General features: G+C 38.2%; 7 protein-coding genes across 10 annotated transcripts; 2 read left to right on the forward strand and 5 right to left on the reverse strand.

Annotated features, from left to right (window-relative positions):
* Positions 1-19,978: 19,978 nt before the first annotated feature.
* ldlrap1b (low density lipoprotein receptor adaptor protein 1b) lies at positions 19,979-53,091 on the reverse strand. 2 transcript variants are annotated; one of them, XM_032547141.1, is made up of 10 exons: positions 52,720-53,091; positions 37,320-37,462; positions 35,850-35,962; positions 33,662-33,776; positions 32,273-32,345; positions 27,350-27,445; positions 24,831-24,964; positions 24,488-24,522; positions 22,876-22,907; positions 19,979-21,209 (listed from the first exon to the last, which is right to left on the reverse strand). In XM_032547141.1, the coding sequence occupies exons 1-10, from the start codon at positions 52,802-52,804 to the stop codon at positions 21,163-21,165; spliced, it is 873 nt and encodes a 290-aa protein (XP_032403032.1). In that variant the 5' UTR covers positions 52,805-53,091; the 3' UTR covers positions 19,979-21,162. The 2 variants fall into 2 exon arrangements, with proteins under 2 accessions (XP_032403032.1, XP_032403031.1); XM_032547140.1 differs by lacking the exon at positions 22,876-22,907 and having other exon boundaries at positions 19,981-21,209; positions 52,720-53,077.
* Positions 53,092-55,392: 2,301 nt separating this feature from the next.
* On the reverse strand, positions 55,393-67,610 carry maco1b (macoilin 1b). Its single transcript, XM_032547401.1, has 11 exons — positions 67,531-67,610; positions 66,427-66,568; positions 64,567-64,693; positions 63,612-63,735; positions 62,566-62,744; positions 60,731-61,274; positions 59,671-59,829; positions 59,331-59,513; positions 59,134-59,254; positions 57,394-57,568; positions 55,393-57,286 (listed from the first exon to the last, which is right to left on the reverse strand). The coding sequence occupies exons 1-11, from the start codon at positions 67,608-67,610 to the stop codon at positions 57,084-57,086; spliced, it is 2,037 nt and encodes a 678-aa protein (XP_032403292.1). The 3' UTR covers positions 55,393-57,083.
* Positions 67,611-68,789: 1,179 nt separating this feature from the next.
* rhd (Rh blood group, D antigen) lies at positions 68,790-73,389 on the forward strand. Of its 2 annotated transcripts, XM_032548108.1 has the most exons (10): positions 68,790-69,005; positions 69,267-69,453; positions 69,969-70,119; positions 70,291-70,438; positions 70,618-70,784; positions 70,944-71,081; positions 71,164-71,291; positions 71,383-71,462; positions 72,848-72,921; positions 73,030-73,389. In XM_032548108.1, the coding sequence occupies exons 1-10, from the start codon at positions 68,855-68,857 to the stop codon at positions 73,054-73,056; spliced, it is 1,251 nt and encodes a 416-aa protein (XP_032403999.1). In that variant the 5' UTR covers positions 68,790-68,854; the 3' UTR covers positions 73,057-73,389. The 2 variants fall into 2 exon arrangements, with proteins under 2 accessions (XP_032403999.1, XP_032403998.1); XM_032548107.1 differs by having other exon boundaries at positions 72,848-73,389.
* On the reverse strand, positions 73,235-76,781 carry tmem50a (transmembrane protein 50A). Its single transcript, XM_032548111.1, has 7 exons — positions 76,651-76,781; positions 76,073-76,178; positions 75,765-75,877; positions 75,197-75,264; positions 74,221-74,313; positions 74,021-74,081; positions 73,235-73,926 (listed from the first exon to the last, which is right to left on the reverse strand). Exons 2-7 carry the CDS (start codon positions 76,172-76,174, stop codon positions 73,881-73,883), a joined length of 483 nt encoding a protein of 160 aa, XP_032404002.1. The 5' UTR covers positions 76,175-76,178; positions 76,651-76,781; the 3' UTR covers positions 73,235-73,880.
* Positions 76,782-77,944: 1,163 nt separating this feature from the next.
* Positions 77,945-79,875, reverse strand: mgst3b (microsomal glutathione S-transferase 3b). The gene is made up of 4 exons (XM_032548113.1): positions 79,683-79,875; positions 79,463-79,585; positions 79,167-79,239; positions 77,945-78,819 (listed from the first exon to the last, which is right to left on the reverse strand). The coding sequence occupies exons 1-4, from the start codon at positions 79,806-79,808 to the stop codon at positions 78,719-78,721; spliced, it is 423 nt and encodes a 140-aa protein (XP_032404004.1). The 5' UTR covers positions 79,809-79,875; the 3' UTR covers positions 77,945-78,718.
* A 2,467-nt stretch (positions 79,876-82,342) lies between these two features.
* Positions 82,343-85,458, forward strand: rsrp1 (arginine/serine-rich protein 1). 2 transcript variants are annotated; one of them, XR_004336897.1, is made up of 5 exons: positions 82,343-82,570; positions 82,950-83,656; positions 83,756-83,931; positions 84,303-85,048; positions 85,134-85,458. XR_004336897.1 is itself a non-coding variant. In XM_032548109.1 (5 exons), exons 2-5 carry the CDS (start codon positions 82,972-82,974, stop codon positions 85,275-85,277), a joined length of 1,071 nt encoding a protein of 356 aa, XP_032404000.1. In that variant the 5' UTR covers positions 82,349-82,570; positions 82,950-82,971; the 3' UTR covers positions 85,278-85,458. The 2 variants fall into 2 exon arrangements, 1 of the variants encoding a protein (XP_032404000.1); XM_032548109.1 differs by having other exon boundaries at positions 82,349-82,570; positions 84,983-85,048.
* Positions 85,459-86,518: 1,060 nt separating this feature from the next.
* Positions 86,519-93,610, reverse strand: syf2 (SYF2 pre-mRNA-splicing factor). Its single transcript, XM_032548110.1, has 7 exons — positions 93,527-93,610; positions 93,133-93,231; positions 92,827-92,952; positions 91,098-91,215; positions 89,328-89,418; positions 87,995-88,093; positions 86,519-86,896 (listed from the first exon to the last, which is right to left on the reverse strand). The coding sequence occupies exons 1-7, from the start codon at positions 93,542-93,544 to the stop codon at positions 86,731-86,733; spliced, it is 717 nt and encodes a 238-aa protein (XP_032404001.1). The 5' UTR covers positions 93,545-93,610; the 3' UTR covers positions 86,519-86,730.
* Between the last annotated feature and the right edge of the window lie 50,569 nt (positions 93,611-144,179).

Raw genomic sequence — 144,179 nt, forward strand, 5'->3', positions numbered from 1 at the left:
TCCTCTTTCTACATAATAAAATATGTGTTCATAACAAGACCCTCCCTCCATGATCAATTCAAATTAAACATTGAGTGGCCAAACTACTATAAATTTCATGTTCCTATTGTTACTTTTCACTAGTCTACATTCAGCATGCACACCAACTCTGAAACCTACCCCCACAAACATCCAGACTGTAAAAAAAAAAAAAGAAGAAAAGAAATCACATGATTCCTGCACCTCTTACAGTAACTGAGCTCAATTCCCAGAATCATAACCCCGTCTTCCAGTAAATACTGTATATGTTGCTATGGGAACAGTTGGTAAAGTTTTCACAGGAGGGACTTCACTTTGTTCCCCGTCATAATGACCTATAGTAACTCCTGTGTTTTGGGTATTTTCCATTCTCTGCTTAAGAACAAATGGAAAGCCTTTCCATCATCCTAGATGGTTTTCTGCTCCAGGTTTCTGATTGGTTCAAACTGATCACACCACACATAGCTTTTTAATAGCGTCAGCAAACTCAGTGTCAACAGCATTTTACAGTAGAATCAATCTATACTAGAAACCTAGTCAGCATCCACTATTATAATTTGTGATTCTGAATTGGAGCAGCTGGTTTATTTAGGTACTGGTTATGCATTGCTATATGCCAAACAAGTACAACCACACAAATAGTTGCACTCTGGGTGTCATGTTACGAGGTGATGTGATGTATTAAAGAAAAAAAAACTATTTCCTTTCAGTTTCAGCACTCTCTCATCACCCTGCTCCTTCATCCTCACTGGCTGAATACAATCATCCGACATTTAAACCCTGCCCAAACATCCACAGCCCTTACATCAAGACACCTTTTTTGTTTCAAGCTGATATTTATTGTCTTTTTTAAAGGAAGTTACACATAGATAGAGAAACAAGCAAGCATGATTATGTGAGGCACAAAGAGCAAACCGAGCAAGTGATCACAATAGAATAAAATTACATAGATTTAAAACTGCAAATGCTACTGCATGATTTGTACAGGATTATATAAGGCACAAAGAGCAAACCAAGCAAGTAATCACAATAGAATAAAACTGCATAGATTTAAAAACAGAAATGCTACTGTGAAGTTTAAGGTTATACAATACACTTGTATTTATAATAATTTATACTATATACTTCACATTAATGCTGATATTTTATTATAGTTATATCAGTATCATATTAATAGATCAATATCGGTATTGACTTTATAATATATGCTGATCAGGCATAACATTATGACCAGATCAAGGTATATAGATAGAATTATTCTAGCTTCCACAGCGATATGTCTTACTCCTGAGCATGTGTGTGTGTGAGACGGTTGCGGGGGTAGAATGGGCTTAATGAGGTCTAGGTTGAAATGTTTTGATAATGGGTCTCAGAGTGCACGCTCTGGTGCAGCAAAGAGGCTTCCACAGCCTCAATAAAGAAGTCGGACAAGTTCTTTCTCAAATATAGACCACATAAAAACACAGAATAAAATTTTGCTGAACAGATCAGAGCCTCAAATATGTTGAAAGTAATAAATTATGTAACCATCCCCCTCAACAGTCCCAAACACAATCAAGCTGTTACAGGAAATAAGACTGATACAATATATGGATGGAAATTCCTTTAAATGGTTTTTCTCCATCTCTCCATCTCCACTTCTTATCTAGACACCAGGTGTTGGATCAGGTTTCATTTTCCCCATTAGGTAACGCCCTCCACACTGGCTGCCGTTGCTTTTCCTAAACAATGGAAATAGAGCTTTGTTCAGAGTCTTCAGATGAGGTAAAAAAAAAAAAAAAGTTTTTTGAGTCAACATAAAAAAAAACATACCTGCACATTTTGTAGCACAGAAAAGCAAGACCTGCCAGCACAGGTATAACTATGACTGTGACTCCAACTGCAATCCAAATCTTTGAATGTCCACCTATTAACAGACAGCATTATAGGGTTAACCACCATAAAAAAAGAAAACATTTCTTTTTAGCCTGATACACTGCTTGAAGAAATGCTATTTTCTGATAATATTCTTACTCTGCAGCATAAAAAAATTACATTCTTTATAAAAAAATAAATTAGTTCTGACAGATTAATCAAACCTTACCCCTAACATGAGTAAAAATTAAGTAATACGGTGTGATACATTTTCAGCCACCAAATAACAAACTCACAACTAAACTGTTGATCTTTTTTCTTGGCTTGGTAAGTTTTACAGGTCTAGCTAAATTAAAAATATATATTTTCTATTCATTGATCAATATACATGGATTAGTACCTTCTTTTCCATGGTTGAAGTCTTTGTCAGAGCAGGTTACTGTAAAAACAAAGGATCCACTTCATTAAAATTATTGAATGAATAAAAATCATTTTATTTTTGATAAATAGGGGAAAAGTATTAACAGAGTGAGGAATACCCTTGCAGATGGTTCTGTATTCATCTTTTGCTCCAGTAATCTGAGGGAAACACATAACAGAGATAAATATTATCAGCACACACTTTTAATTTAGACATTATCTGAATGTAAACTAAAGTTCTTGAACGAAAGCATGCTGCATTGTCTTCCAATTTGAGTAAAGCTTACCTTTGAAACAGTGCTAACAATGCCCTCGAGACATTTTGAGGTATTTAGAGAGTAGATGCTGCAACTCAACACTGGAGGAATTTGTCCCGAGTTGTCAGCAATTGTGAAGTTCTAAAATCAAAAAGTATAAAAAAATATATATACATGTATATATATTGTATATATATATATATATATACACAATATTATCAAATGATAATATTGAACATGTTAGTTAATCAATTAAATTTTTTTCATTGATTTTTTAGTAAACAACAACAGTAATAACAGCAGAGCGGAGAACAGGTAATTTGAGCAGGAAGTTCAAATGTTGAAATTTTACTAGTCATAACTTACAGTTCCGTTAATCCAAGAAAAATCCCAGTTAGACATATCCATGTTAGGCGCACCAGGGTCTGGAGAGATGGTGTAAGTTGTCTTGTCACCATTGCGGCTGACAGTGCAGGTTAACTTGCCAGCACTGCTGACCTGGTAAACCAAACCTGCGAACAAACAAACAAACAAAAAAAGAAAATAAAAATCTTTTTATAGTGTTGTTACATTATGGCTGGTTGATGCTAAGGTCTAGGAATCAACAAAATACCAAGGCTTTTAGGGTTTATTAATCTTCAAAAGCAACAAAATGTCAGAGCAGAGCAGCAGTTCTCCATTAAAGAACAGGCAGCAGTGCAACAGCATTTGGACTCTTAAGAATCCTTGAACAACAATCAGATGTTCAAGGATACAACTGATTGTGAGATACATTTTCACTCACAAACTGAGAATTGAAGGATTCAACGAGGTGCAAATTAGTAGGAAGCTCCTTTAAAGGTGGACAGTGAGATTTCCTGAACCGCATAACAAAAAAAAATGCTGACATGTTAGCTGGAATAAAAACTGTGTATTGAAATACTGATGATCATATCTTTCAAATCTTTAACCCACTTGTTGACCCCTTGTTAGCAAACATGCTGCAGTGTTTCTAAAATAAAGTGCAAAAAAAAAAAACCTGTAATGATATCAGTTTACTGCTGCTCTTGGCAGTTAGCTTTGTCACTTTGCAAGTTTCATTTGGAAGAGGAGAATGGTTAAAGTTTTGTTTCATGTTATTACTGAATCCAACATCAAACTTCAAAACCTAAATGAAGTGCGCCACCTGCTCTTTTTACCCCAGTCACTTTCAAGAATAACGACGTAGTAAACATAGGAGATTCTTGAAAAACTCATCTTTTGGCTGTTGTTTTGGCTGAACGCAAAGCTTCATCAACTATAAGACTGCTACATTCAAACATGTGTAAACTGTGCATGATTTTTTTTTAAATTTATTTATTTATTTTTATTTTATTTTATTTTTTAAACTGTGCATGATCCTCGTGGAATTCCCCGGCTGCTTACGCAATGCTGATGACGTCACGACGTGAAAAGCAAAAGTTCTCTAAACCGAATAAATATCTCCTTTTATCTACTTCAAACGTTGTCAGTAGATATATTTAAAGGGGTTTTTGGTTGTAGAAGAAAAGCAGCAGAATTTCAAAGGTAAAGGATCGCCTGGGTGATATACGGAAATGAATGGTACCGGCACCCAGCCTCAACCAGCTGCGTTTGTTGTTTAAACGTTCATTTCACGATTCGGAATTCTATTATGACAGAAACGCCGCTAGTGGTAAAACACAAAACCAAAAAAATAAACTACAAACGGTGTCCCGTACGAAGAGAAACAATTCTGTCATCGGTACTCGAGTGAGTCACGTGATCTGAGTAACCAAATCTCAGTTTGCATAAAACCATTTGACAACTGATCATATTTGCAACAAGCAGGTTGTAAATAAATAGTTCAAAACCATACTTACAGACGACTACTATCCACAACACCTTCTCCATATCTGGTTTGAACCAGAGCGCACGACAGAGTAGTCTCTGAAACAGGCGGAGCCTCTATGATCCAACCCCCCTGGATAATAATAATAATAATAATAATAATAATAATAATAATAATAATAATAATAATAATAATAATAATAATAATAATTTTAGTTTAGTTTTAGTTTAGTTTAGTTTATTTCAGACAAACCTTTCACCGACAGTGTAAACGACACAAAGTACATAATATATTTCTTTTAAAAAAGAAAAAACAAAACAATAAAAAAAACACATCACATCGGTGATTATGAGTCTGAAAAGGAGTATGCTGAAGTATAACTTATGTAGTCATACCCCTTTTCCAGCTGTAATTTATCACAGTATTTTCAATGTCCGATATCCTTTCTGACAAAGGAAATAATAAGTATAATAAGATTTCCTCAGCTAGATGAAAATAGTGCATACACACACATACACATCTGTACACATGCATATATATATACTGCTCAAAAAAATAAAGGGAACACTTTAAGTGTTAAACACCTGTTTAAGTGTTCCCTTTATTTTTTTGAGCAGTGTATATTTACATATACAAACATATATACGTACATACACCCATATACACACCCATCTGCTTATAGACAAAATACACTGTTATTTTCATACCTTAATATATTTACCCACACCTGCGCCGACATGCCACCTACTTGATGACATCCTACCTAAAGTTTTGGTTCCCAACCAGGATTATCCCCCTTGTTCTTCCTTATAACTTTGAATAATAGCTGCCTTGAGACCTTTCTTAAAATGTCTCATACTTGGACTTTGCTTCAGCTCTTTAGAGAGTTTATTCCAGATCCTCACACCAACCCCCGAAATGCACAATGTTTTCATTGTTGTACGAGCCTTCAAAGTTCTGAAATTAAGGTTTTCTCTATAGTCATATCCCCCCACTCTATCGGAAAATAATTGTTGAATCTTTGCTGGCAATATTTTATTTCTGACTTTAAACATAATCTGTGCAGTTTGAAACTCTACTAAATCAGTAAATTTCAATAAGTAAGAATCTATAAATAGATTGTGGGTATGACAGTAAAAATCAACCTTATGAACTAAGCGAATGGCTCTTTTTTGTAATGTGCACAATGGTTGTAGTAACGTTCTGTAAGTGTTGCCCCAAATTTCCACACAGTAACTTAGGTAAGGTAAAATAAGTGAGCAGTACAGAATGTATAGGGCAGAGGAGTTTAAATATTTTCTAGCATTAGCAAGGACTGCAATACTTCTTACCAATTTAGATTGGACATATCTTATATGAGGTTTCCAACAGATCTTGTTTTGAATCAGTACTCCCAAAAACCTAATTTCAGTCACTCTCTCCACAATCGTATTATCAATTTGTATTATTAAATCACTCTTCTCTTTACACTTACCGAACAACATAAACTTTGTTTTATCTAAATTTAGTGACAATTTGTTAATATTAAACCACTCCTTCAGTTTACATAAGTCTTGATTCATTTCAAACAACATCTTTCTTAAATCTTCACCCGTGCCAAAGATGGTTGAGTCATCAGCAAATAGTACAAAGTTAAATCTCTTAGATATCTTACATATGTCATTTATATACAAAATAAACAATTTTGGCCCCAATACCGAGCCCTGAGGGACACCACAAACAATATCCAAGCATGAGGATTGGAAATTACCCAACTGCACAAATTGTTGCCTATTGCTGAGATAATTTTTCATCCAGTGCAACACTACTCCTCTTAGACCATAACATTCAAGTTTTCTGAGTAGTATATCATGATCAATTGTGTCAAATGCTTTTTTCAAATCAATAAATACCCCAACAGCATGTTTCTTTTTATCTAAAGCACTGGTCGCCTCTTCCATTAAATGCATAACTGCCATTGCTGTGGATCTTTGTGATCTAAATCCATACTGACTATCAGTCAGTAGATGATGTTTACTAAGAAAACTTTCTAGTCTGACAACAAATGTTTTTTCCACGATTTTAGAAAATTGTGGAAGTAATGAAACAGGCCTATAATTTGTGAAATCATGTCTATTCCCCGATTTATATAGTGGGATTACTTTTGCAATTTTCATTTTTTTTGGAAATATTCCTGTTTGAAATGACAGATTACAGATATATGTTAGCGGTTTAATAATTTCCACAATCACCTTCTTAATTATTATCATGTCGATGCCGTCATAATCAGTTGACCTTTTATTTTCACATTTATTTACTATATCAATAATTTTGTTTTCCTCCACTGCTGTAATAAACATGGAATCTGGATTTCTCACTAATGCATCATTTGATATTTCATGTCCTGTGGGCTGCGGTATTTCCTCCGCCAACTTTGGGCCCACACTCACAAAGTATTTGTTAAAATTGTGAACCATCTCTTCGATATTATTTAAATGTTTATCTTCATTGTTTGTGAAGTTTTGTGGATAACTGACATGTTTAATATTTTTTCTAATAACCTTGTTTAAAATATTCCAAATACCTTTAATATTATTTTTATTTCTGTCCAACTGTTTACTATAGTAATCTTGTTTTGCTTTTCTTAAAACAACAGTCAGTTTATTCTTGCATTTCTTATATTTATTTTCTGCCACAGTTGATCTATGCCTTATAAAATCTCTGTATAGCTTATTCTTTTTTTACAGGCATTTTGCAATCCCTTTGTGATCCATGGATGATCAAAATATTTATTTTCAGAAGGAAACTCTACAATCGGACAATTTTTGTCATATAATAATTTGAAAATATTCAGAAAATTATCATATGCTTCATCCACGTCATTTTCTTTTAGTACTGACTCCCAAGTTTGTTTAGATAAATCTTCTTTAAATGCATTTATAGTTTTTTCCGTCCTTAATCTTTTATTGATTGGATTATTTTTAGTCCTTACTTTCTTGTGGCAGATATCACAAACAACAAAAACAGGTAAATGATCACTGATGTCATGAACTAACAATCCACTTATGGTGTTGTCTATTAAATTTGTAAATATGTTATCTATTAATGTAGCTCTATTAGCTGTGATTCTACTAGGTCTCGTAATTTGAGGGAAAAGACTCAGACTACATGTGGTATTAATAAACTCTTCCATCAATTTGTGATTGTTGACATTTAGCAGATCAATATTAAAGTCCCCACAAATAAAATAGTTCTTTGAATTTATAGCTGTATATGTTTTCTCAAACCATTCTGTGAAGAGGTTCATGTTAGAACCAGGAGCCCTATATATACAGCTAACAATTATATTTTTATTTTTTTCCATATATATTTCAACTGTTAGATATTCAAAATGATCTTTAACCACATTAGTCATGTTTTCAATTAACTTATATCTGAAATTGTTGTCCACATATACAGCTACTCCTCCACCAATCTTTCCTTCTCTATTAATATAACTAAATTCATAACCCTCTAATTCAAAATCGGCTCCCTTATTCGAAGTAAGCCAGGTTTCTGAGATAGTAATGACACTAAAAGGCTGTTTAAATTGATTTAAACAATCCTTGATGTGGTTAAAGTTCGCATACAAACTTCTACTGTTGAAATGTATTATGGAGAATTTATTGTCTGTTTTAACTGTAATATTATATTGTTGAGTCGAGTAGTAGCAGCAGTTAATAATAATAATAATAATTTATCAATATGCAATTGTCTAAATCACTTAACTGAACATTTGCTAATATTGTGGCAATGTAACCTATTTATGTTTTGCTATTCCTTCCTTTTTTTGTAGCAAATGATTCAGTGTTTTTTGTTTGTTTTTGTCTAAACTGGGATTATGTAAGTAATATCAGTACCATACCAGTCAAAGCTGAAATTGCAGAAACAGATAATAATTCTCATACAGGAGAAAGGCTATTGGCTATTGCCATGGCAAAGTGTAAGGGAAGGTTACCCTCTCCTTTCATAAGAATCAGTGAGGCAAATTTCTCTATTTTTATATTTTTACTTTTTACTCAGACTTTCAGCTCCTCACATAGTGTTTTCTAGTTTTCTATGCCACACCAGGCTGATAATGTTAAGAGTTGGAGCAAGCAAATTAGCCCAGATATTGTCCTCTGGTACAACTCTGCTTGATTAAAATCTCCCTTCACAGAATGCTTTGCTCTGTAGTCCACTTCCTGCTTTTGGAGTAAACTTTACTTTTTCTGCCAATTGAATGACTTCTATCTGTTGTTTACTGAACCCCACTTATAAGTTCAGACCGTCCTTCTAGCTTCTCTTTGTCGGTGTACGATGGGTTCAGGTTTCCACACACTGGTAAAAGTACAGAAATTCTATCTTCACATAACCAAAATTAAAAGCAAAGGTATAAAAATGAATTTTCACTCTTTTTAAAGCACTTTTTTTTATTTCCATTAATCTATTTGAAAAAAATCAGAAAACAAATGGATTTTACATGTTAAAATTTACATGTTAAAATATTAATTTTTACTCTTAGTTTTTTTTGTTTGTTTTCTTGATCTTGTCACTTCAAGTCCTCCACTATATTATTTAAAGGGAGTGTCTTTAAAGATATGAACATGAAAATGTGTAGATCAACCCAAATAGTAGTTAATCCAGTCATTTACTTCTCTCACATTCAAATTTCATGGGTTTTTTTTTTTGTGGATCAAAAAAGTGACCTAGAGTAACCCTGACTAACACAAGATTCCTTCCTTTAGTTCACTTCCTGTCTGAAGTTGACTCAAACAGGAGGTGAAGCATTTTATCTTGAAATCATGTTGTGTCTGTTTGCAGAGTAAAGAAGGTTTTCTTTTTTTCCATTGCCTTAGCTTGCAAAAAAAACATCGTTTTAGCAATTTATACTCTACTGGTCTACACTTTCTTGCTTTTTAAGACTGGGATAAAGTGCCTACAATTAAGACATGGCACATTTGCTACAAAATAGTGTGCATCCACTGTGTCACAAAAGCTCTAGTCTACATGCTAAAGCATAAACATGGGCTGCATTATTCTTGTAAAGTAAGCTGCTGCAAATGTTTACAACTTGACACAAAAAGGATGTATAGACTGTGAAAGACAAACATGCTCACTTATCAACTACTGAATAAACAAATCCAACAGCTTTTATCGAAGTAGTTTGTATGATTTGGCTTTTGGAGGAAGAAGTTACGTTGGTGCTGCGCTTGGACCTTTTCTCCTATACAGTTTGACATTTTAAGACCTCACAAACGCGGTTTTGTCTTGTGGTTTGGGCCAATTTTATGTCACACCTTAAACTTGTTTGACTCCACACAAATTCTGCATCACATTACTTACACACATTCACTTTCATGTGATGATGTTACTGTAATATTTGCAGCTGACTAGTGAATGGATAATTCAAGAATCCTCTGAAAAAATGGCTATGACTTTGTGGAAAAAGTGTTCTTAGCGGTGGGCCGTGGTGGCGGAGGGGTTAGCGCGACCCACATTCAGAGGCGACGAGGCTGTCGTGGATTCGACTCCCGGACCTGACGACGTTTACCGCATGTCTTCCCCACCCCCATGACACAGTGACACAGAAGTGGCTGGGAGGGTTCATTTACACAATATTTAAAAATTTTAAAAAAGCCTTTAAACTTTGATTAAAGATTTATTATTCCAGGGAGGCTGGTATGGCACAAATATTCAAATATGTATGTAAACAGCTGCTGAGTGTTCCACTGCAGAAAGACTTGTTGAAAAACGGTTACATCATTTCCTGTGGAAAATCTCACACCACCAGAAGTTTTTAATTTTCATTGGCTAAAAAAGAATCTCCAGACATATGCTCCACCTTCGTTGCCTCACACATTAAGTGTAGCTATTTTCACTTTCAGCTTCTGCCTTAGATCTGATTTGATGTTTATCTCCCTTATCAGAAACGGCAGAGTTTATTTAAGCTGATCCTGCTTTCAAGCATTGCCCACAATTCTTTAATATAGTTTATGCCCATACTTTGGGAATATGCAGGAACACTAAGCTGTTGATTTGAGATGAACAATTTGAAGGCAGCTCTTTTCATTCATCATTCCATCCACTTTCTGTAAAATACCAATACTCTTAAACAGAAAACTGTGACCATGACCTTGCTTGGTGGTCTTACCAAACCGTGACCACCAAACAGTTGTGCTTTCCTTTTATCTGAGGATGGCAATTTTTGTTAGCTTGGGTTGAATTTGGACAAAATTGAGTGTTTACAACCACACAAACTCATCAAAATGGAGTTATTGAAAGAATAAATCAGGCTAATATCAAGATTCTTGAATTGATTTTTGAAAGTTCCAACTTCAACATTGTTCAGTAGAGTTGAAGTTGAATTACCCTCCATTAAAAGCGTAACTCTTAAAAGCTACGACAAAAACATAAAAACAACCTATTTAAGTGAACTCAGTCCCTGCTAAGAAGAGTGGCAGCTGACGGCTATGAAACACTTGGCCTGCAGTTTTCCACAAATGTCAGAGGAGGTTTATGTAAATTTAGAGCCGCATGCATAATTTTGATGTGGTTCTGAGGAAACATGCATGTGAGGTTTTTGCTCTTAAAGATCCCTGAAAAACAAAAAAAAAATGCATCCATGCCAATGATGAGTATATGTCAATGTTTCACAGCAAGCAAACATCTGCAAAAACAAACCACAGACATCTTATGTTGGCAACTGGTATAGTTTTTATTAAGCTGATTAAAATATTACACTAGTAAACAGTGCAGCTTATGAAAGGTGATACAGTGAAAAAATATAAAAAGTGAAAAAACATGATCTCATTTCACATAGTGAGTCCACACAGTACAGTATAGGTATAACACATACAAATCTTCTGTATGTATGTATAACATTAATTGCCCATTCGGGATTTGACTCTGAGATCTAATATTTTATAATCATAATGCTCATATCTTGCTGGTGTAATAATAAAAGTATATTACCGTATATGAACAGCACAGTTTTTTTCCACAGCTCCATCTTAGCCGTAGACTTTACTTTATCACGGTGGAAACCAGACTAATGGCACTCTAATGCTGCGTACTACAGACCAGATCACAAGTGGTCTAAACGCGCGAGTCAAATTTGGTTGTGGAAATACGGAAGCTCAAGTTTCTTTTTGAATGTCAAAGTAAATTACACAACGAGATCTGGAAAGATAAACTTCAGCTTTAAGTTCACAAAGCTAAGGTATATCATAAAAATAATTTACGGTACTAACAACGTATTAAAATTATGCACTTTTATTTCTCTTTTTTAGTGTTGTGACATTTTGGATTTGCCCATTAATCATAAACTGCTTTTATTTTGAAAACATGTTGTCACCGGATGATGCAAGGTTACACCGAGGCGAGGATGCTGAAGAAGCAAAAGTCATACAGGTCCTGAAGTTTTGCGTAAATAAATCACAAGAATGAAGTGATTCAGAATATAAATATTAATTATTACTGAATCAAAAAACACAGACACAATCAAATTAAAGATTAAATTAATCTTTACATTTAATTATAATTCGTTAATTTCCACACCTTGAGACAAGTGACCCAAACGGTGCACATGTTGACATGGGGATAGAGGTTTGGGCAAGAAACATATTTGATCTTGCTACGTTAATTATCTGATTTAGATTGCTATTATATTAACATTTTCAATGCATATCATGCACACCTACACACAACTTATGCTCGTAGCAATGTGTGTGTGGAGTGGCAGTAGCGTGTGTCGTTTTAATCTGCTTGCTGCCATCTACTGGCCAGTAAGATGGCAGCAAGCATCTGGATCTGGTGTGAGAGCATAAACTGGAGACTGGAGGCATAAAGGACAGATGGGTAAAAACTGGGTAAAGAAAGTAGCAGACAGATTGTTGGCTGATGGCAGTACAGGGTGAACAAGAAAAAATAGGACTTATTTTGTAAGGAGTCACACTATATAAGATAGCAAGGCCGTGTTCATTTTAAGAGATGTAAAAGTAAAAAGTGAGGAAAACTTTCTCTCAACAGCTAACCAAATCAGACTCAAAACTGAAAAATTCCAAACTAATTAATCTATAATGACCTACAAGCTTAAAAAAAACTGGCTAAATTCAGCAAAGAGAAACTGAACTTTTGAGAATGAACTGACACCAAACAGCCTAAAAGAAATCACACTGGATGAAATAAACATGGCTACAACCATAAAATTAACTCAGAAATCAAAGGATTATACAACTTAGACTTGTCTTCCAGGAACCTATGGCTCTGTTATGCTTAGGTGAAATATGGAGTTTATATATTTTATGATAGGTTTGGATAAACAAAATGTTGACCTGAAAGCTTCACACACTGCTCAGGAGAAAGTTTGACCGGTATTAACCCCTGCTCCATATTTTAAAAGCATTTACAGTTTGACTTCCTGCCCTGTCGCATTAGCTGAAATGAGTCACGCCACATGCCACAAGAAAACAGTTAGACAACTTTCAACACTTTCATATTTAACTACATGCATGACAGAGTGACCCTGAAGTGGAATGGCTTGGAAGTAAATAACTACCTTTCTAATCCTTCACACCTTTCTTAGAAAGTTACTATCAGTAGACATAATGGTTCAAATATGCAGGTAAACAAAACTGATGGATGACCTGATGAGCTCACTTCCTGTTACATCACCCTCACACCACTAACAGTTTATTGGTTAAATACATCTCACCACTCAAAGAGCCCCACCCTTTCTTTCTTAGTGCTTCTTACAATTTTGGTTTGAGATTTAAATACACTCAGCCTCATGACGAATGTCATCAACTTTGGGCTTTTTAATGATTAAATGCCTGTTTTCCAGGATGGAATAATTATGAGTCAAACTTTTAAAAATTGTTTATTTCAGAATTTCTTCAATTTTCATAGGGTCAAAGTTACATATACAGGTTAAAATACACACTTTCACCAAACTGGCATGTTATGCGGCTAACTGTAGTGCCTTGTATTCGGTTATGTTTCTACCATCATTAAATATTGGACAAGATCAGATATACTAACTCATCTTATTGGATTGGACCAGATAGGCCAGTATTCACTTCTCGGTTATTCCCAAGCTTTATGATGCTTCCGATCTCTGTTCTTTCCTTTGATATTTGACATATTCTGTACACTGCAGACCAGAAACACCCAACAGTTTCAGTTGTCAAACTCCCACAATCTGGGTCCCGTCAATCTCACACAAATGCTTCTCCTTACCTTTTTTTTTTTTTTTTACAGGTTTTAGTACATAAAGTTTGAGCACCAAAGTTACCTCTTGCTCCCATATATTGCACCCACTAACGGGATCCATGATGAGCAGATGATCTTATTCACTTTACATGACGAGTGTGCATGCTCCCTATTTCCCTATTACAGTGTTTCCCAACCCTGGTCCTCAAGGCACACTATCCTACATGTTTTAGAGCACAGGTGTCAAACTCCAGTCCTCAAGGGCCGGTGTCCTGCAGTTTTTAGATGTGCCACAGGTACAAAACACTGGAATGAAATGGCTTAATTGCCTCCTCCTTGATAAGTTCTCCAGAGCCTTGCTAATTACCTAATTATTCCATTCAGGTGTGGTGCAGCAGAAGCATATCTAAAAGTTGCAGGACACCGACCCTTGAGGACTGGAGTTTGACACCCCTGTTTTAGAGGTTTCTCTGCTTTAATGTGCCTGATTCAACTGATTGCAGTTCATCAAACGCCTGTTAATCAGTCACAAATTGAAATCAGCTGGACTGAAGAAAGGAAATACCTAAAACATGCAGGGCAGTAGGCCTGGAGGACCAGGGTTGGAAAACACTGCGCTATTAAGTACTACCTCAACAACATACTTTTTTTTTTATGTACACACTTCAAGTACAATTCCAGTTGGACAATTCACCACCTTTTTTGATAGGATTGGAATAGTTCATTTGAGTTTATTTGGTCTGGATTCGGGTCCAGGTTTCAACCATCTGACCCAAACCGCAAACCCCAGATGAACAGAAATAAGTTTCAGTGTTCAGGAACAGTCCAACAACCATCAAAGCTCAAGCTTTTGACCAGAACCTGATCCAGGCTAAAACAAAGCTCAGACACGTTATGTTTATAATAGCATAATTTATTAAAAGCCTTGGAATAATAAAGAGCAGTTCATGAAAGGTGGTAGTGAGGGGACATGATCTCATTTCACTGGAATGAATCCAACAGTACATTACAGCACATACAAACCTTTTGTATGTATAATAGTTCATAGTATATAATCATAATTAATGCTCATATCTTATTAGTGTTACATTAAGAATTATCCATAATATTTATTTAATGTGTATATACACATAATATATAATTTAATAAATAGGTCATAATGCTACAGGACGCTGAAAGAACACTCTCTGGTGCTGCATTACTGGTCTCCAAGCTTCCACAGCTTTAAGTCTCTCATTTCCACCAGGGGAGAACTCAGGGGGGGGGGTTTGGGGAGGTTACAGCCCTGCTAACGCCTCTCAGAGTGCACACACTGGTGCAGCAAAGAGGCTTCCACAGCCTCGGAAACAATTCATCTGTGCACCGATGCGTCAGACCTCATCAGCAGGGGGATTGTCATCAAGGCTAAGAGGCTAATTAAATTTAAAACAATAATAGTGTCGTGTGTGTGTGTGTGTGCAGCACAAATCTGGCATCTGGCTTTTTCTCAAAAGATGCAACCCAATCTCAAAGCTTAGCTTGCAAAAAAAAAAAAGTTCATGTAAGATAAATATTGTTTAAAAATATCATATCAATACAGTTATTACCGGTATATAAAAACCACTTTTGGAAATAAAAACAGCAGTAGTATGCAGATGGCAGAAGTTAGTAGTAGACAGAACTTTGGATTTTAGTGTAGACAGTTATTTCAGATATTAGTCCAATTGTTTCCTAAAGTTACATGACGTCTTCAATAGTAATAATGCAGGAGACAAATCTAGTGAATAATAGTGAAACATCTCTGAACTGAAATCCTCCACTTTACACATTGAAGGCTCCTGGTTCAATATTTTCCCTTTTCACAGCTCTGTACGCTCGTCCAATGAGGCTGCAGTGGAGGGTCCTGTCAATCCAAACAAAGCGTTGTCTCAGTATTGTCAGAATCAGTGATATATTTGGATATTATGGGGGAAAAAAACCAACCTGGGAATGCAGTCTGGAATGTATTTATAGAGCAGGAAAATGGTAAGTCCGATCAGCCCGATCACTACTGCGATTCCAATAATGGCTCCAATACTAGTGTTTGACTGTTTCTCTATTAACAGATAACAATACATAATTATATAACTTTGATTATAATCAACAAAAGGAAAATCCCACACTCTATTATTCTAAACTTTTCTACCATCAAGCATCATACGATGAGAAGTAAATTCAGGATGTTTCACCTTCGTCCTTAGGTTTAGTGGTAGGGCTGTCTCCATGAAGAGAGTTCTTGCTGGCACATGTTGCTGAAAACGGGAGACATTTTTAATCAGAAAAAAAATAATAAAAAGGAAATTCTGAATGAATTTAGGGAAATACTCATTTTATGTACAACTTGTAAATAAAAACTTTAAGGGTAAAAACTGCAGTATATAAAACTTACTGCTGCAGTTTGCTGAAAAATCCATCAGTCCTCCTGGCATCTGAGGGAAATAAAGAACAGAGATTGTTATACAAATTTTATGATATATAGTTTAAGCATACAGTATATACATATATATATATCACATCTGAAATTACGTATGTGGGGACTCTAATTTCAGTCCCTACATCTCAAAGATGTAACACCTGTGAGCACTGATGGGTCCAAGTCACATCAGGAAGGCATTCAGATGTTTCCAGAGAGCTGGAGTTGTGTCTCATCACCAGTGCAGTTTTGTTGTTACTGGTTGCAAGTATGATCTGAAATCAAAATACAAACAGGAAGAGATCAGAGCATCTTACTGGACCTAAATCAGACCATGAACCTTGCTTGGTTTGAACCAGAACATGGTTTTAAAAACAAGGACCACCTTGTTTTATTAACTTGAAAATTTGACATTAGCAAGTGTTAATTTCTTTTTAAATTTTAATAGAACATAAATGAATATTTGTATTTCTAAAAAGGGTAAATGTATGCTTTATTAATTTTCAACATAATTTATAATAGCATAATTTAATTTTCTAAACTTTAACATTTATTGAGTGTTCATGAGCTAAACTAGGCCTAAGGGCAAACTGTACATGAATTACAGCCATACACTGTTCCAGGCCGATTAGATGACATGCATTTCACAAAATGTTTATTTCAGTCCATAAAGACAGAGACTAGATATGGGTCTTGACTTGGACTTTAGAAACATGACTTGTAAACATCTCTGCAAGAAGAATGCACATTTTTCAGGGTAAAAACTTACATTTCCATTGTCCCACAAGTAGTCACACTTGGCTTCTACGGGATCAGAGAGGTTCAATATGTTGTAAAGCATCCCGTTACCATTTCTGGTGGGCTTACAGTCAAGGACGAAAACTGCACTGCACATCTGAAGAAGGAAGGCTGAAAAAAATAAAGTAATTAAACAAAAAAGATGCTGAAATACCAACTAAAATTCTTTATCTTTTAACTGTGGCTATTCTTCATGATCATTTCTAGAAAGGGGCCAACAGAGGCCAGTGCCCCTGGAGCATTGGCCCTGGCCCTTGTTATTGTTATTATAAAGAAAATACAAAATTAATTTCTTATGGGGATATGTGCTGACACAGAAACTGTAATTTATTTTTTTATTACCTTCACATTTTTACATCAACAATTAATTAAGTTCAGGTGTTGCATTTTTAGCTTGAGTCTATGGAGATAGGATCAAACGTTGTATCTGTTACATCAGCCGTCTGTAACAAGTAGCTATTTGACTCAATATCTTAAGTCACTAAATATTGCTCTGTTCATTTGGTTTTGGTTTTTGTTTTGATTCTTCTGGGGTGTTCACCGACTCCACCCTGAAAAACGTGCCGCCATTACACACTAAACTATTAACGGAAAAAGTTTAAACACCAAACTTTAACCTCTTAGCTGATAAGGAACATGATAAAACAACAAAGCGAAACAGCTTCCCATGTGTTATCACTAACATTTTTGCGGCGTGAGTAACTCTGAATTGTCAGGCGGCTAGCGGTTTGTCGGGCATGACAGTGCAGTAAAGTATTACGCAAGAACACACCGTCTGAGATCTAAACAAATTGTGCATTCCTAGTAAAGCTGTTCATCATCAAACAGCCTAAACGCTTAGTAACTATCATAGTTCAAAAATAAAGTACGCACAAAGAAACACTGCAGCTCTCCATTGATTCCACATCTCCTCCACGCCGCTTTTTCTGTAGCCCGCCAAAATGGCTGCTCTACATTTTCAGACAATGAAAGCTTCAAAATAAAAGCCTGCCTGTTTTAATATGCTGGAAATAACCCTAGCCTAGAAATAATACAATTTTAGGTTTACACATCTAAATTCTATATGTGATGAATAATTGAGCTGCTGCTGGAGCCTTTCTAGGATGAGTGCATCAGTTAGAAAACAATGTTGATAATAAATTGATTGATGATCTAATACTAAAACTGGAGCTAAAATCCAGAAAAGGTGAAACAACAATTACTTACTAGACCATTTTTAAAGAAATGGATTAAAAGAGAAAACAACTCTTAACAAATGTATTCCATGCAAAAGTACAAACCTATCTTACAGCCACACATCTATATTTTATCAAAAGGATATGTGTTGGTCTTGCATGAGACTTTGTTAGTAATCTCAAGTAAAACAAATGCCTATGTCGGGATCTGTGTTTTTCTGTGTTTATTTAGAGTTTTCTGTGTCTTTGAGTCTCCGTGTTGTCCTGTCTCCCCCATGATTGTTCCCAGGTGTGTCTCGTTCTGTGATTACCCTCTGTGTATTCAATGCCACCTGTGTGTCTGCGTCTTTGTCGGGTCCTCGTCTAATGTGCGTGCTGCCTGTTGTTTGGACTGAGTTTCTTCCATTAAAATTCATTATTCATCTTACCTGGGTCCGCTGCGTCTGCCTCACCACCCCTCACCGCACCACTTCGTGACAGCCTATCCATAATTATCTAATTTCATTTATCTACATCAGAAAAACAAGAATTATTCTTTATATAATTATCGCTAAAATGATGTGTCTTTATTGCCTTTATTTGATACAATACAGAAAACATTGAATAAACACCAACAATTTTTTTTGCAGTTTAGGGCAGTGGTCCCCAACCACCGGGCCGCGGACGGTCCGCGGACCAATTGTTACCGGGCCGCGCAAGAAATAATGAACTACTTCCGGATCTTTTATTTTGAAAATCCTAAACCGGATTTTACCGGTTACGTCTTGCGCGTCAAAATTGAGCCAACTTGCAGCAGAATGAGTAACAAAACAACATCGCAGTACTGCAATGCTCACCTTATTTTTAAAGGGATTTTCCATGTTGATGAAATATTTGAACAACTGGTAAGGTGAGGCTTCATGTGATGACACAATACATGGTAGGCACAGTCCATCAAAGCCAAATCACCATGGCTTATTTCCTCCAAGAAAAAATGAAATAACTGAAAATGAATATTTTTAGCCATGAGTGTGAACGCCCCCATAATGTGGTATGTTTTTGGCAGTTTGTTGTTCTGGTGGACATAGGTTTCTTTGAGTACAATAGCAAAGAAGAACATCAGTAATTTCCTTTGTTCCAACTGTATAAATTTAAAAATCTGGGAAGGATTGTAAGGTCTTTCCTTATAATCTAAGTCCATAATTTTATAGTTGTTGTACATGGATTATAAACAGTTAATAATCGTCCCAAGAGTGGACATCCCTGCAAATTCATCTCAAAGTCAGAGCATGACATGCTTACAGAAATGATACAGTGACTAAAAACTTCATGAGCAGGCCTCAGTGTGTAAATGTGGCAGTTCCTAAAGACATTTAGAAATGATTGAACAACCATATTTCGTAACAACATGGCAGAATGGCCTACAGCATGCTTGCAAAGTATCATGCTTTGTGAAAGCTAAACACTGAATCAACATAAACATCTCAAACTGCAGTGCATGGTAATGGAGTGCTGATGTTTTGCAGTCGTCAGCCCAACCATAAACTCCTCTGTATACCGAAATAATTTGGAGTGAAAGTTGAGGCCATCTGTCAACTGAAGGTTGGATCATCAATAGGTTTCAAACACAGTAACACTGCTACAAATGAATGATTGAAAAAGAAAAGGATTAGTATGTTGCAACAGTCCAGTCAAAATCCAGACCTCAACCTGACTGAAATATTATAGTACAACTTCAAGACAGCATGATGCTGCCGCTGATTGTAGTGATGTGGTTAGGATAATGTAAGGTTTTAGTTTTCCTCCACACATTGTGATTTGCAGGTGGGCAGTGCAACTTAATCTTCCTCCTATTTTAGCAGGTTTATTGAGTTTATTTAGCCAATAATAAATAAAATACTAAAGTTCATTACTGACAAATCAAGATTATACATGTATGTTGGAGGCAAATGTTTTTTTAAATGTATTTTCTTCCTAAAACGAGAGAGAAAAAAATCACACACAAAAAAAGATAATTAGATTTTTATTAAAATTTATGTAATTTAAATTAATGCATAAAACAAACACCAAAAATAACACTGGGAACAGTCCCTGTGGGGGGAGAAAATTAAAAATAGTAAACTGAATGTCACTGTAACATATTTTGACAAATGGCGTCCGAGTGCCAATAAAAGCTCTTCATCCTCTGAATGATCTGTTTAACAAGTCTGAATCCAAGAGTTCAAATGAACACATGAGAGATTTTCAGTAAAAGTAACTGATTGCCAGCTCCTTTTTCTTATTACAGCCTTGAGCCTGTGTGGGAATTCTGAATTGGCAATTGCTTTTAATAAAACTGTGTTACACACAACAATATCAACGTATCTGTCCCACAAATTTAGCTCAGGGATTCAGAGTTCTTGAAAAACAATTTTTCAAGTTGAGGAGGAAAAGCAGTTAATGTGAAAGCAAAAAGGTGTTCGACATTAAAATCCCCTTACATGAATTCTGTGCTTTTAAAGATGAATGAAAGCGGAGTGCAAAAATACACTCAAAAATACACTGTTTTGCAGTAGAAGAAAATAGGATTGTCACTCTGTTGAACAAACAAATGTTGACACATTTTTTAAAGCTTTTGTGCCCACTGGAGTTGTGACACGCATATAGGTAGTAACTTTCTGCTGAACACAGTATGGATCTAGCGAGTTAGCATCCAATCTACTAAAGAAACAACAGCCTACCTTGCGGTAGCTCTCACATGCTTTCTGCGTCGCAGTGTACACATACATAGGAGTGATAGGTAAAAACAAAATATAACAACAGACTGACTGTAACAAAACATGGAGTGGCTGCATGTTTTTTTTTTTCTTCCATTGAAAGTAAAGGGGTGAACTGGTTTGTATTGCTTTGGCCTGTTGTGTGAGCAGTCAGCTCGTGTTGTCCTTCTCTGCTCAGGTGGATTCAGAGCCGTCAGAGATCCAGACGGTTCGGAAACGTGGCAGCAGGGAGAAGCTGGGAAAACTTACTGATTTCACAGGCTTCTGTATCTATTCTACCAGCATTTTGCCTTCTTTTTTCCCCCTGGTTTTCCCTTCTTCTTGGCAGAGGCTTTACGTTAGAACTCAAACGTGTCTTTTTGTGCAGCTGAGTCTGTCTCTTCTTGGTCCCATTTGCCTGTGGTGAGGCACTCTTCATTGTTCAAGTCCTGAGGGTTTACCCCAATGTCCAGGACCTGGGGGTTAGTGCGAGACTCAGCGAGTCTGCAAAAAGCAAGAGAAAATGAGACATTTTAAACTTAACTTAGACCTCTGTACGACAAAAGACACAATGTTTACTTCACGTGTGGATAAAAAAAAAAAGAAAAAAAGTACAGTACAAATATTTGTAATCATTCGTAGTCTCATTATATTTGACTTCCAATGAACTGCAGCTGCTCCTGTAATCTTCAGAGATGGCACCTGTAAAACTATATAATAATACAAGTCTCAACAGTGACACATCACAAGCCTTGATGTTTCCTGATCTGTGTGCTGCATTTGATGTTGATCATGAAGTTGATTAGACTTAGAACAGTCTGACAGAATATTAAATATTGTGGTAAACTGATTCAAATATTACAGGTTATTTTGGGACATACATTTGGCAAATATACATTCAAGCAAACAGAGATCACACAGGCCTGGAGTTCCTCAGGGCTCTAATCTCATCCCACTTATATTCGACTTTAATTATTCGACTTTAATTGTGTTAATCAGATTTTTTTAAAGAGAATTTTGTCATCTTTGCAGCTTTGGTTTTGTCTGTAAACATTCAAAAGCTACAAGTACTAATGTTTGGTTTGGCCTCTAAAAATAGAACCAAAAGTTCAGTAAAATGTTTCTAAATGCCAAAAAGCTGTGAAACAGCCCCTTTTATCTTTTCCAAATGAATGTGTATTAAACTTGTAGCTTCTAAGACACTAACTTTTTTCCATACTCGACTTCATATTGTTTTTAATGCTTGTGAAGTCGTTTCAGACAGAGTGAGAACTCTGAACATCTCATACCATCTGTATGCTGATGACACACAATTGTATATCTGTGTTTGACTACATGACCACAATCCCCATGCCTCCACAAGAATTGTTTTTAGCTTTTCTACAAAAGACGGAAGTCATCATTTTTACTCCAATTAAAAACCAATATTCTGCTAGTCTCAGGAAGGGTTAAAACTGCAGGGAGCCAAAAAACACTGGTGCTGTTATGGACTCAAACTGAAATTTTAATCAACAAAAAGTCCAACACAGCAAAGTACCAATGCCAAAAAAAGGTTTCTTATCAAAACAGAGAAAAAGCTATGACATACTTTCATTTTCAGAGTAATAGTGTTTCTATGGTCTCAACAAAGGAAAAACACAACACAATACAGCAGCTACAACAGTTAACAAGGTGAAAAAACACTTTCAAACAGGCTGGAGAACTACTGATCTAAAGCACTTAAAAGATTACAAGAAAGTCTCACTGCTTGGAAGCAAAATATAAAGAAAGAATGAATGATTGAAGACTTTTGCACTATATTATAAATATAACATGGGCATTCTGTTTATGATAGTGAAAGGTGAAAATATTTCAAACAAACCAATTACAGCAGAGTTAATTTTATCGTACTGTACCACAATCTGCTCTGTTAGCGCTACATGTGAACGCACAGTCTGTGTCAAAGGTGCAAAAGTGATGGATGTGATGCAGAAAAACAAGGTCGTACATTGGTGATGAAGACGTGGACACGGCGGCTGAAAGTTCCTTAGGTTTGAGTCGACTATGTTACAGGTGTAAACTATTTCAAAAGTAACACAAAGCTACACGCTGAAAATGTTCTGGCTGAACACAGATGAGCAGGCTGGAACGGTGGGTTGATGAGGAGGAAATGATTCATGACAATTGTTACCTGAGTAGGATTCAAAGCTATCCAGACTGCGGCTGAGGGGTGCAAAGGAAACATCACAAGTCAGGGAACAATCCAGCTTACAGCTCCTCTGAACCTCTTCCTCATTATGTTATAAATGGTCCATTTCTTCTAATGTAGTTTGATTTTATTGATACAAGTTTAAATAAGACCAGAGGTTTTAAAAAAAGATTTAGATTGGTTTAACTTTTCCCTATGTTGTTACATTATAACCTCAAACTTCAGTTTTTTTATTTAGATTTAATGTGACAGACCAACACAAAGAGAAGAGAAGGAGAACCTGTTATTGACATATGGTGGGGTTGTAGGATCACCTTCCAGCAGGACGATGTCAATGGAAGTACAAGCAGATCCGCAGCGGAGCGCTTTGGAGCAAAACATCTATGTGTTAGAATGATCCGAGTCAAAGTCCAGATCTAAATGCTAATGGGATTTTTGTGACAAGGCTTGCAAACTGCTGTACAGCCACATTGAAAGGACTCTGTGTGTGCTTCAGCTAATTTGTAAAGAAGAATGAAAATAAGAGACAGTTTTATATGTGCAAAGGAGGTAGAAATACAGAAAGACTTGAACCTGACAGGAAAAAATGGTTTTGCCAGGGACTTGTAATCCTTAAAAAATGAGGGAAAGCGCAACTTGGACAGCTATGTCCTCCTTAGTGTTGGTCTGTCATTTAAAATCAGAATAAAATGGGACACACTGTGACAAAGTTTAAGGCTTATCCTCTAGTAAGACACTGAATTTATTTTTTAAAAATTAGGGTAATGCACATAATCAACCAGCAGATGGCAGCAAAGATTTAGACTGCAACAAGGTTGGACTCAAACATCTGAATTTGATACAAAATATTGCCTCCAGAATAATCTCTACTGAGTTCAGAGAGACATCAAATACTCCACATCCTGGCTTTAATCCTTTATCTCTACCTAAAGTTCAACTGCAACAAACACAATCAGCGCCCAGCAAGCCGGCCCGATGTGCAGCCCCATCACTGCTTGCACTGTGAGCATCCTCATTAATCAAAGAACTGGAGACTAACAGCGTCACCGTGTAATTACAGTGTGTGCAGACAAATAATCATCTGATAACGGGTCTGAAACGGCCTGTCAGAGTCTGATTAAAAATACTCAGGATCCAATTCTCTTTAGCAGGACAAGACAAAATAAAATGCACTAATATTAAAAGGAAATAAAGCCCAACCTGGCAGGAGATCAACTTATTTCAGAATGCTCATTGAGGACAGGATCGACTTCTAAATATTTTTACGTTCTGTTTTTCTGTCAGAATGATACTTTAAAATACTTTTTTGTGGCTACTTTAGAATTATTCTTCCTTTGATTTAAATTAAAAGTACAAATTGTGCCTCAAAACAGAAAGATTTGTCGATGGAATATAAAATCACTGTGACCTGAGTCATACGGAGCATGACTCAGGTCAAATGTTAGCTAAACTGGAGCCTCTTCCTGCCTCTCCTGTCTGCTGGAGGGAGAGGCTGCATTTTATTATTTGATCAGGCAAGCCCGAACTGAAGACTTGGAAGTCTTTGTGCCTGTTTAATTTCAGGAAACCCTCCAACCTTCACAGCATCACTCACCTTGAAAACGCCTCGTCCAGACCGTCCTCCAGCTCCTGTCAGACACAACACAGAGAAATAAAAGGTTTTCCTGTGAAAACATGCATGCATGTAAAACTAGCCTTTTCCCCCTATTATCAAAAGTCCCACACCCTTCTCTGCCATGTGTGCATTAGATAAGACTGCTTCTGCTCAATAGGCTATTGTCCACCTCAATGTGGCTGCAGCACAACTATGGTGCCCACATTGACCGCAGCAAGTAAAGTACATCACTTGGTAGCATTTAATCAGTATTTCTATGAGGCATTCTTCTTATCAAACCCCAGCAGCGGAGACATGTTGGCCAACACCACTCTTGTCTTACCCAAACGGTATTGTTGTTCTCCGCCGCGTGATTATGCACCATGAAGGAATCCGACTCGGCCGGCTTTGTTCCTGAGTGGGCCTGCGCCGCTTTGGCTCCCTCCGCGAACTCCAGGAGAGTCCCTGTGGCTGCATCTGTAAAACACAGGAAAAGTTCACTCCATTTGAGTGCGTACTATTGCTTCATACTTCATAAAGCAGATATTAGTTTCAGGCATGTGTGAAATCATTAAAGCAGCAATGGAACTTATTAATCAACGATCTGCTGGCAGCAGAGTGCAACCTCCTGACTTTCATACCCAACACCCACAATGTTTCTGGTCTGCAACGGGATTGGTTTGTAATAGCACACATGGTGATTAATGTGCATCAACGCTAATCTTGGTCCAGGGCTAATGCATGGGTCAGTGTGTGTGATTTTTAATATCCGTACCATCCAAATCCAATATGAGAGGCAATCTCTAGCAGAAAGTAATCCACAATACAGATTCACCTGCTGCTGCAAGATCTCATGACAACTCAAACATGTTTAACTTTACAGCATTTTGCCCTGTTAGAATGTTTTAAGTTGCGAATTCAAGTACTGCGTAAATTTGTTTTATTGTTGTGCTGCATGTCATATGTTGCAGGAGTTCTTTGGTAAAAATGTTAACTTTTCCAAACCCAAGCTTTTTACACGTTTCCCTTTCTGACATTTTGGACATCTGAGAAGCATTTAGTTTTCTGTTCTCAGTTGCCGTTGATGGAGCTACAGCTGCCAGAAAATAATAGTACTCCTTTTGTCTTTGTTCTCCATGGAAAGCTCCCCTGATCTAGTTCTTTTGTGTGTACTCGTGACTCTTTCCTCAAATGTGCCATTAGGTTTATGCCCTCCTTGTTTTTGGTCCACATAGAAAGTGCTCCTGGTCCAAGTGAGATTGAAACAGGGCACATACCCGCTAAACCTGCTCCTATTGAAGGTTTCCACTTGGTGACATGGGAGATAAACCTTTAAATAAGACTTTTTTTGATTTCAGTATTTGTTTTCGGGGTTGATGAAAAGGCACAAAAATAAAAATAAAATAAAAATACACACACACACACACAAAAAAAACAATGCACCTGGTTTGGCTATGTTGCTGGATTTTACATGGATTGGACCAATTTGTCTCATTAAGTGTCTACCAAAGACATTTTTTGGGAACCTAGTTGAATTAGGTGGTGAAAATGAAGCAGATAACAGGCAATGACAGTAAAAACCTGTTTGTTACATTCTCAGAATATTTAAGGATGTTTCTTTGGCATCTGTGGAAACTAACCTCATATATGAATTTCCATACAAAACATTATATTAAAAGGAAAAAAAATCATTTTACCGAAAGAGAGAATGCAAGTGTTAGTTGTAGTTTGACATTCAGCCTTGTGTAGAGTTAGACCTTTGGTAAGGAAGATGATACCCCAGCAGGAAAAATCCCCCAGCGATCAGGATGGGCTATAATTTAGAGCCGCAGTAAGAGACGCGGTTCCAAGAGAGAGTTGAAGGTATCGTGTCACATCAATAAAGCTGACTCACCTTTCAGCAATGCCGCTGAGCCGTGACGTGCTATTTGATCACAGTGAAGGGTACAAGAATGTAACCTTCTTATTAAAAAAAAAGATCTTTCTCCAACTTCTATTTCAGAGGATTGTTCTGTCTTTTTCCCAGAAGCACTCTAAAGCTTCACCCCACTGTACAATTATGCCAATTTGCCTTGAGGAAATTCCTTTCCTCTGGCAGCCGAATGACCCAACAAGTCCAAACTTGTTGACACAGAGCCCCTGCTTTTGCAAGACTTGCTTCTCTGAGGATTATCCCCAAAAAACCCCACGTGTCATGAAACGTTTCACATCCAAGGCCACATGTAGTGTCAGGATGGATTTAGAGAAGAGATCCCTGTCTGGCCTGAGCCCAGCTGGCTGAGAAGAGGATGAAGCTCGCTACAGAGTGGATGTTTTCAGATTTTCACAAAATTCAGGCTTTTAAAAAGATCAGCAAGAAAACAATGAATAATGTAGTGTATCGTTCTGGTATCAGAAACAGAAAGGCTCTCTGTGAGCGAACCCTGCAGCCAGTTTAGAGAAATAAGAACAGGATTTTATATGGATGAGTAGATGTCGACATGTTAATGGCCGTATCATCTTACTAATTCAAATCTAACACAGTCTTATTCATGCTTTTAAACTAACTGGGCTCCACTGTATGATAATAGCTGTTATCGCAGATAGTCACAGGGATTACTGAGGCAGGATATATTTCGGCAGATCACAACGCGGCCGAATGCTTCTAAATTAAAGAGTCGATTATCATCAAACACGATCATCTTAAACTGTCACTTCCTGTTCAGATTAATGACGTCTTACTGTGAGAATCTAGCCGACCTGCAGCTCTGATGTAGGCCAACCTTTTAACGAGTGGCCGAACACGCTTCCTCTCCCCCCCGAGGATATGACTGCTGTGACAGCAAGGGTGAGAAAGACGTGATGACGGGTGACAGGACTCACCTCCTCCCTTCAGGCTGCCCAGGCTGGCCGAGCTGTTCGACTGAGAGCTGCTGGCTCCTTCGCCATCTGAACCCGACTTTACTCGCTTCTCTTTGTCTGTGGACGACAAGTCAGCACAAAGAACAGCAAGTCAGTGAAGGTCAAGAAGGTGTGACCAACTCTTCTGCAGTGCACTGCTTAAAGTACTGTTATTTTTCTAGCAGCTGAAAAATAAATAAAAGTAACATTTTTGACAAACAAGTCAAACTTAGCTGGATTTCATGTCTAAAGCCATTCATCATTATCCCTCTACTTCATAGCTATTCACTAGTTTACATTAGTCCATCGCATGAAATCACAATAATACCCTGACGTAGTAATGCAAGGAAATGTGAAGAAGAAAATAAAGATGCAAGTCATCAATTGATGAGTTAATATAAAGCTGATTGATCTCATCGCTCGACTAACAATTAATTGATAAGTGGCCATTTTCTTAAAAACCTGACTTTTTTTCTCTTGTATCAAGAGGGCCGACCGTCTTTTCATTAACAAAGATGGATTAAAAATATAGAATTCAGCATATTTTTCTCAATATGTTGAATAATAAAAAAAAAAAAAAATTTCCACATTATTTTGTGTCAGTTGTATTATACAGCTACTGAATAAACAGAAAATGTTGTTTTTTCTCACATTAGACATATTTATAAGATACACCAAAACAGGGACCACTTAGGTTGCTGAATAGAAACATAAAAGATGAAAAGAATAAACGACGCCCTCTTCTAGATGGTGACCAAACTACAACACTAAAAGAAGGCTTAGGTGGATGTTAATCGATTGGAACCAATTTTAATCTAATCATTAATCATCAATTAATCGCAAGTCAATTAATTATTTGGATCCCTAATATGAATACAGCAAAGCACTGTAAGAGAGTAAATAGGAGATGTTAAAGTGGCTCCTAAAACATCTGTTGGCTTGAACCTACAGGAGGGGGCCGTCTGCACCTCTAGAGGCTTCTCGTGAGTAAACACAGTATCAGTAGGTGAGACGGATGGAGAGCTCTACCCACGGCATCCTGTTGAGACAGTTTTCAATAAAGTGCAAGTCACACAACACGAGCAACAACAGCTGGCTTTAGACTTCCTGCAGTGCAGCGCTACTGTAGCGCCTCACCTTGCAGAGCGATTTCTGGGCCTATATTTATCACCCTTTCACAGAACGGCTGGTCTGAATGGCACCAATAACTCAGCAAAGGTTGAGACTTCTCCCTCAGAGGACAAAGGTCTATTCATAGGACAAAGCTGGACAATGCATTTGCACAACACTTCACAATGTCGACTCCATGACAGATTATGTATTGTTCTCTGACATTCTGGTGGGGAAATCTAAAGGTCAAACAACATGGCACCAGCTCTCACGTTTTAGGAGTGAAAGGTGAAACTAACTTTTTAGACTGTCTATTCTAAAATACTTTTATGATTTTATGTATGCAATTGCATATCTGCTTTTCATTTCAGCGACAAAAAACCTTAAAAAAAAAAAATGCTTCTGCTCAGTTTTACTACACATTTCACCAGGTGGGACAGCGGGATCATCACTCAGCCGGGCTCAGACCGATTTTTAGTGGACATGTGAAAAAAGTGTACATGCCATGTTTACTGAGTATGTGCGCAACTGCTAACCAATTGAAGCAAGCTCAGGTACTGCAGCAATAACAATGTTATTCATGTTACGCTGCGTGCACAATCTCTGCACTGATTAAGATTTATCCTCGTCAGCGTCCTGGAAGCCTAAAACTGAAAATGAAACTGACAGCATGACCTAGTTTCTGATCGATTTGGCTGACAGCTTTACAAATCAGAGAGGAAATCAAAGAGGATTGAACTACCAAGAGCTCAGTTGATCCTGACATAACAGTCCTAATGTTGCTGAAAACTGTAAATCCACACCCTTAATCTCAATATATGCTCACTGTTAAAAAAGAAATTCATAGAAAACAACAAAAACTTCATATATGTGACAGAATTGATGTTACCCTTTCAAAAAAAATCAGCCACATATCCTTTTGTTAGGCACTTTTTTTAATATGCTACCATACATGGCAAGATGGATGCCAAAATTTGAGAAATTAAAGTTGTCACAGTCAGCCTTTCTTATAATGTTATAGCATTTTTTAAAGTTAAACAGTTCTGCAAAGATTTTCATGTCAAATAGCACTTCTTCACCAACATTGGTGTTTCTTTTTTATCTCAGTGTGTGCAAGGGTTTTTTGTTATTACAGCCCTACCCTAAAGGACTGGCCTACTGTAAGTAATGGTCCTGCAGAGTTACAGCAGGAAAATATTTTTTATTTCATCACCACCCATCATCTATTTAGAAAAAAAATCCAATCTCCCAAGAGTCCTGGTAGCTTAGCAATGAGAGAGAGCAACGAAAGTTTCCCCCAGGCGTCCTGAAGCTCACTCCGGCTCCTCCTAAACATGAAGCCGATGTAAACATACTTCCCTGCTGTAGTGTTTACAGTGAATATTCTATGAGAACAACTTTAAGAACAAAGTTGGGAGATGTAATATACGGAGGAATGTGGGTCAGGCATGTGTGTTGTACTGAGGAGAACCACAGTGGGTGGTGCAAGAAGAGCTCCTCCAAAAACACAAGAAAACCAGACGGTGGATCTCATCTTCCTGCCTGCCTTAATCCTGAGGGGTCCAGACTCGGAAGATTGCTTTGGGACTCAATTTCGAAAGGAAATCTGTTTAGAGAAAAAATATATATACTTTGCCTCTTCTGAAGTTTCAAGGATGAGGAGAAGGATAACGTGAGCAGAGGAAGGGAGCTTGAGTGAAACACTAAAAAGGTTGCATTCAATTTTAAGTATTTAACCGAAAGCGAGGAAAATAAAAGGCCTGAAGAGGTGTGAGGCGAGGAATCCTTGGCCTTGGTGTAAGCAAAACAAAACAAAAAAAATAGATGCCTTCCATAGAAGACAGAAGGAAAAGCTGGTAGAAACGTTGCCTTTCGTCTGGTGCAGACGTGCGTCTCTAAAGGACTGCATAAATCAGCCTTCGTGTGAGACGGCATCTGACATGGCACTGACATTGAACATGTCATGGGGCTGAGCTTCAGCTGACACAAGCGCACAATCATTTTCCTTTCTCTCAGCAGCCCTCTGAGCGTCACCCTTTCATGCTTTATTGCCCCCACACCCTACCCAGTTGCTCCCCCATTCTTTATCAGTCCTTGTAGCGAGCACCGAGAGACGAGAATTATTCTACGTTCAAGCCGCAGGTGCAAAACAATGCAGGCAGCAATTGGACAATCAATGAATTCAAAAGACCACCAACAAGGCAGCACACATGTAAAAAAATGAGTAAGGTGGTGGTGAGAGGAGAACTGGGGATGCATGAACTAATATTATGTGGTAAGATATGCTCATTTACAGAAGAGTCAAACATGCAGTAAATTATACACGCTCTACTGAGTTTTAAAAAAAAACAACAACAAAAACTACTGCTTGTGTTGGCCACCCTCCTCACACAGCTGCTCCGACGGTCTGTTGTCTTCAAAGACATACATTTAGGTATATTAAGTGGAATATTAAAAATGCTCAGAAATATCAAAGTACCAGCTAGACTCATAAAACACACACACGAATGTATAATAAGGGAAGGAAAGCACTGTGTGGTTAAGGATGCAGTGAAGAGAAAATGCACATTCCCACACATCTGCCTCAGGAAACACTTAATTCCTTCACAGTCTTCATTCACTAAAATCTTACAACTTCCAAGACTGAAATGTCCAGATTTGTTGGGTTTTGATGTTCAGATGTGTGCATCACCAGTAAATGTTTCAAAAATCCAAATCTTCTCTCCAGAGACCCAGCAAGCCCCAGTTAGCATATTAAACAAAATAATGATGGCACAAGTAGAAAACAAGCAGGGCTTGTTTGGAAAGGCTGAAAGAAGAATAAAAATATGGCAGCACAACTTGGATTTACAAAGTTGGCTCTGGGTCAACCACAAGACTTCTGGAACATGTATTAGAAGAACTGGTTCAACAACTGGTGAACATTCAGGGGAAAATAGATGGGTAGAGTTTGGGTTGGGTTCTACAGTCAAATGTAAGAACGTGTCCAAAAAGCTGACGCTTGACCCAAACTAGGTCATCAACAAGACACCAAATCTAGAACAGACTAGCTGAAAAAACCTCAACCTCAATAAAAAGCTGTGGTGGGTTCTTAAGACAGCTATGAATACATGAAAACCTGCATAGTAAATCTGAAGCAATGCTGCAAAACAGAGAAAAATTGCCTGCTTTTTTCATTTTGTTAGAATGTATGTTAAAGACTAAATCATATTTAACACTTTAGGAGATTTTTTTGACAAGGTTGTGAAATAGTGTACTTTCTACAGCTTATAAATACGAACGATCAAAATAATGCAGACGGTTTTACTTTGATCGACAGAAAAAGGAAATAAATCACTAATGCTGACTAAAATACAAAATGATCTCAGATCCTCTTTTGCATCTTCATGGACTGTAACTTAGAAAGTTACATTTGCATCTCTAGATTCTGAGTTAGTAGTTTTTAATTTTTAAAACACTGATTCAGCTTAAACGGGCCTAGAAGATTCTTAGAGGTGATTGTTACAGTCAGCCGTCACTAAACTCAAACAGCTCTCTATGCACTAATTGATGGTTTGGTTTAACTAATGTGGCTGTAAAATTCCTCTGAATGTGTGAAAATAGCTACACAGTTTGTCAGTATTTCATAAGGTGTAGAGAACATAATCAAGGAGAAGTGGGAAAATGTATTTTTCTGTGTTGACATGGCAACCTCAGGATAAAGAAGAAAGATGAGGGATGTGTAGGCTGTATGGCGAGTTTCCACTCATCTGTCAGAGGGAAATTGCGGGGCGGGGCTGGGGCGACCATGCGTACCTTCCTTGGAAGCTTGCCAGAACTCGAATGCCACTCTGAAAGCCTGAGCCACCGTCAGGGTTACGGCCTGGGCCTGTTAGGGGAGACAGATGTCAGTCGGGGATGAAAAATACCGTCACGCATGTCAGCGACAGGAAGGCGAGAGCCGTCGTCCTGACACAAACAGGAAGCGACCGCAAACACAGGAGGCTTCGTCTTAAGGTACTTGAGGAGAGGGAAGAGAAACCAGTGGATTACATGACCAGTTGTTTGTGCAACTGGGAGGATACGTGGCCTTTTAGCCACAACTAAATTAGTGGGAGGAAGGAAGAAAAGGGAGTGGCTCCGTCATTCAGAAAACCTCCAGGGATGTGAGAACGCCAAGAAGAAGAATCACAAACTCTTTGACTTCCTTCTTCTAACTTCACATGTATTGGTCTGCATGAATAAAAGTCAAAGTATTGCAGCAGTGAATGGGTTTTCTGAATGTTTTCCATGTTTGTAGCACAGCTAAAATTACCTCTACTCCATGTTTACGGCTCTGTCCACATCATTTCCTGTAGCCCTGGACATCATTTCAGAGCGATCATTCCCACTGAGGGTAGTTTGTTGACTTCCAGGGAAAGTCAACAAACTTTCTTACTGTCAGTCTTCACATGGTAAGAAAACTCATCATACTATGGATTTATGAAAAGAGATTTTCGGAACCTGCACAACACAGGCTGAATCTCAATAAATCAGATCAACACTGAAAAGTAAATCTATTTTAGTAATTCATTTAAATTCAAAACTAAACTAAGACTCCTATTACTCTCCTTCATTACACAAACTGATGAATTTCAAGAGTTAATTTTTGATAACTGTGGCATTTGGTATTGAAAGAGGTTTGAATATTTCATAAGAACAGTAAAAATTTATATTTCACACTTACTTTATCTACACTGTCATAAGAACACTGGTGACATCACCCACAAGGAGTGTAAACCCCACAATGTTATCGACAAAGAAGCTGGCAGTAGGCAAGGTGCTGTACCCAAGCATTTTCATGGAAAGTTGATTGGAAGGAAAAACTGTGATAGAAAAATGGGCATTGAAAAGAAAGCTATTACAGAGTTGGGATTGGAAGCAGTCCTTCAAGAGCCTCTATGCACAGAGGCTCTTGAAGCCTCTGTGCATGTCCTGATACATGTATATCCAGAACTCGATACATGATATATCATGTATCAGGACATGATGTGCATGAGTCGAGTTAAACCACATGTGAAAACATCACAATTGCCTTACCTTGGGTGAACAGCACATAACTGTTGCTCAGTAACAAAGTCCTAGTTTCACATTTGGGTCCTCTAAGTGAACACAGGGCTTAAACGGTTACCATTCCCGTGTGGACGGGATCTTATTATTACTCACCATTTTTCTCTTGGAGCAGAGGAAGGCGTGACACTCGAGAGTCTCGTTGTGCTGGCTCTGGGCGATGTAGGCAAACACCTTATCGTGCATCTTGTCCGCAGTGCAATATGATATTCTGAAACAAACACATATGCAAGCACTTTAATCCAATTACAGAGAAAGCAGGATCATTATCCGTGCCTGCGATATCTATGAGGTCACAGTTTTTGTATGGGACGTTGCTTTTTGTAGTCTCTCGCACTTAAAAGTGAAAGGGAAGTAGAAAGGCATCCAGATGTGCCATTCCTGTGTCATGTGGCGGTAATAAGTCCTGCTCGTCAGCCTCAGGTGCAGAGGAAGCCTTTAAATCAAACTATAATGACCTACAAATAGCTTTTCTCCTCACTTCAGCATGCTGTCATTATTCTAATATCAAAGCCATGAGCAGGGATGGACAGGCAAAAACAATGATGACTTTAATGAATTTCTGCCATCTGTCCTCTCTCTGCCCTTCTTGCAACTCTGAGCATCATCTTCACTGTCCAATCATCCTGGGTCATATTATCTGAGGTGGGGTTTGAGCAACAAAGATTTACTGCAAATATTTGGGTGGGACGCCATTAGAGAAACCAGAAGTCAGGGGAACTATTTGGTTTTTTTCTCTTAGCAGATGTGTGAGGAACAAAGCTGCATTCCACTCAGAGCAGCTGCTTTAGGTTTCTGCACCATCACAAAGTCACTGTTGGACTCAACCTGAAACAATCTGCTTGGAATTGTGTTTAAAAAGGGGTAGCATTTCTGAGCAAATGCAAAGTGACAAAAACAACACGGGAGAATGTGGCACGCTGGAAACAATACGAGCCATTAGCTGCCAATGGAGATGAAATAATGAATACAGAGATTTGCACACTGAGAGGTTTAAACAGCAGGGGCTTCATGAGTGGAACTGATCCGATTTGTGGCCAGTGGGTTTTAGAAAGCTCTTCAGGATCTTATACCAGCAATTAGTGCTTAATACAGCGAGGTTTGTGTGTTTTCAAAGAAAATCCACACCAAAAAGATTTGTCTAAGCATGTTCCACAAAAGCATAAAACAGAGCAACTTTGCTGCAGTCAGTTTGTAAGTGTTTCTCTCGCCCTCTCACAGCCTGAATCACCTGAAAAAATGTCTGAACATGTTCTAGAAAATACCGCCTGGGTTTCTGCAGCTACTTAAATCTGTGCTTCCTCAGAGATTCTTTCTTTTTTAACATAAAAACAAATGGATCTGACTTTTTTCTAAGAAACAGAGAGTAGAAGTTGGTGCAACCAAGTATAAAGGTGAGGTGTGTTCACTGTCACAAAAAAAAGATTGGATTTTTGAGTTTACAACAAAGCTGATCAGTAAGAGCCAAAACATTGCCCCTTTCTTCTCAACAAATTATTTCCTTATCCATCTTAAAATAAGTAAAGGACAGTTTTGTTCAAGTAAGAAAGAAAAGCAGAAAGAAATCATTCGACATTGAGGCAATTATGTTAATTTATGCTCAGATGTAATGTGACTTACACCACAGTAAATTAATATGCTTAGTTAATATGCTGGGAGGTTATATTATGCAGTTTTCATTTTCCACAAATGTATCATTTTTATTTCGGTCTTCCTCTCACTGTTAGGTTGAAGCTGACCTTTATTTTGACTTCTTTCCAATTTTACTTTTTCCCTCTTTCAATAAACTTTGTGCAAAAGAAAATAGCAGATGAATGCACATCAGTGAAATAACCATAGACTTTCACATTCAGAGAGCGTGGCTGAGAAAGAACAAAAATATAACTTCAGAAACCCGTAAGCTGTCTGTGGAGCGTTTATGGAAAAGTCCCATCTCTTCTTGATATGCAGCCCAATATAAGTGAATTAAGTGAAAGGTGAGTCATGCCGGGCTCATCGGGTCATGAACTAAGCTTGCAGGCTGAGGCAGGTGAGGTTTTAACAAGAGAAGACAGATGTGGCTCCCTGTGACACCTCGGGTAAAAGCTCAGACTTACAACAGCTGCGGCGTTCCCAAAGGAGTTAAGATTGATGAGAAAAACAGCTGAGAGGGCGACTCGTTTTCCTCTCCCTCACACAGATATACCACACATCCACAGAGTGATAAATGAGAGCCAGGCAGGAACAAGAACTTTGCTTTAGTTCGGCGTGATCAGGTCGAGGTCGGTTTGACAGGATGACTGACCTGTATATGGAGATATTTTCTATCAGCTGGTTTGAGGCACTGTCGTAAAGGATGATTCCACGAGGCGAGACCGTTAGCGTGACTTTCTGGAGCTTTTTCCCGCTGGCTTTGGCCTGGAAACGAGAGAGCAGGGAGAGAAGGAAAGGGCGGAGGTCACAGAGGAGACAATAGAGGAGGGAGTGTGAGAGAAAAAAATAAATCTGCATTTCTAAATTACAACCTGCGGAGCTAATTGGTGATGTAATCAGACAATGAAAAGTCACCAGTGAGATGACAGAGGGCTACTAAAACTGCCATGTTTCATCAAGCCTTTCATTAGGCTTTCAGATATATGCGAGACCAAACAACAACTGCAGAAAGAAAAATCAGGCATATAAACAGCCCTTCACATTTTCACAAATGATCTTTCATTGCAGAAGCAAAACCCCATCAAAGTTTGGTTGAATTTTAGTAAAATAAAGTCTGTTTTAAGATGAGAAGAATTTCTACGAACTTTTTTTTTTTAATCTGTAATTTTGGAGTAACATCGCGCTGAGGTCCATTTGTCTTGGCTATTCTTCAAAATCGGAAAGAGCTGTTAAAAAAGTATAAAAAACAGAAATCAATACAGAAAGAGTTGAGAAGAAGAGAGAACAAGAAAGACTCCGGGACTCTGGTGATCTACAGAGAATGTGCAAAGAGGAATTGCCAAAATATAAAATGTTATGGAAGACCAAGAGTATCTCAGTTCATAAAAGAGAGTAATAAGTGCAGGACTGTGGCACCAGAGACAAAAACTTTCTCCAGAAAATAAATGTACGCAAATTAAAGGTCGCACTTTTCAAAATTTTCAGTACGAGATTACAGCACTGCAATAAAAGCTTATTTTATCTTAAGGCTTTTCACAAATATTTACCAGCACTGAAGGTGATGTATATCTAAACCATAAATTAACTGAGGCAGTTACGTAAAACAACTCCATAATGCCTATAATCTCACTGCCCAAGTCTTGCTATTCATCAAAATGTCAGAAAACATATCAGTTTAGCTGTAATCCGCTTTAGAGCGGACACCAACAGATTAGACTAAATCAGAGCCTTTTAGTTCCCCCCTCATTCATCAGCGTCTCTCAAGAATCCCACCATTGTGCCGTCTCTAACTTCATTATTCAGCGAGCTGATGGATCCCATAACATTAAGCCGTTTCTACCGGAGCCACAGTCTGAGTAGCAGGGTCCACACTAATTGTGTCCTCTTCTAAAATGTCAACGATGCGTTTGAGGAAGGTGGTCGGGGGAAGCAGTGTGATCACATTTCACTGAGGTGCCAGTCAGGTCATAATCATCGGGAGCGGCAGAGGTGATGATGTGGAGAAAATATTATAAATGCTTGACAGGAACTCATTTTCTGTTGGTAGGTTATTTACATACAGAGGAGATTTGGGTGTTTAAGCTAATTCAGGCTGTGTGTGTGTGCGTTTGTGGTGTTTTACCGTGGCTACTATCCTTTTGACGGCAGCCGCAGAGAGCTCCTCGCCTTTGGGCTGCTCCACCATCGTCACCCCCAGGTATTTGAGGTGAAACACCATGCCCTCCAGCAGGGTCTCCCTCGTGTCCGTCCAGTTCTCTGGAAGCTCTACAAAAATCACACACACACACACACACAGCAGTGAAACTTCTGAACACAAACAACCCAGCAAATAACATCACAGGAATGTCCTTTCAGATTGCAAATAAAAAGCTTTCTATGAATGAATAGCTTGATTGGGATTACTAGAAACCAGCAGAGAAATGAAATATTCTGACAATTTTCCCATGATCATTTCTGACCAGAGGTAGCCAGAAGAATCTGACTTATTTCCTATTTATTACATGAATCAGAACATAAAAACTTCCACTTTGTGGCCTATAAATGCATCAGCAAACAGAATGTCCTGTGCTGCACTTTTTTTTGACATTAATAAATATCAGATAAAAAAAGTTAGGGACAGAATATTTAAGCATAAATGGGAATAATATTTTCATCCCTTCACTTTCTGTTAGATTCAAAATCACTACCAACATCAAGGAAGCTGCAGCATATTTATTTTCTCTATGAAGTTTATACAAATGGTCAAAATTGTAACTGGCAGGTCTAAGAAATAAAAAAAAGTTTTCTGCATCTTTAATTAAAGCCCTAATGTCACTTATGAAAAACATACATACATAAACACATAACTTTGAGTTAAAAAAAAAACAGCCAAAGGTTATAAACATGACAAATTTCAATTCTTCATAGAAAATTTAATTAAAGATGGGACTGAAACTGAGACAATTTTCCCATTGAAAAAAGTAATCAGGAACTCAGTTGGTCAAATGCTAATAAAGGGTCGCCGCATCGACTGCTGGACAGTGAGGCGGGTCTGTCAACACTAAGGTACGGCATGCTGTGTTTTGTTTTTTTTTCTTGGATTGATCTCCAGCACCATCATCTAAACATAAAATAAGATTATATCTTTTGGAAGAAGCCGTGCCTCTTAAAGTAATCTGGGGATTTGTGAAATTAAGGCCAAGACAGTCTAAAGCCAATCTGGAAATGTCAGCTGAACCAGAAGCTCAAATATAATCTAAAAATCTGAAAGCTGTAAAAACAGTTGCTTGAAGTTGAGAACGGTCAAGAGATCCAGATACAAGCTTAGTTTAGCTTAGTGTGATTGAATTTTTTAAAATTCAATTCAAAGTATGTAAGACTCTAAAACAATCTTACGAAACTTGCTCTGGCCAATATTTTATTAGTTCATTTAAATCAAAATTTCTACATTACGTGTATTGTTACAGTGTTCATAGTATTTTTTTTATTTGTTTTATCTTGGATCCCAATGACACAACCTGAATAAATAGAAGTCAAATAAATTAATAAATGTGGATTGCTCTGCTTTATTTTTCTGTTTTAATAAACATTTGGGGGGTTAAAATAGATTGGGACCATAAACCTCCTCTGACCTTCTTAGACAAACACTTCAACTTTATCCATCCCGGTTTAAATCACTACTTCCTCTAATCACTCCATGTAATATGCTTAGTAAACATCATCAGAAGCAGCACTGGGCTCTTTTAAACCATCAGAAATCCCAAGACTTCAGTTCATTTCCATCGTCTGAACACAACTACTTTGCAAAGAGACATAATTCAAGGATTCTTTAAAGCATCAAGTCAATTTAATACAAGCATGAGTACTGGATCATGTTAGAAGCATTCTAGTGGTCCCTCATTTGGTTTATGCGAAACCAAAAACTACTTCAACTGAGAGCTCAGCTGAGCTAAAATAAAACTAGAAACAAAAAGATAAACAAAGCTAGTAGAAGCTAGAAAGAAAACCTTTTTCCTTGACGCTTAGAAAAGGGTTCCTTGGATGTTGTGTGAGTATGTGAGAGGGAAATCCATTTGTCTCTTCAAGAGTCCCATTTAAAAAACAAACACCACCGTCCGCCTGCCTGTTTGGCCTGTTGGAGATCAGTATTTTCAAGGTGTAATATCACTGCTATCAGTAGGTTTTTATCAAAGGGATTCAACACAAAGTTGATGTATTTAATGTTCTACTACTGAAAAGACAGCAAGCAGGTAGAAAAAAAAACAAAAAAACGGGCCTTTGGTTTCTACTGTGGTGTGCTCCAGCAGTCCACCTGCTCCTTTCCCAAACAACCCCACCCTCTAATCATCTCCATCCCTGTTAAGTGCCTTGTTGCAGTGTTTGTTCTTCTTTTCTTTCCTGTTTAATTATTAGCTCCATCTCTCAGCAGACGGTATTTTTTCCCCCCACAATCTGCATGATGCAAACAGTTCTGGCCTATGATAACACAAAACCATTTGCTCTGGCTGTAAAAATGCATAATTATGGTCACCCGATTGTAGATATAAGAACTCGTTAAAATATGGACAAACTTGTGTCACTGTAGAGAGACACCTTTTGCTCGGTGAAATTATTTTTAGTTACATATCTGCTTCTGCGTCCCATTAGAGAAAAACAAAGACATGTTTTGCACATATTAGCACCCATAAATACCTTTATGAAGTTGCCCCCAAGAGTTTTAGAAATGCTTTTCAAAGTGGAGATTTTCAAAAAAAAAAAGTGGTCTGTGGTGGATCTGTTTGGACAAGATATCTAAAAATTAGACAAAAATGCATTTTTTTCTGTTTTTCTACCTCATGTTTCACTTTGCCCTTCCTTGGTATACATTAAAATTTAACATTAGCTAAGGAAGTTCTTTGCTTTTATTGTTTTTAGGAGGGAAAAATGTCTATCCTTTTCATTTAGGCTCCAGCATAATTGCTTTCTGAATAAACTCACAGCTTTATTCTCTGCAACTTAAAAAGGTTAAAACGATAAAATTGTCTATTTGAGACCATTTTGATCTAATATAATGATAGTGACATAATAATGCCCACTCAAACCAACTTTGTACAAAACATGATCAAAAATCAAAAATAAAAAGGAAATAAAAACCACATAAAACATAAATAAAACAAAATTTGTCAACTCTGTAAACAAAACTGGCTTCGTTAATCAGACAGAAAATGATTGACCTGTTTAGTTCATCATGTGATTAATTGAATAATTGCTTATTGCAACAGGCTTATTTTTGTGTGAACCTATATTTGATGCGACTATTACACCTGGATTTTCTATCTATATTCATTCTATTGTATTAATTCACTTTGCGTTTCATCATCTGCATTACTCCGTATCCGAATATAAATGACATCAAGTGTGCTTTCCATTCAAAAACTGCCAACTAAAAATGTAACCCATCTCGTACTGTTTGTGAATATTCATATTGCAAAGAGTCTTTACTTATTTTAAAAGCTTTCCTAATGTATTATTTATTGAGTGAGAATGCTCTGTCATTTAGAGTGCAGAAATCATTGGTTTTGTGGCAGCAAATTAAAACCTATAGTATTCCTCTCTTTTGAAGCCAAACCAAGCCAGCTGCACATGGGTAACAAGGTTAAAAATGGTCTAAATGGAGCCACAACCAAACCTATACTTAAGTAATGAGTCTGACTGGGAACACCCGCTGCAGGGTCAAGGTCTTTGTGCTGGGAACAAAGCGGATTTTTCTCTGCTGCTCCTGCAGCTACATTAAAGGACTCTGTAATTGAACCTGTGGCAAAGAATCACAAGCTGCCATTTATGTCTCCAGTTAACTTACAGAGAGGACTATAAATATCCTTTACAAGGTGGAGCCGCTTTAGACATCCAGACATTCAACACTTAAGGATAATATTTAACCTTCGGTGTTCGCAAAAATGGACAGTGAACCCTGAGTGAACTGGACACTCTGTCGACCTGCGGAGCTCCTGGGAATTTTGACAAGACAGATGTGCTTCGAGAGCGCTCGGCGAGATTCGAGACGCGGCGACGGCGTCGGCAGAAATGCACTGCTGAAGGAGCTTCTGCAGGTCCAGAGATCTGAGGAGCACCTGTCTATAGCAGCACTTAAAGATGACCCGCAGTTCACCCTGATAGTAGAGATTCAAGAAAAAAAGAATCGCTTCTTTACACTAATTGCTCAAATAAAGGATCTGCTGAATGTGAGAGACTTTTTAAAAACCAACATGATGCCAGTTCAACTCATGAACCCAAGCTATTTTTAGCCTAGTGTGCACACCCAGCGTACCGTCCACACTATTAATCCATTTTCATACAAGGCACATTTTCATTCACATAACAGTCACCCTCCTTCTTCCCCCCCTATTGCAGACAGGCACCATGGCAGCACCTCTCTGCAGCTGTGGTGATGATCAGAGTTAACTTCAAAAGGCTTCAGGGTTGCAGCTTTGGTTGGTCATTGGGAGCTGTTTGTTTGAGTGACGGAGATTAGAAATCGATCTAACTCTGACAACTCAAGACGAGATGATGACACAGGAAGTAATGAGAGGAACAAAACAAGAAGACCAAAGCTGTGAAGCTCACATAATCTTGAATTAAGATCAGACTGAACAAACCTCTGATTGTCCCACATAAAAACAACAGCAAAAAGATGTTTTGGGAGGGTTTTAACTCTGAATGGATGAAATGTCACTGCAACAGGTCATTAGAGTAAAAATACCTCTTGAAAAAGCAAGAAAAAAGAAAAAGCCTCCTCTGATCACGAGTCATGATGAATGTACAGAATTAACATATTTTAAGTTCCTTAATCTTGTGGTATTTCGTAACGTTTCCATTTTAAAAACTACTTTGCTGAAGTCATACTAAGATCCATGAGCACAAGAAAAATACCATTTTTAGACCATTTTACTTCTTCAATAATTTACTTTAAGTTTTTTAAGCTCAAATTTACATAAAAACATTAAAATATTCACACTGCTAATGTTAATGTTCTCCAATACATTAACAGATGTTGATTCTGTTTCAGGGGTGGATTAATACAAGGAAGGCAGCAGTGGCAACCCATCTCTTTATTATGTCAATGTGGAATGCCTTTAGTCAGCATCTTATGAATCTATTCTAAATTCTTCCTATTACACTTTTTCCCTCCATTTTTTTTCTTTCTTTTTTTCAGTGTACAATAATAGCTTGAAATGGTACACAGTAAGTGGTGAACTGCCAAAGGTTAAAAATGGGTAAGGTTACCCAAAACTGAAAAATACATTTCAAAATGACAAAATTAATGTAGTGCATTGTTAAATGATGAGAAAAGGGTCATTAACAAAAATGAAGGTATTCCTTTGGTGAAATTGCAAAGAAAGTCAAGGCGTCAGTGACGCCTTCCTTCGCCATCAAAAAGCTACTCAGAGACTGGGGCAAGCTGACAGGAAGAGGTCTGGCAGACCAAAAGCCACAACTCGGTGAGAGGACATGCTTCTGAGAGTTTAGCAGCTTGCATGATGATGTCTTAACATTGATTTCACTAAGCAAGTCTCAGAGAAGACTGCGAGGTGCAGGCTGGACAGGCCGAGTCCATGGTTGTTGACTTGCTCAGACTGAGAGGCACCTCGAACTAAAGCAGCTGACACAGAATTCTGAGCCACCAGGCAACACCGCCGGGGGTCCAACCCAAACATAAGTCCAAGGTATGCCAGAACTACTATAAGAAAACAACTTTAACTCCACTGAGCTGTTTGGGATGAACTGGACAGAAGCATGAAAGCAAAGCAACCAATCAGTCCCACACGTTTATGAGCATTTCTGCTACAGATATGGAAAGACATTTTTGATCAGCATTTAATTTCTATTGTGGAAATTAGCTGTTTATCTGCCAAAGGTGGCTAGTTGGAGTCAAAAATTAAAAAATAAATTTTGGTCTAAAAATTAATTCCATGACTTCTTTTTCATATCCTCTTTCTAACTTGTACTACTTGTGCTTTTTCTTTCAGGTGTAATGAGACATTAAAGTGCATAATTTTCAACAAGAAACTTGAGAAATTGGGGTGTTGTAAATTAATTAAATAAAATTAATTAAACTTTATAACATACGAGTTTCACTTCTAGAATTGGGTTGCTACACTAAATTGCGGTGATATTTATAGAGCATCAAAATAGATAACATAATATAATGGAGTTAATCTATGGAGACCAGACTGTTGACACAGAGATCTCAGTGTCATCAGCCAATCTGCAACCACCTGTTTCATCTGTTAGATTTAAATGTTCTGCTCTGAGGTGATTGTTTCTTTTCCCTTTAATATTCAATCATTGGAGTCAACACTTTCCATTAAATTTTAATGACAAGAAAACTACAGAGAGAATGAGCTTCCTTTTGATGCTACAAGAGATTCAGGGAGGCGAGACAGTGCAGAGGTCTTCGGATTTATAATCAAAAGGATCTCAGAGTAGAGGCTGTGCAGAATTAGGGAGAAAAGAGGACTGCAACACATAGTTTTGGTGGATGTTTTTGTCAAAACCAAAAATGGAGAATCTTCTTATCAAATTAGAAAGGTTTGGTAAAGAAAGGTTCAGAGAGGATCACAATCGGCTTTTCTTGTCAACAGACAGTGACGGTAATGAGGCAAGAATATGTTCAGTAAGAACAGAAAGTGGAGGAAAAGAATAATTGTGAATGATTTATAAAGATCAGAGTAGAAAAGATGCAAACCAGTCGAAAAAAATGAACACAGGAAAAAAATCAGAAAGCACCCAATACACAGACTCTCAGCAAAACTAATAAGAGAGTTAGGGAGAAGCAACAGTTAAATTACTGTAGGAGCAGCAGGAGCTTTCTGCTGTGCCGTAAACTCTCCATCATGCTGTTAGTGCTAGACTGGAGAAGAGCAAGTGAGCAGTGATAAAGGCATTTAAAACTAAAGTCATAAATCAGTGTCACTATGATGGATCCATGGTTTCATCACAGCAATCTTTTCCACTCGAGTGTTTGGATACTAGACAATGGATGTGGCTCTCTCTAAAGCAACATGATTGTGTAACTGAGAACAAACCAAAAGAAAGATAAAATACGTCCCTCGTCTTAACCGTTTGTGACATTCATCTCCACACTAAACAAAACCCAGAAACGCCAAAATAAAGGACTTTTAGTTTGACTGACTCAAACCCAGCCCCACTTCACAATAATTAGGTATGCGTCAATGTTCCCACAGGAACTAGGAAAATACCTTTAGATCCTTGTTCTGAGAAAAACTGCAGCCATCAAACACAGTTAGTCGTAACTTTCATCATTTGGAGCTGTACTGGCTGGAGATGGAAAAGAGCAGTCAAAGTAGCAGAACTACAGGTCCAGTAAGGTCTGCACGCGTCGACTAATCAGCTGGTGAACAGAATTGGATGACTGTTAACTTGATGAGCCAGTAGGGAACATCAAATATCCCATGTTTTCTAAACAGTAAAGTCACATTTGTTTCTAACACCTTTGAATATGGATGATGTCACCGAAGGAAGAAAATTAAAGTTTAACTCTTTCGGGCCCAGAAAGACATTTAAAATGAACTCGGATGGCATGTCATATCCCAGAAATACACAAAGACTGCCATTTGTTTTGAAAATATTAATGAAAGCTTATTTAAGAGAGACTTATTTCTCACACAGTGTGACATCGCCTCCACTCCTAATGAAGGCTCCGTGGCAAGAAGGCTAGAACGACATCAGCAGGTTTTACAAAGTCAGATATGAAAATACATTCGCTTACATTTTAAAACTTTAAATCACTATGGCACATTAAATATGGCATTTCATCCTCCTTTATGTTTTCCCAAATGCAGCTTCATTTGTGTAAACTTTGTTTTAATTTAGAAATGATTTTAAAACATTGTCAATTAAAGGGAAAACGTGTTCCCTGAAAGAAGTAGTAATTTTAAAATCATCAGAAAATGAAGGCTATTTCCATTTATGCATCAACTCTGAACATAAAGTGCATCAAGAAATACATGCTGTTTGAGAATGCATTTGCAGAGTGAGAACAGCGGGAATTTTCATCGCTAATGCATTTAAAGAACAGGCAGCCTGCTGTAAGTAAAGAAGACCCTCAGCATAACAAAGTGATCTGAAGAGAGTCTTCAGGCTCTGAGAGCTCTCTCCGCCCAACTTATTGTGTGATGTGAGCAAATTTCACTGGACTCATCTGAACCCACTCAATTTCAAACAGTCAATGACCCACTGTTGTTCTGGTTTTGCTGGACTAACTGTAGCTAACTTGTATACTTTCTCCTGAACACAGTGGAGAATAAAATGTCCGGACTTGTTAAAAAAAAAAAAAAAAATCCTTGTCTGGGACCAAAGAACGTACACCAGTCTGGAACAAAACAGGGTCATGATTTTTTTTCTTGGTTTGGAGATGTGCGTCACCCTGGGAAACTGGGAAAAGCGTGTGTTTTCTGGCTGCTTTTTACATGGCCTCCTCAGAGGTTTGGTGTTTAACTGGGGGCAAAGGTATCACAACTCACGGCTCTTCAAGAAGGGAGTTTGTCAATGTCAGTCTGAGGCAGCCTGCCATTTAAAGCAACCCTAAAAGCCATTATTAGGTAGTTGTCTGTATTTTTGCCGTTAAATAAATCACGTAAAAGAACCAGCAGAAAATTAAGTTGCTCCATCTCACAATACTTTTTCTTATCTTTACTTATTTTTAATATTTATGACATTTATTTCACTGTTGACATTTTTACTTTTACCAGAAAGGAAGAAAGCAAGAGCATGAACGTAGAATGAATCAAAGAGCTGTTGAAAAGAGGAAATGGTCCCAGTCTTTGGTTAAAGAACTGTTGATTGTTCCTTCGCAAGAGGAAAAACTGGCTCCTGCTCTGAGTCCAATTGAGCCAAAGAAAACCTATTTTCAGCCATTTTTAATTTATATATTTTCGAATGCGAGAAGAGCCAACAGGATTAAACTGTCCAAGAATCACTTTTAGCACCAAGGTTCAGAGGAAACGGTTCAACTGTTGATGTATATTTAGGAAAAACAAACCCTTCAATAGGTGTGGCTCGTTTATGAGCCCAGACTTTATTAGTTTATAGCTCAGAACAAAAACACACATCCGCCTTTATCATCACAGATCATAACTGAATGTAGACACAGCTGGTTTAGGCCTTTTTGGTGGATTTTTTATATTTACATTGAAAACTTAATGTATCCCAGTTAGTTTGAAACCGCTAAAGTATTCAGATGTGTCACCACTGAGGTCTGGAAAGAGACAAAAACTGAACAGCAGGAGGATATTCAGGACAAACTAGGACCAGTCAAAGCTAATATCAAAAATTTCTTACAATTAGGGCAGTGTTTAGCAATTATTTTAATAATCAATTAATGTACTGACTATTATGATGATTAATCAGATTACACAAAATTCTGCAGTCTGCATATTTTTCATTGGACCACTTATGCCCATTTTTTTCAAACAATATTAGACGTACATTGAAAGCTGCAAATAAATAAAGAAATATTTTTTTACATAATAAAATAAACATTTCATGGCTTGAAATGTAGTAACATCATTCCTTTAGTGAATGTTTGATCACTTGTAGCAAAGGATGCATTTAACATACTTCCGATATCAACACGTGAAAAGCTCTGCACTTTCTGCCTCACCACGGTTAATCTGATTAACACTTTCGGCTTTAATAACACTTGTCAAGCATGGTGTGGATGCATCATACGTTCGGATTGTTTCATTCCTTACAACAGTGATGGATAAAAAAAATTAAAGACAAACTATGCATTTTTCAGGTAAGTTCTGAAAACAGTGCAGATGATGATCCCAAACGTCAACTCTACCAAGCTGTGTCCATGCAACGAGACAAGAAGTGTCTGAATAATGAATATATTCCAGTTATTTCTTGTTAAACTTCATTTCTTTCTTATCTTGGCCTATTTGGGCCCTCAACTGCAATGCTTGAGGTGATATGAACTTAAACCAATAAGGAGAAAGCCTGTTTAAGAATTAGATTCCTTTCAGCACACTTTGGACTAATTTAGAAACTGCTGATTCAGAGGAGAGAAGATGCCTGAAGGAATGCACCAATACTTGCCTTTAGCATAACAGGAGAGATATCCACATCCCAACAGCACCAAAAAGAATCAAAGCTTTGAAAGAAAGTTAGATCCTTTGTGTATGAAGAGAAAAAGTTCTTGTCTAAAGAAAGAGTTTGGCTCCTCAGCCTGATGCTAACACAGATCCATAACTTTAATTTCTGTGGGAAGTGTTTTGCATGTTATTGGAGGGTCAGGGGTAAAGTTCCCTACGCATGGCTTTAATATGCATCAGCTTACCATCATTATAACAGAAGACACATCCTGTCCTAAATATCAATGTTATATTGACCCAAAGATAAGGAGGATGCATTGCAGCCGTTGAGATTTAATTTGAAGACCCTTCAAATTAATTTCAGAGGGGTGAGGGAAGGGATTTAGCAGAGGATAAGTCACCGAGACATGTGTCTTTCAGTATCAGCTAAATCCACTCAAAGAAGGAAAGTGAGTGGAGGGAGAGAGGAAGATGACTGGTCATAGCAGTCGGGGGATTAGGGCTCATGACCAGCTGAGTTCAGAATGTACTCCCAACAAGAATCTGGGTTATGAAACTGATCCTCAACACGCTCCGTTGGCAGGCTTGCCAAACAGGAGGGGCTGGGCTGTGACAACTCTGATGAAGCACAAAATCAGAATGCATTCTCTAAACAAGGGCAGGAAACTGAGCTTATTTTTAAAACAAACATTAACCGGCCCGGGATTTTTTTTCTTCAATCCGATCTATGAGAGGCAGGAACAACTGGTGGAAAATGAAGTGATAATTAGAGTCATTCAACATTGACCAGAATAGGACAGCCACCTCAGGGCCGTTAATAATCAATAGGCTGCAGGCAGAGTTGGAATCATCAGTCGATTGGCATCAGATCACTCTGTTAGCCAACTGGCATTACACGTCATTGTTATATTTTAAGCTAAGATTCCAAGAACAGCTGATGGAAAGTCACCTTAAATATTCTGACATAGAGACAGATGAAGCAACAGATGAAGTAGATATGAAACTAGTGATGATGCTCTGGGACTCATAAGCAAATTGTTTCTGGTATCAAAGGTCATAAGATTTCATATTTATGTCACCATAATTTTCCAGAAGGAAATCTCCAGTTCTCGTATGCCAAGTTTTCCATCACAGGGCGACACAAGATACACACAAAAGCTAAATGCCGCCTCTTATTGTGTGCTTCCGGCCCTGGGAACACAAAGTAAAGAGGTCTTTGTTGACCTGAGGGCTCTATTGGTTCATACCTACCAGCAATTCTCACACTTTCAGACCAGAAACCGCTCAGTGTTTTATAGACCGTCAACCAGATTTTACGGTCTACACTTTTCCAAACTGGGACCCACTGCAGAGATTTAAGGTTTGGTGTGACATGTCACAATGAGTCTTCCAGGGTTTGAAAATATACTGCATCTGTCTGAAGAAAAAGTGAAAAACTTTAAAAATAAACTAAGAAAGCAAAGTGATGCTGTAGTTCGCCACGAACACAACAGCATCAACAATGTGCTTTGGTTTGATGAGATTAAGAATGAGCTTCCTAGCAAACAAATATTTCAGGTCAGTGCATAAAATATGTGGGAAAGCACCCATATACATAGTTAATTTATTGCAGAATTATCTGGGAACTTCTTCACCTATCTGTTTGTAGGTGAAGCTAGTCAAACAGGGACTATTTCCCTGGATTAACCAGTTGACAGGAAGGAGCCCAGATCTACGTCTATGTCCGTTTACTAATCTGCTCATTCATGCTTGTGTGCATCTTTACACAACTTCTGCATGCCAAAAAACACACAGATTAAGGAAAGGAAGAGAAATCTTACAGAAAAAAAAAAATCTGATTCTCATGATCCTCGTATAGAAGATTAGTTCAATATACAAGTCAGTGGGATTTCCTCCAACTTCTAGACTACTATAGAGAGGGTTTCACCTAAATTATTCTGATCAAGGTTTGGGCAGATGAATGGGCGCTACTTTAATAGAAACAACCTCAGGATAGAACCAGTTTGTTGAACAAAAACACCCAGAAGATCCATCACAGCCAATCAACGCACATCAATGACGACTGACTCTGCAGGAAATATACAGTTGAACCTTTTTGCTTTGAACACCTCTAAAGGAAGGATGTATAAATATGCATTACAATAAGTCACCAACACTATGACCACTTCCAGGATGCATTCACAATATTATTAGTAATAGCAAGTCAGGGTTTCTGCAAGTTTCACCAACACAAATGTAAAATTTCTTAAGACCATTAACAGAGAAATTTAAGACCAATAACACAGCAGAAATGTACAAAAGAAAATTGCATTTTTATAGTGTCAATGGTTAAGCTTCTTAGCCCAGAATGAATGCAGCATTGTACGGGTTGGCAGTAGAGCCAATGGCGAAGATGAATGTAGTCCAACCAAAAGACGATAAAATTTACACTTTACCTAAGATTGATGCAAAAAAAAAGCTAGCTACGTAACCAGTTAGCTAATATAGTAGTACATTAGCTAGGTATGACTCAAACATTTGTCTGACAGAAAAGTCCCACAAGAAAAAAAAGCTACATACGACATTAAATAGTCCCACCATGACAAAATTTACGACCTGTGATTGACATAAGGCCAACTTACATTTTTTAATGAGTTTAAATTTTTTTAAGGCCTAATTTTAGATGGATGAATTTAAGACTGTTTTGTTTTGTTCTCCTTTGTTTTAATTCCTTCTACTGACCAGGATCTCCTGACACTGAAGCCGATAAACTCGGTGAGCATATGCCTCAACATATGGCTAAAGAAGATTACATCAATTATTTCTCACCATGAAAGAGATCTGGTGGACCAGTCTGCTCTCTGCCAAGTTTACTGGAGGAAAGAATGTGTAAACGCAGAGCACATCAAAGACGCTCTTACTATTACTTTGGATATTACTTTTTCTTTTTCTTTTTTAAAGGGTTTCTTCCTTTTGGATCACGTTCAAAAGAAACGAACCTTCCAGACTCCACAAGCCAAATTCAACACGACACAGAGATTAGCTGCTTGCCTCATATAATTACAACTGAGTACCCTGGCTCTTATTATAAATGCACTAAAATAACTATTATGACATTGTGGAGTGTTATGTTTTGGCAGCTGTGTCAGCTAGAACCAGAAAAAGCTAAACATCCATTTTCCCCCTCACTGGATTAAAACTGCCCTTCAGGAAAAACAGTGACAAAGCAGGATTGTGCCGCCCCATCTCCACATGACACCATCGCTGACTCCACACACACACGGGCAGCAACACACTGACACACAGTAACCAACAGTGCTGTAAATCAGTAGGGATTTTACTACACCATAAAGGAATCCTGCAGGAAGCAATCTCCATTACAACATGTCAGATAACCCCCCACCGCCCATCACCCACATTGGGTGACTTTGTACAAGGGACACAGAACTGACTGCCCACACTGCAGGGCCAAACAGGTTCTAATGGAAAATACATAACAAACATGAAACACAAAGAAAGATGTATTTTTCCTTTTTATTCATGCTCCTGATATATTAAAGATCACAGAAAGAAGTAACCAAAAGGCTCATGGGAAAAATGGAGGAGGTTTAGAGCTTCTCCTCGGGTGGGAGAATCTTTTCAGAGGACAACCGTCAGTATAAATAGCAGGAATATATACCTTGATTATCATCAAGGTATTATTTAACACAAACCCAACGTAATAAACTGGTGATGCCATCTGAATACTGAGAAAAATCTAAGTTAGTTGTAACTTTGATCTCTGGAAACAGCAAGGTTTGTTAACAAGGTTAGACCAAAAATGTGAACTGATGAGCTGCTGCTTCAACATTGGCATCACCAAAAATACCACTGTGTGACTTGGAAAGAGTGACAATAATGTTTCTCTTCCATGTAAACGGAGATTTCTGCCTACCACCACTGGAAAGTTAAACAACTATAATGACACTCAGCCATTTCCCCACATATAAAAAAGGATAATTATTCTGTCAGTTCAGTAAATAGTCTTAAATAGGAGACAGATCCAAAGTAAGAGCCAAAAGAAAGAAAAACAAACCACCACTCTTACTTTAAAAGGTGAGGAAAAATTGTAGTGACCTTTCTAACAATCAGGAAAATTTTAGCAAGCATGGCATATCTGTATTAAAACATGGTCAGTTTTTAACATATTGCTACCAATCTAATAAGAAGAACTTGGTCAATATTAATAAAGTGCTTATTTCCATCTTGATATGTGTGTGTGTTTTGGGAAGGAAGAAAAAGCTTGACTGAGGCATCAGAATTAAGCTTTCCTTGCTTCTGATTTAGAATTGCTGCATCTTTAAAATAATGCAATCTAAAGCAGAGGGCATGGAAATAAATCCCAAATCTAAAACTGGGTTGCATGCAGAAGTCAGGATCCACTTCAGGAATCTGACAACAGGCTGAGACTGGCAGTCGTTTATTTACAACACTGTGGAGCCTGCAATTACATTGCAACAATCAAAAAGAAAAAAAAAAAAAGAGGAAGATCGAGAGCTCATTGATTAAAGGACAGGACCATGAACATCAGATTAATGTGCAATATGAATGATTGACACAGTCTGCTTAAATGTCAACACCTTTAGCTGCTGACAGGATGCAGAGTCATGGCACACACTTCCAGATCAGGATGAGATCCCGGCACTACATGCCTCTCTCTCCTGGACCAAAACAAAGCATCAGCTGCGCTCTGCAACACACCAAGCAGCAAATTGCTCTTTTGTCTAGGAATTAAAAGATGAGAGGGACAGTGAAACACTGGCCGTGGGCATCCCCCCTTTGTGGAAATAAACAAATGAGACCAGGGTGCGTGTGAAACCCCACGCCAGTATGTAGAAAGGTTAAAGTCAAATGTACCACAGGAGAAAACCCTGATGGTTCAGTCGATCATAAACGGGTCAGAAATGTTCTATATTTGCAGAATTTACCACCAGTCCTTCTGGCAGACTCGTGTTTTTTGTTTCACATTGAGTATCTCCATAGCAACAGGGCTGCCACGAAGGCGAAGCACATTTCTCTCTCGGTGTGGCTCACAAGTCTGAATCACGGGAGGCTGGAGCTCCCCGCTGAGCCTCTGTTAAACACTACCAACCACGGCAGGCTGTGGAACCTGACGTGACGGGAAAACTATAGGATTTCCTACAACTTTGTTGCTGCTTCCCTCAGCCCCATCTGGGGTCACAGGCGACTTGTGGAGTTCAGGGAGAAGCTTGCAAAACGAGTCAGCTTTGCGATTAAGTGTCAAGTTCATGTTTCCTGAAGTATATCTCTGCTCTGCTGGGCTTGTAACTCACACGCCTCCCCTTCGCGCTGTGAAACATTTTAAAGCCGCCAACTGAAGTTGTGAGAGAAAACACATCCTAGCATGGTTACGGCGCCAGCTAACGCTAACGCACAAATCATTGTAACACGTTGAGCAACACTTACTTTTATGTTTGCCTGCTCCCCACGACTGTTTAGCAATGCTCGGGCTCCGTATAATTGCCCTTCCAGCGGATTTCAAAGCGTCCATATCTTAAAACACAAGTGGGGCGAAGAGCCCACCGAGCGCGTCTCCGTCTTATCGGCTCTCCTCCCTTGATTTTAAAACCCACTCACACGTGAAAAACTTTTTAAAATATCAATATTCGGCTGTTTTCTTCTCCACTTCGCTCAGCTCGGCTTCACTCGACGGTGGATTATCATGCTCGTCCCCTGGGCGGTGTTATGTATGCAAACTAGCCGGATAACGTGCGTGAGCTACGCCTGCTTTGTGGCGTTACGCAAGCGGTTGTAGCGGCAGCGGCAGAGGCGGTAATCGCGGTGTGACTGTAGTTGTGACTCGCTGCGAAAGGCTTCGCTACGGTTCTGCTCCCACCCAGTGCCTCCCGAGACAAATGAGCCAAACAGGTTGGTTTCCTCGGGTCCCGGAGACGTCATCGGATACGTCATAAATGTAGTTGCCTCACCTCCGCAGGTGGATTTGAAATCTAAGGTGAAGCTGGTAGGTGCGGTGAGAAGCAGGGAAGAAGAGCTGGGTGGGATCACTACATTTATGTGCTATAATATGGTAGGCAAGGCTTTTGGATGTGTGCACTGCTGGAATGTTTGATGATATTGCAATGAACTACTGGTTTATAAGGTAGAAAGCTTTCTTGCCATCCTTCTGCCACAAATTTTCTGTCAGATTCTGTGTGCAACTCCAGAACATGTTGATACAACTGTATGGAGCTTTGAAGATTTCATCTGCACTGTATTGGAGTATTATAGTTTTTGTGCTTTCATGAAATGATGTTGTAAGTAAAAGGTAGATTAATATGATGCCATTTTTCTTATGAGGTGCATCTGATGATGCTTCTGATGTATAAACATTCTCTTAAAACAGCCTTTACAGTACAGGAAGGACAATCTGGCAACCGTATCTTTGAACAAAAGTCATTTCACACTTCCTCAAGTATGGTTAACAGTAAATGTTTACAGAAAAGTATTACTCAACTTCCAAATGCCGTGAAAGTATAACCATCAAGTATAACTTCTCCTTGACTTCAAACCAAAATAAGCTAAAGAGGCACATTTATAGTTATACCTTACATGTATTAAGAAATGTTTCCACTCTGTTGGATTTTCCTCTGATAAAAATGGTTACTCATGCCATCTTGGGCTTCTAACCAAAAATATTTTAGTTGATACCATTCTACCATACTGCATTACTCTGAGCTTACATCATTAACCTTTAAACAAAAACCACTCGGGAGAAAAGCTTGTAAAAAAAAAAAATCCAGCTAAACCAGACTTCACATCAGATGACAAGCTCAGAGACATAAGTTCAGGGGGTTAAGACATTCCTGGGGACACATTATGCAACATTATGGATAACAACAGATTGGATCTAGGCAAGAAGTGACCTTTTTTTGCTTTCCCGTCTAATATAATCAGACCCCGTGAGTATCCAAAGCAATTTAAAGAGCTTGTTATTCTGCTTGGTCATATAGAGTTTTTGTAAAGTGCTGCTGCTGCTTTTCAGCCGGCTGCAGCCTCAGAGACGAGTGAAGTGTGGAAAATTATGCCTTGGATTTTAGAGCAACAGCCTGGGGTAAAAATTATAGAGGTGTACGTGAACAGGTTTACCAACTTGCAACATCTCCAATTCTTCCCTTTACACACCTTTGTGAGTTGCAGCTGGAAACATGTTAGTATTAATGCAGATTTACCCGGCTTTCTTGATTTTCTGATAATTCCTAAACTAACATTTAGATCCATTTGTTTTAAAATTTTATAGATTTGTAACAAAGCATCACAAATCACCAGCACATAGCTAGTCAAATGCTTCACATTTGTTAAAGCATGATTAAGAGGGAAGGAATGAGGAATTTCTCCCTCAGTTTTCTCGCTGTGCCGGTTTATCAGGTGTGCTTCAGCATGGCTGGAAAACAGCAGAATGCTGAGCTGAGGGCTTCTTTCATGCATTGTTCTTGTTAGGAAGAGGCTCCGTATCCTCCTGAAACGGAAGAAAATATGTGCTGGAGGAATTATCACTTAGATCAAAATCTCCCAGTAATAAATGTCTTGTCTTTTCACAACATATCTTGGTATAAAATCAAACACTCAAAAGGTCAAAATCTAAATATGAAACGTAAAAAATGCAGGACTAGGAGGTTAAAAGAAAACCATATTCATGTTCTCCATGAAGGCCCCTCATCTGCACCACTGCTGTAGTCACAATGCACTAAATAATTGTGCTCAGTAGCACTCAGGAAGATTTTATTAATTTTTTTTTCCTTTTGTTACCGTTAAATGGGATTTTATGGTCTTAAAAAGAGAATAATGGGTCTAGTCAGAGTTAACAAGATCCTGTGTGAACAGTTAATCTGTTTTGATTTGCACTGCCTCCTAGTGGTGAAAAGAAGATCTTGCACTGTAGAATCAAATATTGAGTTATTTCAAAAAATTGTTAGATTTGTTACACATGAAAGCAAAGAGAAGAAATCTGCAGAGAAAAAAATATATATATATACACATCTATAAATATAGAACAAATTAGTTGTAATCTTACCATTTATTCGCTCCATAATGCCTTACAAAATGTTCAGCAAAATGAGTTAAACAAAACCAACAGGTACATAAGTTTGCAAGAAAATTTTTTTATTTCCTGTAAACCTCACAGAGCGAGAGCGCAGCCAAGGTCAGACCTAGGAGAGAACTTAACTGTGACTGTGGGCATAGAAAACAAAAAACAAATAAAACAAGACTTCTGTTTACGTTCACCCATCAGTTGACTGAACAACTGACTAAACTGTAATTTTCACAACATTTTTCCAAGAAGCCGACAACTGCAGTCTGAGTGGGATAGCAAGGTAGCAAATGCTTCTCCGTATACAGTAGGTGAACAAAACTTTGTGTGTGTGTGATAATCATCGTTTCAGGCAATGGTGAAACCACGTCAGACTCGAGCATATTTCTCGAAGAATGCCAGAAATGGGAGTGAGGTGGTTACCCAAGATTCGCTAAAAAGAAACAGCATTTCAATTTGACTACAGAGTTCACAACAGAACAGGTGACCAAATCCTCTGCCTGGTGAAGATTTCACTGAGTGGTATTTAACTGGATATTGACAAATATGTGAGTGCAAATGTATTTGCAATACAGTTTTGGAGCACATTTAAGAAAACTAAGTCTAAAGTGGAATTATATTTCATTCAAACACTGTCCTGTCCGTCATTGTGGATGTTAAAATGGACTTAAAGATTTGGGGTTTCAGGCAGCACAAATGAGCTGTGGTGCTTTCCTTTTCATTTTTTTATTTAATTACTGATGAATCTGGTTAAAGAACAACAGTCCTTCAAAACTGGTTAATGGAATTTCCTCCCCTGACTATGCTAAGAAGAACATTTCCAGCTTGTTAAATATGTCACAACTATTTTAAGAGCTTTTTGGGCCGTGCTTTGTCCTCACCTCGATGACTTCACGCACAACACTGTGAAGTCATCATACAAGTAAGCGTGGACCAACCAGCACTCTGAATGAATACTGAGGTTTTCAAATTCACCCCTATGGAAATATTTTTGAGGGAGAAAACTTGGATGGTAGATTTGTTGCTTTTTTTTCCTAATAAAAACTACTTGCATCATTTTATACACGCAACGTTTTTGAGTAAGTACTGAGAAACCATTGCATTCTTAGTCATACTGTAAGTATCTCATAAAGGTCTGGTTCCGATGCAACTTAATCTGCAATTTATTTCAAACTTTGCTTGCATGTCTTTTAGCCATTAGCTTTTAAAGAAAACAAGTATGGTGAAAGAAAACAACTGTGTCTGGTTTTGCAATTAGAGAATTCGTTGCTCCATAGGGAAATACATTCCTCTGGTTGTACCACTGGTGCAAATACCAAGTGCCAAACACATGGAGCTATGAGTCAGAAGAATGAAGCAAAAGAAACTCATCTGCCTCTCTCCGAAAGCTGGTAGAAGGCAGCAGTGACGGAGGAGCTGCACCCTTGAGATGAAGATACACACCTGAATCTGTGAGGTTTCACTAGACATTTAAATAAAAACAACCAGGGCTTCCTAATTTTCCAGGGGATGTCAGTTTTTAGGTGGTTTTGGGTATTTTTTTTTTTTTTTTTGTCTTTTGTTTTAACTACAACAAACACAGTCACACAATACAACATCCTTCTGACCTGGCAAAAAGAGAGAACAGAAGAAAACTTGAGTTCTCAGCCGCGACATGACGGGGTCTGCAGGAGCAGTAAAAGTGTAGAGAGGGCAGATGGAGGAAAGGGAGGGGCAGAACGGAACAGAAGAGAAAAGGCGTTCACTTTTTGAGGGGCTGGTAAACAGAAGCGTTGGGGTCCAGGCTGGAGGGACTGGTGTCCATGAACTTTGAGGAGTAGTGGGGGGTCACGGGAGTCATGCTGCTGGTGTCGGCCGTGTAAGAGATGCTGGGCATGACGGCCATGACTTCTGCTATCTTCTGCTTCAGGTCTTTGATCTCTTGATCCTTCTGAAGGATCTGACCTAAAAAAAACAACAACAAAAAAAACACGATTCATTTACTTCAGTTAAAAAAAACAGTATATTAAGGTTTTATTAATGGCAACATATTGGGAAATATTTTTGCGCACCTTGTGCAATTTCCAGCTGTCTCTTGGCATCTCCAAGTGCAGAGAAGAGGTCCAGTTTGATCCTGGTCTCTGCGCTCAGGCTGTTTTCAAGGTGCTGAGTTTTGTCCTGCATGGCTGACAGTGCTGACATCAGCACCTCTGTGTCTTTTTCGTTTTCCTTATATTTATGAAGTTCCTGGAATATAAACAAGTTATGCACACAAGTTCAGACAATCACCCCAAGATATTTTGTGGAAAAAAATATTAATTTATCCAGTGAAGTATTTGTTTTCACAAACAAGAGGTAAACTGATAATAAAAACAAGAGCAGGACTGCAGAAAATAAGCAGTTTTTAAAAAGAATACATCACAACAGAATTCAGCAGAAATGAATATGAACAGTTTGCAGTTTTTGACATATTTCTAAGATTCTGAAGCATTCAAACTGCAAATTGTTTAACTCAGTGCTTCTCAATTCCAGTCCTCAGGCCCCCCTGCTCTGTATGTTTTAGATGCGTCTCTATTCCAGAACAGCTGATTCAAATGATTGCATAACCATCAAGCACTGCAGAAGGCTGTTAATCACCCACAGATACAATCCAGGTGTGTGGCAGAAGGGAAACACCTCAAACATGCAGGGAAGGGGTGGTGTGAGAACCGGAATTGAGAAACACCAACTGCACATGTTTGAGCCAGTTTCACACTACTGACTCTAAAGGCACGATAGAGATTGGAGCGAATGCAAGGTTAAAACAAACGGTAACTATGACAGTGAAAGTCTTCAGAACTTAACCTGATAGATGTCTGTTTATATGCCTGTTTGAATTTTTCCATCAGATTGGTTTTTGTGCTTTTTCACCAAATGATTCAACGTGGCTTTCTGCCTGAACCAGTTAGGTGTTTTTCCAGACCAGTGACTAAGCGTACAATCTGACCTCACATTAGCTGAAGCTAATCCAAACACCTTCTCTCTGTGCTCAACAAGATTTTTCTTACTTCTTCACTGTGATGTTGACTGGAATGATTGTGATGGTATAGACCAGGGATCCCCAGAGTTGGCCCTCGAGGGCCGGCATCCTGCACGTTTTAGTTCTCTCCCTGGTGGAACCAACAACCTTTTCAGCATGTCAGTTTTCTTCTTAGGCCTTCTAACGAGCCATCATTGGATCCAGGTGCATTAAACTAGGGAGAGAACTAAAAAAAGCAGGATGCCGGCCCTCGAGGAAAGACTTTGGGGACCCCTGGTATAGTGTACTGGATTTTAGTGATACAGCACTGTAGTTCGTACATGGATGAAAGTAGATTTTTATCTTGATTTGACAACAACAATTTAAAACAAATAGAAAAGCTGGCCATAAAATCTTGCTTTAAAGATGACAAATTACATCTGAAGTGAGTTTAAGTAATTTCTCACAAGGGGTTGGTTAATCTAGACTGCTTATTTGCATAGAATAATACAAATAAAAGAGAGAGATGGATGATTAAAGGCTCTTGCATCGTTTTCTAAATCTGTAAAATAATGGTAATTTCAACATTTTCTATTTTGTTTTTTGGACTCAACTTTGTTTCTATTGATACTGTAAGCTGATGAAAATGCAGAAAGAAGAACTAAAAACCAGCACTTTTAAACAGATGAATTCTGGCTTCCCATAATCAAACAGGATAATGCAACAACTCAGAACTGCCAGAGCTGATTATACTCGAGACGGTAAACATGTAAACTGAATTTCCTGCTACCTCTTGGCACTGAGTAATGCCTACCTGAACTTTTAATTCAAGATCCCGTATCTGCTCCTCTTTCAGCTTGATGTCCATTGTTAATTTTTTACCCTCTGCTTCTAATTCAGAGATTCGCCGCCGCAGCGTGTCTGTGCACTCCCCTCTGGAAAAAGAAACAGAAAAAAATTTTGTGAATCTCAGGGATAAACACTGGAGGAGAAAGTGAGATTGCAACATACCTAGATGCTGCTGCTAGCGCCACTGCTCTGGCCGCTGTGGCCTCCTCTAATTTCTTTCTCTTCTTTTCTTCTGTGAGCTGCTTCTCTGCCGTAGCTCGGGCCTCCTGTTCTGCTTTGAGCCTCTTCTCTAATTGGCCGACTGTCTGTTTGTCCTTTTGTTTCGCCTGCACAGCATTGTGAAGCCTAGTACATTGAAAAACACAGAACACATTTGGCAACGTGACATAAAATACCCATTGTCCACAAAACATTCCTGCAATTTCAGAACAATATTTCCTAACTTTTTTAGGCCTCACTACCCTAACTGTTTACAGATTTCGCAAAGAGTTGTGCAACTTACTTGTTCTGCAGCAGCTCGTTTTCCTGGCGCAACTGGCCCAGCTCGGTGCGTATGGAGCGCTCAGCGCTGCCCAGCGAGCCAATCTGGCTGCGGAGGTCCTGCTCAACCTGCCGGCTGGCCTGCAGGTCCGCCTTCAGCTTTTTAATGTCTTGCTCCAGTCTGTGGCAGGTGGGGGGTGAAAACAGAGAATATACTTATTTGTAGGAAACTTTTTTTTTTTTGGTAAACATTGTTCCTCCAGAGGAGTTGATGTTCTGGAACATCAACTCAGAGTTGATGATTGTATTTGATTGTTGGTTTTTTTTTGCAGGTCTGTCTAAGGTTTAGTGAAAACGTAACTGTAAATATCCTGCAGATATTTTTACATCTCACTTTAAAGATGGAATCTACAAAATTACAGACATTGAAAATATGGAAGATTTTAGAAATAGGGCAGTAAACAGGACAGTCTTAAAAACCAAACATTTTTCCAGTATTTGTTTCATTTTATCTGCTGTCAGCTGTTACCCAGATGCAGCCTAGGTATCTACAACCGTCCCATCCTAAATGGCATTAAAGAAAGAGATACACCAAGCAGCAGGTTACTTCAGAAAATAAAAGAATTGCAAGATTATTGCCATTGATGCCTATGTTGCGCCAGAGAATCAAGGTTCATTGTGTAGGTTGATGTGTTTTGAGTGAAGGTGGTGTAGATTTTTTTTTTTTAGTCTTGGTGAAATATGAATTGGGGAAAAAAAGTTTCTGGTCTTCAATTAGAGGAAATAAAAGAGAAGCTGGCTCATTCCAATCTATGGAATATCCAATACTTTTCTTTTTCCAAGAAATGTAACTAAACAGTTAAAACTTTCATTCAGCTCTCTGCTCCAACAATATTAAACTCTAACAAACAAAAAGTGGGATTTATTTAAAAGTGGACCACACTAAAGGAAAGGCCAGACTGAACATCCATTTGTCTGAAGCTCAAAACCAACATTGTACTAAAGATGGCAAACATTACAAATATACACTTTGTTTAATAGCATAGAGATATAAACTGTTAGTGGGTGGAAGCGCTTCATACCTAACAAGTGCTTCTGGCTTCTTCAGCTCGTTGTTGGGGATGCAGTTGTCGGTGGGGTCCCTGTGGGAACCACCCGACGTCCCTTTCCCCACCGTTAACTTGTGCTTCTTCTCGTTCTTCCCTGCAGAAGACGGCTGTGCCGAGGTGGGTACGCTGCCGTTGGTGGCGCTGTGGCCACACGGCAGGGAATTGAGCATTACGGGGTTGGTGTTAGTATTTTTGTAATTTTTGGAGGAGTTTGACGATGAAGATGAACAGGAGGAATTGTTGTCCTCTTTAAGCAACAGGTTCTCTGTGCTGCCCAGCTCTGTGGTCAGTCTCTTGTTGTTTATATGTTTCTCCATGTACTCCACCTCCTGCAATTTAGAGTCCACCGATGACGGCAGGATGCTGTTGTGTTGCTTTTTCGTATCCCCGCTGCTCCTTCCTTCTTTCCCTTTTTCTTTATACTCCAGTTCCGGTAATGGCACAGATGTCTTTTTATTGGCCGGGGTGCCATTCTGTGACACTTGAGGTGTGTCCACTTCAGATATTCCTTTAGTTGCTGTTTCACAAAACAGGAAAAGATGAGAAGATAAATATTTGACAATATTATTCATATTTGTACTGTCATTTATCATCTGTTTTTTTTTTCTTTAAAAAAGATGCAGGTGTCTTGCATCTTAAATAACCCTGATCAGTGAAAAATGTTACACAAATTTCCAGTTTTGTATGAAAACAATCATATCACTTTTATTTATCCATCTTATTTAATTAAATGAGTACTCATGTTCAGTATGTGCACAGTGTTTGCTTAAACTGTGCAGCAGGTGCACTTGCAACCACAGGTTTTGAATAGAAAAGGAAGGCCCATGCTTCAGGTATTAACATGCACATTGCTATGGGGAAAAACCTTCAGAAAGCTTCTGTTTTCACCGCCTTATTATATTGACATGTTTCAGAACATTAAACAAACTTTGATATCAAGGATTATCTGATTAAGTGCAACATGCAGTTTACAATGAAAGAATTTAAATTCATAAAGGGAGTAAAAGCTATCCAAACCAGCCTGCTCCTTTGTGAAAATATTTGCTCTGTGTATCTACAAAGGAGCTGCACAATATTTGCTAAAACCATGTTGGCCCTGAATTGTTAAGCAAAGTAAATGCACTGATTCATGCAAAGGTAAACTAGCGCTGTGGCGATTGCACAGTGTCTGTGGGATCAGATGACTGACACACACCACTCCTTGCCATAACAAAAACTGAACAGGTTAAAAAGCTCACTGGACTTAACCCTGAGGGAATGGTGACCCTTCAAAACAAGGCATCACAGAGCACTGCAGGCTTAGCCCTATAGAAAGGCGACTGTCTGATACACAGATTATGTGTAACACTCTACATCAGCTTAATGAGCTTTATTATCAGCCGAAGGCAGGAAGAAGTTCGGAGGGAGGCTTGTGTTTGTTGATTTAATCAAAACATTTTTGTAAAATAAAGTTCTCATCTGTTCCTGACTGAAGTGTTGCTCAACATACTTCATGTTGTCAGGCATACCCTATTTAAATGATATTCAAAATTTGCTTGGTGATTTCAAACATTTAGTAGCAAAAGCAAAAACTGAAAACAAATCCGCAAAAGGGACAAATACTTTTTTATGGCACATTTTATTACTACTTCCTTCTGAACATGTTCAAACTGTTAAGCTAACAGGTAACTATTCAATTTCATATCGTAATGCAGACTCCAGAATGATGCTGCATCAACATTCCAAGAAAATCTGTTTTTATGCATCAGTAACACTTCTGAATCTGGGAATCTCCCATCAACACAAAGAACTTTAGGTCAGACTCTTACTTTCTTCTGCTTCCCTCTCTTGCCTTTGAAGCATCTGTTGCTCCAGAGGAAGAGCCTGCTGTAGAAGTTGCATATAAAACTCATTCTCCTTCTGCACCTCCTTCTGCTTCCGGAGACGCATTTTATAACTGACGTAGCTCTTGAAGCCGAAGCCCAGCGTGACTACGGGATAGCCAATGCTATAGAGATGGATGCAGAGAAGTCTTGTTTAATTCAGAGCAATAATGACTCTAAACACACAATAGTATTCATATCACTTGAACTTTGTAAGATGCTGTCATAAAGCAACCACAAAACGTAATTAATCAACACAAAATAGTACGCAATTGCGAAATGAAAAGGAAATAACCCTTTGTTTTCATAAAAAAAAATCTTCAGGGGTTTGTTAGAGAACTTCAGCAAACAAACAGAATTATGCAGACCAAGGAACACAGTAAAGAAGTCAGGAAGAAAGTTCTGAAGAAATATAAAGCAGAATTAGGTTATAAAACAATATCTCAAAACAAAAACAATAGGCTGACTACCTTGGTCAAATATGTAAAAAAAAAAATAAAATAGACTGCAACAAACCTTCTTTCAAATGGTTCAGAAAATATAATTAGAAATTGTAAATATAATGTAAAATAAATAATAAAGCACAAACCATAGAATTAGACTTTATAGATCTACCCTTATGGGTCAACCACATTTTATCAGTACCCGATCTAGAATTGTTTTCAATATTGGGACTGATAAAGATATTAATATTGGATCAGTACATCTCTACAACAAACCAATAGTATAAAAGTTAATCCACAGTAAGAAAACAAATAAGGAAATCATTGGTTTCCAAAAACCAAGCCAAACTTTTTTTTTCCCCAAAACAGCTGACGAATATGTATTACACTACATATTTGTGGCCAAAAAAGGTATAACAAAATGGCCCATTAAAATCTGCATAATTAGTATTTACAAAAATAAAAGCACCAGCAGTATGACAGCATTAGAACATGATTTTTAACTCATAAGGTACACTTCCCGTTGATAAAAACAGAAGTGACGCTCACCAGTGTGCAGCAAAAGGACGACATAAGTCCACATGGAAATTTTTCAGGTCTTTGAATCTGATGGCTGCCTCTATGTACACAAATAGTATCCATAGAGACACAGTCGGGAGACACACACCCCTCTCTGCATCAAGGAAACAAAGCACAACAAGTGTCAGAACCTCATTTTAAACTTGAGGGATTAAAAGTGGGTAAAATTGTTTAAATAAAAATATAAACCTGTTAAATACAGCCTGATAGGATTTTCACATAAAAAAAAAAACATATGTAAACATTTTTGTAATACGGATCTATAATTTGTCTTCTGATTTCCATCACTGCACTATTATTAGTAAGGATTTAGTGTGCCCTGAAGTAGACTCAACCCATTGTTTCTTAACAGCACTGCACTCCAAACATTCAACACCAAGCTGTTTGGTGCAACAAGATATTTATACTCCTATGACATGCTGAGAGTCTGAATGTCACTGGCGAGTTCAGAAAGCAACTGGGAACCACTGCGTCCCTCCCACCAACTGGCTCTTGGATTTCAATCTGACACCTGGCCTTCGGTCAACTCAGGCAGACGCCACTAAATCAGTCTGACAGGTAATCTGCAGAGCGTAGCTCGCTTATACACACCATTCAAATTTTTCTGAAATAAATCTTGTTTGCAAGCAAGCAAACACAATAATGAGCAGTGGATTTAAACAATACCCACTTCTCTTTTTGGAAAGTATTCAAATGAGACTTTGATGGGAAACAAGAAAAAGGATGTTTAGTACATCTCATAAATGAACTGATATTGTCTTCCTTATTTTTACAGCTAAAAAGAAATGAAAGTCTCTGCCAAAAGATCTGATTGACAGAAGAAACCTGGCAGAAAAAAATCTGAATTTCTTGAATTTTCACCTGGGTCCGATCCAACATTGAAACTAGGAAATGTTAAGAAAATCAAAACATGGAGAACACTTACCTGTATGCCAAACATACTGCACCCACACATAGGTACTGGCAGCAAAGAATAGCCATTGCACCGGGATGAAGAGGAGGCAAATGATGTCCGAGGTAAACGCCACACAAACAAAGAATACTGAAAACGCCTGAGACAGAAAGGAGGGGTGGTAAGAAAACAGACAAAAGCCTTTTAATATTTGTAATCATGCTTACAGATCTAAAGGAGAATAATTAAATTGTTTTACAAAAGGCTTAAAAAGTGGAAAAGATTATTTCATTGATTTTTATAGCTCTGAAAGAGATCATTTAGTTAACCATTGAAGCTTATGTACAGTAAATGCAGCATAATATCTTTGGTTCTCTGTCTAGCATCATATTGAGAAACAGCAACACAAACAAACACCTACACAAAACATTTTAACAAGAACATGCTGTACACGAGCTTAATGCATCAAAGGCAGAGTAGAGCTAGTATAACTCTACTCTGTGTATATATATTCACATTATGAATATATAAACATGACTACAGAAGTGCAGCCCTGGTCAGAGCTAAACTTCGTCATCAGATAGGAAAAGGCAGCGAATGAGATTTATAAAAACAAAAGCATGTTTTTGAGATTAAGTGAATTTAATTGAAATTACAGCAACACAATCAAAAAAATGCTAAAAGTAATGATTATGGAATTTATTGTGGTGGTTCTTTTTTTCCCCCACACACACCCACAGCATACGACAAGAAATTTGGCACACCACATTTGGCAAACAGCTTTTCTTTATTTTATTTTTGTAGTAAATAAAAGCTAAAATTTACGCCAGGCGTACTTTTGGCCATGTCTCTACAAGTAACGCTATAACAATAACAAAGGTTTGTTGAGATGTGACCGGGTGCATGGGTGAAAGTGAAACTCTTTCAGATAACTTTTGGTACAACTAATTCTCTATCTAAAATTCCCCTAAGCACCAGAAAAGGAACTCAAGAAGATGTTCATGCAGAAAGACAACAAGAAAAATTACTTTAAATTCAATGACCTGATAAAACTAGCTGGGTTTCCCCAAATGCATGCTTTGAATGTGTGTATATCACTGGGCTGACTTGACTTTATATTTCTGCATATAAATCAGATCTATATGTCTTGCAAAGTGCCTTGAGATGGCATTTGTTGTGAATTGGTGTTTATAAATATTAATAAACTGAAATCTTTTAATTGATGTTAAGGATTTACATGGTGTTGCTCTCGTTTTTTGCTATTTTGTATTTTATCTACTTATGTATCACTTTGTACCCCAAGAGAACATTTTGAAGCTACTTATTTTCCTTTAACCTCTTTGCCGTTTGGTCTACTTTAACCCATTTCTTCAGGTTCAAAATGGATCAATCTGTTCCACAATGTTTCATCACAGCTATGAGTCAATACCCACCAGCCAGTGAGATGCTGTGAACTCAATTTGATTGAGAATTTAAAGTAATTTTCTATAATTTACTCAAAGTCTATTGAAAGGAAATGTGGTTATATGACTCTAATGGTAATATCATAAACTGGTACACAGTGGTCTATCCGTTTGTTTAAAATGGATTTTAAAAAATTGATTGTTTTCTTGCTCGAAATAGAAGGGAGGGACAAAGTGACCCGGAGCCTATTTATAACATCTATACTAAATGTTTATGCTTGTTTAATGTCTGCCAAACATCCAGTTTTTAATCCACCAGGCTGACACACTAATCTGAACATTAGTGTCTTAGTTGTGAGAGTTATTTATCGTTTCTCAAAGTCCTTTGTAAAATTGGTTTTCTGGGACCATACCAAGGTTGAGTTCATGCTTTTCATTCAGTTTTATGTAAAAAAGACAAATTTGCAAATCCTAATCCAGAGCAACTCACCAGTCCCTGGTATCTGAAGGAGTCGTACACACTCCGCATGAAGAGCCAAAATGGCCAGAGGTACTCAAACCTGAACTCAAGCACAAAGTCTGCCAGCAGCACCAGAGCCCACACAACCAGGAACTTCAGGTACAGGAAGGTACTAAAAAAAAAAAAAGGAGAGTCATATTTTAGCTTGAAAACACACAACATGATTTTGAACAATGCTAATAGCAATCCTAGACTTTGGCACTTAAAACACTGTAGTTCCCTTATGTTTTTTTTACTTGCATACCTAAACTTGGCATCATGTTAAGTTCTTTTAATGCGCTTTCAAATCCTATTGTCTTTACATAACTACTTTGAATGAATACATTCATACTGACTCGTGTGTATGGGATGAAGCCTGGCAGAATAATTTAAGAGATGCACTTAGTTCAAGCATCTTATGTTAAATAATATATAAAATACAGACATACTAATGAAACCTTCTAAGAGTTTGGCCAAGACATGTTAACGATTATCAGGGTATGACAGGGTTACTTCTTGAGGGTTGTCCTAACTCATTAATGCTGTATTTTTTTCGCCTTTTTCATTTTAAAAAACATATTTATTTCTATGACTAAAGCTGATTTGTAAGCCTTTTACTGTTTCATGATGTGGGCACCATCTCAATAATTTAAAGGCTGCTCCATATCTCGATGCTCAACTAGCGGCTGTTGACTGATCAGGTATAAATATAGGAAGTCACACAAAGGTGGAACCTGTCAGGTTCAGTTTGGACAGCTCAAGAGACCTACAAAGCCCTCCTCTGAGGTTGCTAAACAGGAAGCAGCTATATTTGACAGCACCAAGGGATGAAACTTTAACATTCAAAACGTTAACCTGGGCTGTTCGGTTACGATAATCTACATAGCTACAATAAAATAAACATAATGACATGGCTCAAAACAGGCTGTACTGGGGCCTAGCAGCTCAGTTAGCTCAACTGCTAATGTTACCTGCTGGTGTGCAGCGAAAAAACTATAGCTAGCTTCAATAACAGCCTGTCCCGCCGAAGTAGCTCACTCTACGGAGACCAAACCTCGCCAGAGTCGTGGTGGAGACTTGTTCGGTATAAGTTACCTGCCGTATATCCCCTCGGCGATTCGGTTCCGTTTTAACGGCCGTCTTAGTTTGCTGCAGTCCGCATTGCGCCGCTTCATCCTCCTCCCCTTGGCTTCGGCCTTCGAGTAACAGCTGTAATCTTATCCAGTTTTCTTGCGTATACTGACAATGATAATAGATAAAATGCCTGTGGTGTGTGTTGCTGTTGTTATTATTATTCCCCCCCGCTGAACACAAAGAAATAAATAAAGGACTCAGTTCGGGATCCTCCTCTTTTTCTCTTAGCGCACGCTCAATAAGCACAAACCGCGCTGTGTTATACATACGTGACGTGGACAGACTTACCGGACATCCAATCAGCATTTCCACCGAGGCTTTCTTGTTTAACTGACGGGCCTGTTAGCCAATCACATTTCACCAAAGAAGCTCGCTCAGCTCTCTTCTGTCACAAACAACGGTGGCAAGCCATGAAAACTGCCTTTGGAAGGTCTCGCCAATCAGCCAATCACATCTTTACAAATAAATCCGGCATAGCTGATTAACCAACCAAATACTGGAAGGGGCGGGCTATTTTATGGAGGCTTTTGGGTTTATTATGAGAAAAATATGCAGTCTTTGGTACAAAATTCTCTTTGTGTGACTTACAAAAAACCCCATTCCAACAGTTGGAGCTATTTATATCAGTGCCTTTGTGAGCGGGTCGTTGAGGGACTGGGCCCAAGGCGCTGAATGCCTCTATGCTTTTTGAAAGGTTAAAAAGTGTGCACAGAGAAAACAAACGTGTCGGAAAAGAGGGGTAATTTTTATTGCCCGCGAAAAACAAGTGAGAAAACGTTCCTATATGTAATAAAGGGCAGATGGTGGGAATTTTCCATTTTGAAAATGCTTAATTAAATTAACTCTTCTCAATGAATCAATTAGTTTTTGTAATCTGTTGATTTAATTATTGAAACTGATTAATATAATTGAATTGCATATAATAAAGAAGTCTTTCACATTTATTAAAAATGCTAAGAGTGTTATTTTAAATTTGAAACATTTATTGAAAGTAAAAAAGAACCAAAGTATTTTATTTTTGTAAAATAGTTATTGCAGCAGTTTGTATTAAATTGCTCATTTTTTTCAGAATTGATTACGTTTATTTTTCTTATTTGAAATACACTGAAGATTTTTTCACTATTAAAAAGAAAAAAAAAATAGATACAGACTGTCTTCCTGCCCAGCAGCTGATAAAGAGCTGTGCTGGTTGCGCCCAGTTTCAAACCGTCGAGGCCACCGATTATGAGTCTGGCCTCGAAGTGAAGTGAAAGAATTACGCAGAAAACAAACAGCCATCGCCCAAATGGCTCCTCAATACGCTCCTAGTCTGCGTTCCCGTTTGGCTCCTTTGCTGCTTATTCTGCAAACTGGATTCATCATCATAGCTGCACTTTGCTTTGAAAACAAAGAAACCAACAAACTTGACAGGAAATCCTTCTTCCACTTTTACCCAGGTGAGTTTATTTATTTCTTTGGGAGCAAGAATAAAGACGGCTTAGGTTCCAAATATTGAATTTTATTTCAATTTAATCAAATAACATATAATAAAAATAGGATTTTAAGAAACTCTGCCTGCCTTAAAATGCAAAATCAACTTAATAGATCTTGCAAATGTGATTGATGGGTGGCAGCATGGATAAGTTTATTTGTTACACAGTTACTAATTATAGTCCATTTATTGGATTTAATAACACAGGGTTTCTGTTGTCTTCCAGAGTTCCAGGATGTGAATGTGATGATGATTCTTGGTTTTGGCTTCCTGTGCACCTTCCCAGTGCGGTATGGGTTCAGTGGCTCTGGGTTCAACCTCCTTGTTGCCATCATTGCCACCCAATGGGCTCTCATACTGAACGGCATCGACTCCTGGTACAACACCAACATAATCAGAATTGATTTGAAAAGGTACAGTATGGTTAGTGGACTTGTTTTAGTTATTTAATTATACAAACTATATTAGAAAGATTTATTAAGCACTATATTTCAATTATTTATTTCAGTTAATTTTCAAGATTAGGGCTTACAGCTCACGTAAATTCCTTTCATTAGAAAACTACAATATTATTAACTAATTACTGTACAAAAAAAATTTTTTTAACATATATGTTGACAACATATTGACATGTTGCCATGCCATGTTGACCTGCGCAAGCATGGTAACTTCATGTTTCCCAGTAGAGCATCCCTGCTACCTTCAACATAGCCTACAATGGGCCCAAAAGATCATTGCTAAACAAGTTGACTGTACACAGAGTGCTGTGCCATAATAATGGAAAGTTGAGTGGAAGGGAAAACAATTGTAGAAATCAATATTCATATTGTATTAACATGTTTCAGTAATATCCTAACTTATTTACACTGCACCTTTGTATTAAGATTTGCACCACTCTAACCTTTGTACCATTGATGTTTTCGTGTAGCATTGTAAAGGCAGAGCTGTGTGCTGTTTCTGCACTCATTTCAATCGGATCCGTACTGGGAAAGACAAACCCAGTCCAGCTCACCCTGGTTGCCCTGCTGGAAGTGACAGGATTTGCCCTGAATGAATGGCTCCTCCAGACGCTCCTGAAAGTAAGATTCTGTTCTGAAAATCTTCAGTGTACTAGTATATTAAATCTTCAGTGGAAGGACTTAAAACTGTACCCAAAAGTCAGATTCCTACAGCAGCTCATATATTTTGAACACATTCTTTACAAAAGATTATAAAGGTCGTCATAAATGAATGATATTTTCTGGCTCCAGGTCCGGCCTCCGAACAGCATCATGCTGCTTCATGTCTTCGGGGCCCTCTTTGGACTCATGCTGACGTGGATCCTGTACAGAGACGGCTCAAAGCAGGGATTTGAGAAGGAAAAATTTGACAAGAAATCAGGATTGTTCTCAATGTTGGGTGTGTAACAAGACTTATATTGAGACATTTCAGTATGTCACATTGTGGCATATAAGTCACAGCTCTTGCGTCACAATAGTCAATGTCTAATTGGATCCATAACAATTAACCTTTTGATTTTTGATTCCAAGTCAAAATACTGAAGATAAATTGAACTGTGCATTGTCTTTGCTCTCCAGGCGCTGTGTTTCTCTGGATGTTTTGGCCCAGTTTTAACTCGGTACTGGTGGGGGATGATCAAACCCGTCTGGAAGCGGTGTGCAGCACCTACCTGTCCCTTGCTGTTAGTGCTGTGACAGCAGCCGCTCTGGCTGTGCTCTCCAGTCCCAGAGGAAAATTCAACCCAGTATGATGTGATCCTTTGTATGCTCATACATACAACTATTTTGTAACTTTCTGTAAAGCTTCAGGGCACACTTCTTGAGCTTGTTTTTGTACCGAATATAGGAAAATAATTAACTTGGCCACTATATTTGATTTTTTTTTGCATAATTTCCTCAACCAGATCCAAATGCAATCATGCATCCTTGCTGGCGGCGCTGCTGTTGGGGTTTCTGTGTCGGTAGTTCAACAGCCGTGGGAAGCCATGGCACTCGGATTCACTGCTGCCATATTGTCAACCCTGGGATACAGATATCTTAAGGTCTTTATCTATCTTTACCAAAGCACTTTATTTTCTAAAATCTACACTTTAAACCTCTGCTCAACATTTTTTTTTGTTTCAGACCCACTTGCTGATTGCATTTGAGTGCCATGACACCTGCTCTGTTCTGAGCACACATGGACTTCCTGGTCTATTGGGGTGGCTTGCACAACTGGTCCTGCAGATTAAATACTGTGATGACCACACTGTGTAAGAATGCACTTAGCAATTGAAAAGCAATAAAAAAATGTAAAAAAAAAAAAAAAGAAGCACCACAATATAATTTTTTGTTTCGTTTTAGGGCTGTCCGATTTGCTGTGTTTCACATCTGCACTCTCTTTACTACTGTCTCTTTAAGTTTGTCCATGGGAATCATAACAGGTATGTTTGTTCATAAGTTAGTTATATAGTCATTACACTCAATGTGATTTATTCTAAGCTCATTAGTTGGGTTGATTTTGACGATATGGCTTACAGCTAATGAAAACCTAAAATGTAGTTTCTCTAGCTATTAAGAGAATTACTTTATTCATCCCAGCAGGGAAATTATTTCACAGTTACAGCACACGACAGGAGCTGCGTCTGCAGGCAGCCAGCTGAGCCGGCGCCATTTTTGTAGGAGGACATGCCGGCAAAGGTCGTCGGGACCGGGAGTCGAACCCGCGACGTCCGCGGGTCTAAGGCCTCCAAATGTGGGGCATGCTAACCCCCACATTTGGAACATTAAGGTTTAAAAAAATGTTTTTTTGGACAGAAGTGTGCATGTAACATGCAGCCTATGCACTTAGCACTTGGTTGAGGCTTCATTTAGCGTGAGTGCAGCATGGCACGGAGGCAACAGCATGCGACTCTGCTGAGGTGTTAAAGAAGTCCAGTGTGTCTTATCCACATCCTTCAACTCATTTGCTGGTCTCTTATTTCCTTTTGATAACAGACCAATGTGCAGACCAATCGTATCCAATCATATAGTCATTAAATCTGATCCAAGAAGCTTTGCTTGTGTCCCTCTCTATTCTTCTTCCAGACTCTGGGGCATTGATTTCCAAATGAAATAACAATCCGACTTTCATTTGAAAACTGGACTTTGGACCATTGAGCAACAGTCAGGTCCTTTATCTCCTTAGCCACAGTAATACAATACTGATGTTGGCTCAGGTTCATGAGTGGGTTGACACAAGTAAAGCAACAGCTGCTGCCCAGGTCATGGATATGCCTGCGAAGCATCTCTTGAAGCACTGACTCCACAACTTTTGAACTTCCATGAAACTTTTTAATTTACTTTGCTTCACAACCCTTACATGACTACTTTATCTTGTTCTTCCATTTCTACCAAATTTTTTCCTTCCACTCAGCTTTTCATGATCAGGTCTGGGTACAGCCCTCTTGTTAGAATCTTTTGGGGCTCACCCTACCCTGGACAGCGTCAATGACTGATGGACAACCACATCAATCATTGTGTGGGAAGTTGATGGTCACAACATAACATTTCTGTATAAGAAATACTTTTTTTGGTCTGTAGTTTTCAGAGAAACTGACTTTTCATTAGCTGTAGACTATAGATTATTTAAATGTTCAAATATTTGAACAATGTAGAATTAATATACATATTATAAGTTGAATGTTTTGATATGAATTCATTTTGAATGACATAATTTGAGATGGCCCTGACTAACATTGAAAAAACTAATTGAAAGACAAATGCCAACTTAAAATCAAGCTTCAGCATTTTTAAGCTAATTTTAACCAAAATACTTTCTGTCTTAAAGCCTTTCTTCTCAAGTGGACGTTTTGGAGACCCCAACAAAACAAAAAATGCTTCGATGATCAGGCTTTCTGGGAGGTATTCACACATAAATCTCAAAGAAAGAAAAAAAACAGAAACAATAAAACTATTACAGAGAATCACCTTAATTTCTATTCAGTGAACTCGATGTTTTGTGTTTTGCAGTTTCCCAACCTCGTGGTACGGAAGTGAGAAGATGAAGGAAAAAAATGATCAGCTCTCATCTGGGATATGGCTTTTCTACATCAATCTTTGCTATTGAACATAACTTTTATAATTTTGTTTTTCTTAAGAATAGAAATTAGATGTGTTTGTGCAAGAGAAATAAAAAAAGAGGAAATGCTGGATGATGAAAAGACAAAAGCCAAGCTCATTTACAGCCCAGTGTGTTTAATGATGCTGTTATTGGAAACTGACTCAATGATTTACAGGAAAAACAAAACTGAAACCCAAACCTCTGTTAAAGCAACACCACCATACAGTTCTGAAACCCTCTATTGTGAAATAGTAAAATTCAACATTTAATCTAACTTAATATAGAGCAGATAACCCGTTAAAGCTGAAAACATTTTTCAAACCCCATATGGATACATTCAGTAAAAATTCAAATCATTCTAAAATGTTACCTGCAAATTGCACCCATTTCAAATTTCCACACAAACAGTTCAAATTAAAAGGATGATGTGTTAAAGAAGTGAGCCAACCCAAGGGAATGTTGCAGTAAAGCCCTGCTATGTACATTTTGGTATACACAACTTGTAAACCATAATAAAAACATGGATACAGTCTGAGTGCAAACACACATTTAAAGATGTGCCACCTTTGAAAGTCCTTAAACTTCACAGAAATCTATGACAATTTGTGCTTAGTTATGATTTAGCTACAATTCAGCAAAGAACATAAATTACACATTTTAATGTAAAAGCTAAAAAAGGTTTATATTTAAATGAATGACAGCTAAAGAATATTGTCTCGTACAATATAGAAAGAGTGTTTAACCATGGACAGTCAGTGTTTTACTGCCAGAGATCCTCTGTGCGCCCAAACTTGAAGACCAAACCTCTAAATTAGAGAAAGTAAAAAGATAATGAGTATCATGTTTCTTTTTGCTAATTGGATTGAATAAAAAGATACAAATAATTAATGACAAACTTACCCGAAGAAAATGAAAGCATTTTGGAAAAAAATGGCAATACCAGGATACACAGCAGGCTTCTCTGCAAAAAACAACAATTATATCAAGATTATCAAACCGTGATACTTTGTGAAGTACAATTAATGTAAAAGTCTTTAACTTTTACTAAGACCTAAGCACTACCTGCTACACTATATGCCAATATCACAAATCCTACTTACGAGGCACTACAAATCCTCCGAAGAGAATCCACATGGAGGCAATGAGGGAGCCGAAAGCCAGCATGAAGCCAATGAAGAGCCAAACTCGAGCACCTGCAAAGAGAGATAAGGGGGGGTGGGTTATCGAGGGCAACATGGTACAGCACTTCATGGTTAGACTAAAGTAGCAGGGAGAAGTTTAGGAACATTAAAGTGATTGGTTTGGGGCTTTTAATGACTAATCAGAATTGTTCTTCATCACAAGTGGAATGACTATAAAACAAATAAAATGACTTTGAAAGGCAATGTTTTAATTCAATCTTGAGGTTTCCCTCTGCCAAACAGGCTCAAGGAACAGTGCAGATCTCAATAGTACTATTGTAGAGTTACAACTGGGAAAGTGATCTGGAGTCATTTCTAAGCAGCAGTGGTTTGATCAGTTCTAACTACTGTAAGCCAGCACAAGTCATCTAAACTTGTCAACATCTCATCTGGGCCTGTAAGAAGATCTAGAGTGTCACCTTCGAATGAAAGGAAAATATTTAACATGCTCACTTCTAACTAGAATTGAATGTGAACACATGCAATCAAGTTTAAACCTGCCAATGTGATTGGACTGTATTGAGTCAAGTATGCATTTCTGGATGTTCATTTTAGTAAAGGCCTTGAGTCAACATTCATTGTTAGTCAGAGCTATATATATATATATATTCTGAATTATTTAAAGATTACAATAAAAGCTGGTAGTTCGCACACCAGAAAAGCTGCAAAAATTTAGAATTCTACCAGAAATTGTATTTAAAAATGCAGTAGATTAAATGTAGTAAAGATATTATCAAATTCATACAAGAATTCCTACTAATAGTTTACTCAAAGTTGTTTCCCACTCACATTTACATTAAAAGTGGGTGATAAGCAAAAAAATATGAAACCAAAAGAAAAGACAAGACTTGAGTTGCAAAAAAAACAATACAAAATGACTCATCCATGTACTAACCTGTCTGTCCAAGGCAACCCTCGCTGTAGCTGTCCCCCCTCACTTGGCCGTTAGAAACAGCATTTATCCTACACAAAGCAAATAGAACGAGAGTTAAAGACAATGATCTCAGCCGTCTTTAAAAATACGTAAACATGAAGATTTCAAACCCAACCCGAAAAATCTGATGCCAACAAATCTCATTTTTGGATGTTTCCGCCTAATAGAAAGTTGCCCTGGAATTTGATTTAGTTTTCATAAATTTTGATCAAAGTGGTGAGAGATATCACATCTATACTGTTCATGACAAACAGCAAAGGTCTTTATCATTAATGATTGTAGCAATTTGCATCTAAAAACTAGGTACCCTGACTAGAGAAAAGGGTTGGGGGATACACAAAAAACACATACTAATCACATGACTGAAATTCCAAAATGAAGTCATGTGATGAAAGCTACCACTCATCCATGACAATAGGAAATAAGAAAGTGCCTAAATAAAAGGAGATTCAAGCTTTCAAAACAAAAAATAATGGAGCTTTGAGAGATTACTTATTTTCTGCAGAAAGTGTGAAAAAACTCCACTTACATGAGAAAGGCCACTGTGGCTATGACTCCACACGTATGATAGGCATGATGAAATTCTCCCTCGGTGGGATATTTCACAGCAGCATCAATGATGATCCACCATCCTGTGAAAAACTGCAAAAACAAGATGAACAATTACCCTCAATGGTTGATTGATGACATGAGATCACTAAGAAATCTTCCTCTTCATTATTACACACACTTAGATCAGTGTTTAGAACATTAAAACAAAGGTAAAACAAACACAGTAGCTCACACTACCCTTTCCACAACATATGTGATTTGGACAAAAGAAATCATTGCAAATACCAGAACTCCAGCAGCTATGGATGCGATGGTATTTCTTCTCTCTCCCCAGTCCACATTGCACTCACAGTCTCCGCAACGGATTCCGTCCAGAAATCCTGACATGATTCTGAAAAAAAAAGAACACAAAATAATCCACAATGATACATTACGTTGTTTAAAATAAATTAAGAAACGAAGCAAAAAATACGCGTTAAGATTGGGGGAGAGAAAACAATAAATACTTTACTGCGCAGCCGCTGTACAGTAAATACGATGCTAAACCCAGTTCGTACAATAGTACTGTACCTCAAGATTCATAGTCTAAACCAGTAGGTTTCTAACATGGATGAGACAACTACACAGTGAATGAGTGCGATTTTACACAGTAGAAAATGATAGTATTTTCAAAGGACAAACCTCTGTTCCTAATGTCTCTTTTGTTCGTCGCTTTAACGCTAGCAAACATTTCCTTGAAGGTTTCTTGTTATAAAGTTACGAAAAATAGTGTCATAATTAGGACTGACAACAATAACGACTGACGGAAACATGCGTAAGCGAGTTACAAGTTATGTTTAAAGTAAGTTTCAAAGATAATTTACCTTTTAATGTTCGGTTTTTGATGTCAAGCCTTTGGTTTAACCCGACTTGGCTTCCGACAAGAAGCTCTCTCATGCACATGCGCAGTACATCCACACCCAAGCTTTGTTCATTCTGTTGCCTTCAAGTACCCTGCAGAAAATTAGACTTTTCTATCGCCATAAACGTAAAATACAAATTTGCAAAAAATAAAGTTAACGGACAAATAAAAGGAAATACGTTAAATTGTACTACATATATTATTTTCGTAGGAATATTATATATGTGACAAGTGTTTTTCCTTTAAATCAAGCTTTGGTGTCATAAATATTCTAAGTCATAAATATATTTTTTGTTTGTCATAAATAGACAAACAAAAATGCGACTTATTGTAAACCATTAAAATAAGAAAGTGACAAAAACTATGATTGAACTTAAGACTGAATCATATGGTTGAAATTCAGTAAAATGTGATGCAAATGCAATAGTGAATTTGTGTCTCTGTCCTTCCTTTAACAGTATTTTTGCTTGAATCATAATCCCAACCTAACCCATATCCCAAATTATTAAAAATGTCTGTTTCATTTGCAAAACCACTGTACCACTGATCTAAAATTATTCTTAGTTTGTTCACTGAATTCAATTGTCATTCTCAGTGAATTACATTATGAGCCTACTAACTAGACCACATAGATTGAGTTCAAATCTACTCTGACCCCCAGAACCAGAAACAAACATGGAGAACGATTCGGTTTCTATCCTCTAGCATGGAACAAATTTCCAGGTAACTGCAAAAATGCTGAAACACTGAGTTCCTTTTATAGCCAAAAGTGCCATTTTGCCTGTCCAGCTAAATAAAATTGGCTAGAGCATCTGTTACCTGACCTAAAAACAGAGTAGCTGTATTTTATTTTGAGTATCCACTATAAGAATTCTTCTGTCATTTTTGAAGAACCACTGCTTTATGGCTATTGTTAGGTTTTAAAGAAAAATATCGCATAAATAAGGAAAAAGCAAAAATCGAAGTTTTTGTATTGAATGTTAATATTTGTGGAAAGCGGTGTAAAAATAAAACCACAAGTGGGTATTTCTAATTACCGACTGTTGAAGAAATTAAATGCATTTATTATATGAAACAAACATGAAACCTGCTAAAACCGTCATTTGTTAAAATTTGTTGACTCTTTATCATGTATCCAAAGCTATTAAAAGCCATGGTGAAAGGTCCAGAGAGAAACAGGTTGCAGACGTCTGCTTAAAGCAAAGTAAAACCCCACTTGCCAGAGTTGCCATTGATAAATAATACCCAGAAAATGATACATTTTTGTCTGTATTTCAACTTTTTATTTCTTTCCTTTATTGTGCCACTGCAATACATTGTGCTTTTGTTTAATGTTTTCATCATGTAAAACACTTTGAATTGCCTTGTTGGTGAAAGGCAATTCAGTTTATTAGGCAAGACAAATAAAACTGTCTTGCCTAAAATAATAGTCACTGCCTGGATAAACAAAATGGAAAAGCATAACAAAAAAGCAAACTTGTAGGCTTCAGAGCAAAGGCTTAAAATTAACTCATCTAAAGGTAGCTAAATATTTAACTAATTTAAATGATTAAGAACATTAGAACAAAAAACATTTATTTTTATTCTCTTTGACTGAGATTTTATTATTTGAATGACTGAGATCAAAGCATTTTATTGTGAAAGAAAAATCATATTCGTTCTGTATGAAACAAACTTGAGGAAGTCAACATAACATTTTCTTCCATATTTAATAAGAACTGTATCCTCAGAGCAAGATTTGTGACTTAAGCATCATGTGTAAGTCACATAGAGCCATCAACCCTCACTGCTTGGCCCTTTCGCCACTAACACTCTATGAGACTAAAATCCAGTCATCTCTTTCTTTTTCTGATAATCCTTGGCTACATGAAGTATTTTTTTTTAATTAAACAATATTAACAAACCTTAATGTCAAATTACCAACCTATAAAATATATGCTGAAAGTAGCACTTACGTATGGAAAGTTTATTTTTGATGTTTGCCAGCAATGAGCCATTAAACTCTTTAACTACATGGGTTGAAAACCATCTTAAAAGACTTCCAGCAATTGCAAAGAAATGTATAAGGACATAAGGATCACTCCAAAGTATCCAATGTAGCCAAAGGAGCCATTCATCCTCTTCTCTGGTTCTGGGAAGAAAGAAATAAACAAAACATTGTAGAACAATAAGATAAGACAAACTTAAAAGTATTTGTCTTAAGAACATGGTGAGTCAACTGCTGTAGATTCACATGTCTTTAGCAGATGTTCTGATTTTTTTTAATGAATAACCTTTTGCCTAGGTGGTATCTTATGTAAATAATTAAACAAAACTAGGTGAGGAGCAACACATTTTGCAAGGCATTAGCCTAGGCGACACCCTCTTCTCATAAAATGAAAAAGGCAGGTGTATTTGGGGCAATGTTCTAGAAAGGGGACTTACAAGTATTATCAGTTGAAATCCGTGAAAATAACATATCCGAAGTGGGGGTCTTACCTCCAGTGTAGTATCCCCATGCATAGAAGAACCTACTGGTCACCCAAATAGCACCCAGCGCAGATGCAATTAACTAGTAAAACACAGACAATAGAAATCAGAGTCCACATAAGTAATGTAAATAAAATAAATAAATGAATTAGTTAATGACATCTGGAGAAAATACGCCCATCACTGTGACACCATATCTTTCGCAATCGGAGGAATTGCATGATGATTGGCTGCGTGTCGTTCTATGTACATGGAAATGAATACACGAACAAATAACGATTAAGTAAATATAAAATGATAAATACCGGGTACACAAGGGCTGTAATTGTTTGGAAAACGAGCCACTGTGGATACACCTCTAAGGTGTTCTGGTGGGCTCTCTGGATGCAGTTGAACAATTGGTCCTTGTCGCTGTACATTGCGGGATACTGTAAAATAAACAAGCAGTTGCATTAAAAATGTTTTCAAACAAGTTGTAGGCGCATCATAAAGACTTTAGAGACTTCTCAATCTCAATCAAGGTACCTTCACTTTGTATTTCTTCCGGGCCCCGATAACCTTTGCTGCCAAATAACCCAGCATAATCCAGCTATACAGGTAAGTTAATATCACATATCCGTAGGAAGATGGCAGCTTAGCGAGAATGTTCATCTTGGAGCAGTTTATCGCCTGCTTGCAGGTTTCTGGAGACGCAGAACAGGAAGTTAGCGAGCGTTCACTCGGTGGTTAAGTCCAAGTGCGTAGCCAAAAGCTGTAGACATAGAAGAGTAGAAGCTGCAACGGGTTCGTTGCGCTGTAGAAACCACAAGGTCCGCCATATTGTGAGTGGCAACCGCTCCTTGAAGACCATAATCAATATTTGAAAATAAAATACTAAGTATGGCCGCATCTGTATCGTACCCGTAGAAAAAAATTGCCTTGCAGCGAGGTTAAATATATGACAAATACACATACCCAGACACTCTACAACAGCATTGCAAACTCAACGTAAAAGCATCAGTAAAATTATCAATTCAAGCCACCCAAAATAAAATGACAAAACAATCGCCCCCATATTTTTAATCTTTCTGAGTAATTATAATAAACCAAAAATGAACAATGCATATAATCATGAAATACGGGCCATATAATTCAGAAAATGTTAATAAGTTATGCATTTAGTTCATTTATACTTAAAATAATCAATCGCCATTTAGTTCATTTGATTCCGCCATTTTGTTTTGTCAACAATAATAATTTAAAAGGTGAAAGTCACAATTTTATATATTTTATATTTGTTTTTCTGAATGTAACTGCTCTTAATATTATACAATAAAAACTGCATAAACTGCAATTTTATAAATATCACGATCAAAACATTAATTTTTTTATTTTAATGAATGCCAATATAAACTTTAGTAAAACAAATCAATCCTCAACACGTGACAGTCATTGAACAGCTTTTTTAAACTGTAATATGACAGAATGGAAAACACTTATTCAACTTAATGTTACACTCAGATAATAGACACTGCTCTACATTTTATTATCCAAGAAAAAACAGCAACACGTGTCTAAAAAAGTGTCTTCCACACACACACACATACTTGCAAAGACGAAAGAAGTGTATTCCGAGTATTCATGAGCCATTTACTTTCTCCCAACTGCCCAAATTCTTGTTGCCAAGGTTACCGGAGAAAAATACGTCAAAGATAGTTTGCTCCCAAGAGCGCTCGCTTTGTCATGTTTCCACAAATATGACAAATTTTGATCAAATTTCCAAACCAATTTTTTTTTTTAGTTATTCTTAGCAGGAATTTAGTCTCACAACTTGTTAGCTATGAACTTATTTTCCAACTTATTAATAATTAATTAATAAGTAAACAAAAATAAATAAATAATACAAATCCCACATTTCACCCATGCTATTTTCAATAGAAATGTATAGATTTTTAATACATAAAACACGCATAATTACATCAAACTTCGAAGTCGTACAAAATTACCTAAACAGTTGTTGTTGTTTTTTTTTATCTCTAATACACTTTTTTTTCTAAAAATGACCATCACAATATGGCGTTGACACAGGACATGGTCGTACCTGCGCAATCAGTTTTTCTACGTCTACTCAAAGTAAACAGGAGATGTTACATAAAATGTCGCGAGATCGCCAGCAACGTCTGCGATTAAGGGGAAAGGACAATGATTACATTTTCTCCAATGTAACGTCCAAATAGGACAAAGATACGTATAAAACATAACACTGTGTTGGCATGTCATCACAAACATGATCTGTTACAAAGTACAGAGCTGGGAGATAAAACTGTTATTTCCAGCATCACAAAATTCAAGCATCGACAACAAATAGCTGATATTTTCATGTTATTTTGCAACATAAAGTAAACTGACACTGTGTTGTTGAAGGGTTAGCAAAGCGATATTTCTGGAACGGCAGAGAATCTCATAGCTTTTCTACACTGACCTGCATTTTAAGATGCAACACAATTTTTGCAAACAAATTATATTTACTTTTTTCATAACTAATACTTAACTGCAAACCGAGTAAATCTGTTATGAAATGAGTTTAGTATAGCTCTCAAAGTGAGTTGTACTTTGACCTGCAACAGACGAATGATTTAGCATAGAGATGTAGCAGTTAAAAACGTTTAACACAGTGGTGTTACTTTCGGGGTAATCCCAAATAAGTAAAAATGATTGCAAGAAAATTAATTAGTTATAACACATAATTCAAATAATATAGGCTTGTTAACCATACGGTTATTACACAATGAACCATATGCTCAACTATTGTATACTATGCAGCTAAAAAGGCTGAAATTGTATCTTCACCACTTCTATAAGTTTTATGGATTTATTTCCGAAAACCGCATTATGCTGTGCACTTACATAAGCAAAATGTAACCCGTACTCATCCATTTTACTGAAGAGCAGGCCGTTGAAACTGATTCGATTCTTTTGGATAGTTCAGAAACTGGATTTTCTTTTGTAATTCAATCTCAACTTCACAGTCATTTTGAAACAGAAAATAACAAACTTCAAAACATTTCTTGGTGAGCAAATGTATGACGACTTGAATTTGGAGAACACTGGGCTTTTCCCGATGACTTAGAAGAGTCTTAATAGTGAACTTGTCAAAAACGTCGAATCGGCCGGGCAGCACACGAATGGAAATTTCCCGAGGCTTCTTAAAAGCAGTTGTAGCTGCAGCCTCATCGTCATTCGAGTAACGACGACTGGAGAATCAACATTGGATGACACGTTTTGTTCTTTTTTCAGCATTTGGAAACAAGACAATATATCTGATAGCTTTTTAGCTGTTCTTCTACACTCGCGCCTTGTTTTAAGTTTTTTCTACATAGAAGCCTTTTCTGTCGACGTTTTTGTAAGGAGACCAACCAGCTACATTTAAATTGGTAAGACTACAGCAACACGCCTATATTTTCGTTTCTTGGGGGCTTAGTGCTTATAGAGCATTGTTTTTATGTTTTGTGTAGATATTTTCTTTGAAATTAATACAGAAGGGTGGTTGCTGAATCGCCCAAAGAATTTATTGTTAGAAGAACTAGCCTGCGAGTCTGGAAATTTCCACAACTCTCCGGTCAGCCGTTGGAGTTACGCAACGCTACTGCAGTCACTAGGGGCAGTATTGAGTAGAATTTAGTTACATCATCCATATTTCTACAGTACTTATTCAAATGTCTTTGGTATTTGTATAATAGACTATCTAAACTTAATGAAATCAAGTTACGTTTGCTTTACATATAGTAACTTTTTATTTCCATCTTTTTTCAGCCTTCGGCAGAAAAACTGAGAGATGGCTACACAGGTTGACTCGCACTCTGATATGGCACAGGCTCGCCAGAGCGACGGCATCAATGTGATCTTCGACCAGAAGAGCCCAGGCTCTTCACACTCCCGATCTCGCTCACGATCCGTTAGCAGTTCTGCCAGCAGCCGTTCCACTGGTTCTGACTACAGAGGGCGTAAAAGCCGCCACGGACGCAACAGGTCTTCATCCTCCTCATCTTCATCTTCTTGCAGGAGCGGGTCATCCTCTAGCTCCAGGTCCCGTTCCAGGTCCCGATCCTATCCGCGATGCCACCGACATTCTTCCCGCTGTAGATGTGATAACCACCGCAGTTATGGCGGCGACCGCTACCGCTGGTCCCCACTCAGGCGCTACAGGGCACACTCCCGCTCCTTCAGCCGGTCCCCACCCCGCCGCTATAGGGGACGTTCTCGCTCCCACAGCCGATCCCCACTACGCCACTACAGGGCTCATTCCCGCTCCTACTCACGCTCCCCGGTATCAGACAGATATTCCCGCCATCGCAGAAGCTATAGGTCCAGGTCCCGTTCTTGGTCTCCTGCACGCTGGAGTAGGTACAGGAGACCAGCAAGTCAGCTGAGATGCAGATACTCTCGATCTCCTTCCATGACCTACAGGGGGCGATCGCGATCCAGGTCATCTGGACGTTCTGTCAGTTTAAGCCTACGTGGTGAGTAGACTTTTTTCTTATTTTTTTTAATTATTTTGCACAGGTGGTGAATAGTATTGATTGGATAACTGTCTTCTCTATTTTCATTGTGGTCCACAGACAAAAGGGAACTCCTTGAAGTTGCCAAGGCCAATGCTATGCGAATGCTTGGAGTGGAGAAGCTGGACCTTCCTGAAAGTGTGAAGCCTATCCTGTCAGAGCAGCCAGCAGCCAGAGGTTCTTCACCAGAGCCTGTTACAGGGGTGAGGCATGGCTCCCAAAAGACTCATTTAGAGGTGAGTGTTTTTACTACTGATAAAAAAAAATAATGCTGTAGAAGAAATTATCTCCTCAATCACTGAGAAATTCTTTGTAAATTCTATTTTTTTATTTTTTTGTAGCTACAGTACATTGCTATTGGCTTGGTGAAAGTTGTATAGAAGTAAATATACATGTTTTTTGGGGTTTAAAAAATAAAATAAATAAATGTAGGTTCTTTTAGATTTAAGTTCCTTACATGATTTTTTTTTCTTGAGAGCACACCAAATGTACTACCTGCTCTTGGTCTAGTTTCTTTTCTTTCTCTTTTTGTTTTATTTCCTGTCTTTTCTTAACCTGATCCATGAGGGAACACACCTGCTCTCTGTATTTATTCCTGTCTTCATAGATAACATGACAGTGGTCTCCTTCACTCATCGGCACCTGGGATTAAAAGGCTGTCATGTGACATGGGTGACAACCATTTGTTTGAGTTGACATGTTCTCTGACTTTAGATGTTGCAGTATGTTTAATATATGGAATAAGCACATACAGTTAACATAGCAATTCACTCTAGATTACATGCATATGCTTATTGCACAAACATGTAAATAATTTAGTTAGGTGTTAGTTCTGTGCCATTACAATGTATTTATGCTTTCAGATGAAATGGGTTATTGTTACTTAGCAGACTCTGCCACTCGCTGAAGGAGCACAGGCGTGTGGACTGCATTATAATGACTATTCCAGTCAAGACAACTCTTCTCCATATCCTAAAGATAAGTTGGTACACAAGATGTGTGCTGAGGGGCTGGGGAACTTGCGTCTTGATCACTGTTCCATCACTCTTCCAGTTTAAACAAACTAAACTTTTTAATTTTTTTATTATTATTTTATACAGCTTCAAGGTCTGTCCTTTAGATATAATTTAAGTAATGAAGGGCTGCATGAAAGCTGCAGTTTGAAAGTGCCACATATTAAGTAGAATTGTTTAACTAGATCTTGAAGTCCCATCAGTTTGAACTTCAGGTTGAAGTGCAGTTCCTTGCTCATGAGTAACTTGTAATCTGTTTCTCTCCTTGAATTAGGACGAGGCAGAGCCTGGAGTGTCCAGTCCAAGGATAGAAGGCAGGAAAATTGCTTTCAGTGTAAATGTAAGTGACTCAAAAGTGCACACTGAGTCAAAACAATCTGGAATAAAATAGGTGTTTAAAAACTTTCCCCCTCCCCATTTTCTAGAATTCTGTTGCGAAGCCAACAGTGGTGGCTCCATCTCCTGCAAAGGTAACTCCCAGAGTTGACAGCGTTGAAAGCCGGAAGCCTTACGGCCATTGGATTCCCATCAGTTCAGGCCGAAACTCCAGTCCAAACAAACACCCTTAAGCTAGTTCTGTGACTGGGTATATGTACATGTAAATAATGTACATAGTTTGTGAAATATAAATTTTGTGGTCATTTTCTTTCAGATATTAAAGATTTAAATGGGAAGCTGTGAAGAATTCGTTAAGGTGGGATTATTCCTTCTCTGTATTGTGTATTTATTAATAAAGAATTGAATCAAGAATGATGTCTTTTTCTCTTTGAACATTGACAAAATGGATTTGAGTTGTGACAATGTTTGCAGTGTTACTAACTAGGGTTATCCCTCAATATTTTCTTAAATGTTTGAATAGAAACAGTTGAGTTTGTTGAATAAATGTGTACAGTAGCAGTTCCTATAAATCCCACATGATGGCACTGTTTTCTTTAAAACCATGAGCAAATATTCTGCCTCTTGACAGATTTAGATCCTAATCAGAAGGGATGTGTGTAATTTAGTTGAAATTGGCTCATGGTTTCCCAGTTCAGTATGATGCATCTCTTCCTTGTTCCTACAAAACTAATAGATACATTTGCTGATTTGTATGATCAGGACATCTGTTACATCTTTTAAAATGGGAATAATCAAACTCAGAAGCAGGTGCGCTTGGTTTTGTGGCTGTTTTTCAGCAACCCTGAAGGTTGTTGGTGGTAGCCTTGACAGCATCTTGGCACAGGCGCCAGTAAATTATTGCTGAACTGCAAAGCTGTGTAATAAATCATGAGAATTATCACTGTAATAAAATTAATTGCACATTGGAATATCTTACAGCCAGACATGTCCCTGTTCTAACTTGAGCTCAGACAACTGCTTTGATAGAAAATCTACATCAAGTCTGTCATGATGCTGTTTTTTGTCTAAGTTGGATCAATATCGGAAGTGACACTGAAATGTGCCATAGCAAATGTTTCTCTAACAGTATCCCCAGGTATATCAAACTTGGAGTAAAAACTAAAACCATGCATCTTTATAGAATCTAATAAAAAAACATTTCAGAAAAATACTAAATGAGTGTATTTAACCTCCAAAAAAGGTCCTGCAGAGGGTGCAATGCCACTTCATTTGCAGATCAGGAATAAGCTTGCATGGGAACCTATTTGCTCTTTTCAGCCACAGTCACAAGGCTTTCTTGGTCACATCACAGCCCTAGGCAAGTTACTACTGAGATGAAGGTATGATGGTAGTTGATACTTATTTTTAAGCTTAAAATATTTCAATCATAAGACCACACACAGCAAACACAAAAGCCAATAAGCAAGCAGGATTACTGAGTAATTAGACATGGTTTATTAAAAAGGGAGGAGGAATGTCTTTTCTAAGGTTTAATACTGTACAAAGTAACAGAAGACAAAATATTATAAGAGATGCATGTCAGATCAAATCCACCAATCAAAGGACTCTTAGATTGCTTAAAAGCATAAGCAAAAAAAAAAAAAAGGTATCCAGAAAAAAAAATCACTGAGGTGACGGGACAGACTAGACGGCTGTTCCTCTCTCCAAGTTCTGTTTGATCTCTGCTGTGTATTTGCCATAGAAGCGCTCTGCCTTCTTGTTGAACTTGGCGTTCCTTTCGTTGATGTAGTCGATGTCTGCATCGTCGTTGTACGCCCTGCGCCGGCTGTATTTGGCACGCTTCTCAATCCTGACAATCGCAAAAAAAAAAAAAAAACAATCCATGAAGGACTGCATGAGCCAGTGTGGCCCCTATCCATGGCATATCCAATAACAATAATTGTCTGCAAGCAATATTTTTTGGGGCATGTGCTTAAATTTGGTAGGGTGAGTGAGGATGGAAAACCTAACACACACGTACATGCTCCGAGGAAAATACTGTCAATTTGTGAGCTCCTACTCTTGATTCACCATGTCTTCAAAGCATTATTGTGCGTCATCCCTGGCAGCTAAGTCCTTGTCTAATGTTCTACAGTTGCATCTCCAACACAAGTCTAGGACTGTCAAATACAGAACAACTTGGGGGACCACTAGCGATCAAAAGTTAAGGAGCCCAAACATTAAAACTTGAGGCACACCAGAGTGCAGACACTTTTTAAAATAACTTTATATATACACACACAAGGAAAAACTAAAGTATGTATTGAAATGCACATTACAAATTGCTTCACAGAGCAAAATAATAAAATACACCATTACTTGCAAGATGTAATGGTGTAATGCCAATACTAGGTGCAAAAAAACATCTATCAACACTGATAGGCTTGTCAGTGTTGATAGTATAAATGGGGAAATTTATGTATTTCCTCATAAATTTTAAGATTAATTGTTGGGCTGGACCAGGATTTATACCCTGGAGTTGATTTTGTTTCAAATTAGATAGGCTCCGATCTATCACAGAAGCCGACTTACATTGCCGACACTTACTGTATCGCCACACTATGTTTGTGGTGTGCTAGTGTGACTCAACTCGCGCTCATTCTGAGATAAATGAAAAACAGGAATTGTTTCAATAGCCTGAGCCAATGATAAGTACCAAAGTTAAGGAAGATTTCCAACATTTGCTTTTCAAAAAGGGGTTTAAGGCTGGGTAACCGGGTATTAACAAGGATTTAGTGTTTCTTCATACTTTTAGCTTCCTATGCCATTCTTCTGCTCCTTTCTAACGAAGATGGATCAGTTGACCTGAGAAAGCTTTCATGTCAGACTGGCACTGGATTAGAAGCTCAAATAATCTAAAGGTCAAGACATAATAGGGAACTTCTATAAATTTACAACTGTGACTTACTGTTTCTCAACATCCTCCACCATGCGGTCAACGCCCTCTTTTGTGGGAACATGGCTGCCATAGCTCAGGCTATTGGACGTGGGGTAGAAATCCTCACCGCTGTGAAGAAGCACCGGCAAAAGAATTAGAAATACATAACCAAAGATAACCAGCAATTTAACACACTTAAACTGACTTTTCTATTCCACCATTGTGATTTCAAGCATCCAAAGAAGGAAGATGATGCTGCTTCTGGGCATACGTGACAGTGGACTCCTTTGCTAGGGTGCATGTGGTAGCAGTAAAAGGGTAATAAGCCTCCAGGCACCAAAATCCTCTTAACATTAGCATGCATGTCCTGTGCATCTACACTTAAAAAATTGTTATACTGGATTGTGCAACCATGTCAAAATAAAATCCCATTGGCAAATTGAGAAGTGCATGGATGATCATTGACTAAACTCTTTATGAACACATGATGGGTGACTTCTGAGTTGGTTGCACCGGGCCAATAGCTACAACTCATCTTTTTTATTTGAGATTTCAGTTAAGCCCTTCAATCAACTTCATGATCCTTATTTAGCTTTTTGTCACTCAAATTTTTAATAATAGACATAACTGATATGATAATGTGAGTTAACAAAGGCTGCTTCAAATGATAACATTATACATTGAATTTGTTTTTTTTTTTAATTTAAAGGTGTTAAGTTTTATGCCAAATCCTTTGGGATACATCTTTCAAATATCTGTGTAAATCATAGGGATCCTTATGATATTTTTTGCCAAATGTGAGACAAGCCTGTCTATTGTTTTTGATCATCAATGAGTTTCACATTAGAACTCATGCAAGGATGCCATTTCGGATTAATCTCTTTTTATTGTTGAATCATGAACACTGCAAAAAGGACAGTCTTACAAAGTAGTTGGTCTGGTTTTCAGTGCAAATATCTTTGTACACTTGAAATATGACAAAACTGCCTCAAGAGGCACAGAACTAATCTGCTGGTTCCACTGGCACTTAAAAGAAAACAAAATCATTAAGCAATGGTTTACTTAAAACAAGCTTTTATATCTTGCTGAATAGTTACCTGTGCGTTAGTTTTGTCTTATTTCAAGTGTACTAAGATAATTGTAATAGAAAGTAGACCAAAGATACTTGATAAGATTTTGTGTTTTTGCAGTGTACATAATTTAACATCAGAGAAGAATATACTGCATTTGGAGGTCTTTTAGCCTGTGGTGTTACCACACATGTTCTATTTAACAAATTTCTTAATTTAACTGGTCCGGCTGTAATCAGTCATTGAGTAAAACTGAACTTGGCGTCTCGAAAAATTTTAAATCACACACTTACCTTTCCTCCCTTTGCTTCTCATAGCTTTGCAAATCTGGTCTGATTTGCTTGGTGAGTCTCTGGTACTGTCGGAATTGAGCCTCTGCATAACCTGTAGTCCATTGTGTGTGTGCGTGTGTATTTGTGGGAGATGGCAAGATAAAACCAAAAAAAAGTTATAATTAGTGGAACAAACAGCAAGCAGGCACGAGGCACAGTAACACAAGCTGCAGCTGGTTAAGCAGGGCCAAAGAGGCATATTTCCTCCTCCCATCATTTCTCTTGAATCCCCTCTGGTGGAGGGAGATTGAGACATTGGATGACAGCCACATTCAGCAGCAAGTTCTTTTCTCTACAGAACAAATTAGGAGACGTATTGCATCTATGTGATTATATGGAGTACTTGTTGCTTCACAATCTGCCATCATGGAAAACCATACAAAGAGTCAGGATGTTTCTCACTCACACACTGTAGCACAGTGGAAGAACAGAATCCCAGCGGTCTGCTTTTGGAATCGACACACTACATTGCATTACTAATCACTAGAAGAAAAGGGTTCCAAAGCGTGAGAACAGGGTTACCCATGCCCAAAATAAAGCTGTTTGATCTAAATGGCATTCCCTAGAATGTTAATTCCAGATATAGTTAAAACGCTCATAGGAGGATTCCAGAGTGAATGTAATCTGGAACTGACAGCGATTTTAGTGTGTGACACAATGTTTGGTAATAACATTAGCTGTGAAAGATCCTAAACAGAATCAGATCAGATAGATAAGACTGTTTTTCTGTAGTTCAAACTAAAGTGAATCCCATGAATTGATCATTAAATTGAATATGTGGGTGGTGAGCTGCCTATTTAAAAGATAGAATCTTTGTGGTTCCTTCAAGTTATGGGACCTAATCTTATTAAGACGGGATGGAACATGTGCGCAAACTCTCCTCTCCCTCCCCCCCAAAAAAACAACTTATATATTCTTTCTCATTTAATATTGCTGCATTATGTACAATTTGACAACCCAATATTGGACAGATTTCCCATTAACTATAACAAAATAGGGTAGAAAAACAGCATTTAACATTATTTGCTAGCCATTCTACCCAGAGCCATCATCAATTATTACTTTTCTGCAGGTGTAATGTTAAGGCATATCTGTTAGACCGTCGTTGGCTTAGAAATTCGGCATTTTCCATGACAGACTATTTTATTTTAAACAGCTTTTGTGCCATTTCTTCTTCATTTTTAAACAGGTTAACAGCACTGTAAATAAATGCTTCTTTACTTTCTAACAAGGTCCACAAAGAGGCGCTGTGAGGTGAAAATGTGACATGTTCACCAAATGGAAGTTTATTCTGATGGCTGGTCCCTATTCAACCGATTCTGTCTATTCCTAATATTAGATATTTTCAATCTGTTAAAGCTATTTTATTTTGATAAAAATAGCTTTTTAAAACATATACATCATTGTCAATGATTTATCTCTGAATAAAGCAGAGGGGAAACATGAAACTGGACACCATAAGTCAGATATAGCATCAGTATCTTTATCTAGTATTATCTGATTAGGTTTGTTGTAGGTAGTATAATCCCAGTGAGTACTATGCAACTTGGATCATGTTGTATTGTGACCACTGAATGCACAAGCTTTTTATTAACACCAAAAGAAATCTGTTTAATTAGTGAAAAGGGTATCTTACTTAATCTTCAAATGGCTGACTTGTGAGACGTAATGCAGGTGAAACCAAGTAGTACTGAGATGTTTTCTTTCAACGTCTAAGTGAAGCCATCATACCTGCGAATCCTGTGTCCGGATTCTTCTTCTTCTTCTTCCTCTCCCATCGTTCAGCCTCATCAGCAGTGACTTCCAGCAGCTTCACTCTGTGATAGTCTTCACCACGAGTCGCACATTCCTTGAAGGTAAATGTCCAGTCAGAGCTGCACAATATATCAAACCTCAATCTTCTTTGCAATATCAACGTGTGCAATGTCTCAATCACGAAAGATTGCACTGATAGGTGTCATTGAAAGAAACCCCCTAAAACTCTATGATACTTGTCAATAATATAATTAATCGACTTGGAGTTTCATTGTCCTTTATTTCCACATCTGATATAGATCTCATCTAGCTCTTAGGGCTCAGGGACATTGTGATGATGTAAGGGGAAGTGAGCAGCAATCAAAAAACATTGGTTAATTGCAATGTTGCAATGTTTTCTTGCTATCTTGTGGCCTTTTTAAAACCAAACCAAGTTAGGCACCAGGCCTGCAAAATGTTAAGAAAACAATCATCTATATTTTTCAGCAATATTGTGGTTAAAATATCTACTGCCATTAGGCCACATTTTCTTCCCTCTTTTCTTTCTTTTTCCCCATTGTGATGGTAGACGACGGGGTCATCATCTGTCGGAGCAGCTGAACACATTTGACAGATTAAAAGTTATGCTAACCTGTAGTTAGCATGCAAGCTTACCTCAGGTAGCTTAGCACAACAACACGACATTTGTGCCTTGATCTCTCAGCCTTTGTTTACTAAGATGTAAATAAGGAGATGACAACAATGGCAGGGTAATTATCATCTAGGTGGGCAAATATATTATTGTCAAGCAGAGTGTCAATGTCTGGCTTCTGAAATATTACAGCTACCAAAAATTGGATTCAAGTAGTCCTTTTTGATAGCAATATTCAATAAATTGTGTACTAAAGTTTGGAAAATAAAAAGGATGAGTTTATTACAAATTCTAAGGCCTTTTAACAAGATGCCAAAGAAAGAGCCAGTCTAGAAAACAACCAAAAAAAACAACAACTGAGTAATAAGTATGTTTACAACAATTAAAGTTATTTATTGCCCTTACTTTTTAGGTTCTCTACCATTCTGTACGAATTGCTATACAAATGTTATGATGATTAACATTATGACCGTATTAACTACTTCCATTAAAACAGAAAACCAGCAGGTATCCCTACTGTTGCTACAGTAATTGATTATTATTGATAAAAAGCAGCTGTTTCATGTTATACACTTTAGTTTAAAAGTTTGTGTGAATATCATGATACCATGACATTTTTGCTCAAGGAATTCAAACCATGAGAATTTGATTCCAGCTTATGCATAACAACGTCAAGAGATGAATCAGCAGAGTAAGAGTCATTTCTTGAATACGCATTTTGGAAACTTCTGTCTCTTTAGTGAAGCAAGAATAAAGAAATGCATCAAAGGCAAGAAGATCAAATTTTGTGATTTTAAAGAATCTTTATCGTGAAAGGCTAACTGGTAACCATCTACTTTAAGGTACAGTCAAAAAATTACAAAACACCTGTAAATTTCTTGTTCTACCATGATTGAATTCCTGCAATAATAAGTGTGGAAAGAATTATGATGACAGAGTATAAAGACAGAAATAAATAAATCAAGATTTCCTAATATGAAAAGCTTTGCAAACTAACAATAAGGAACTCAAGAGTGAGCCAATATTTTGAACGCAGTACTGTATTACAGACATAGTGGAAAATACAGAAAATACCTTTTTCTTTTCATCTTCAGCAAGCTCCCACTCCAATCTGGATTTTTTAGCTTCCCAGTTTGAAGGAAGTTTCAGTCTTTTATCCTCCTCCACTACCTCCTGATGATTCAGTTTACGAGCCTCATTCTGCATTGGAAATAAGATTTATAGGAAGATATTTTGTTTTATGTTGATGAGGTTCACACAGAGACGCTTAAACGGGTATTTTCATAAGCTATTTGTCATTTACCGAAAAATACAGATGAATCTGGCTAAATGAATGCTAGATTCATTTAGCTCTGCGAAATGAATCTGGCAACAACTCACCCGTTTAAAATGCAACTCTCTGAATTTACGTAGTCTTTCTTCTCTCTTCTCAGAAGTCGTTGTTTCTGTCGGTTCTTCGTCAGTAGCGGCAACTGTGTCCTTAAAAAAAGAAAAACATCAGGATTTAGACAAAAGGCGACGCAAACCATTCGTTTATTGTGATCAGTTTTTTGAAATTACGGTCTGAATAGCCGAACACAGCTGACAGATTAAAAGTTAGTTAGCATGCAGGCTAACTACAGTTAGCTTAGCACAACAATACGACATTTTAAACAACAATAATTCAACTAAGCCGATTCACCTCTTATATATACAATCTACTAACAATAACTACCGCTTGTTTTTTAGCTATACAAATATTTCCCCCATGTAAATAACATTATAATACGACTACCTTACTACAGGACGCCATTGTTGTTCTTCCTTCAAGAAGAAAAAAAAAATCGGAAATACGTCAGTGGTACCGGACGTTACGAAAGTATCAAGGGATGCGAAATTAACCATTGAGGAGAAGTAACAATAACACAATTCACTGTTTTATTCACAGTTTTATTCTTTCAAGAAAGAATTTTAGATATATTACAGAGTAATTAAGAAGGCATATTTTTAAACCAATGGTTTATAAGAAGCTTAGGTCTAACAAGGACAAAAATAGTCTAAATAGAAAAACTACACAGAATTTGAAGGTGTCTCACACAAGCAACTCTAAATCTAATATTAAAACACGGCAATTTTTGCACTAATTAAATTATTTTGTTGTTTCTGCTTTAACTCACTCCACATTCACAGTACTGTTCAATTTCTGTTCAGTCATATCAAGACACTAGAAAAGATAAAGAAAAACTCAAAAAACAATTCAGTCCAGTCATACACACATTCCTATTGATCTTACTTATCAAGCAATTCAGGCTTGATCATTATTTTGTTATTCAAAATGCTTTAAGAAGTTTTCTGTCTATTCTATTGACAATTGTAGTTAGCCTGTTGTCTCTGCATACAACAATTAGGAAAGGTGTCATTTCCACATTAAAGTTCTTACTTCTGATGGAAACAGAAGATAGAAGTAGCCACCAGGACTTCTTTCTGGTTCATTGGTCTCCACTTCAGTTTTCTGTTGTTTTTGATTGAAGCAAAGATTAATAGGCTGTTATAATGAACCTTCTCTAGCAGTGTGTGCCTATTAGCTTTGAATCATAGGCTACCCTGCAATTATTATGCCTCTGCATTTGCTGGAAAATAAGTAATATATAAAACAGTCATTTGTACATCAGTATTTGACTAAATTGTGCAATATGATCCGATTTTTCATTTCTGCTTTAGAGTTTAGGATTTAGAACCCCCGATAAGTTTAACATTTGTGGACAATTTGTCAAACTTAACACCTGAAGCTCTGAGTTACAGCCAAAAAGTTGCTATTTTGGATGACCCAATGAGTTCAGTCACTGTACAATGTTTAAATGTAATATTGGTCCTGATGAGACTATGATAAATGTAATCAAATAGCTCTCATAAATCAAAAGAAGACATCTACCAACACACATTGTGCAGGTGGCTTTAATCTGCTTGATTAAATACGAGCAGCTGAAGAACAGACTCACATTCAGTATACACATGGAATATAAAGAAAAAATAAAATGAGGATATCCTCTATTAGCACGGGGACTTTCCGTCACACAAATATTTTTATTGAAATGTTTTTCTAAATAAATACAAAAATTAAACCTCAATGCAGACCTTAGGTCTGGACTTTATTTATTTATTTATTTATTTATTTATTTATTTATTTCAAAACAGACAAAAATAAAAGCAAGAAAGAAGAAAAAAAATGTAAACAAATTATCATACCCAATTGACATGCAATTTTATATTTCCTGTTCGAAAAGAAGGAGCAGTTAGAAGATACAGGATCTTATGATTTCCCGACCCTTTCATACTCACAAACAATTAAATGTCCAAACACCAAATAAACAAAAATTATTCCCACCTTACATGACATTTAAGACTCACATTTTCATCTTTAGATGTATAATTTATTTAAACACTTTTTATATCATCAATAGCATTTATGGTCTTTGAAACACTCATCTTATACAACATATAACATATTTCCCAATAAGCACCTTTTTAAACAGTTTTTAAGTTGGTTTATAGTTGTACTTTTTTGAACTCATTCAATCCATTCCATACATCTACTCCTTTGATTGGGCCATTCTAACACACTGATATACTGGGAGTTGTGATAAATGGTCTCTAGTGGAACGGTGTTTAAGTGTTTTTGACAAATTAAATCCTATGATTGATGCACAGTTTCTAGTACATTTGATTTCTTCATAATGTGGTAGCCATCACTCTGCTTTAATGATGGAGCTATGTGCATTGATATGTAGAATATGTTTTGATGTTAACCATTCCTTTGTAACTCTGGCTGTATGTTTAGGATTGTTATCCTTCTTGAAGTTGAATCTCTGCCCTTGTTTCAACTCTTTTGCGGTTTCTTACCCTATATTTAGTTTAATCCATCTTCCCATCAACTATCTAGCTTCCTTGACCCTGTAGAAATGCCTTCCCATGGCATACTCTTCCACCACCACATTTCATTGTTAGCATGGTTTAATCAGCATGGTGATTTGAAATGTTAGTTTTCTACTATACTTAATAAAAAAAAAAAAAAGAAGTTCAATGTTGTTCTCATCTCAATGGAGCACCATCTTCCACGTTTGCGTGTATCTTCTAAGTGACTTCAGGCAAATTGAAAATGCAACAGCTTTCCTTCGACAATGGATTTTTTCATTCCTCTCTTTCATAAGGTTTCTATCGTCAGAGCCAAGTTATTACACATACAAAATACTGGCAAAGATGTTGTATACTGAAAACAAACAACTATCTGCATTTCATCTAATTTTAGTGAATAGCACATCAAAAAATGAAACGTCGCATTTTACAGAAATGTCTTTGTACATAATTTTATACTATCCAGTTTTGCTTTTTAACTTGAAGTTTAGATTGATAGAAATCTTACCAGAATGTTGGAAACTGGAACAACACACAGACAGCAATTAAGAATATGGCTTGAGGTTATGAAGTGAGACGCATGAAAGGTCAAGCATAAAGTCATCTGTGCGCCACACAGAGAGACCGTTTAGACTCTCCAAAGCTCCATTATCACGCTTGTTTTTTGGTTGCAAAAAACAGAATCTGCCATATATTACCAGTGAGTTTTATTTTTACCCATGAGGTTACGAGTATCAGACCAGGTTTTTGAACATGGGACCTCTAAACATAATTTTATGAGCTGATCAGAAGACAAAAGTAAACACTTTCAAGAGCCATCTGAGCATGTTTGACTTGCCAAAATGGATGTGCTCCCTGTTTGATTGCATTATACTAATAGAGCTCCTTTGGAGGATGTAATTAAGTGGAGTTTATAGTCTTAGATTAAAGCATCCTCTAGATCACAGGCAATGTTAATGGAGTGATGCATTTTCACTGGAAACCAGATGGGAGCACATCACAACAGAGCAAAACATCACTGGGTGCAGTAATGGGCACGGCTATACTATTGCCATGCAAACAGGAAAACATCTCCATAATGAATGACTCTCGCGTAAGAAGGAGAAAAGTGACCGCTGTAAGAAAGAGGATGGGGAAATTCAGCATTTCCTCTGTATTTAAACTCACTTCCAAAACAACAGTGAGAGTGGGGTTTATGACTTTTAAATCTCCTGACATAAATACAGAACAAGCGTGAGAGTTCACAATTCGCTGAGTTATTCTTCCTTTATTGTTTTGTTGGATTCATCTATACACGATCTGCTGGTCTCAAGTATTCTCACATGTTACCCTCCCTTTATTGTGATTTTACTCATTTCCCTGGAAGTTTCTCCAGCATGTTGAGCTTTCTGTAGATCCAGGGCAGAAATAAATGAATCCAAAAAACATGTTGCTGGAAAGAGCCATTCAAAATAAGAGTTAGGAAACAGTTGATTTTAGTTAAGAACACAACATACACATCAAGTGTGCAATCACATATCAACTTTTGGCTGTCACAGGATCTCACTATGTTCACTGTGATGTTTTTTTTTTTTAGAGAACATCAAAAATGATTTTATCTTTTCTTTTATTTCAATTCAACCTTGTTGAATATTGTGAAATACAATAGAAATAGCAGAAATCTTATCACAACAGTAAGAAAAATATCATTTGTGATTTCACTGATGTTGAATGTATCAAATTCTACATCACAGAACAGATAAACATATGTGTAGTTCAACTGACTGCAGAGAATGTGCATTGCCTCATAATCTCTTGATAAAGACGTTTCTATTTACGTACTGTAGTCTTCAATGGTTTAAAAATTTTAAGCCATGACTTAAATGTATATTTTGAATCTATTTATTTGACGGCGCATCAAAACAAATTTCATCTCAAAGTGAAATTTGCCCAATTTATATCTAGTCCTATAAAATTCTTTTAGGTTTTACAAACTGATCCCACATCACCCTAGCTGCGTTTCCATTAACAGTAAAATTGCGCAAATTGAAATTACAAAAACAAATTTGCTTAATAGAAACATGACAATTAAAAAAAACAAAACTCATGTTTTTCAATAAAAAGTTTTTGCACTAGTATAAGGTGGTTTTTCGGCCATATCGAAATAAATGCATTTGGCAAAACTGCAATGGAAACACTTTTATTGTGTCACCTGAATCATGTGATCAACAGCCGCATGTTGCTACTGGCGAAAACCATAAAGAAGACAACAGGAAGTAATAGTAAAATGGTGGTTTGTTTCTGTTTTTTCCAGACAATGCAGCTGGCTCCATCGGAGCTCTCAGACTATCGCACAATTCATAAAAAGTTGTGTGTTTATCCATTCTGTAAAATCACAGATCACAATTTCCCCAAAGCGCCACATATGTAGCTGCTCCCAAGTATAAGAACCTTGTTTCTCCAACACATGAATAAGATGCAGGTGTCTGTTTGATAGCTAATGATGAGAGCTAGAGCCATGGCTGAAATATGAACATCTCATGTAACTTTTTGCAACGTTTACAGGCATAATTTTTAATGACTTATAGTTTATAGAACAAGCAATTTTAATTTCATTTATTTTATTAATTATTAATTTATACTTATTTTATGAAAACACAGCAATTGCGAAATTGTTTTTTCAACATCAGCATAATATAGGCAAAGATTTGTGTACATCTGTAATGGACACACAGATACAGGTTCAAATGAAGGCCAAAGGTCATACCAATCCAATTTCACATTTCATTACGCAGCCTGTCTACTTTGATGCAACCCTGATTTAATTAAGTCCATCACACAAGTAAGATACCATCCCAAGATATTTTTTATGGTGAGCGAAACATGCCCTGGCACATGTAGGCAACCAGCTTCTTTATACAGTGGGACAAAAAGGTATTAGCCCGTATCCAGATCTCGACCCCATAGAAAACCTTTGGAGGGAGTTGAAAGTCTGTGTTGCCCAGCGACAGCCCCAAAACATCACTGCTATAGAGGATATCTGCATGGAGGAATGGGCCAAAATACCAGCAACAGTGTGTGAAAACCTTGTGAAGACTTACAGAAAACGTTTGATCTCTGTCATTGCCAACAAAGTGTATATAACAAAGTATTGAGATGAACTTTTGTTATTGACCAAGTTCTTATTTTCCACCATATTTTGCAAATAAATTCTTTAAAAATCAGACAATGTGATTTTCTGGATTTTTTTTCTCCTTTTGTCTCTCATAGTTGAGGTATATCTATGATGAAAATTACAGCCCTCTCTCATCTTTTTAAGTGGGAGAACTTGCACAATTGGTGGCTGACTAAATACTTTTTTGCCCCACTGTATAGTATGCCTGAAATACCAAAAAAATTAAAATAAAACAAGAAAACAAAGGGTATACAAAATTACCAGCAATATTTCAATCAATAGCTCCTTCCAGAAAAGAGACACATCTAAACATTGAAGCACTAATCTATGGGAAAGAAACACAAAGAAGTAATGGCCTTCTTACTGGAGTTATTTAGTTGTCTAAGTTAAGTTTTGGGAACACTCATCCACCGTGTCACATTTTTACAATATTTCATGTATGTATAAATGATCATCAAGAACACAAACTACGTGCAAGAATTCTTTTCCTATTCAGCAGTGTTGCATTAAATGTCCAGGTAGTGTAGAATACATTTGTCAATTCCTTGTCATGAGCTTATAAAAATATCTTTGGTCTCAAAATACACAGATTTGCTTTTAATTTGAAATCCAAACTGAAAGTTTGTCAGGGAAACGCAGGGATCTCAGTGCTGTTGTCATTTCCATTTAAAGCACACTGAACTACGGTACAACAAGGATCTCACATATGTCAGGGCCACCCAAAAATGCTGAACAGTCACTCTTTAATATTAACTTTTCCATTCAAGCAAATCAGCCCTGAAACGGAGTAACATTATATCTGCAAATAAATTGCACTTTGGGGGCAGATTTATAAATTTGAAGCAGACCTCACGGTGCTTTGTGACGGCCTTTCATTAATCAACCCAGACATGATTGTAGTTTAGCTTTCTACATACTGTGAATGAAATACCATACGTTTCTTTAATGTACACAGACATGAGTTTGGCTGGAGTCGTTATCTTACTCTTTTAATAAGAGTTCCTCCATTGTAGATAGCACACATGGGGGCAGGGCCTTGTGCTCTGCAGGCAGCTGCTCCACATCTGGAACTTAATATAAACATCATGGCCAATAAAATCATTCCATTTCCTTAATTACTATTCCTGTCATTTCCGCACTAAATGAAAAGTTATTAATTCAGGGCCAACACAAACAGGCTTCTCCAGAACGAGGAGCTGCTCCTGAAGCGCTGCCACCCCGACTACACGCCGCCGTCACTGGACTGAAACCACAAGCTCCTGCCTCTCTTTTGGCAGCGTGGGTGCATGTGTGTAGGTGAGTGTGTGTGGCGCATAGAACAGAGGCCAGGACGACCCAACATGATCGGAAAACATGGCGTCTTGTTTTCCGTCGCTTACAAATGTCCAGAGCGGTGCCAGCAAAATCATGACAGGCAGACAGTTTCATGTACACTCTCCTCCTTTCATCTCTGCTTTGCCTTGTGTTTGACACGTGTGTATCAACACCCAGTTTATCCACGCTCTGTGACATGCCTCTTATTCACGTTTTTCACAGAAGGCCGTTGAAATAACATGCAGTGTGATGATAATTATTTAAGGAGTATTCTTGGAAAGCAATTTCAAGAGGTCAAATGTCGCCTTGCAAATTTTCTTCCGAGGCATTCCCCACAGCTTGCCATGGGGAAAGTACGTATTGAATATGTCAACACTTTTTCCCAGTAAATATATTTCTAAGGGCTCTATTGATGTGAAATTTACACCAGATGTAGATAACAACACAAGAAGTTCTCACATACAAATGAGTCAGTAAACTACGTTATGTGTAGTAAAATGGAGTGATGCAGATAATGAGTATTGGGCACACTTTCTAAAACCCATTAAATACTTAGCAGAAAAAAACCCCTTTCCTGTATAGTTGCATTCATAGCTCAGCATTGAACAACAATGTTAAATTTAAGAAGCCAATCGATGCCACTGCCTTAGGTAGCTAACCTAAAGCCTGTGGATTCTGTGGAACTATGGATTTATTTATTGTTCACAACAGATTTTGAATCTAATCATTGAGGAATATAAATAGCTGAATGGCCATGCTCTAATGTAGTATTCAAGTGTACCTCTTCAGCTTTATTGTGGATTTCAGCCTCGAGGTCTACTGAATAGCTGGACTATGGTGAAGCTCAGAGGAGAAATGTTTGCTTCATCACTCTGAAATTTTTTTAAATTAATCTGAGTTGCTCAACATTTAATTTCCTTTTGGGATCAACGAAGTATTTTTGTATTTGAAATGATTAACAAATGACTGATATTTAATGTGCTGTGCCCCAAGAACGATTGTGGAAAACTATGTGGTTAAGTATACTACTTTTTTTTTTATGGAGAAATTGTTTCTGGTAATTCCAAGTGTTTCTAAAAATCTCTTCTGATTATTCTTTTCACTTCTATCAGAAATCTTATGAGGAGGTCGGGGTTCTGTTTATGTTGAAATAATATTCTTTTCCATTTTCAGATTATGAGAAGTATATCTGTAACCAATATGATCAGTATGTTTTTCAAATTTAAGGTTGCAAAAGGCTTAAGTGATTACTGTATTTTTACCCATCATGACCGAATTATTTTACAATACCTTCACACTGTGAAACCGTTTTGCAGGTCATCACTTAGGACTGAACAGGGTGACATTAAATTGCATTGATAAGGAGCAGGATTAATTTCTGCATTTCAAGTGCCTGATTACAACTCCTTCTTTATGTGTTCAATTCTTATTCCATGTGTTATTCTATCTTATTACATATAAGGTAATTTATAGACTAATCTGTTCTTATTTTTTAAGTGTAGATAGGTATGCCTGTTGTAAATAGCTGTGAATTTTATATTTATATCCTCTTTATAAGCATTCAAATGCTTGTAAAGTAATACAAGTAGCATAGTACAAAGAGTAAAGTATTTCGGTAAAGCCATTTCATGGGGTCAAATGTCATCTTGTTGTCTTTACAACTTAGAAGGCTTTGAAAGTAGTCACCAGCATCATATTTAAATATACCCAAAAAGCATTGATAAATTGGGACAATTGATAACTAAATGATCTTTTTGTTTGCACAAATGCCAGTGTATGCATCTATTTGTTGCATTTTACTCACCAATTGCCAATTCCTCATAGGCAGTATAGATAATGATGTATATGATTGGACATGGCTGCTCTGACTCCAACTGAAGCCATTCACTAGCCAAGAAAAGAAGAGGATCGGGTGAGCCGCACATATACTTACACAAAAGATGCATGTATGCACTCAAATACCACCAGTTTTGTAGTCAATGCTTTTGCTCCACCACACACACAATTAAAGTCCCAATTAAAGGCCATTATGGGTTTTTCCACTAGCAGCCAACCGCAGGGGGAGCAGCTCCTCGGCCCGAACGTTGCGGGCGCACAGATGTCTCCTGTGTTGTCATCCAAAGGAACTCAGGCTGATCCACAAACTTTATGATCATAATTACTGATCAAAATTAAAGTGCAGCAGCAATATAAACTCAAAGGATTGGAGTAATAAAAAAAAACTTTCCTGATTCCAGTAAGCAGTGCCAAGGGGACCAGGAGGCAAACTCTAACCGATTATTATTCTCATTTAACACCAGAGGGAGCTATTTTCATTGTATTTCAGCAGAATCTGAGTGATATTATTGAATAGAAAAGCCACATTTTCACGCCTAATTTAACCAAATTCTGTTTCTCACAGCCGCAATGAGCAGAAGATTTTAGTTCGCACTCCAGATGAAAGCGCTGGGGTCGTATTTCCGCTGTGAAGCCTCCATTCACCGCCGTACCCACACACGAGTTCAACACAAGTGTCTTCCCTTGAGCGGGGTCCTAAAAATGTCATGGGTTTCCTCTTCTGAGTTCCCATCCTCTTCCCCAGTGACCTTAATGAGAGAGTTAAGCTCTCATCTGGCCAAACAATACGCTGTTGTATACGGCTGTGATAAGAGGTGGCCACTCAACAGCCTGTGGACATGCAGCTGTGTAGGCGAACAGCCTTCCCTGTTTGTCCTCGGCATGACACGCACAATCAGTTGCCAGATTAAAAAAAAACCAACCTTCACACGGACTCACACACACGTGTCAAAATGCATGATGCTGCCCAAACACACACACTCACATCCTCGCACACAAAAAAGAGAATCCCATTCCCACCCTCTTTGGGTCTCTGAGAACTAACAATCTATTTACTCCTTTCAACTCAGGTTCAAGGCACAGATGATCTAATTTCAGATCTAATGATGAACAAATAAGTGCCAAATATCTAAAATAAGTGTCCACAACGACAGTCCTGTGAACCGCTGAATGATAAACGAGGTCTTTCTTTGTGGACACTACAGTTTATTCTTTGAGCTATTTAGGGATTTAAAAGGCCCTTCTCTGTCCATGTGCACTCTAATTTTGAGAGACAGAAAACTAATTGAGTCATCTGGAAGGTAGAGAGTTAGTTCTCCTGGGAATAGTTGAAAACCAATTTGCACAGAAAGAAAATGTTATTTTTTTGAGAAGAATAAACCAAAAAATATTGCAGAATAAGCTCGCTAACTAGTAAACATTTGAGGACTTTAGCATACATATACAAACAAGCAAAACTATTACAAACTGAAGTGCAAGAAATCTGATGCAGGCATTTTAAAATGTATTTCCTAAAGGACAGCCAAACATCTCCATTTTGAACTCAAACCAGACGGAGTAATGTTTAGCTCAAGACATTTTTCAAAACACTTTAAACTATTTGGATTAGTTTTTACCTTAAAACTTATCTTCTAATAGATTTCTCATTTTTGTATGTCGTTCTTATTTTAACAGGTAAATAATTGCTTTTCTATCAAAAGTAACTTTTTGATTATTTTCAATCCAAATACTGTCAAATTCAGTTGATTATTGAGTGCCAAGTGGCAAACACATATCTATCTATGGAACCTGATTACAGTACATCAAGTGATGTAAAGTTAAAAAAGTAAAACTTCCTATATATTCTAGACACTAACAGGTACCATAGAATTGCACAAAAATCCGTGAGGGACGACGGAGTCCCTGCTCGAAATTCCGTGAAAGAGGTGTACGGAGCCTTGTGCCAGAAGCCCATTAAAATGTTGTTTACATTGTTTTAAACTGTGTGATTGTGAGCGTGAGTGGGAATAAAAATAGCAATAGGTATTTTGTTCCATATAACACAGTAGGAGTGTAACAGGTAAATCTTTTATGGATGCAAACTTGACTAAACACCCACCTGTTTAGGATTGTATTTGAAACGTAATCAATTACAAATTTATTGATGGAACCTGACTTAATGTCGTGTTTTGATTATTGATTCTATGTTGCATTGTGTTTCTGTGTTTGATATGATGTAAAGCACTTTGAAATGCCTTGCTGCTGAAATGTGCTATACAAATAAAATTTGATTTTGATTTATATATAGCACATTTTCAAAGACAGATATCATAAACTTCTCCACAGAAAGGGCAAAAATAACAAAACGCACAGAAATGTCCAACACAGAAAACAAAACACAAAGTCAGAAGTACCTGTTATAAAAGCTCAAGTCTACACTTCTCGGACTAAAAATGTATTCAACTGCTTTTTAAAATTGTCCACAGAATAAAAACTGTATAAATCCATCTAAAATATAAATTATAAACAATGTTTAAAATCAGCCACAAAACTTGTGATTGTTATTCTAACTTAAAACAGATTCTATTTTTTTTTGTCACCTTTAGGCCTCCATACAGTAGAGATCGGAAGTGCTGCTGATAACCGCTTTATAAAACTTTGCTGCAATATTTGAAGAAGTCGTGTTGTTGGAGCAGAAAGTAAGTAGAGCTGTAGCAGGAAATATTGAGAGCTGGTTTGCCTCATCAGACGTTGGTGCGGGACATAAAAAATAAAGTGATGAATGAAAACTAGAATCAGAGTAGGGAAGAGAAAATGGCACATCTAAGCCATGATGACCAGATGCTATTAATGACAGAAACAATTGCTTCTGTTAGAAAAAAAAAAAAGCTTTCTTAAAGGTCTAAAAATTTCCAATGTGGTCTTGGCATTATTTGGGTCCATTCACTTTTAACTGGACTGTGGGTGCGTGGCAGTCATTAAAACCAGATGCACATGTGGGGGGAGAGGAAAACTGCGACAAATATTCCACAGTCAATGAGCGGCCTCAGACGGACAATCTACAGCAATCTGCAGGGCTCTGTGTGAGAAATAATGAGGTGTTTCCCTTCATGTAGGCAACAATCTGACCTCAGTGGGAGGAGCTGTGGAAAATATTCAGAGCAAATTCAGAACCGAAGGTTACTTTTTTTAAATCCAGTACATTGACAGGAAAAATCCCATATCTGTGTGTTCCAGTAAGAACAAACAGAAACACAGAGATGAAATGAAGGATTAATATTAGACAAAATAAAAGGATGGAAGGGGGAAAAAGGAGACCATGTGTGTAAACAGAGCAGATAGAAACCAGATAGGAGGCAATCGTAAAGGTAATATGGAGAGAGAATGAGTTTAGCAGAGTCCATTAAAGCCTCAAAGGGAACACTTCTAGGCAGACCCCGGACTCTGATGGAGAAGACACTCTACCTCCAGGTTAGTGTCTCGCTCTGAGTAATGGACAAATTCGTTTCCAGACTCCCATGGCCCCTTCGAGAGCTTCGGTGAGCTCCCGTGATGAAGTTAGAGAGGGTGGGGGGGGGGTTCAGGCACAATGAGCCGCTCTCGTCTCCATTTACTGTTGAATGCAATTTGGGATCAGATTGCAGCGGAAGCACGACTGACAGCAGAGGAATCTATCGAATTCAGCTCAGACATCACAATAATATTGAGACTTGTTTATAAACAGACATTCGGGAGGGCTCGCTCGAGAAGTTCAGAGAGCAAAGCATGACCAAAACAGGTGCGAAACAGTAAAAAACCTTCATTTATTTTTCTTATCGTTCACTTTGCCCTTGTGCCTTTTCCTAGTGGTTAACCAAGTCTTGGCTTGTCCCTGCAGAGCGACGCCATCCCTATTATAATGCCATCATCCTTGTCCGCCAAGCCATAGAGAATGATGTCACTTCCACTCTTGGTCATAGTGGTTTGGGTTTGGCCACTGGTGCATGTGACAATTTGTGCACTACTTGGCAGGCCTGAAACTCCCAGCCTGGCAATTAGCCACAACACCCACAGCCTCACCCAGTTTTCATTGATGCAGGTTTTGGCAGCACCCTTATTTACGCCGCATCACTTTCAGAACGGCCGTGTTAAACGCCATTCTTTTTGTCGCTTCTCTCATCGTTTCCTCTCTGGCCGTTTAGCCCAAAGCTTTGTAGTCGTTTTGCAAGGCAGAAAGGAGCCGAGCAGGGGCCGGCCTGGTGACTTCTGAAGGAAATACACAGAACGGTCGACAAGAGACTGTGGTAGTGTGACTGTGGCAAGGTGCCCACTCTGCCTTGTGTTTAGTGGCAGCCTTTCTTCTAATGCCACGTGGGAGGGAATGAAAGCTTGCTCAGAAAAGGCTGAATGAACACAGGCCTCGGATCAAACAGCAGAGATTCAGCAAAGTGTGGGACAGCGGCTTTTTTGTGATATGGTATAGTTCTAAACAAAGTCCTCTCTAGAAATTACAATGTTTAGGGATGAAATTCAGGCATTAAGCAAGTGTACCCAATATTTTGTGCGGTGGTGCCCCGGCAGTGAAATCTGGTCTTTATCGCTTTAGGTGGCAGGAATATCAGTGCTTAAATTTTCAATATGGAGATGAAAATAAAGACATGCATATTCAGATTAGTTTAAAAAAAATAATAATTAAATTCTCAGTCATGTTTCACTAAAATCAAAACAACTGTTTCAAAAATTCACCATGGAAATGTGGACAATTACTTACTATGAACAAAATGACTCAAACTACAAATTCACTGTTTGCATAGTTTCTTCCATTGATATGCTATCAGTCTCTCCACCACATGTTGGAAAACATTCTGTAATATAAACCAGATTTATACTGACCAGTGTCTAATTTGTCGGTAAACTGCACTGCTGTCCAAACTTTGATTCTGCAGGTTGTTTGGTTGTGAGTTTTACATACATACTCCCTATGTGACTGAGAGCAGGGGCAGATGCCATTGTTGTCCTCCTAGCATCTCATTATTGCAGTAATTCAAGTTCAGACATGTGGGTTAAGCAAAGAGAACCCCAGCCCAGAGTGTGGTGGTGAGGACGGGACAACCCAACCGCCACTCACAGCCTCTGGTCGGATGAGGAGGGAAGAGGATGACACTCATCATTTGGAGGTTTGGGTCTGATTGCTTCCCCTTGTGAGGGACTTAACTGTCTCCTCTGGGAATGCGGTCCCTTTTACACCCACGCCTGGAGACAGAGGACAACTGAGAAGAAAAAGTTCACAAATAAAATAAGAAACACGGCCGCAAAGAGCAAAGCTGAGTGTACAAAACAGGGTCAACAAGTCAAAAAAACAAAAACAAGGATGTAATCTGCATAAAGAGATAGGTGACATTCTGTACTGATGCCTTATGAGCATAACCAAATGCTAAATATGGATGGACTTTCAACTCCAAAATGGGTATCTAGTTAATGTTGCAAGCTTATTTCCAGCAAATACACAGTGCAAAAGAATTGATGCTCCCTAACATATTTTGTTAATGTTATAATCAGAAATGTCAGTGTATTTTTTTTATTTTACAAAGATGAAGTTGAAGGCAAATAATACATCCATGCATTGTCAATACTTATCCTTGCACGGCCACAGTGAGGCTGGTGTGTTTCTCCAGCCATCATCAGGCAAAAGGCAGGGTACATTGCAGAGCATCACACACACACTTGATAATTAGAAGGCTGAATTAACTGTCATGTTTGTTTGACCGTAGGAGGAAGCCGGAGTACCCAGAGAAAACCAACGCACGCATGGGGGGAACATGCAAACACCATGCAAAAAGACCAAACACCATCATTTGTACTCAGATATTTCATACCACGCATTTAGACCCCATTCATGAAATGATGACGGTATTTAAAAGAGGGAGCCATATGTCAGAAAACAGTCAATGTAACTTTATATCTTGTGCTGTTTTTAAAACTCCTGCCCCCTTTTGAGAGTTAAATGCAGCTACTTTATTGACTCGGACATTTCTGTTCTTCAGCTAATCAATTCAATTTCCTGGTATCTTATGTCATTCGTTTACTTTAATTACTGTCTATGGAAGGCACCAGTGATTCTGCATGACTAGCGTCTGCTAAAGAGAGCAGAACTTTACAGCGTTTATAGCTGCCAGTGTGGCAGAGAGATCTGTAGTCGAGTTAATGACTGTGTCGGAGTTCAACCACACAGGGCTCATCTGAGCTCTTTTTGATCTAAATACTGCAAATGAAGTCAAACAGACAGACGGAGACAAATCACCTGTGGCTTCTTTTGAGATTCCTTTTGAGCCAGCCAGCTTTTCATGCAGAGGAGGGGCAGAAAAGGGCTTGATCTTTGTTCACTCATTACAGCTTCAGATTACTTATCTTTTTATATCTGGAAGGGTGCTGGGGTAAGGAGAGAGGGATTATCTTGATTTTCCTTGATGATGAATAGTTCAAACTCTTTCAGACTGGAGAAATGAAAAGTACAGAAACAATAAAAGCACAAGGCAGGCTGCATGTGGACGACTGTGATCGCTGAACTGCCTGGCACTCTGAGAGTCTCGACCCAATAAAGAATTATAGCCCTCGTCTGCTTCATTAATTAACAGCCATTCAGACAGGAAACCAGATCCAGTGCTCCAGTCCACTTTCATATCTCTTCCTATTTGCCTGCAGAAACCTCATTTTTCATTATTTATTGCATCACATCAAGAACAAAGATCATCAGTGTAGTGAAAACGAAGGGGAGGGCTCTAAATGTATAACAGCTTGCTGATGAAAGACTGGCCCGCGCTGCGTGCTGTTAGAGAAAGCTCCAGCGTGATATTAAAAAAAAGGCCAGCTTGTACTGCCACACGTTCAGGCGTAACGGTAATGAACCCCAGGGACTGCAGGGCAGGAGAAAAGTGGACACAAGTGTTTTATGATCTGGCAGCACCGTGGACAAAAGCAAATAATCGCCAGACACAGAGGAGCAGGTAGTTTCACTTAACCTCTGCTCTGTGCTGAGCGACAGCTTAACTGGAAGCACATGGCTGCAGAGCACATTAGATGGACGGAGAGGCAGAGAGAGATTTATTTTTCCTATTAGCCGATCCAACGGCTAAATATCCTTGGAGGTGCAACAGAGCCGTCGGGCTAATGATGCAGGTAGAAAGCGTTTTGCTTGTCTGTGCAACCAAATGTTGGACGTTGCTCAGGTTTCTCCAGCCACATAGTCAGTGGTAAAACACACAAAAGAGTTTAGGAAGTCGCAGTTCTGGCTGGTGTACCTGCATGGTTAGATGGAGGAAAGAGCACACATCTTGTGGACTGTGGTCTGCTGTTTACTGGATGTCTGTGGCCTGTGGCTTTGTCTCTTTCCCATTAGTGTGTTTGGTGTTGTCCACGTTCTAACTGGCCCTCCGGTAAATGCTGCTTAGACCTATTGGTCAGCCACTCTGCAGGGCACTGGAGCCACAAAAACCTGTTACAGGCTATAGGATGGGAGAAAGAGAGAGATGAAAGAGAGAGACAGAAGGAATAAATGTGAGTGCTGTGCAAGTCTTTGCTCATCCCTTATTTCTTTGGCTTTTGCTTCCAGGGAGTGTGACATCCTACTAATCCTAAAAGTGGTTTCTGTTGCCATTGCCCGGATATTCCTTCCTTTTAAGTCTTGCCCCTCACCATTTTCAGGGGAATGTGATTTGTAGCCCTTCCTTTGAAACATTTATGAAAGAAGATTCCTAAAGCTAAGAGTGAATGTTTGGGCAGCTAATAAGTAGAAATCTCTGCAAATAACATAAAATGTATAAGCAATGCAAAGATAATGCGGTTCGATGGACAAAGATAGTATTTTAGTTCTAACAACATGGGTTATTTGCTAAAAACTAAAGCATCATTCATGTCTCTGGGCCTATGTACAGTTTTTCCTGGATTTCTTCCCCCTTATGTTCAAAAGACATGATCTCGTTCTGTTCATCTGCTGAGGGAATGTTTCTTAGGGATGGACACTTCTTCTTTTGTCCTTTATTTTTCTTTGTTTCAGGCACATGCATGTTCAGGTACAATAAGATGACACCAAATCATAGGCCTCCATAAAAACCTAAACTATTGATCAAAACTATCTGACTTTCCACAGAAACAACTTTAATTTCAGGTACTGCTGTTCACCTCTAGGAAAACGTAATTTAGGCATTGAAACTTTTATTTCCTGCTCAGTTGTATTTATTATTGCTATTGTTATTATTATTATTAGCAAAAATGAGACCAAGATGTTCCATGAAAATAGTTTTTAAAAAATTGAGTAAAATTCAACTTACCTACTTAAGAAATGACTTGCATCTGCTGTTCACCTGCTGGTAATTAATCCCAAAGAATCAACAGCAGGTAATATTAATCTGCTGGAAATAGGTTTTTAATTTCTTCATTTCCTCCTTTTTGCTCCACTTTTCAATCTTCTAAACATGCAAGACTGAATAAACACAAGTAAAAAGGTAAAAAGCAGCCCACGTCTTCAAATGATTGCGACAAATGATTATGACAAATGATTATGACAAATAATTGAAAGTTTAGCTCTTTTTGAGCAAAACTTTTATTTATGAGTAGTTTCAAACTTGCCTGTAGCATGGCACTACCAGACAGTTGTATTTTAAAGTGTATGTTGAAGGTCAGAGCAAGCATTGACCTTCTATCTCACAAGTGTGAGACTGCCCAGGTTAACTTCTCTGGTCATGAAATACCACTATCAGGTTCCCCCATGTGGTTCTAATTAGACCGCCAGGGGCTGCACATACAGTGTGGAGACGGCCTCACAGGCCACAAGACCGGACGGCCCCTGTGATTGTATACGGAGCAGACTCATTGTGGCGCACACCTCATTGCTGCCTCTGTGGAGCCTCAGAGCCCAAAGTGAAAGGCTCCTATCCTCAGATTATTGCTGTGCTTCTCTGCTTACAATTGATGATAAAAAAAGGTAAGGTTTGTTTTCACAAAACGTCATGATCACTTTAAATGACGGCTTAAATGATAAAAAAAAATACATTTTGGAGAAAATCCGGAGCACAAACTTTGTTAAAGTTATGATTTACGGACCAGCACAGAGATTGGTGATGAAATTACAGGGTTATCATGACACACCCTTCAGTTCTGTAAATGTTCCCAGCTCTTTCTGGTTTGAGTGAAAGCCAGTCCTTCTGTCTCAATGCCCCTGAATCTCTCCTTTACCACTTAAAGTCTATCACTGGACATTTTTATTGATGAGGCCTGACAGCCAACCAATTCCAATGTAGCTTGGGACATCTGATACGCAGATCCACCCTTAAACCAAACAAAATTAAAAATAAAAAAAAAGGAAGGAAAAAAAATTTTAGCTTGGCCTTCCCTCTAGATTCAGAGGCTCCACTCCCCAGCAGGCACTAATCTCTCTTTCCAGTCATGGAATATGATAATTTTCTTATTTGCAAGAAATATCAATTGCTCAAGGCGGACACATAATCATTGGGGAGGAAAGCAGAGGCTACCTGTGTAATGTTCTTAAGAGGCTAACCCATTTAGCCGCAGGCACTGTTTGAAAATGAGAAAGTGCTGATGGTCAAAATCAATTTTCCCTGTGTCCAAATTACTCCCTACCCGGCTTAGAATTTCACCTAAATGGCCAAACCTTTAAACACTGATACTAATTCTATCATATTAGAGCCTGGTCATATAGTTGAAGATATTTCTAATTTTATTTTGCTGTATTTATTGATGTAGAGAGATGACGCAGAGGCCAGGGAGCAAAGAGCTCTGTTACTGAATATGTGTTTGTGCAGATGTCGGGCGACGCATTTACTGCACCTACAGCCATCAGCCTTTCACAGCGCTTTATAATATTTACAGCTCAAAGTGTTCAACAAATTTTGAACACAAGGTTGCTGCACATTTCCTATATCAAAATGTTATTGTTTTCCAGACTTAAATTCAGAGTTCAGTATTTTTTAAGTCAAATTTAAAAGTCTAAACAAAAAGCTTCATGTTGAATTTGTGGCAGAACATTCTGCAGTTGCCTGTGCTTAAAAAGCTGTAAAAAAAAAAAAAGCTGCTGGAATGAATGAATGAATGAATGAATGAATGAATGAATGAATGAATGAATGCATTTTAGATAATGCGCTAGTGCATAAAATCTGGAAATAGTATTATTTTTTCAAACTCCAAGTTTCTTTTTTCTTGTTGTTCCAAAATACTTAAATGCTATCCCAGACTGCACAGCAACCCCCAGGAACAAATACCTAGAGATTATAAGTTTTTTTTTGTTTTTTTAAATAACTAAATAATTTTTGAAAATTAAGTTGTTTTAAAAATTTATTTGGAGATCAGAATGTATTTGGCGATACTCCTGATTTTTACAGAAGAAGGATGGATACAGTATATTGTTGCAAGTATAATGCAGGCGAAAGATTGAGAGGAAAATATAAGCTGTGACTGTAGAAAATTGCATTGAAAGACAAGATCCTTATCTGCACACTTATCTTGTCCTTAAAAGCACACAATTTCACACAGATAAAGCTTTTGAACTTATAAAGAAATTGACTTCCATTTGTGTCAGTTAGCTATTGTTGGATCAACATGTAAATCTGAGCTAGATGCCAATTAAGCGAAAAAAAAAAATGCCTTTAAGAATTTTCTCCTCTGTGTATGTTAACGTAGCATTTGTAATTCTGACTAAAACCTTTGCTGAAATCTCTCACAGCGTTGAAAAAAAAACAAAAAAAAAACAAAAAAAACTGCAGAAACGACCCTATGCTGCCATGAACAATTATACAGTTTTACTTGGCAGCTACATTTTTCTAGAAGCCATAACTCTGAAGTGCTTAAGTAAATTAGAGGATATCACAGCATAGGACTCAGATGTAAACAAATTAATGTAAGATGGACAAGAGATGTCCTCACAATCTGATACATTTGGAGAACTTTTGCAAGTTAGAGCAGGCAGATATTGCAACACATTTTCATGTGAAGAGTCAAGATGTGTCATGCAAACTGGTGGTCCTTGCACATGAATGCAGGGAAAATGCTTGGAATCATCTGAGATTCAGAGGTGGGATAGAATACGATGCAGTTTTCCAACAAGCGCATAGTCTCCATATTCTCAGCAGCAAGAGGGAGGGATCTAATCCACACAAACAAGCTCAGATTCCTCATTGACAGGAGCATTTGATGCTCCCTCCAGCACCAAATGCAAGAAGGAGCATTTGGTGATTATGCTCCCTCTTTAGAAATCTGCCCACATGATACATAGCGTTGTCTGCTAATAGTGTCCCGCCACAGAAGACGGAATAAAGAAGAAGTGCTTCATAAGGGGCGATGGTGTTGACGGTAGGGGTTCGCCCTGCCCTGCAAGCGGCAGGTTGCTGGTTCAATCCCTGCTCCACCTGCCTCCGTTGTTGTGTCCTTGGACAAGACAATTCCACCTGCCTTGCCTGCTGGTGGTGGTCAGAGGGCCCGGTGGCGCTGGCACCCTCGCCTCTTTCAGACTGCTCCAGGACAGCTGTGGCTACTTTCCAGTAGACTACTACCATCAGAGTGTGTCTATGAAAGGGTGAGTGACTGTAGTGTGAAGCACTTTGGGGTCCTCTGGACTTGATAAAGCATTGTACAAGCACAAAGTCATAATAAAAACACTTTCTTATGAGTGTGAATACTTATGTATTTTTCCTTGTTCATCTACTACACATTTTCTTAGCTTTTCCATTGACTAGCACAAGATTAATGTCAAATTAATCACAGAAATGCTTTGGAATGATTTAGAATAGTTTCATAAAAACTTGGCATTTTAGCAGGTCTTTGTGCTCTTTTTATATCCATCCAAATATAACAAGACATACAGTAAATCAAAATGTATTTTTTTATCGTCTTTGTGTTCATTTTCTAAAATTTCAATAGACCCTGCCCTCGTATTTAAAGTGTTTTTCATTCCATCTATTGTTGGAGCTGTTAAAAGAGCTTTAAATGGAAACATTAAAGCATTAACAAACTGTTCTCCAACATCTGATAGGATCAGATCAAAGCCCTGCTTCAGACTTGCTCGAAAGGAGCTGGAAATTTCCTGACTAAGGACAAACCGGACTTGACTTCCCCCTCCAAAACAATTCTGGTCAGAACTATAGATCTGTGGATTCGAGGTTGGGTTGGCTTGTGGCCTTGGCCCGTCCACCTGGGCTAGCCGCATCATAAACAACAGCTGTGTGTCAGGTCCGCTTCTGTATCAACATCACCACACTGGCCACTGCCTGCAGCCACACATAGGTATTATATCCACAAGACTTCCTGCTGCAGGGCGGCCCTGTAAACATAAAGGCCACTGTCCAGGAAGTTACATGAATCTCTGTGAAGTTGCTAAAAGGTAACAGCAGAAATGTGCCTTTTTTGATTCTAGCTAGATTCTATCAACTATATAATAACGAATGGCCTTCAATATACCCCCTGGCACTTTGAAGACTCGCAGAATTTGAGATTGCATATCGGTTGCAGGTCTGATTTATCTGTTTAGCCCTTTCCGCTCATCAGAACCAAGTCAGCCTAATAACCTCTGTCAGCTCTTCAGGCGTGAACAAGGTGTATTGTAACCATTTGGGCAGAAACAGGCAGGCTTTCCCGATATTGACTCAAACACACAACGGGGAGAAGAAGGGGAGGCGTGGAATAAAGTGACACTAATGGAACACTGATGACAAAACAAGGCGCGCGCGGGGACCACTTTCTGCCGTTTTTAATTCTTAATGCCGAGGCCTCGGGTTTCAGCATGTCTTGGGCCGAGGCAGCTGCTCGCGTCCGGACGGATCTGGCACGCGGATTAGGATTTCTTCGCGAGGAAATGGTCACGTGATTTACTGTTGCTGGAGAGGCGCTACAGGTGCCAGCGGGCGGGGAGATGGGGGGCCGAGGATAAAATGACCGAAAACCCGTCTCCTTTGGAACCACACCACGCTAGCTCACTCTGCGCTCTGGAAGCTGCTCTGTCGTGACTGGGCTGAGAGGCCGGAGCGTCACCCAATACTTTGAAAACACACTTTGATGGCAATTAAATATTAATATGGGGAATCATAGCCTGAGAGCTGTATCTACATTACATGGAGCATGCAAATCGCTCCAATCAGTGAGCCAACTGAAATAGCATCTGGAGAGTTATATAAATAAGACTATGGTTATCTTTAATATCATTAATATGGACTAAACCAACTGCAGAGGGAAAAAAATAACACAGAACTGGAAAGGAATGACTGTAATTATCATTATTTTGCATGTGGAGAAAAGATGGTTTGACATTGTAAGAATCACCAGTGAATTTTAAAAGTGTAATTCAGAGTCTTTGAAGTGAGGTCTTGTGAAAATATTAAAGGGAATATCCCTTTACCTATTGTTGACAGATGTCACCAGTAGTTTGTAGAAAATCAAACACATCCTCACATGAGGTTTAAGGCTCTGCAACGTAGTAAATAGAAATAATTATAATGCTAACTGGTTAAAAGCTGGTCAGACAAGACAATTTGTGTAATTCAAGACAACAAATTAAAGCAAACGCTGCATAAACGGTTGTTGACAATCTCCCCTTTAACAAATCAACTCAACTCAACTCAATTCAGTTCAGTTGTACTGGACAAATGTATCAAGTCAATGTCTTTGCAGAATCCTACAACAGAGCAATCCAAAACAAGGGATGGACATGATCAGTAACAATACTCAGGAAAGCTGCAGTGTTTAAAAAATGCTCAGTTGGTACCATCCCATTCAAAAATACCAATAAAATATTTTCCACACCATCATACAACCTCAACTAGCCTAAACCATTGATGCAGCTGGACGATCCCAGGTTTTTATCTAATGTTTCAGATAAAATTAAGATTCATTAGATCATGTATTGTTTTCTACAAACTCAGTGAAGACACTCATCTTTCTGCTGGGAGGCAAGATAAAAAAAACCAAAAACATTTAAGGGGCAGTTATTAGATGTCAGTGATTTAAAATTGCACACCTCTGCTGCAGACAATTCTCTGCCTTTGCTCTTGGTTTCACTTTAACCGTTTCATAATCAGGCCTGGTTTCCTCCCAATAGGAAAACATCCCCTCTTTCCTCCTCGCCTGAGTCTGTCAGCGATTCTGTGTGGGCCTGGACTCAGCTCAGCCTGTGGCCAAAAATATCCCCCCATGGCTCCTCTGGTTGGGACAGGCCACAGAGACCACAGGCACACAGCCCTAAAAATACAGAGCTGCTCAGCCACAACTCCCCTCCGTTCATTCATTAGCACCGTGCAGACTCACAGGCATCCAGAAATGGCTGAAAAATGATGCAATGTTAGCATATGTATTGGAAAATAACAATGCTGTCTGCTGTTACACAGCTCCGTCTCCAAAAATCTCGTTGCAGACTTTGCATAACTTCTTATTTCAGCCTGGAGACAAAAACACCCCTCTGGCTAAGACGGAATATCTCGCATGTGGCGTGGGAGAAATTCATTAAAAGTCGTAAAGCTGTCTCACCAAAATGATTAATAGCTCTCTGGCTGGCTCTCAGAGATATCATCGCATCGTGCCACCCATTATCTCCACAATCTTACGAGACAGAAGGTGAGAAGGAGAGTGTTTAATTGCGGCAGTATTTATTTTTAAAGACAAGTTATACGTCTGCATTCCTCGGCTGCTGCTCAGCCTCTGCGTTTCTCCACTCTGTGCCATATCGCCAGGCGGCTGCTCGATGTGTGGGCGCTGTTTGTTTTGCGTTTCATGCCTCCGTCTTGCCAACAGATGAGACAGGCCCGGGCAAAAAAAAAAAAAAATCACACAATACCAACGTCTGTGAAGAGAAGTCTCTGTTTGTGTGACTACATTTGCAAATATGAATATGTTTTCATGGAGACTGAGTTTAGATAGATGTGATATGTATCTGTTGGTGTGTGCAGGGCCTGCTGGATACTTGCATTTTAAGAATGTGTGAATGTCTGAGTGTATGTGTGCTTATGTAAACAGCTGGCATGCGTGCCTGTGGTGCTGTGTACACAGAAGTAAAGGTATTCTGGTTGAGGTTAGGAGGTGGGTGGGGGCAGCAACGCCATGGCTGAATGGGGCATTTAGTGCTGACAGTTAAAAATACGCTCCTCGAGCAGAAACAGCGATACTACTTCTAATGCAACAAATCCACCGGAGACGACCCAATCCCCCACCTCACAAACAAATACTCTCCACAGCAACAACTCTCTGGAAGTCCTGATTTGGCATGCAGCCTTGCATGCTAAACCTGATGTAAGATAATGGTGAACCAGAGGCATGGATGCATGCTCAGGAGAGCCACCCGCCACACATAAAGGCATGCGGGTTCCTTGTTGGCATGAAACAGATTGTTTGATATTCAAAATTAAACAAGGGCTTTCCGTGCCGTGTGTTGCTACAGTAACGCCGTGTCTGCAGGAATATTGGAGGCAGTGGACAGATTTATGGAGGCATGAGAAAACTGAAAACATAAATAATACAGTTGATATGTGAAGGGAATGCCATGATTTAGTTTGCTGTGATGTATTTATCTGCAAAGTTGCAGAAAAAAAAGGAAAAAAAAGTCATACATGTTCATGGGTGCTCATTTAATTTTGTATTACTCCTTTTTTTCCAAAACACAGGCGGCTTGCAGTGCATCCGGAAAGTATTCAGAGCGCGTCACTTTTTCCACACTTTGTTATGTCACAGCCTTATTACAAATTGTGTTAAATGAATCTCTTTCCTCAAAATTCTACAAACAATTATCCCATTATGACAATGTGGAAAATCTTTTCTGCAATTTGAAAATTTATTAAAAATAAAAAAACAACAAATAACATTTGCGTAATTTGCATATTCACGTCCTTTGCTTAACACTTTGTTGATCAACTCTCTGGCAGCAATTACAGCCTTAAGTCTGCTTGAATATGATGCCAGAAGCTCAGCTCGCCAATCTTTAGGCATTTTGGTCCATTTTTTTTTTTGCCGCACTCCTCCAGCTCCATCAGGTTATGGAGATGTCTGTGCAGCCATGTTCAGATCTTGTCAGAGATATTCAATCGGATTCAAGCATGAACTCTGGCTTGGCCACTCCAGAACATCCAGAGAGCGATTCTGAAGCCTTGGATATCTTGGCCATGCACTTTAGGTTGTTGTCTTGGTGAAAAATGAACCATTGTTCCAATCTGAGGTCATAAATAAAACCTTCAACATAACAGTTGTGTGCTTAAGTATTATTTTATCAATCAAATTAAATCAATTTATCAGCATACTGCCAAATTACATCATTGTGAAAAGATGTACAATATTATTTAGTCTTAAGAAATATCATGAAGTACGGAGACAGCCAGTAATTAATTAATCGCTTGCTATGGTTAGTTTTCTCATTACATTCTGCTGCAAGTGGCAGAATGTCATGTTGATTTGGCCCAAAATGAAATTGAGGTGGACACCCCTGCAACATAACAGAATGTGGAAAAAGTGAAGTGCTGTGAATAAGCACCCTTATGCACCATTTTAAAACCAAAATTAAAATTAACGCACAAAAAAGTCTGTGTTGTGAAATGTACAGATTGAACATACAGAAAAGAGACATTTTCAGCTTAATAAAACAAAGTATGTAATAAATCTGGGCTCATATTATAAATCAACTTGAAATCGGGCAGAGATAAACTACCCCCCCCCCCCCCCCCCCCCTCCCTCAAACTCCATTTGAGAAACACATGAAGGGACCTTGTAGCTCCCCCACAAAAAGATGCAAAAGGCCTTAACATAAATTCATTCACCACTGCCTCTACAGTGACACAATATCACATATCATCACAGGACAAAGAACCCTGCAGTCATGTGGGATGAACCCGGTGTACCTGGAGAGAACCTAATGGAAGAAAATGCAACTCTGTTTAAAACAGAAATAGAGTCTGGACCTTCTTGATGCAATGCAACAGTGCAAACAACTGCACCACAATGTAGCTTACATTTATTCTGTGAAGGAAAGGATTCCACTCGAGAAAACAGTATTTCATGAAACTATCTATACCACAATGACTTGCAGTGCTGTCATAAATGTTTCAAACCAGTTGAACTGCTTGTAGTCTTCCCATAGCAGGGTCACCCAAGCAACATTTTTTTGTGTATGCAAATTACAGTGGATTAGCAGGGACAGCTTTGAGGCTTATAGGTCTACTCCACATGCAAGTCAAATTTATTTGTGTAGCACATTTCAGCAACAAGGCAGTTCAAAGTGCTTTGTGCAATAAAAACATAATACAGTAATCAATTATGAAACGGCAATAAACATCACAGTTTCTCAAATGCCATCATCACAATCATCAAGCATATATACATCAGATCTATTGATCAATGTTAGAGTTGTGAATCAAAGGCAACTCTAAACATGTGGGTCTTTAGCCTTGATTTTCAGTGAAAAGAACATTTCTCAAATGACCTTTGTATTTTTTCATTTCTAAAATGTTCCGTACCACAATATTTAGAAATGTCTTCACTTACACAAAACCAAAACGTCACAGTTACTGCGACCCACTTGGATGTGGCAATAGAAAAGAAAACAAACATGTCACAGGTTTTCATTAGGATTTAGGTTGTGGACTGACACGGCTATGAAAGAAGGTCGAGTTTGTATCTGGTGAACCATTTCCATGTTGATTTGGTGATGTGTTTTGAATTATTATCTAGCTTAAAGGCTTAGTCTTGACCCATCTTTCTTGCCAAGGCCATCAAAACTTTATTCAAAATGTATTTTTAATGAATCGATGATGCAATGCACTCAAACATAGTTCCCAGGAAACAGGCCCACAACAGTAATTTTTTAATTTACCTCCCTTGTCATGCTGAGCTTATGGTGATAGCAAGATAAACCTTTGTAATTGTTAATCTTAGTGTCCTGTTGCTAAAATAATTGTCCCACTTTGTGACGATTTTAACCCCAACTCACAAGAAGTCAGATATCTAAAAAAGGTACAAAGTGTGTTATGTTCTGAAAATGCAATTAGGTGACAATATAATTATCTTTTAATTACAATTATCTAGTAACAAGCGTGGTTCTAAAACATCTCCACATGGCTTAGAACCATTCACTGTTCAATTTTTTTCACTTATTGTGGTGATAACTAACATGTTCATAAACAAGGTAAGGATCTCACCAATCATCAGAGTAAAATAAATAATTTTGCCTTAAAGACCAAAGAGGCTATGTCTAGCAGTAAGTGTAAACAAGCTGCATTGGAACCTAATGTGCATATAAAATATGCAAATGCAGAAGGTAATGATACATTTCTACTCATTTTTATGAGAAACAAAACTCTTTAAGAATTATTTATCGTTAAAGTGTCACAGTCACTATTTCAAGTAGTTTTGTGTTTTTAGAAAACTTCACTTTAAAATGTTCACATTTAAAAAATTTAGAATCCATAAAAACTACAAACAAAAATAATTCCATTGGGCTAGTTAGTAACATATGAAAAGGATAATAGATCAAAGAAGTGGAAAAGAAAGTAATTACACAACCAAACCTTCCTCAATGTTGGAAAACAGCACATTTAAACAATTATCTCAATTTATACATGTCTGGTTTGAGACAATCTTGCACACACTGAAAATCATGCTTTGAGTAAATAGTTATTTCTACAATTTGTGCACAGTTGAATTATTTTTGGTTTATACTGTTTTTGATTTGAATAATGTCTTACATGCCACTCAAAGAAAACTTTTCTTATGAACAATTTCCCTAAAGGAATGAGCAGAAATGTTTGCGATGTTTAAAAATATTGATCATATGACCTTTTCCCCATGTGTTTCTCACTTTAATCAATTGTGTGCAACCATAAATTAAGTTCATCTCTTTGGGGTTCAGTGCTCCCCTTGCCTCGTGATGCACAGAAAACCATTTTACTTCCTTTTTCTTGGAGTTGCAATGTGCAAATCTGGAACTCTGAGAGTGTGAAAACTAGCAGTTACAATCTAAGGAGTTAAAATAAAGCATTTTCTGTTTGTGCCTAGATTTATCTAGTTTTCATGGTGAACAAACAAAGTCAGCACGGGGTGGTAGGGTGATCTGAAACAGCTGCTTTAAGACCAGGAGTTCATTTATTCGTCCAATGTCGAGTTTAGGTGGAAAAGTTCACTGGGTTGCCACCTGACCCACCAGAAAGGGAGCCTTTCAGATGAGCACATACTGTATTTAGCACAGTCAGAATATAAATGATGGGAATAAGAAACAAACAACTTTGAGCTGTGGGTCATGAGGCTGAAAGAGATGCGCTGCGGGCAAAGAGAGAGACCATTTCTAACACTATCCTGATGAGTTTATGCCTGATAAATGAAAAGTAACAACTTTGGGCTGAGACTGTAGCTGATGCTGATTTCTTTTTCAAATGAGTTTTGATCAGTTTTTTTTAATTAATATTTAATGCTAAACTAAAAAATAGAATCAAATTTGTTTGATAGTTTATGAAATTACATCAAATTTGGTTACTTTTAGCTTTTAACCGAAACAAAAGGTGAAAACTTCTCTTCTTTTGGACTTGCTACCTTATTGTGGTGGAAATGTTTGAGGCCCTCCATGAGCTCTGAGCACTTTCATTAAACAGACTGGTTTCTCTCACCTTTTTTCTATCAAAAGCTGATTCTGGCTTTTGGCCACAAAATATGCCAATCAAAAGTCCTTGCAATGATTTTGGAGTTGTGATCCATGGACTTTGAGTTACTCTATCACATTGCATTGCAATTTCTTTTACTTTTCTGTCATTATAATACTATGATCATTTATTAAGCTTTGATGTGTTTCACCCTTTAGCTGCAGCGTATTCTGTTTATTGGATTAAGCGAATCCTTGTCTCCCAGAACCACTCTTTATCTGTATTTAATCCATCAGTTTTGTTTCTTTACTAAATGGATTCTACTGTTCTGCTCTTCCTGGTTCCTCTTCAGTTCTTCCTCGGGTTTTAGTATGTAAGTTTCTTATTTTGAATTTTGATGCCATTATGTTTTTTTCATCAGCAATAAACTAAAGGCTTATTTTGGGCCATGTTACTTAAGCTGTTTTTCAGGGGTTTTTTTCTTTGAGATCCAGCCACTTGTTTACACATCTTCATAGTATATGCCTCTTGTCTTTTTGTCTTATCAAGTCCATCACATCAAATTACAGATGAAGAAATAAAGAAAAGTCATAAAACTAGGGTTTTAGTTGAATATTAAGCTCCAAATAACCTTTTGTTTCTGATACCTAAATTTGTCCTTTTTGACAAAAGACCATTGTTCACAGAATATTCCTCTCATATGTATTAATTGTGCTTTAAATAAGATTTAGAGCTTAAAAAAAAGTAAAAAGATTTTGCCCAAGAAACTAGCTCTGAAGGTGAGGAAGATATGAAATGCTGTTGTTAAGGACACACGGCATTTTGTATAGTAAAATGTGGTCCTCAAACACATATTTCCCCTCCAAATGTACACCACACAGGTCCATTTCCTATTACTGGTACTCTACTTTAAAAAGCTGTCCAAACTTCAAAACATTCCCGAGTTGTAGCCACTGAAATTACAGGAACATACATCTAATTCCTACTGGCTGAGGTCAGGCCGCTTATACATTGGAACTGAATCAACAGCTTAATTTCACTGATTCATTCTGGCCATTAAATCATTTTAGTCAGAGGCAAATGGAGAGCTGTTTGCTGTTTATCAGACTGAAAGGCTTCCTCTTCGCTCATTTAATGATAGCATTACAGTAATATAGGTGTTTACGATAGGTGTGGGGCTTATTTAGAGTTAATAAAATATTCCCTTTCCTATGTAATGAAGGGTGCCGTTTGACATAAGTGCTTTTTGTTTGTTCTGTTTGGTCTCAAGTGTGAGGAGAGAACCATTAACTTGAGACAAACATTTTTACCAGCGGTTTGTGAAAGCCTTCTCTGAAACGAACGAGAGGAGAGGCTCTGATGTGAAGCTTTCTTGTCGACTTTGCTCATTCCAAGGAGCAACACAGTGAGAGAGAGGAAGTTTTGAAATAAAAGTTTATTTGTATTTTTAAATGCAAATAAAGACAAAAAGAATTTCAGTAAAGTTCTTATATGTGAAATAAAATGAATTTTGAGTTTGTGGAAGGTTGCTCTTTTTTTTTTACCTGGGTAAATACAGTTTTCAAATAATGAGTTCATTCCTTGAAAAAAAAAAATCCAAACAAACTTATATGAAAAGGTATTTACCCAATAAAGCTAATAACTTGTGCCAACCTTGATGGCTGCAACTACTGGTGGCAGTTGTTGCTTGGTGACCTCACCTGCCACCAAGCATTTCTGATAGTCTTTTATGGCCCTGTGGAGCAATTTTGGCCAAATTTTGTTTGCAGAATTGTTTTGATTTCAACCAGACTGAAGCATTGATGACCATGTCCTTTAAGTCAGGGGTGTCAAACTCCAGTCCTCAAGGGCCGGTGTCCTGCAACTTTTAGATGTGCCTCTGCTGCACCACACCTGAATAGAATAATTAGGTCATTAGCAAGGCTCTGGAGCGCTGATCTACACAAGGAGGAGGTAATGTAGCCATTTCATTCCAGCGTTTTGTACCTGTGGCACATCTAAAAACTGCAGGACAGCGGCCCTCGAGGACTGGAGTTTGACACCTGTGCTTTAAGTGATGTCATTGCTTCACAATGCTTTCCATCTTGTGTGTCCATTTGTGACTTCTCGGATAAGTTGTTGCTGCTCTTTTGGAGTAATTTTGGCAGACTAGCTGCTCCATGTTGTGGATATTGGCTCCCAGTGCAGTTTTGTGGAGCCCCAGAGTCTTAGGAATGGGTTTGCGACCCTTTCCAGACATTGGTTTAACTGAATTTGTTCATTATTTCTTCTTCGTTTCCTTTAGATGACGTTTAGCCTACTTCATGTTGCCAGATAGCTTCTATTGAAGAGATTTCTTTACTTTGTAGGTATGGTGATAAGGAGGACCGGGAATGGCTTGAACTCCGCTGAGTGTGACTTATCAAATAAATAAAATCATCATATTAAAGCATTTGTTGTATTCACTTCAGGTTACATTTGCCTGGCATTAAAATTTGTTTCATGATCTGGTATACTTAAGATTGTATGTATGATATGGTTGACAAAATATAAAGCAGTGGGTTTTTGTTTTTCAGTTGAATTTGATGATGCTTCCCTTGGGATCCCAGAAGCTCAATGCGGCTGAGCATGCACTACGACTTCAAAAACCCACTACCTAGGAGCTGCAGTTAAGCGAGATCCTTTAAAACAGCCAAACCGCTTCAAACGGCAGCCAAACAAGATCCACATTGTTCAATGGCATGCCCAAAGTGGCCATAACCCAGGCACGGGCCCATAAACAGATTGTAATTGGTTTAATTATCATATAATTTAAAAAATATGTTTTAATCTGGGGTCCTATCCTTTTATTTTTCCAGAGCCAAGTGGAAATGAGACATGGGGCCCTGTAACAAATTCAATATGCTCTTTATGTAAACACCTTAAAAAGCTCAAAGGGAAACAGAGGAGAAAGAATTAGCCACAATGCAGAACGTAAATAAGAAGTTTCAAAAGTTAAAGCACTAAAAGTTTGCTTTAGTCCAAGAAAACACTGAGGTGGAGATAAAGCCACCGACAACTCCCCCCTACTGCCTCTGTGGCTGGTTTTCAGATAATGAAACAGGGCAGCAGACCGTTTAGCAACAACTGCTTCCTTCCTGGATGGAGGTACGACTGGTGGCGAAGGATAAGAGACAAGAACGAGTCAGAGGCGGCAATGAGAAAGTTTGTCGGCTCCTACCGCCTAACTGCAAAAAGAGTGGAATTAAACCGCCTGCTGAGCGCTGAACCACGAGTACTCTGAGACTTCATAGGGCATGGGGCAATTCATGACTCAACCACTACTACAAAAAACACAAAGAAACGTGTGAGAACACCACGCACTGCAGCACAACTCGCAAGAATGCTCAGCATGTTTACTTTGAGTACCGCTTTACTGGCAGATTGATGTGCAGAGCCAAGAACGTCTGCTTGGCACAGCCACAAGGGCGACATGTAAATGAGAAAAGAATAAAACCCAACCCCGGTCATGTACGATCATGTCTAATTAACTGGGAGCTGTGGGTGGAATCAGATCACATACAACAAAAATACTACAGATTAACCACAGTTTATAAGTTGTTTTGCAATGATAAGCTGGAGGGGTTTAATTTCTATGCAGACGTGCTTTTAAACCAGCCGTGACGCTTTGATGTTTAACCATTCAGTTTACTTAATTAAGATACAATGTCTTACAAAAGTACTCATACCCCATAGACTTTGTATGCATTTTATAAGTCACTTTGTTTTTTTTTTTGTTTTTTTTTTACCAGTTATTTGTTAATTCTTACATTGTGTGTGAATTGTGAGACAGTTATTTTTTGTTTTTAAGCATATGCACTGACTGGTGGCACCTTTTAAATTTCGTTGTCCTTGTGACAATGATAATAAAGATTTATCTTATCTTATCTTATCTTATCTTATCTTATCTTATCTTATCTATCTTTACATTTAGTCAGAAACTTCAATACATTTTATTGGGATTGAATCTGATCAACCAATACAAAGTAGCGAATAAGATAGAAACTTGGCCTATATAATAAACATAGATGCTTCTCAGTAATAAAAATATGACCGAAAAGTTCATTTATTTCGGTTAATATCTCAGCTAATATATAGAGTAATTGCACAGAGATTGATATACTTCATACATCTATTTTAATCCATCTAGGTCCTAGAACAAAATAAAGTGCTGATAAAAAAATGGAGGCATAAAATATCCTCTTTAAAAAAAACTGGATGCAACATGATGAAATATAAATGCAGGCTTTCATTTTCCACACATTGGTTCTGTTTTATTGACTCTTGAATGGGTGGGAGCCATGTTAGGGTTGACTTGAAAGTGTTTTATGAAAAGTGTTACTGGGCTACTAGTGTTTATTGATATATTCTATGACAGACAACCTAATACAAACTCTAAAGGTTCAGATTCAGTGTTTCAGAGCTAAAATTGTTTGATTCCAAGAAAAATATGTTGGGATCAAAAGTATTTATTCTTTCCCCCTGAAAATAAAATTCAGGGCAGGAAGAGTCACAGAAACAACTAGAAACAGCTGCACCCCAAAAGAATCTCATTCTTGGGTGTTTTGTTTTACTCCTGGAAATTTACTTAATCTCAACATTAAGTGTGTGTTGTTCAGAGACAATGCTGTGTCGCCTTTAAAAACAAATGCTCTCATGCTATTATACAAATTTTATGGCCTGACTGCAATTTCTAACAGAGACAAAATGAGGGCTAAATTGCTTTGAGTCATCAGATTCCTTTAAGGAAAAATATGGAATGACTGGCCATGACACTAGAAGCAATTTTGAAAAAGCTGCCAAAGATGAAGAGGAAAAAGTAGTTGAGGTATCAGGTCCTTTCCAAGGAATAATCTTACTGTCATCGGTGTCAGGCTTGGGTTTGGTCTTTTCCGAAATACACACAGTAAAATGGTTTTTAATAGCCCTATTGACAATTTAGTAAATCCAGATATATTTTTTTTAAATGTCAGGATCTTTCAGGAAGCAAGAAAAGAAAAAGGAAAGTTGTCAAAGAGGTTACTGTATATAATCTGAACACCAATCTTATGTTTTATTGAAGAACTCAATGTCCACCTGAAAGAAAAGTAGTTATTGCAAAGTTCAAAGCTCATATTTCAGTTCATTAAGTAAAAATCTACATTGGAATTTTTGAGGTGAGGGGGAGAAAGTTGGGAGAAATGTTGCCCAATAGCAATAGATTAGAGACCCCTCAAACCAGCACACTACAGAGATATTTAAAAGTGCTTTGTTGTGAGCCCAGTATATCTGTAAATGTGCACATTGGCAAATGATTGTTGATTTTAACCAGCAATGTTATGCTAATGAGCACATACATGAATCAGAACTTCCCTCCCTATGACCTTAGTTCACTTTAACAAGCCATGCAGTTGTTGTTCAAGTCTTGCTTTTCTCTGTGTAATGAGTCTGACTTTTAGTCATGAGGATTTAACTACACTAAAGAAATAGAGCTGTCAAATCGTCATTCCAAGGACACGTATCATGTCACAAACTCTAAAAGTCCATCTGCAGTTTGTTTCCCCAATGATAATATGTTGTTTGTCCCAAGAACTCACTTCAAGCTAATGCTACACATGTGATGGATGAAAGGTAAGTAAAAATACTAAGGTACAATCAAACTGCAGCTGTTGGCAAACCCTTTCTTCTTCATTTGGCACAGAGAAAAGAAAAATAAAATGGAAAAAAGAGTTAAGCTAAGCAAAAGCAGACATTTGAGACAGACACAGGATACAACTGCTGTGAATATATGGTTTATACTTTATCCACAGTTTACCTATGTTTTCTGTTTACATTATCTTAGCAGCAACAATTATCACTCTGCTTTTCCTGAGGTATTGATAATTATTATTTCTATTAACTCTTTTATGTTAAGGAAACAGCTTGTTTTCTCTCTTCAACAATGGTCTATTGGACACTGCTGATCCAAGTGACAAGTCATTATCCTAATATGGCATTCATGCCCTGTTTTTAAAAGGTATGGTTAACAAAGGCTTATCTGTTTTTAAAAGGTGTATTTAAAATTCCTCATCTGCTTTGAAAAACAACGGAAAGGGCAATTATAATTTATTTTTGTTTTCTACTTTCAATATTTACAGGTTTCATGGCTCTAAAATCTGATATTTGGTCTTCAAAGGGCAACATGCTGGTTTATTGGGAACTCACATCACAGCTCTTACCTATCTTCAAAATGTGCACTTCATTTGCAGCTTCAACCTCAACATCACGTCACTATTTTCAAAACAAACTCTCCTCATTAGACGTTAGAAAAGTGATGGAGCGACAGAGGGCAGCGGGAGGGGGAAAAAATCAGGAAAAAACCCCTCAGAAATAAAGATAAATTGAAAAGAGAGGAAAAATGAGAAACAGTGAAAATGAAAGAGTGTTTTTGTTGATGCGAGCCAAATGACAGACGCTGGGACACAAATGTGAAGACTTAATGGGCCTGGCCTCAGAAGTTGGCCTCCCCCTTGGTAAAATGAAAAGCCTGTGGAGCCGGCTCCTGTGATGGATGAAGCGTTGCGCTCGCCCAGTCCTGACAGATTCTGGGAAAGTGCCTGAGCCGTCTCCGGTCCTGATAAAGAAATAAAAGGAGAGCCAGCGCTGCTCGTCTTGCTCCTGGCGGAACAGAAAAGCTCTAAAAATCTGATCGGTTTGCCCAACCACAAACCTACAAAGTCTAGTCACGACACTGTAGGCCACAACAACATCAGTGTTTAATGAATTATTATAAACACACTTGACCCAGTTGGTCAAAGGTGGTGACCTTATAAGTTTATGACCCACTGATTTTAATAAACTACCAATACGGAGGCCTGGAAGTGAGCCCACATGTGTCTGTTCAGGAGATGTCTCCAATCCATTTCTAATTGGTACCATCTTCCTTCCAGAGTGACATCACTGAAGTTAAGGCAGAGGTGATGGGGACCAGATGGTGCAGAGACAGTGACAAGCCACTCTTCCTCACTCCTCACCCATGTGGTTTTGTTTCAGTCTTTTGCTTATCTTATCTCTCAGATCGCAGGGATTCATCCCCCTCCATCGGCTCCATCAAGATGTTTTTTATTGCCTCTGGTTTCCAGTATAATTGCAGTGAACTAAATCAATGCTCCTTCACTTTACCTCACACATTCTTCATGCCGGCTGCGATTGATCTCACAAGATCAGTTTTCTTTTCATACAATGAATAGATTGGTGTAAAAATTAAGCCCTGATTTCTGTCAAATCCTTCTGCGAGTCTGCGACCTCTAATTAACACCCTCCCTGCCTCCCACCCCATCATTTCCCAAAAGTGATCCAATCCAACCCCAGCGGCAAGCGCTGCTGACCTGGCGAAGGTCGAACCTCTCCAGCGTTTCACGCCTGCATGCAGAAACGCATGAGTCAAGAGTCGAATTGATCCTATGTGTGGGTGTTCATTTCAGATTCCTGTTAGGATCCATCCAAGGCATTGATTTTACCATCTCCTCTGATTAGGCAATTGAGGGGAACATAACGGTGCTCCAAAGGGGCCTGATCAGGAGGACTCATCCCAAAGGGCGGCTGATGAAAAATGAATGTAAAAGTGTAAAATAGAAGAGGACAAAATTAATTAACTCAAATCGTACATTGGTTATTAGTTTTTTAAAAAAAATAATGATCCAATACTTAGGCAAGAGAACAATTTGTACAAAGAAATGTATTTACAGCATTGCATGTGGATGAGTAACTGAAATCTGCAAATACTTAAAACCTCCTCTGAAATGGCCTATGTTGATAGTTCAAACACCAAATATACCTTAATATGCATGAACACACACGATAAACTGTCTTCACGCTACAGCAGAAAATAATGTTTATATTATTTTCCTTATCTCCACTCTTAGGGGTCCAGCCAAACAGCACCAAGGCAAGTGAATGCTTTGCAAACGCCAGCCAATAGCGTATCAACTAGCACTGCAACCTGGGAGCCTTGGAGTTGCTTAGTCAGCCGTGACTTCCTCAGTATACTGACTGACAGCTGAAGCTCAGCCCAAACAGGTTTTGAAACAGATCCCAAACATCGAAGCTAATCAACAACAGCAAAGATAAGAAAGAGAGAAACTGATATGTTGGGATGGCCTAGTTAAAGCCTAGGGCTAAACCTGATGAAAATGCTGTGCTGGGAGCCTGGAGTCAAATTTATGACAATGATGATCATCCATGCAGGCAGTAATATTTGGGATGGCATCAAAACTCAGCTTTAAAAAAAAAAACTACACGTGATGAGCAGAATAAAATACAATGTTGATGTTTGTTTTTAAGAACGATTTGGAGAGATTTAAAGCAGATCTACTGAAGCAGGGAAAAGTATTCAATGTGAAAGGTAGCTTGGCCTAGGGATTATGATGGGTCAGTGTTGTAGTCTAAGCTACAAGTAACTGATGTCATACTTATTAAAAGTCATAGTAAAATGTTCTTAATCATTTATTGGCTCAACTTATTGTTCCAAAAGGTAAGCATTGTTCAGCCTTATTTATTGCTTAGGCTTAATACCAGTTTTACTTTGCAATGTTTTACAGGATGCAAAGGCGCTTTTTTATTTAATTTTCTTTTATGAGTGGTTAACAGCTGAAGTTACCCTCAGCCCCGCACAGTTCTCCCAATTACATTTTTGTTTCTTTAAAGCCAGTGAACTGTACCTTGTGAAGCAAATACAAGCTGTAAAAAGGGGATGAAATATAGTAAGAAAGTAATAATTATGCATTCTGTAATTCTATTATTTGGAAGAAAATGAAAGTCAAATGAGCTTGGCAGAAACAATAAGAGCTGCTAAGCTCTGTCTGGACAGCAGCTCTAAAAAGTGATTCAGGAAAAAGTTAAAAATGAGCAAACAGCAGCAAAGCTTCCATGCCAACAGTGAGATTTGTGGCTTGAGCAAAGCAACATGACATGTTCTGCTTAATGATTTCAGACCTGGACAACAGAGAGCAGACACAAAGCTTGTCTGAGCCTGTGACACGGATCACATGCAAGGAACTGTAGTGGCCTCCAAACACACAGTCCAGACCACAGAGAGTGGATCCAGTCACAGAAACAGAAGGAGACTGTCCAGGCATTCTTCTCCGTCTGTGTCAACAATGACACACCTCTGCTCTCCAGCTGGTCTCCTCCCTTCTCCTGGATGTCTTTCAAAACACACAGGCCTGTGTCACAGTGTAAAGCCACTTCAGACTGCTTTTGTTCATGATTCCTCTCTGTCAATCCGTAATCCCAGTCTTATATGGGGGTCTGCCTGTCTCATTCTGGTCCCTCTTGTTCTCTTTCTTTATAGGAATAAAACAGCAGTTGAAGAAGTAGCCCACCCCAGGGGTTGAAAGCTTGTATCCCATCCAACCCTGAAAGCTGTTTTCACTCAAAACATTGTCAGCGTGCCCAAGCATGTCAAAGGAAGTTATTCGTAACAAGGGGGATAGCAAGCTATCCTTTAGATCTGTCATCGGGCTCTGGAAGGGAAGCTCTCCACTCGCTGGCCACAACACCTCGGCCAGCCAATCGGAGGGCAGAAAGGGAAAATAAATAGAGGGCTCTGTCCCTTAATGGGCGGCTCACACTGGTGGTTTCATCATCCTAATGGTGAATCGTGGAAACAGTTTATATTTCCTATTTTCCCTACCAATCCCTCTTTATTTCCCCACTGCTGACCACTTTTAAACACAGCATATGAAACATTCTTAAAGTTAGTAAAAGAGATTTTGAATCAAAAATCAGTTGGTAATAACACAGTAAAGATACATCTAAAAGATGTCTGGAAATGAAAGGAAGAAGAATTACTCTTCCATGTTTTTAATACAGTTTTAGTACCTTGGTGCATTTCTTAAATGCAGCATCCCAACCAAATGCTCTACAGGTTTTTATAAAGCAGCCCAAACTGTCAGAGTAAGCAGCAAGCGCCAGTGAACATTTAAAGAATTTTAAGTCTGGCAGCAGATTTTCAATTGGATTTGGCTCTGGATTTTGACTAAGCCAGTTGCAACATATATATAAAAAAGCCTGGTTGTCTTTTTCAGCCTCTAACTGGTTTTCGACCAGCATATTTACATCTCCTTAACATGTTTGTTTGTATGCGAAAACGCTTATGTTTTACCTATTAACCGATTTGGTGGTAGACAAAATTCTTTAAACTTAAGTTATAAACTTTGATTTGACCATTTTTTCACAGGAAACAAAAGGAAACATTAAAACAGCATTGTTTGATAAACATGAAATTGTATTTTAGTAACAGTGAAGTCATTCCTCAAGATCTGTTAGTTAAAAACTTTGCTTGCAGTCAAAAAACCATATGGCAGTTTTCAATTTGTATTTGCAGCATTTGGAATCTCTTTTCTTTAAAAGCAGAACAAAAAAATTAACTAAACTGCCAAAGCCATTAGAAAAAGCCTGGTAGACTTTTGAAAAGGCTTTTCTTTTTTTTTTTTTTACAAAGTTCTCTTTCAAAGATTACATAAGCGCTAAAGTGGGAAAGAAGATAGATGATCAAAATGTTTTGCTCAACGTTTTAAAAGGCTACAAGCCTTTTACACATTCAGCTTATTAGTCTGTGCTGCTTGTAATTCCCTCAACGCAACAAGTCTAACCAGCTCTCTTGGTTTAAAAACAAACTTTATTAAAAGATCATAGGAAGGTGGTCCGACAATAGCAGCAGTCATCAATCAAAGACTGCCATGGTGTGCGTGACGCAGTGGGAGGTTTGGTTGGAAGAGCATCACAGAAAGTGACTCATGCTTCTCCAGATTTGTTGGTGCACTTCCCTTCTGTCTCCTCCCCCCCAAAACCAGGAATGTCACTGCAATCAAAGATGATGTCTGGGGCGGTTTTTTTCAGTCGCAGACGAAGAATTGAAACTGAACACAAACAAATGGCAAATGTGCTGGCACTACACGCACAGGGACGATGACACTGCAGCTTTATGGCATGATAGGCAGGAACACAAGCTCAATTAAACTCTAAGGCGGATAGAAAACAAGCCATGCTGCGCTCAGTCAATTGTCTAACCATTATTCAACACATGAGGCTAATTTGTCCCTGGCAATTTTGATATTGGTTGGCTGATGGACTGCAGGAGAGATAGAACAAAGTAGAACAAAGACGTGGTTGCATTATGATTTCCAACCAAACCAAGGTAGCCGCAAACACCATATATACAGTAAATGCTAGCTCTCTCGCCAATCTCCTGCTATTCTGCCTCTGTCAACACACCATGGAAGCCGTGGAGCACTGGCCGAGGCCGGACGCAAAGCTAACTTGAAGGAAGCAGCAAATGTGAACCGTCTGATGCGGAACTGGAGTCATTTGACTAAATTAGGCAAGTTAAATGTGTTGGAGCCTGTGGTTAGCAGAATATAAAGAGAAGAGTCACTAATCCATCCACACACATTTGTCAACGCAGAGGGATGAAGCACGCGCCCGTGCGCTGGCAGACACACCAAGCTTTGTGGGTAATGGTGGCTGGATGGGTGTTAGAGGGGCGCCACTGTGGTTGTACTGGGCTGTCTGGGAGCATAAAGTGGCCTTCTCATGGTTCTCCTCATGCCTGGGTGGTCTGACCAGGGCGCTAATGTGTGTGTGGACAGGGACGGACGTGCTCTCGTCCTGCTAAGGTGAGAGGAGTGAATATGTGTGTGGCAAAGACTGCCAGAGCTGTGCCCACACATGGAGCAACACTGATCGTTATTATTCAACACGCACACACGCGCGTGCGTACACAGGCACGCATAGTGACCATGTACGTGGAACAAATATTTTGACAGAGACGGTCAGACTATAGGGCGTCTCCCCTCTCGCAGAGCAGGATTCGCTTGGTGTTGGGCTGGGTTCTGCACAGGATGGTCATGCTGTGTTCAAACAGGACCATAGGAAAACCTCAGCCACTTTTAGAGTCAGTCAACCCCCTCCTCAAACCCACCAAATCCCGCCCCGACGACTGAAACACCAACACTGAGCCATCAGAGTGTGGGGAGAGGAGGACAGCAGATTCCTTGGGTTTCTAAGTTGTGGCCAAGAAGAAAAAAAATAAACATTTTCTTCTTCCAACGAGATTTCAACAGGCAGATATACAGCCTGTCGCCATTCCAGTTACATTGAGGGAAAAAAAAGTGTCCTTCTCCTTCTCTCATAAGTGCCAGGCTATTTTGGTTTCCCAAAATATTTTCTGAGGCCTGAAGAGCTGCTTTTATATATCTGTCGCTGTTGCTGCTTGAAAGCGAGAGTGTCAGCTGAAAAGGACCATTCAGCAACCAGAATCAAAGTCCTCTGACCATGTAAAATGGTCCTCTATTGAGAGGAGGGGGGGGGGGGGGGGGGGGCACCTCAGCAAAACTACAACTCTACAGTATCTAATGTGTGCTTCCCTAGATGCTCCAGTGTGGAAGGACTCAATATGCTTAAACTGTTTTCTAAAACAGGATCCTTTCTGGAGTTGTTTGTCTTTCATCAATTCAATTTAGATAAAGCTTATGAGTTTAACACACTTTACCGGACGAAACGTCCAATTGTTATTTACTTAATTCAGATGTTAATTCAAAAGGTTTGGAATTAAATCAAATAGTTTCATTATGCAGTCTGCAGTGGGCAATTAAAGTCAGTGGAGCTTATGATGCAAATTGATAATGTCCAGCTGATTGCATCGAGCTATTCTGAAAAAGAAAATCTATTATTTATCAAAAAGAGAATAAATCGAATGTTTTATTACATTCTTCGAAGTCAGACATACACTATACCAACAAACCATTTGAAACTTCAGAGTATAGGAGGTCCCAGTCTGGATGTAGTATAAGACAATACTTCAAACATACAGCTTCCCTGTATACTGACAGAAGAACAGCAATCTCAAATTGGAAGTCAGATTTCTTTTAAAAGAAACACAACATGAGAAAATATGAGAAGAATAAAACCATAAAGGAGACTGTGAAGAGGAGAGACAATGAAGGTCAGGGAACTTGGCATGCTGGGTAATGGCAGGAACTGAGTGAAGGAAACAGACTCACTTAAAACTGATTGAACAATGAGATGGAAACCTGGACTGTGCAATTAACCATGCTGAGCAGCTGGGTAACGACGCTCATTGAAAAGTTGAGTAAAATTAAATTAACACAGAAAATAATACACACGAATCCACAAAGGACACATAAGGATTTCATCAATTCAAAAGCTAAAGACTTGCACTAAGGTATTAACCAAACCAATGCATCAAGACATGAATAAACTAACAACCTTAAAGCCAAAAGTTTAAACATATATAGAAACGTGTGATAAAGTTAAAACAAAATAGTCCCACTCAAACACAACACCAAAACTAACATGACAAATTTCAAAGACCTACGGATTATGGCAGACATGACCATTTTGGTGACATTCAATTTAAGGTACACCTCCAAAAATATCATCAGATTTCTGAGCAAACATGATGATCTTTTAACTCATCATTCCAGGTACTGAGCCTTGCTTTGATCTAAACCATTTTCCTCTAACTCTGTGTGTATTTAGGGTCATCGTCGTAAGATTTTTATTTCATATGTGTTCTGTCATCTGTTTTCAAAGTATTCAATTGTTTTTAGTTGTAGTGTTGAATTTGCATGTGTTCTAATATTTACGTGTTTAGATGTTAATGTATTTTTCATCTTTTTCTTTCATTCTTCCTTAGATCCCTACACATCCATAATCCCTTTGTTTATTAATAATTTCTCCTCTATTTGGTAAAATTCTAACTAACTGTAAGGAACACAATGAAAATGCAAATGAAACACCAGATGGAAGCAGGAGTTGTGTTGTAAAGCTCTACACACTGCAGTTTACATGTAATTTTGCTGCCGCCTTCATGCATTCAGGAGTTAAGAAAGCCCCATTTATTATTGATCAGGCTATCTCCAAGTGTCCTTACTGAGTAATAAACAGTTGTTCACAGACAGTCAGTGCATTAGTGTCAGCAGGAGACACACAGCAACGGTCTATCAGTCACCATCACTCTCAAATTGACGAGACTGATTATAGGTCGTTATTAAGCTGTATTGATTACTGCCAGGAGCGGCTAACAGAACAGGAAAACGACTGTTGAACTGTACTTTTATTGCTCCCTGCACTAAAATACAGCATTCTATAGTAAAGAGAAACTTAAGTAAGGTTACTTTTTCAAAAGAAAACTCAAATATACTTTCTTTAGCTGCATAATTCCACAGTTTCATTCCACAGTCTCTGTAGCTGTGTCAAAGAAGTTCACTATTAAATGCTATCAGTGGTTTTTAGCTTTTATCATCACAGTAATTATGGCTGTCTATTTGTTGAATAAACCTTTGAAGCGGTATCTTGTTCAGATGCCATAGCCACCCCAAACACACCACTTTGGAGGCAGAGGGAGCAGCTAACAGGCTTTTGGAGGCCATGTGGGTTACCTCCTCTCTCTACGAGTTTATCTACACACACACACACACAAGCACACCCACCCCATTCTGTGCACCAATCATTATACCAACAGTGCCCACAGCTCCTCATCTCCACAGAACACACTTAGCTGTGGTTGCAGAAGCACTTACACCCACTCAGTAGGCAGCCCCCTTTTTTCTCCCCAAGCTATTCTGGCGAGGGGCTGGGATCTTCTTTTACGAACTTCCTGCAATCATCTATCAGCCAGCTGAAAAGAAGTGGGTGGGCACAGTGGCCGCAGTCTCTAACCTCAAGACGAGCCTAATGCAAGGAGGGCCTCTTTGGACTAGCTCCTCCGGCCTGCGTTGCATAAGAAGCGAAGCAATTAAATATTAACCCTCCACTGGGTTTAATATTTAATGGCGGCGACATGTAATTTACACTTAAACTCGAGAAATCACGGGGTAAGGACCAAAATAAACAAGTGTATTTGTTCCAGGAGGTGTTATATGAATCCTGTCAGATGGGCTCTCTGATCTTATTTCACTAATAAGCTCCTCTGTGAGGCTGCAGATGTTTGAGCTTTGATTTGATTCATACTGGAAAAGCTTGGAAGCAGCAGATTTTAAATCACGACATATCAGCTGGCTGTTCTACTGTCGAATCTGTGGGATATTAATCTTTTTCTACAAGACTGCGTCTGATGAAACTCTCATGTACAGGCAGGGATTTTAATACCGCATAGCTCAAAGCAACATGTGTCCTGCCTCTGATCTAAAAATATTGTATAAAATATCAGCCAGTAGCATGTGGCGGTACACCACATTGAGAGAACAGTTTCATGTTCTGGTCCAAGCATTGTATTCCCAACCATCCCTCTGTTGCATGCCTCCAGAAAACCAAACACTCTTTAAACCGTATCCAGTAAAAACAAGAAAACTTTTTGATTAAATCGTGCAACCGTTCTGTAAGTCTGCACCCCAAAATGGGCTGCGGCAGCGGCCGCGGGTTTTCAATGAGCCACTGAACTTTGAGTTAACACCTTTTGGGGATTACAAACTATGTGAACATGTGTTGTGAATCTCTCTGCCTTCAGAGAAGACGACTGACCTCTGACATGTGGAACACCTTCTAATTTGTTCAGAGGAGAACTTAACGAGGCCTACTGGGTAGGGGGCTCGTAAAAACGATGAGTGCTGGGGGTCTTGTTGACAGAGGCTGTGAGTTTTGGTGCATACATGATGAGTTTACAGGGGACATTTACTGTATGTGTGATTTATAGATTTTTAAATAAGGGCTAATGACACTGGGAAAGTTTAGTGCAAATAATACAAATTTGATCAAACACTACAGCCTGTCTGTACTGTGCAGATTCGACAACATTTGGGTAATCAAAGTCATAAGGAGGAGTTTGCAATTTGATGACCAGGAGAACACGGAGTCAAAAATACTAATAAATGAAAACTCAATCAAGAAATCATAAACAAATACTACAAAATAAAGCTTTTAAAACAACATACATTTCTTCATAGTTTTGTTCTTTGGGATCAAGCTTTTGCGTGACTTTCTAACAGTATTTCAATCAATATTTCTCCAGCTAACCAGGCATAATTTTTTAGTGGTTACAGACATCAGTTTATTTTAGTTGGATTTTATTATTGAAAGACAGACATACAGTAAGAAGTTCAGTTTGCAGTTCTGTTTTTCTTTACACTTGAGATTATCTACTCCTTTGTGTTGATCTACTACATAAAATCAAAATATAATACATTGAAATTAGTGGTTGTAACAAGACAAAGTGTGAAATTGCTCAAGTGGTCTGAAATGCTTTTGCTAGGTGTTGTGCCATATGCCAGGAGTAATTTATTTGCGGGCCAAACAAAAGTGTTTTTTTTTTTGTTTGTTTGTTTAGCTGATTTCAAGCTAAAAGTTTTGAAAATAAAGCAAAAAATATTTTAAAAATAACAAAACAAGTAATTTTTTATACAATTTTATTTGTTAAACAGGCCAATATAGAGTGAAGACTTACTGGTAGAAACTCACATGTTCAACCATCTGGTAGGTCTCCTATGATCATACGACTTTTCCTGAAGTTCACCTCTCGTGCACCCCAAGCAGAGAAACCACACCATATGCTTCCAGGGCAGTGTGCTTACCACTGATAAACATTCCTCAAACTGTGGTGGAAACTGTTTTATTATTATTTTTTTTGTAGCTGCTGTGTGTGTCTTTGTCAGCCAGGACTGAGGAGGAATGCATGGACGGCTGCTGTGAAGGACGTTTTTTAAAAAAAATTTTTATTTACTGCACCACTGGAGGGCACTGCTCCGTCTGCATTCAAACACTATACTCTTTGTTGGAAGAGGCTTCTGCTACAAGCATAGGTGGAAACAATTGAGGCTAAATTTTACCTATTGGAGTCTTTGTTTTGCAATTAAATTTACCAGAAAAGTCCAGTGTATAAGAAAATGCATACATTGAGTAATTTGATGACTGATAGGATGAAAATAATTACAGGCGTTTTTTTTTTGTTTTTTTTAACAGAGCTGTTTTAGTAGATTATTCAATTTTAAATGAGTAGGTTTTAAAAAAGTAACAGTAATAATGCAGTTATAAACCCGAAAATAAAAAGGGGTTAAATGCAATGTCACACAATATGAAAGTCTCTTCACCACAGACTTCTCAGCCTTGGTTTTCTATTTCATTATGTTCTTTTTTAAAATTTTGGTCTGCAAACTGAAGCAGGGTTGGCTGCTCTGGAATGTTCCCAGGTTTGAGTTATTTTAAATGACATATTTTCACATCAACACGTCTGCCCCCCCTTTGCCTCTCTGGCCACAGTATCACAAACACTTTCATACTTGATAGAGGTAGACTGTTGGCAGCCTTAAGGTGCAAAAGAAGGATTAAATTCAAAACCAGAGCATATCTGCTGATTCAGTGGGTTTGCATAGCGAGTATTACTGCTACAATTACTGAAAGTCATTGCTTTGTGGATTAGATTTTGAAGAGCTGTCAGTTAATAATACCAGGAAATGATGGGATATATGTGAAAACTAAATGTTTGAAATGGAAATGGTACAAATAGAGAGGACTGGCTTTCGGAGTGGGGGACAGAATGATGAAAATGTTTGCAGAAACGTTGGAAAATCCTTGTGAGGCACAGCAATGCTCTGCATGACTGATGGTCCTTAATCAGAGGATATGATACAGTGATGAAGATCCAAACCACTGTCAGCTCAGCATGCCCGGCTGTGCGCAGCACTGCAGAAGCTCAGGCTTTATTGGAGGTGGGCAGATGTTCAAGTTTTTTTGTTTTTTTTCCCTCTTCAGATGCTCCACCCCTCAAGCCGCTTTTATGGGGCTGTTTACTAGAATTGGCTTCCAGAGATCTTTATCGAGGGCGCCTTTGATTTACCAGAGCTCTCTCATCCCACATCCCATATGCAGCGGCAGAGACACGGGCCTTTCAAGACGCACAAATAGGAATCTGGCAGTCATTTCACAGTTAAGACAATTTTTTTTGTCTGCTTACTCCCTCCCTTCATTTTGCTCCTTCATAGCCCCCCTTCTCTTTCTACACATCTTCACATATAATTATGGATGCGCTTTGCAGATGTTGCCTCTCTTCTTCCCAGCAAACAGAATTGCGGAGGAAAGCAATTCCTCAACCTAATTTACTGTCACTTCTCTCAGTTGAAAAGTCCTTTTCTGGAAAATAGCTAAAAATATGAAATCTAAATGTGAAATAAGCGGCACCATATTGCTAATTTTAATTATCTTCCACTACAAAGACTGCAGAGGAAACAGAGCAGCTGGAGTGGTTTCCGTTGAACAGTCTAGGTGGCCAGGAACCCACTGTAAACTGTACAAGACATGAATCACTGCAAAGAGACAGTTATTAATCATCACTCATTAATGCATGGCAGAAAGGCGTAGATTAAGAATAATGATATGAAAGAATGCTTTGGAGAAAAAAAGACGATAAAATCACTTCAGCAAACTCTATGGATAGATACTTATGCTGAAAAACAAGTCATTACTGGAGTCATTTGGAGTCATTAATGATTTTATAATATTTTGCCTGTAAAACTCCAGACTTTCTTCTGTTTAAAGACATTTTGGTTAAAATTTCCTTAGTCTTTCTAAAAAAAACAAAAAACAAAAAAAACAAAGTTTTTTCTTTGGACTTTGGCTATTTTTCATTCAGGTTCAAACCATTCTAAGAGGAATATTTTTTGTTTTGTTATTATTAACTTTGACCTTATTAATTATTTAATCGTTGTACTTAACACCACTGTCATTTAGTTATATATATATATAAATAAATTTAATGTGTTTCTGTTTTTCTTTCTTTACTATTCATTTTGTTTGAGTTTTTGTTGGTGTTTATATTAATTTCTGATGTTTCCTGTTTAGCCAGGTCTCTTTCCTGTCCTCTAAATCCCCCAGACTTTTGGGGCAGATGGTGGCTTACAGTGCTTCCTGTTAACTAGGTGTTGTTCATCTCCACCCTCACCACATGCTTGATTAGGATGAGTAAATTGCTGCCAAGGCAATGACTCATCCGGATTTTGTAGATTACTTTTTGCCATCTAGCAATATGATCAACTGAATCTCACTATGTTTTATAACAATCTGTATTAAATACAACTTTAAGAACTTTGATATGAATCTATCTATATAACTGAATTGAACTGGGCTGATTTTTATTAACATCAACTAGAGAGAGTTGGATATCAATGATTAAATTAATCAGAAATTGGCACTATTTCAAATAAAATTATTCAACAACATAAAAATTAAGAATGCTTTAAAACTTTTGTTCATTTTTGAGCCATGGACAACCGTTAGGCAGATTATTATTTTACATCAAAGCAGAAGCACACTGATGATAACTTTCGATCATTAATACCCACCACTGTGGGTAGGCAAGCTTCTTTTGTGAGCAGACTAGAACTCACAGTTGAGGTCAAATTAACCAATGATCATGTTTGTCACATCACCAAGGTCAATAGATGGTTTCAGAAGAAATAAAGCTGTGGGCCAGCAATGAGTGAGCCTTCTTTTTATTTTTTAGAAATATTTTGCTTGCCTTTCATCACATTACCAGAAGCATCAGCTACAGGCTTTCAGGCAGGCAAACCTCTGGTGTGCCTGCTCAGCAAAGTGATGAAGCTTCCAGTTTTAAGCTCTGAGTGAAGAGTGCTTGTGTCTTTCAATATTTTCACAATTGTGGCCTTACAGATGTGTTTGGGAAGTGAGTCTAGGCAAGAAAATTCTTTCTCTGTGGATTAATCCATGAACCGTCATGGTCCAGGTAAGGGGTGTGATTTGGCCCATGGTGGCTGAGGAGGTTCTGCATGGTAGACAGAGGAAGGAAGCGCTCACTGGGCTAGAGAAGGTCAGCAAGTCTATTTAACGGTTTCTGAGAGAGAGAGAAAAGTTTAACTGAAACACAGAGCCCCTCGCTTGTAATCCTGCTGCGGTTTCCTTCCTCAGCTTGACAGCCCCACACCCTACACTACTGTTGCCTGCTAAACCGTCCTCTCCCCCATCTCTGTCTTTCAATATTTTTTTTCCCCTTCTTTTTCTTTTGTGGCATTGGCTTCCATCCAGGGGAGGAGATGTGGTTTCTCCAGCTGCTGTGAATCCTGCAATAAAGGTTTGCTCATGAAGCATGCTTAATTTGGGGTTGGAAGTTATGATACACCCCCCACCAACTCCAAGTATTTTTACTTTTATTTTATTTTTCTTTGAGATCTCAACCTCCTGTTTATCTTTATAACTTACTTTTATAGTATTCAAACAGTAGCTGAAGCAGTAGTGTTTTTGGATATGGGTGATTCAGGGAGTTTCTCAGGGCAGCATTAAAAATGGGATGCACCTATAGTGTATAATGGATCTATTCATTGTGTCCTGAACAAGTTTCCTACCATCCCAGAATCTCAGGTCATCAGGACTTGCCCAGATCAAACATTTGTTTTCCTTGCACTGCCACATTACTACCTGTTCTTACTACAATGTAAAATAATTATTCAATAAGTTGGATGTTTATTGAACAGTTAATTTATTAATTTTACTCAACTCTCTAAATCAATAATTTTATATAGATTTAAAAACACAACTGATATTTTCAAGCCTTTATTTCTGGTAATTTTGATTATATGTAATGTAAACCTTACAAATACAAACTAAAACTATCTGTAATGTTTTTCCTTTTTCTGCCATGTGATGCTGCTCCTCTGCTCTGTCCCTCCCGATCCTGTTGCTAATATAAACTCCTGCTCTGCATTCAGTCGGTGTGTCGTTGTCACAGCCTTTGAGTGTTCCACATCATTGTTTCTGATCGTATACCTCACCTGTTTCCTGTCTTGCCTGGCTCTGAACCTCGGTTCATGTACCTAGACTGATGTTCTGCCTTCCCTCCTGGCCCTGTTGCTTACACAGGCCATTCAGCATAGAGCTTTGGGTTACAGACAAAGTAACTTCTTACTTTCCCTTGGTAAAACCTGAACATTGGATTGGAGTGTGTGACCCTAATTACCCTGCTACAGGAGTGTTCATACTTTATGAGCTCAATGTTCCTAGTTTCCAGGATATAGAGTGTTTCCCTCTATTTGGTCCTGTGGGTGAGACAATCCCCAGTAAAAAGGATATTTTCCAATCCTCAACAGCTGCATTTCTGAGAATTCAAGTTTGTCAAGTTCGAGTCTCTGAAGAAGACTTACTGGAAACCACCTCTGCTTAGTAATCCACAATATCCTGATTTGTTTTGCTTGTGACTCCATGAGGATATTTATGTACATTTTTGCAACATAAAACTAGGAAACTTCATCTTTTGGGCAAAATAGAAAAATGTGTTACTTTTTTAACATTTTAAATTACGTGTTCAGATTTTGAGGGTTTTTTATACATTCTGGGCCAAACTTGCTTCTAAACATTTGTTATTTTTTTCAGTTTGCTAAATCAGTCCTGACATCTTTGCCAGATTTTCTCCCCATTTCCTCAAAACAACTTTACAAAGTTAATATTGATTTAATGGTAATATTTGTATTTTTTTAGTGAGCTTTTTTCTATCTTCCACTTGTCCAGTTACCTGATTATTTAAATACATTTTGTTGAATAACCTTCAGAATTTCTAATTAAAAACAAAAACAGTCTGACTCATTGGAAGAAAAGATTAGTGAGCTAAAACAGAAATGTAATTTTTGCTTAGCATTGTTTCTATAACATGTTCGTGGGTAATGGACAAGTTTTTCATACTGTATACAACTTTCCAGGTGGCTATTGCAAAGTCACGTGACTTCTCTTTATCCTAAAAATGTTTTTAATTTTATAAACCTAACCAAAGTTACTTTTGTGCTCAGCAAATAGTAAAATTTTACTACAATGCCAGAAGACCATGCATAAGCTATTAGGGAGGAAAGTCTGCCAGCATTTGGAGCTGCTGCCATGTCCACATATAAGTCCTATTTACATCTCCCACACTAAACACTGCCTACTGCAGTGATCAAAACATTACATAAGACTGCTGTGGTGGTAGGTTGGGTTGCCTGGCTGGAATCCAGTGGCTTTCTAGAGGCCCTGGCTTCTCTCTGTACATTAGCCAGGATATTAAAGGAAATGCAGGCCGCCACAGGCTCCACTGCTGCGGTTTGCCATCAGCCGGAGCAAATCTGTGTGTTCCAGTGGCACATTCTCTGCCCAGTTTTGACAGGGGGGCTGCCTAGAGTGGGTGGTGGTGAGGGGGGACAAATGCACGGCCACTGCACTCTTTTTTGTGTGGCCTGTCAACAGTGGGTCACTGTAGTAATACTCATTACACATAATAGTCATAGAGACAAAGCGGCAAGCCACACGCACTGTCATGAATCCACATGGGCCCCTTGGTGTTCACGGACCATTAGCATAGCTGCTGTGTGCTGTAATCGGCTGTGGCAGCATTTTGCTTGGGACTGACCGGGTGGGACAGGTAACTCTGTATTACAGCTCGGCCAGGGTTGGCTTGAAAAAGACACTAGAGAAAACACATGGACTCTGCGGCTGGATGGAAACTGAAAAGCATCCTGCCTCGTCATTACCCCTTCACTTCAATAAGAAGCCCCAATTTCTGCATTTGTGTGAAAAAGAGATTAATCACGAATGACTCAACATTCTGTATTTGTGTATGTTCATTTTTAAATATCAGCATGTGTGTGTGTGCGTGTCTGTAGGGGATTGTCTCTTAATATAGTTAAGCTGTGAAAAACCCC

The sequence above is a fragment of the Xiphophorus hellerii genome, chromosome 19, assembly GCF_003331165.1.
Source record: "Xiphophorus hellerii strain 12219 chromosome 19, Xiphophorus_hellerii-4.1, whole genome shotgun sequence".
In the NCBI taxonomy this organism is placed as follows: Eukaryota; Metazoa; Chordata; class Actinopteri; order Cyprinodontiformes; family Poeciliidae; genus Xiphophorus; species Xiphophorus hellerii.

Bases quoted from the DNA above. Each gene is read 5' to 3' on its own strand.
- ldlrap1b (XM_032547140.1), bottom strand. From the start codon at position 52,804: ATGGACGCTTTGAAATCCGCTGGAAGGGCAATTATACGGAGCCCGAGC. The intron at 37,463-52,719 runs GTAAGTGTTGCT...TGATTTTTGTAG, and splicing joins GGGAGCAGGCAAACATAAAA to AGCTTCCAGAGAACTGGACG. The intron at 21,210-24,487 runs GTGAGTGATGCT...TGCTTTTTGCAG, and splicing joins CTGGACGAGGCGTTTTCAAG to ACTCGCTGAGTCTCGCACTA.
- maco1b (XM_032547401.1), bottom strand. From the start codon at position 67,610: ATGAAGCGGCGCAATGCGGACTGCAGCAAACTAAGACGGCCGTTAAAA. The intron at 64,694-66,426 runs GTGAGTTGCTCT...TTTCTGTCTCAG, and splicing joins CCTTCAGATACCAGGGACTG to GCGTTTTCAGTATTCTTTGT. The intron at 59,830-60,730 runs GTATGAAGCGCT...CACCTGCCACAG, and splicing joins AAGCCAGAAGCACTTGTTAG to ACTGGAGCAAGACATTAAAA.
- rhd (XM_032548107.1), top strand. From the start codon at position 68,855: ATGGCTCCTCAATACGCTCCTAGTCTGCGTTCCCGTTTGGCTCCTTTG. The intron at 70,439-70,617 runs GTGTGTAACAAG...TTTGCTCTCCAG, and splicing joins AGGATTGTTCTCAATGTTGG to GCGCTGTGTTTCTCTGGATG. The intron at 71,463-72,847 runs GTATGTTTGTTC...TCTGTCTTAAAG, and splicing joins GTCCATGGGAATCATAACAG to CCTTTCTTCTCAAGTGGACG.
- tmem50a (XM_032548111.1), bottom strand. From the start codon at position 76,174: ATGTCAGGATTTCTGGACGGAATCCGTTGCGGAGACTGTGAGTGCAAT. The intron at 74,314-75,196 runs GTTAGTACATGG...CTCTCTTTGCAG, and splicing joins GGGTTGCCTTGGACAGACAG to GTGCTCGAGTTTGGCTCTTC. The intron at 74,082-74,220 runs GTAAGTAGGATT...TGTTTTTTGCAG, and splicing joins CGGAGGATTTGTAGTGCCTC to AGAAGCCTGCTGTGTATCCT.
- mgst3b (XM_032548113.1), bottom strand. From the start codon at position 79,808: ATGAACATTCTCGCTAAGCTGCCATCTTCCTACGGATATGTGATATTA. The intron at 79,240-79,462 runs GTATTTATCATT...GTGTTTTACTAG, and splicing joins TTACAGCCCTTGTGTACCCG to TTAATTGCATCTGCGCTGGG. The intron at 78,820-79,166 runs GTAAGACCCCCA...CTTTCTTCCCAG, and splicing joins ATGGGGATACTACACTGGAG to AACCAGAGAAGAGGATGAAT.
- rsrp1 (XM_032548109.1), top strand. From the start codon at position 82,972: ATGGCTACACAGGTTGACTCGCACTCTGATATGGCACAGGCTCGCCAG. The intron at 83,657-83,755 runs GTGAGTAGACTT...TGTGGTCCACAG, and splicing joins TGTCAGTTTAAGCCTACGTG to ACAAAAGGGAACTCCTTGAA. The intron at 85,049-85,133 runs GTAAGTGACTCA...CCCATTTTCTAG, and splicing joins AAATTGCTTTCAGTGTAAAT to AATTCTGTTGCGAAGCCAAC.
- syf2 (XM_032548110.1), bottom strand. The intron at 92,953-93,132 runs GTGAGTTGTTGC...TTTCCAATGCAG, and splicing joins GAGAGTTGCATTTTAAACGG to AATGAGGCTCGTAAACTGAA. The intron at 89,419-91,097 runs GTATGATGGCTT...AATGGACTACAG, and splicing joins TCCGGACACAGGATTCGCAG to GTTATGCAGAGGCTCAATTC.